Consider the following 144,179-nt stretch of genomic DNA (forward strand, 5'->3'; position numbering starts at 1 on the left):
ATTACTGTGCAGCCGTATTCATTGATCTGGCCAAGGCTTTCGACTCTGTCAATCACAACATCCTCATCGGCAGACTCGACAGCCTTGGTTTCTCAAATGATTGCCTCGCCTGGTTCACCAACTACTTCTCTGATAGATTTCAGTGTGTCAAATCGGAGGGTCTGCTGTCCGGACCTCTGGCAGTCTCTATGGGGGTGCCACAGGGTTCAATTCTTGGACCAACTCTCTGCTCTATATACATCAATGAGGTCGCTCTTGCTGCTGGTGAGTCTCTGATCCACCTCTACGCAGACGACACCATTCTGTATACTTCCGGCCCTTCTTTGGACACTGTGTTAACAACCCTCCAGGCAAGCTTCAATGCCATACAACTCTCCTTCCGTGGCCTCCAATTGCTCTTAAATACAAGTAAAACTAAATGCATGCTCTTCAACCGATCGCTACCTGCACCTACCCGCCTGTCCAACATCACTACTCTGGACGGCTCTGACTTAGAATACGTGGACAACTACATATACTTAGCTGTCTGGTTGGACTGTAAACTCTCCTTCCAGACCCACATCAAACATCTCCAATCCAAAATTAAATCTAGAATTGGCTTCCTATTTCGCAACAAAGCATCCTTCACTCATGCTGCCAAACATACCCTTGTAAAACTGACCATCCTACCAATCCTCGACTTTGGCGATGTCATTTACAAAATAGCCTCCAATACCCTACTCAACAAATTGGATGCAGTCTATCACAGTGCAATCCGTTTTGTCACCAAAGCCCCATATACTACCCACCATTGCGACCTGTACGCTCTCGTTGGCTGGCCCTCGCTTCATACTCGTCGCCAAACCCACTGGCTCCATGTCATCTACAAGACCCTGCTAGGTAAAGTCCCCCCTTATCTCAGCTCGCTGGTCACCATAGCATCTCCCACCTGTAGCACACGCTCCAGCAGGTATATCTCTCTAGTCACCCCCAAAACCAATTCTTTCTTTGGCCGCCTCTCCTTCCAGTTCTCTGCTGCCAATGACTGGAACGAACTACAAAAATCTCTGAAACTGGAAACACTTATCTCCCTCACTAGCTTTAAGCACCAACTGTCAGAGCAGATCACAGATTACTGCACCTGTACATAGCCCACCTATAATTTAGCCCAAACAACTACCTCTTTCCCAACTGTATTTAATTAATTTATTTATTTTGCTCCTTTGCACCCCATTATTTTTATTTCTACTTTGCACATTCTTCCATTGCAAAACTACCATTCCAGTGTTTTACTTGCTATATTGTATTTACTTTGCCACCATGGCCTTTTTTGCCTTTACCTCCCTTCTCTCCTCATTTGCTCACGTTGTATACAGACTTGTTTATACTGTATTATTGACTGTATGTTTGTTTTACTCCATGTGTAACTCTGTGTCGTTGTATCTGTCGAACTGCTTTGCTTTATCTTGGCCAGGTCGCAATTGTAAATGAGAACTTGTTCTCAACTTGCCTACCTGGTTAAATAAAGGTGAAATAAAAATGGGTAATGATGCTTTGAGGGTGACTGTTGACGTGTGCAGAGCGTCCCTGGTTCGCACCCAGGTCGGGGCGAGGGGACGGACGTAAAGTCTATACTGTTACATGAGCATTGAGGGAACTTTATGCAGATGATGCCAGATGATTCTGCATCTTTCTTGCATTCTTCACATGATTTGGCACAGCATTTGCAATTGTACACAGCTTTTCCTTCTACATTAGCTGCAGTGAAATGTCTCCACACATCAGATAGTACCCGTGGTATTTTCCTGTAAAGATGAGGGGAAAAAATGAGTAAAAAAAACAGAGTCTGTTCAGCAAATTTCTGCCTTGCTGGAGCTGCCCTGTTCAACTCTAAGTGCTGTTATTTTGAAGTGGAAACATCTAGGAGCAACAATGTCTCAGCCTCGAAATGGTAGGCCACACAAGCTCACATCATGAGACCGTTGAGTGCTGAAGCGTGTAAAAATTGTCTGTCCTCAGTTGTAACACTCACTACCAAGTTCCAAACTGCCTCTGGAAACAACCGTTTGTCGGGAGCTTCATTAAATGGGTTTCCATGGCCCGCAGCAATGTTCAACATCTAGTGGAAAGCCTTCCTAGAAGAGTAGAGGCTGTTATAGCAGCAAAGGGGAGACCATGCTTTTGGAATGAGATGTTCAACGAGCAGGTGTACATACTTTTGGTCATGTAGTGTACTTTCATTCCAACCTTTTTCAATCCCAAGATATTCGTTAATACCGGCACTGAACACAATGGGAGCCATCTTCAAACCCCACTAAGCCTCTAATCCAAATGTTGTCAATGCTAGCACGTACATGTAAGATCCCATAGCAAATGCTAGCTAAATGCTAATTCGTGCACTGCAAACTTTTTATGCAGTCTGAAATATTTGCAGGACAGCCATCCCAGCTCAGTTATGCAAGTAACAAAAAAAAATGCTACTCACCGTTTGCTGCAAAATAAATATTAGACAGCAAGGCTCTTGATCCAGGAGGGGTTATTTTATTGGTCACATTTTGCATGACACTAAACACTACATATGCAAACCAAATACAAAACTGCGGAGCATTTAGAACATATTATACAGTTAACTTAATAGTTGTAAGATATCTTGCTGGCAAACATTTCACTGTGAATTCCATACTGTAACTACACCCACCACCTGGTGTGTGCTGCACAACAGTGAGTGACTCAAGGCCCTGGTCTCGTGTAGTTGTGTGCTTGTAGTTGTGTGCTTGTAAAAGAACACCAATTTCCTGGGGACTACCGTAAGCTTCATAATGAAAAAAGTGACCGGTGAAATGATCTCCTAACGTATTGCACAAGTTGCCTACAGGTATTACTTAAGTATCCAATTTGTAAGTCGCTCTGGATAAGAGCGTCTGCTAAATGACTTAAATGTAAATGTAAATCTACAAATATTCACATTTATTTGAAAAAAAATCGAAATAGTTTTGAAGGTATTGGAAAAACAATCCTGTGGCTATTTGCAAATACCCCGGTATACAGTGTGTGTTTGTATGTACAGTATACCACCCATGCCTATTAGGGACATTGGTCTATTGCAGAGGGTGGAGAATTCCCACCAGATGTATCAGAAATGTGTGAATGTTATTCAATGAAGAAGAAGAAAAAAAAATGTAGAGATTGAGTTTATTAAAAGTTATGGAGCTACTTTACAACCTGCGTGGGAGTTTCTTTCCTTGAATAACAAACACCTAAAGGTAGTGATGCGCTGATATTACATTTTTGGCCGATATACGATACCGATATTTACAATTTTAGCGGCCTTTTACGCATTCTAGTACAGTTAAATAGTTAACCCATACATGGACACAGAGGCCTAAGGCACTGTATTTCAATGCAAGAGGTGTCACTACAGTCCCTGGTTTGAATCCAGACAGTATCACATCCGGCCGTGGTTGGGAGTCCTATAATGTGGCGCACAATTGGCCCAGCGTCGTCTGGGCCGTCATTGTAAGTAAGAATTTGTTCTTAACTGACTTGCTAGTTAAATAAAGGTTACACACACCACACTGACCAAAAATGTATTTTATTGGCATTTACGCATGTCCCCATTACCAGTAAAACATAACAAAACCTACTATAGAACACCATTTGGATCTTTGCGTGTAAAATAACACTATTTGATGTGTCAGACAAGCGTGTTCACCAAACAGGACCTGAATATGACTGCACGTCACAATAATTTTACGTGTTCATTAAGTTAAAATAACCCTAATTTATAAAACAGTCCTCATTTGATTAATGCTGGTCAGACCCATCTATGTGAAGCTAGCCACAATACTTTGCGGTTAGCCTTCAAAATAAAAGTATGACATTGACAGTGAGGCAAATTAATACAAATAGTAGAATTATGCCATAATTGAATAGATCATGCTAAATGAGGTTGGAATGTTGTTTATATAAATAATTTGTTATTTTGACATCTGTTGAAATCACACTAGATGTATTACACCTTAGAATTGCATTGGGGGCTTTCTTATTTCACTGTACAGCCTTACCTATGGATTGTGGATCAATGACATAGGGTATCAGTCTACTCAGTGACACCCAGAGAATATTAGCGTCATAGCTATTATTGCGGGACTCTGAAATAACTGTGAATTGAGCCACATTTATTGTCAACCTATGTGTATTGAACACCATTCCAGAGGAAAAACAATACTGCGTGGATGCTTTGGAGTCTGATAACTCTGAGGATGACATTGGTAAAAAATATCTTACCCCCTTTTATTGATCCCCAATCCTTAGGTAAAGCTGTACGGTGCAATATGAATGTCTGTACACACAATAGGCTGACTGGGGAGGTGTTTTCACACAGTCACAGTCCTGCGATAATAGCCACAATGCTAATATTTGCTTAAACTCTTCACAGTTGTGTTCTGTGGGTGTCAACAAGTACACTGATATTTCATTGCTTAACATACCAACCTTGTTTAACTTAATCTATTTCTGTTACCCTGGAGGTCCACTTCTCTGTGGTGTAGTGAGCAGTCAGTCACGTAGCTTTCTGTTACCCTGGAGGTCCACTCCTCTGTGGTGTAGTGAGCAGTCAGTCACGTAGCTTTCTGTTACCCTGGAGGTCCACTTCTCTGTGGTGTAGTGAACAGTCACAGTCACGTAGCTTTCTGTTACCCTGGAGGTCCACTCCTCTGTGGTGTAGTGAGCAGTCAGTCACGTAGCTTTCTGTTACCCTGGAGGTCCACTTCTCTGTGGTGTAGTGAACAGTCACAGTCACGTAGCTTTCTGTTACCCTGGAGGTCCACTCCTCTGTGGTGTAGTGAGCAGTCACAGTCACGTAGCTTTCCGTTGCCCTGGAGGTCCACTCCTCTGTGGTGTAGCGAACAGTCACGTAGCTTTCTGTTACCCTGGAGGTCCACTCCTCTGTGGTGTAGCGAACAGTCACGTAGCTTTCCGTTGCCCTGGAGGTCCACTCCTCTGTGGTGTAGCGAACAGTCACGTAGCTTTCCATTGCCCTGGAGGTCCACCCGTCTGTGCTGAGGGCAACAGAGGATGCCTTGGATAATTCGTTGACAATTCTAATATTTTCCTGTTCATAAAGATCATGATCTTCATACTGAAGTGGGTGCGGCAGGGGATTTCGTAGCGTGACTCAAGCACTTTCACCATATTTTGAAACCCTTTGTTTTCCACAACAGAGTATGGCCTCATGTCTGCAGTGATAAACATCCCAATAGATTTGGTGATGGCTTTAGCCCGGTCTGATTCTGCAGCAAAGGGCTGCTTAAATGTCGCGGTGAGAAGTTGTTGTCTCTTGGCTGTGTTGGCTCCTGTCACTGACACACCAGAGTGACGACGCTTTAAATGTGTGGCCATGCTCGATGTATTTCCATGATCATACGGCTTTCTTGTGGCACAACGCCTGCACACCGTAATGGTGTTGTCCACCACCCTTCTTCCATCATCATATTTGACAGGGAAGCCAAAATGCTCCCATACATGAGACTTAAATGAAGCGGGAGGCTTTTCCAGTTGTTCAGCTCCTCTGTTAGCCATGGCTGTCACAGCTGTTTTTTCTTAGCTTTTTGCAACAGTTTTCAGCTGTGCTAACATAATTGCAAAAGGCTTTTCTAATGATCAATTAGCCTTTTTAAAGTTATAAACTTGGATTAGCTATCACAACGTACCATTGGAACACAGGAGTGAGGGTTGCTGATAATGGGCCTCTGTACGCCTATGTAGGTATTCCGTTAAAAGCCGTTTCCAGCTGCAATAGTCATTTACAACATTAACAATGTCTACACTGTAGGCACTGACACTGTAGACATCTGACCAATTTTATGTTATTTTAATTGACAAAAAAATTACTTTTCCTTCAAAAACAAGGACATTTCTAAGTGACCCTGAATTTTTGAACAGTAGCATATATGGAAATGTAAAAAAATATATATATATATATTTCCATTCGGGCAGATTAACTCTATTCTTGTGAAACTTTCTTTTTTATTTCTTTTTTATTTGTCCTGGACAAGAGGACAAGCGTTAATGTCGAGGCCCGTCTGGTTTGTGTTCATGCATCTCTGTGGCTGTGCCCTAAAGATTATTTTCTTGTAGGTACATACGGCTGTACGGCAGGAAGTTCAGCAAGGAGGACCATGTGCTGTTCATCAAGCTGCTGTACGAGTTGATCACCATCGACAAGCTGGAGATCAGTATGATGCAAGGCCTAGCCCGGCTACTCATCAACCTCCTCAAGTAAGACCATGGGTTACACAGTCACGCATGTAAACACACTCACATTGACAAGCTGGAGATCAGTATGATGTAAGGCCTAGCCCGGCTACTCATCAACCTCCTCAAGTAAGACCATGGGTTACACAGTCACGCATGTAAACACAGTCACATTGACAAGCTGGAGATCAGTATGATGTAAGGCCTAGCCCGGCTACTCATCAACCTCCTCAAGTAAGACCATGGGTTACACAGTCACGCATGTAAACACACTCACATTGACAAGCTGGAGATCAGTATGATGTAAGGCCTAGCCCGGCTACTCATCAACCTCCTCAAGTAAGACCATGGGTTACACAGTCACGCATGTAAACACAGTCACATTGACAAGCTGGAGATCAGTATGATGTAAGGCCTAGCCCGGCTACTCATCAACCTCCTCAAGTAAGACCATGGGTTACACAGTCACGCATGCAAACACAGTCACATTGACAAGCTGGAGATCAGTATGATGTAAGGCCTAGCCCGGCTACTCATCAACCTCCTCAAGTAAGACCATGGGTTACACAGTCACGCATGTAAACACAGTCACATTGACAAGCTGGAGATCAGTATGATGTAAGGCCTAGCCCGGCTACTCATCAACCTCCTCAAGTAAGACCATGGGTTACACAGTCACGCATGTAAACACAGTCACATTGACAAGCTGGAGATCAGTATGATGTAAGGCCTAGCCCGGCTACTCATCAACCTCCTCAAGTAAGACCATGGGTTACACAGTCACGCATGTAAACACACTCACATTGACAAGCTGGAGATCAGTATGATGTAAGGCCTAGCCCGGCTACTCATCAACCTCCTCAAGTAAGACCATGGGTTACACAGTCACGCATGTAAACACACTCACATTGACAAGCTGGAGATCAGTATGATGTAAGGCCTAGCCCGGCTACTCATCAACCTCCTCAAGTAAGACCATGGGTTACACAGTCACGCATGTAAACACACTCACATTGACAAGCTGGAGATCAGTATGATGTAAGGCCTAGCCCGGCTACTCATCAACCTCCTCAAGTAAGACCATGGGTTACACAGTCACGCATGCAAACACACTCACATTGACAAGCTGGAGATCAGTATGATGTAAGGCCTAGCCCGGCTACTCATCAACCTCCTCAAGTAAGACCATGGGTTACACAGTCACGCATGTAAACACACTCACATTGACAAGCTGGAGATCAGTATGATGTAAGGCCTAGCCCGGCTACTCATCAACCTCCTCAAGTAAGACCATGGGTTACACAGTCACGCATGCAAACACACTCACATTGACAAGCTGGAGATCAGTATGATGTAAGGCCTAGCCCGGCTACTCATCAACCTCCTCAAGTAAGACCATGGGTTACACAGTCACGCATGCAAACACACTCACATTGACAAGCTGGAGATCAGTATGATGTAAGGCCTAGCCCGGCTACTCATCAACCTCCTCAAGTAAGACCATGGGTTACACAGTCACGCATGCAAACACACTCACATTGACAAGCTGGAGATCAGTATGATGTAAGGCCTAGCCCGGCTACTCATCAACCTCCTCAAGTAAGACCATGGGTTACACAGTCACGCATGCAAACACACTCACATTGACAAGCTGGAGATCAGTATGATGTAAGGCCTAGCCCGGCTACTCATCAACCTCCTCAAGTAAGACCATGGGTTACACAGTCACGCATGTAAACACACTCACATTGACAAGCTGGAGATCAGTATGATGTAAGGCCTAGCCCGGCTACTCATCAACCTCCTCAAGTAAGACCATGGGTTACACAGTCACGCATGTAAACACACTCACATTGACAAGCTGGAGATCAGTATGATGTAAGGCCTAGCCCGGCTACTCATCAACCTCCTCAAGTAAGACCATGGGTTACACAGTCACGCATGCAAACACACTCACATTGACAAGCTGGAGATCAGTATGATGTAAGGCCTAGCCTGGCTACTCATCAACCTCCTCAAGTAAGACCATGGGTTACACAGTCACGCATGCAAACACACTCACATTGACAAGCTGGAGATCAGTATGATGTAAGGCCTAGCCCGGCTACTCATCAACCTCCTCAAGTAAGACCATGGGTTACACAGTCACGCATGTAAACACACTCACATTGACAAGCTGGAGATCAGTATGATGCAAGGCCTAGCCCGGCTACTCATCAACCTCCTCAAGTAAGACCATGGGTTACACAGTCACGCATGTAAACACACTCACATTGACAAGCTGGAGATCAGTATGATGTAAGGCCTAGCCCGGCTACTCATCAACCTCCTCAAGTAAGACCATGGGTTACACAGTCACGCATGTAAACACACTCACATTGACAAGCTGGAGATCAGTATGATGTAAGGCCTAGCCCGGCTACTCATCAACCTCCTCAAGTAAGACCATGGGTTACACAGTCACGCATGTAAACACACTCACATTGACAAGCTGGAGATCAGTATGATGCAAGGCCTAGCCCGGCTACTCATCAACCTCCTCAAGTAAGACCATGGGTTACACAGTCACGCATGTAAACACACTCACATTGACAAGCTGGAGATCAGTATGATGTAAGGCCTAGCCCGGCTACTCATCAACCTCCTCAAGTAAGACCATGGGTTACACAGTCACGCATGTAAACACACTCACATTGACAAGCTGGAGATCAGTATGATGTAAGGCCTAGCCCGGCTACTCATCAACCTCCTCAAGTAAGACCATGGGTTACACAGTCACGCATGTAAACACACTCACATTGACAAGCTGGAGATCAGTATGATGTAAGGCCTAGCCCGGCTACTCATCAACCTCCTCAAGTAAGACCATGGGTTACACAGTCACGCATGCAAACACACTCACATTGACAAGCTGGAGATCAGTATGATGTAAGGCCTAGCCCGGCTACTCATCAACCTCCTCAAGTAAGACCATGGGTTACACAGTCACGCATGTAAACACACTCACATTGACAAGCTGGAGATCAGTATGATGTAAGGCCTAGCCCGGCTACTCATCAACCTCCTCAAGTAAGACCATGGGTTACACAGTCACGCATGTAAACACACTCACATTGACAAGCTGGAGATCAGTATGATGTAAGGCCTAGCCCGGCTACTCATCAACCTCCTCAAGTAAGACCATGGGTTACACAGTCACGCATGCAAACACACTCACATTGACAAGCTGGAGATCAGTATGATGTAAGGCCTAGCCCGGCTACTCATCAACCTCCTCAAGTAAGACCATGGGTTACACAGTCACGCATGTAAACACACTCACATTGACAAGCTGGAGATCAGTATGATGCAAGGCCTAGCCCGGCTACTCATCAACCTCCTCAAGTAAGACCATGGGTTACACAGTCACGCATGCAAACACACTCACATTGACAAGCTGGAGATCAGTATGATGCAAGGCCTAGCCCGGCTACTCATCAACCTCCTCAAGTAAGACCATGGGTTACACAGTCACGCATGCAAACACACTCACATTGACAAGCTGGAGATCAGTATGATGTAAGGCCTAGCCCGGCTACTCATCAACCTCCTCAAGTAAGACCATGGGTTACACAGTCACGCATGCAAACACACTCACATTGACAAGCTGGAGATCAGTATGATGTAAGGCCTAGCCCGGCTACTCATCAACCTCCTCAAGTAAGACCATGGGTTACACAGTCACGCATGTAAACACACTCACATTGACAAGCTGGAGATCAGTATGATGTAAGGCCTAGCCCGGCTACTCATCAACCTCCTCAAGTAAGACCATGGGTTACACAGTCACGCATGTAAACACACTCACATTGACAAGCTGGAGATCAGTATGATGTAAGGCCTAGCCCGGCTACTCATCAACCTCCTCAAGTAAGACCATGGGTTACACAGTCACGCATGTAAACACACTCACATTGACAAGCTGGAGATCAGTATGATGTAAGGCCTAGCCCGGCTACTCATCAACCTCCTCAAGTAAGACCATGGGTTACACAGTCACGCATGCAAACACACTCACATTGACAAGCTGGAGATCAGTATGATGCAAGGCCTAGCCCGGCTACTCATCAACCTCCTCAAGTAAGACCATGGGTTACACAGTCACGCATGTAAACACACTCACATTGACAAGCTGGAGATCAGTATGATGTAAGGCCTAGCCCGGCTACTCATCAACCTCCTCAAGTAAGACCATGGGTTACACAGTCACGCATGTAAACACACTCACATTGACAAGCTGGAGATCAGTATGATGTAAGGCCTAGCCCGGCTACTCATCAACCTCCTCAAGTAAGACCATGGGTTACACAGTCACGCATGTAAACACACTCACATTGACAAGCTGGAGATCAGTATGATGTAAGGCCTAGCCCGGCTACTCATCAACCTCCTCAAGTAAGACCATGGGTTACACAGTCACGCATGTAAACACACTCACATTGACAAGCTGGAGATCAGTATGATGTAAGGCCTAGCCCGGCTACTCATCAACCTCCTCAAGTAAGACCATGGGTTACACAGTCACGCATGCAAACACACTCACATTGACAAGCTGGAGATCAGTATGATGCAAGGCCTAGCCTGGCTACTCATCAACCTCCTCAAGTAAGACCATGGGTTACACAGTCACGCATGCAAACACACTCACATCGACAAGCTGGAGATCAGTATGATGTAAGGCCTAGCCCGGCTACTCATCAACCTCCTCAAGTAAGACCATGGGTTACACAGTCACGCATGCAAACACACTCACATTGACAAGCTGGAGATCAGTATGATGTAAGGCCTAGCCCGGCTACTCATCAACCTCCTCAAGTAAGACCATGGGTTACACAGTCACGCATGCAAACACACTCACATTGACAAGCTGGAGATCAGTATGATGCAAGGCCTAGCCCGGCTACTCATCAACCTCCTCAAGTAAGACCATGGGTTACACAGTCACGCATGTAAACACACTCACATTGACAAGCTGGAGATCAGTATGATGTAAGGCCTAGCCCGGCTACTCATCAACCTCCTCAAGTAAGACCATGGGTTACACAGTCACGCATGTAAACACACTCACATTGACAAGCTGGAGATCAGTATGATGTAAGGCCTAGCCCGGCTACTCATCAACCTCCTCAAGTAAGACCATGGGTTACACAGTCACGCATGTAAACACACTCACATTGACAAGCTGGAGATCAGTATGATGCAAGGCCTAGCCCGGCTACTCATCAACCTCCTCAAGTAAGACCATGGGTTACACAGTCACGCATGCAAACACACTCACATTGACAAGCTGGAGATCAGTATGATGTAAGGCCTAGCCTGGCTACTCATCAACCTCCTCAAGTAAGACCATGGGTTACACAGTCACGCATGTAAACACACTCACATTGACAAGCTGGAGATCAGTATGATGCAAGGCCTAGCCCGGCTACTCATCAACCTCCTCAAGTAAGACCATGGGTTACACAGTCACGCATGTAAACACACTCACATTGACAAGCTGGAGATCAGTATGATGTAAGGCCTAGCCCGGCTACTCATCAACCTCCTCAAGTAAGACCATGGGTTACACAGTCACGCATGTAAACACACTCACATTGACAAGCTGGAGATCAGTATGATGTAAGGCCTAGCCCGGCTACTCATCAACCTCCTCAAGTAAGACCATGGGTTACACAGTCACGCATGTAAACACACTCACATTGACAAGCTGGAGATCAGTATGATGCAAGGCCTAGCCCGGCTACTCATCAACCTCCTCAAGTAAGACCATGGGTTACACAGTCACGCATGTAAACACACTCACATTGACAAGCTGGAGATCAGTATGATGCAAGGCCTAGCCCGGCTACTCATCAACCTCCTCAAGTAAGACCATGGGTTACACAGTCACGCATGCAAACACACTCACATTGACAAGCTGGAGATCAGTATGATGTAAGGCCTAGCCCGGCTACTCATCAACCTCCTCAAGTAAGACCATGGGTTACACAGTCACGCATGTAAACACACTCACATTGACAAGCTGGAGATCAGTATGATGTAAGGCCTAGCCCGGCTACTCATCAACCTCCTCAAGTAAGACCATGGGTTACACAGTCACGCATGCAAACACACTCACATTGACAAGCTGGAGATCAGTATGATGCAAGGCCTAGCCCGGCTACTCATCAACCTCCTCAAGTAAGACCATGGGTTACACAGTCACGCATGTAAACACACTCACATTGACAAGCTGGAGATCAGTATGATGTAAGGCCTAGCCCGGCTACTCATCAACCTCCTCAAGTAAGACCATGGGTTACACAGTCACGCATGTAAACACACTCACATTGACAAGCTGGAGATCAGTATGATGTAAGGCCTAGCCCGGCTACTCATCAACCTCCTCAAGTAAGACCATGGGTTACACAGTCACGCATGTAAACACACTCACATTGACAAGCTGGAGATCAGTATGATGTAAGGCCTAGCCCGGCTACTCATCAACCTCCTCAAGTAAGACCATGGGTTACACAGTCACGCATGTAAACACACTCACATTGACAAGCTGGAGATCAGTATGATGCAAGGCCTAGCCCGGCTACTCATCAACCTCCTCAAGTAAGACCATGGGTTACACAGTCACGCATGCAAACACACTCACATTGACAAGCTGGAGATCAGTATGATGCAAGGCCTAGCCCGGCTACTCATCAACCTCCTCAAGTAAGACCATGGGTTACACAGTCACGCATGTAAACACACTCACATTGACAAGCTGGAGATCAGTATGATGTAAGGCCTAGCCCGGCTACTCATCAACCTCCTCAAGTAAGACCATGGGTTACACAGTCACGCATGCAAACACACTCACATTGACAAGCTGGAGATCAGTATGATGTAAGGCCTAGCCCGGCTACTCATCAACCTCCTCAAGTAAGACCATGGGTTACACAGTCACGCATGTAAACACACTCACATTGACAAGCTGGAGATCAGTATGATGCAAGGCCTAGCCCGGCTACTCATCAACCTCCTCAAGTAAGACCATGGGTTACACAGTCACGCATGTAAACACACTCACATTGACAAGCTGGAGATCAGTATGATGTAAGGCCTAGCCCGGCTACTCATCAACCTCCTCAAGTAAGACCATGGGTTACACAGTCACGCATGTAAACACACTCACATTGACAAGCTGGAGATCAGTATGATGTAAGGCCTAGCCCGGCTACTCATCAACCTCCTCAAGTAAGACCATGGGTTACACAGTCACGCATGTAAACACACTCACATTGACAAGCTGGAGATCAGTATGATGCAAGGCCTAGCCCGGCTACTCATCAACCTCCTCAAGTAAGACCATGGGTTACACAGTCACGCATGCAAACACACTCACATTGACAAGCTGGAGATCAGTATGATGTAAGGCCTAGCCTGGCTACTCATCAACCTCCTCAAGTAAGACCATGGGTTACACAGTCACGCATGTAAACACACTCACATTGACAAGCTGGAGATCAGTATGATGTAAGGCCTAGCCCGGCTACTCATCAACCTCCTCAAGTAAGACCATGGGTTACACAGTCACGCATGTAAACACACTCACATTGACAAGCTGGAGATCAGTATGATGTAAGGCCTAGCCCGGCTACTCATCAACCTCCTCAAGTAAGACCATGGGTTACACAGTCACGCATGCAAACACACTCACATTGACAAGCTGGAGATCAGTATGATGCAAGGCCTAGCCCGGCTACTCATCAACCTCCTCAAGTAAGACCATGGGTTACACAGTCACGCATGTAAACACACTCACATTGACAAGCTGGAGATCAGTATGATGTAAGGCCTAGCCCGGCTACTCATCAACCTCCTCAAGTAAGACCATGGGTTACACAGTCACGCATGCAAACACACTCACATTGACAAGCTGGAGATCAGTATGATGCAAGGCCTAGCCCGGCTACTCATCAACCTCCTCAAGTAAGACCATGGGTTACACAGTCACGCATGTAAACACACTCACATTGACAAGCTGGAGATCAGTATGATGTAAGGCCTAGCCCGGCTACTCATCAACCTCCTCAAGTAAGACCATGGGTTACACAGTCACGCATGTAAACACACTCACATTGACAAGCTGGAGATCAGTATGATGTAAGGCCTAGCCCGGCTACTCATCAACCTCCTCAAGTAAGACCATGGGTTACACAGTCACGCATGTAAACACACTCACATTGACAAGCTGGAGATCAGTATGATGCAAGGCCTAGCCCGGCTACTCATCAACCTCCTCAAGTAAGACCATGGGTTACACAGTCACGCATGTAAACACACTCACATTGACAAGCTGGAGATCAGTATGATGCAAGGCCTAGCCCGGCTACTCATCAACCTCCTCAAGTAAGACCATGGGTTACACAGTCACGCATGCAAACACACTCACATTGACAAGCTGGAGATCAGTATGATGTAAGGCCTAGCCCGGCTACTCATCAACCTCCTCAAGTAAGACCATGGGTTACACAGTCACGCATGTAAACACACTCACATTGACAAGCTGGAGATCAGTATGATGTAAGGCCTAGCCCGGCTACTCATCAACCTCCTCAAGTAAGACCATGGGTTACACAGTCACGCATGCAAACACACTCACATTGACAAGCTGGAGATCAGTATGATGTAAGGCCTAGCCCGGCTACTCATCAACCTCCTCAAGTAAGACCATGGGTTACACAGTCACGCATGTAAACACACTCACATTGACAAGCTGGAGATCAGTATGATGTAAGGCCTAGCCCGGCTACTCATCAACCTCCTCAAGTAAGACCATGGGTTACACAGTCACGCATGCAAACACACTCACATTGACAAGCTGGAGATCAGTATGATGCAAGGCCTAGCCCGGCTACTCATCAACCTCCTCAAGACCATGGGTTACACAGTCACACATGTAAACACACTCACATTGACAAGCTGGAGATCAGTATGATGCAAGGCCTAGCCCGGCTACTCATCAACCTCCTCAAGTAAGACCATGGGTTACACAGTCACACATGTAAACACACTCACATTGACAAGCTGGAGATCAGTATGATGCAAGGCCTAGCCCGGCTACTCATCAACCTCCTCAAGTAAGACCATGGGTTACACAGTCACGCATGCAAACACACTCACATTGACAAGCTGGAGATCAGTATGATGTAAGGCCTAGCCCGGCTACTCATCAACCTCCTCAAGTAAGACCATGGGTTACACAGTCACGCATGTAAACACACTCACATTGACAAGCTGGAGATCAGTATGATGCAAGGCCTAGCCCGGCTACTCATCAACCTCCTCAAGTAAGACCATGGGTTACACAGTCACGCATGCAAACACACTCACATTGACAAGCTGGAGATCAGTATGATGCAAGGCCTAGCCCGGCTACTCATCAACCTCCTCAAGTAAGACCATGGGTTACACAGTCACGCATGCAAACACACTCACATTGACAAGCTGGAGATCAGTATGATGCAAGGCCTAGCCCGGCTACTCATCAACCTCCTCAAGTAAGACCATGGGTTACACAGTCACGCATGTAAACACACTCACATTGACAAGCTGGAGATCAGTATGATGCAAGGCCTAGCCCGGCTACTCTGGATCAGTATGATGTAAGGCCTACTATCAACCTCCTCAAGTAAGACCATGGGTTACACAGTCACGCATGTAAACACACTCACATTGACAAGCTGGAGATCAGTATGATGTAAGGCCTAGCCCGGCTACTCATCAACCTCCTCAAGTAAGACCATGGGTTACACAGTCACGCATGTAAACACACTCACATTGACAAGCTGGAGATCAGTATGATGTAAGGCCTAGCCCGGCTACTCATCAACCTCCTCAAGTAAGACCATGGGTTACACAGTCACGCATGCAAACACACTCACATTGACAAGCTGGAGATCAGTATGATGTAAGGCCTAGCCCGGCTACTCATCAACCTCCTCAAGTAAGACCATGGGTTACACAGTCACGCATGTAAACACACTCACATTGACAAGCTGGAGATCAGTATGATGCAAGGCCTAGCCCGGCTACTCATCAACCTCCTCAAGTAAGACCATGGGTTACACAGTCACGCATGTAAACACACTCACATTGACAAGCTGGAGATCAGTATGATGTAAGGCCTAGCCCGGCTACTCATCAACCTCCTCAAGTAAGACCATGGGTTACACAGTCACGCATGCAAACACACTCACATTGACAAGCTGGAGATCAGTATGATGTAAGGCCTAGCCCGGCTACTCATCAACCTCCTCAAGTAAGACCATGGGTTACACAGTCACGCATGTAAACACACTCACATTGACAAGCTGGAGATCAGTATGATGTAAGGCCTAGCCCGGCTACTCATCAACCTCCTCAAGTAAGACCATGGGTTACACAGTCACGCATGTAAACACACTCACATTGACAAGCTGGAGATCAGTATGATGCAAGGCCTAGCCCGGCTACTCATCAACCTCCTCAAGTAAGACCATGGGTTACACAGTCACACATGCAAACACACTCACATTGACAAGCTGGAGATCAGTATGATGCAAGGCCTAGCCCGGCTACTCATCAACCTCCTCAAGTAAGACCATGGGTTACACAGTCACGCATGCAAACACACTCACATTGACAAGCTGGAGATCAGTATGATGTAAGGCCTAGCCCGGCTACTCATCAACCTCCTCAAGTAAGACCATGGGTTACACAGTCACGCATGCAAACACACTCACATTGACAAGCTGGAGATCAGTATGATGCAAGGCCTAGCCCGGCTACTCATCAACCTCCTCAAGTAAGACCATGGGTTACACAGTCACGCATGTAAACACACTCACATTGACAAGCTGGAGATCAGTATGATGTAAGGCCTAGCCCGGCTACTCATCAACCTCCTCAAGTAAGACCATGGGTTACACAGTCACGCATGTAAACACACTCACATTGACAAGCTGGAGATCAGCGTGAAAGCTGGTCCTTCTGCTCATCAACCTCCTAATGTAAGCAACACACACACACACACCCATCAACAATCTTGAGACCAGTATGATGCAATGCTTCGTCCACCTCATCAGTTAATGTCACATAATGTCACTCGAATCAGCCTTTGATCATGTCCGGCACCTGCTCGCCTGTCCAGCATCACTACTCTGTACGGTTCTGACTTAGAATACGTGGACAACTACAAATACCTAGGTGTCTGGTTAGACTGTAAACTCTCCTTCCAGACTCAAATTAAGCATCTCCAATCCAAAATTAAATCTAGAATTGGCTTCCTATATCGCAACAAAGCATCCTTCACTCATGCTGCCAAACATACCCTCGTAAAACTGACCATCCTACCGATCCTCAACTTCGGTGATGTCATCTATAAAATAGCCTCCAACACTCTACTCAACAAACTGGATGCAGTCTATCACAGTGCCATCTGTTTTGTCACCAAAGCCCCATACACTACCCACCATTGCGACCTGTACGCTCTCGTTGGTTGGCCCTCGCTTCATACGCGTCGCCAAACCCACTGGCTACAGGTTATCTACAAGTCTCTGCTAGGTAAAGCCCCGCCTTATCTCAGCTCACTAGTCACGATAGCAGCACCCACTCGTAGCACACACTCCAGCAGGTACAGTGGGGCAAAAAAGTATTTAGTCAGCCACCAATTGTGCAAGTTCTCCCACTTAAAAAGATGAGAGGCCTGTAATTTTCATCATAGGTACACTTCAACTATGACCGATAAATGAGGGAAAAAAATCCAGAAAATCACATTGTAGGATTTTTAATGAATTTACACTGCACCTGTACATAGCCCATCTATCTACCTACCTCATCCCCATACAGTATTTATTTATTTATTTATCTTGCTCCTTTGCACCCCAGTATCTCTACTTGCACATTCATCTTCTGCACATCTACCATTCCAGTGTTTAATTGCTATATTGTAATTACTTTGCCACCATTGCCTATTTATTGCCTTAACACCCTTATCTTACCTCATTTGCACTCACTGTATATAGACTTTTTGTTTTCTTTTGTTCTACTGTATTATTGACCATAGCAGCACCCACTATTTATTCCATGTGTAACTCTGTGTTGTATGTCGAATTGCAATGCTTTATCTTGGCCAGGTCACAGTTGCAAATGAGAACTTGTTCTCAACTAGCCTACCTGGTTAAATAAAGATGAAATAAATAAAAAATCTGCTTCTTTTCGGGTCTATTGTTTCTCTCCTAATTGTATGAGAATCTTGAGTGTGACTCATGTTTCACAGTTGAAATACTCTCCATAAATTGAACCCTCTGACCACATAATTGCGTGAGAAGCTTTTTGAGGCAAGGGTGACATGATTTTTTCAATTAAGTCTTTAACATATTTTACCCCACCTACTCTATTTCTAACAGAAAAACAGAGTTGCTGTCGCGTGAGGACCTGGAGTTGCCTTGGAGACCACTGTACGAGCTGCAAGACAGGATCCTCTACTCAAAGACCGAACACCTGGGCCTCAACTGGTTCCCCAAGTATGTCCCTCTTCTCTTTTACCAGAATGGTTAAAAACATGCTGTCTTTTTTTTAAAGAACTCCACATATTGAAACCAACCCATCCATTATAGGTTCTTCCCATTTTGAGCCTTCCCTCTATAAGCAGGAAGGTGGTGGGGCCCCGCTTCTACGTTTGTGTTTGTTACGGAGCTCACTTCCTAATCTCTAGTGGTGGTATAAATGAATTTATTGTGAAATGTAGCTGTCTTTGTGTCAGTTAATCCGTTGGAGGTTTGTTGGTACTGCCTACTGCCACGGTTCTGGCTAATACAGTTCCACACCGTTCATTCAGTTTCCCTTTGCCTCCTTGATGCATCCTTTCATAAGGCGTCAGCATGCTTCAGTTTGGCTGGCTGCTAGCTGAAGCTGTCTGGGCGACCCAAACGAGTAGCTTGCGGACTCCCTTAAGACATTCGCTTGAAAAAACAACTTATCGAAGTCCAAAACTAACAAAAACGTCACAATGTTATGATAATATATGCACAACCTCTTCCAGACTGTTTTGGCTGGGAAGTATGCTGATGCCTTTACATGTGAAGATTGTTATCCCTGCCCATTTTTGTAGGCTAGGCTCATTTCTGAAAGTTGTCAAATCTGTACCAACACACCCCCAGGTTGCATATAGCCAAGGACCCCCATCCCACCCCTTTTCTCCCAGCAAGCAGTGCGAGGTGCTCTTGTATAGTGCTATGGAAACATTGTGTTACAACAAAGCCTTGCTAGCACATAATGGGCTTTCACAAAGGGAAGCAAGTTACCCGGTTTATTGATACTATGATATGAATAAAGGAGCAGTGAAAAAACTAAACAAATGAGAAAATGTGTAATGACGCTGTGGTACAAAAAAAGGTGTTAGAATTTGATATTGAAATGGATTGGCTTTTCATAGTGTGAATCTGAATGTGTTTTTATGCCTTTGTTTCCTCTCACATTCAGTTCTCTACGGCCTCGTGCTTCCTCTAAACACGTAATGATAAAATTGTTTCAGAGGTGGTAAGGACAACGCTTCTCTTTTGTGATAAAAAATAAAATGTATTTCATCCTTTTATTCAGGCACTCTTTGGTTTTTATTTGTCTATGTTGCATGTTGAAAACCAAAAAGCACACTGGACACCCCCACGCAGCTGGTTTGACATAAAATCAACTACAAATCAACCTAAAACCAAAAAGCAATGTTAACATTTCACTCATATTGGAGACTGTCGCACTGCATCTAACTGGACTATATCCCCCATACCCATTCTTTGTCAAGTCCCATATGATTTGGTGGTTTGACCTGCTTTGTCAGCACTAGAGGTTTTGCAGCAGTACCCACTAGAGTAGGCCACAAGAATTGTTTTACAAGAATACATTCTGAATTCACCTGTTTAAAAACGGCCATGATGGACAACTTTTTCGTGATGCTGAAGATCACAGATTTGTGCAACAACAAAGAAAATGCTTCCTTATAATGCACATTGTTAGAGAAAAGTTTCAAATTTGGCCTAAATCACGCTACCAGATAATACATTTTACCTTGTTTCTTTGCACTGATCTGTGCTCTTTTGTGCCACAACTGTTGTCCCATATTTCTGAGTGAGAGTCATGGTAAGGGTAGTTTGAAGCTCTTGTATCTTGTTCCTCCTGGTATACTGGTATAAGATGGGGGTGATTATCACATGTTTCACCCAAGTATTCAAAAGGTCATTGGGTTTGGGGTTCCCCAGGGTTGAGTGTTGGAGCTGTTGGTGTTCTGGTCATGCTACTTTGTATTTGTAATTCAGAGCATGAGTTTGGGGATTGTCAGTGTGGTCAGTCTGTGGGAAGTAGACCTATAAGAGAACTATAGTTGGGTCCCAAAAATCTCTCCTTCCTCCTGAAGTGTGCACTCTTTCACTACTCTGTACAAATGTATAAACATTTGTGAACAAGTGCACATTTCTGGAGAAAAAAAAGAGATTGGGCTATTGGGACGCACCCCAACTCACTCAAGCCGTGAGTTGAAAAGCCAGGAGCCCTTGGCAGAAGTCGCTCATCTGTATAGTTCCTATTAGTCTATTGAATTAAAGCAATGCAGTACGGTTGATTTGAAAGAGACTTGAACGAGTTTGAGTTTAGTGCGTGGTTGAATGGGATATACGAGGCAGTTACAACGCATGACTGAGCTCGGTGTGTGAGTGGTGGAAAGGCAGGGTGTTTGAGTGATGGTAGGAGGTTTGAGGGTGTTTGAGCTCAGGTTGTGCGGGTGATGGTAGGAGGTTTGAGGGTGTTTGAGCTCAGGTTGTGTGGGTGATGGTAGGAGGTTTGAGGGTGTGTGAGTGATGGCAGGAGGTTTGAGGGTGTCTGAGCTCAGGTTGTGTGAGTGGGGGCAAGGCAGGGGGATTGAGGGTGTTTGAACTCAGGGTGTGTGAGTGGCGGGAAGGCAGTGAGATTGAGGGTGTTTGAACTCAGGGTGTGTGATTGGTGTGAAGGCAGGGGGATTGAGGGTGTGTGATGGCAGGAGGTTTGAGGGTGTTTGAGCTCAGGTTATGTGATTGGCGTGAAGGCAGGGGGATTGAGGGTGTTTGAGCTCAGGTTATGTGATTGGCATGAAGGCAGGGAGATTGAGGGTGTTTGAACTCAGGGTGTGTGAGTGGCGGGAAGGCAGTGAGATTGAGGGTGTTTGAGCTCAGGGTGTGTGATTGGCGGGAAGGCAGGGGGATTGAGGGTGTTTGAACTCAGGGTGTGTGAGTGGCGGGAAGGCAGTGAGATTGAGGGTGTTTGAGCTCAGGGTGTGTGATTGGTGTGAAGGCAGGGGGATTGAGGGTGTTTGAGCTCAGGTTGTGTGAGTGGGGGCAAGGCAGGGGGATTGAGGGTGTTTGAGCTCAGGTTATGTGATTGGCGTGAAGGCAGGGGGATTGAGGGTGTTTGAGCTCAGGTTATGTGATTGGCGTGAAGGCAGGGAGATTGAGGGTGTTTGAACTCAGGGTGTGTGAGTGGCGGGAAGGCAGTGAGATTGAGGGTGTTTGAGCTCAGGGTGTGTGATTGGCGGGAAGGCAGGGGGATTGAGGGTGTTTGAACTCAGGGTGTGTGAGTGGCGGGAAGGCAGTGAGATTGAGGGTGTTTGAGCTCAGGGTGTGTGATTGGTGTGAAGGCAGGGGGATTGAGGGTGTTTGAGCTCAGGGTGTGTGATTGGTGTGAAGGCAGGGGGATTGAGGGTGTTTGAGCTCAGGGTGTGTGAGTGGCGGGAAGGCATGGGGATTGAGGGTGTTTGAGCTCAACGGCTGCGGTTATATTGGTCTCAGATAAATCTTTTGACACTTATATGACACTGAGTTGAGTGACCAACCTTTTCAAGCTGTTCATAATGATGGTAACATTCAGAAATAGGCCCAACCGTTACCAAACCAAAGCCTGTAACAGCAGTCAGCAATACTACAGTGTAGCCTGGTGTTGGTTGTATTATTTAGGCAACAAACGGAAGAAAATTGACTGAATGGGAGGGACTACTTGAAGTTGTCCAATAAGAAACGTTAATTTCTGTTTTTTTCTTTGCATGCCCTGAGTACAGCCCAGATATGTTTACTGTTTAGTCAGGCTAGGTGATTTAAAAAGCCTAAAACAATAAGCACCCTCCATTTAACACCCTCAAGATCAGCGTTCATTACAAGTATTAACGGCTAGACCGACTATTTGCATAAAGCCTCAGTCCCAGTAATTTTCTCTCCAAGACAATACCATAATCCCAATAAAAAAGCCCCATTCTGATTATTGTGAATGAACAGAGTACATCTGTTAAATGATTTACCATTCATGTTCTACTGTTACACTGCTGGCCCAGGGCCACCCAGGACAAAAGTAGAACGGCCCTGGAATAGTCCCATTGTTGTAGTCATTGACTTTAGTTCTGTTTATGTTTCTATAGTGCTTTTGTCACGCTATTCCAGTTTGTATGTCCCTAATTTCCTTGCTGTTTCTATGTACACACATGGTCCTCACATCCCTTACTTTTGATCAGTGCTTGAGTTGAGCCAGTCCAGACACTTGTCTCTCTACTGCTTGATTACAGACCACTCTTTCAGAGTACTCACTCTAAAATATGAACACTGCTGTATCTTAAAATGAGCCCCACAGCTCAAGTGAGTACCCAAGCCAGCACCTTTCTCATTACATTTCAGGCACTGCTTTTGATGAGCATGTACTAAATGTGGAATTTCAATGTGAGTGATTTGGCTGTACCTGCATGCAGTCAGTCAACCTCATCATAATTGCATTGGTGTGTTCAGCGTGCTCGTTGTTTCATCAACAGCCACCTCTGTCTGTTCCGATGTCTCAACACCACTCTCTCTCTCGTTTCTCTCTCTCTCGTTTCTCTCTCTCTCGTTCCTCTTCTCTCTCTCTCTCTCTCTCTCTCTCTCGTTCCTCTTCTCTCTCTCTCTCTCTCTCTCGTTCCTCTTCTCTCTCTCTCTCTCGTTCCTCTTCTCTCTCTCGTTCCTCTTCTCTCTTGTCTTTTCTCTTTCTCCCCCAGCTCGGTGGAAAATGTTCTGAAGACACTTGTGAAAAGCTGCAGACCGTAAGTATATATTTTTAAACCTCTATATGAAATATACTGTATGTCTTTTTAAAGAATTCAGTTGCTAAGCTCATTGTTGCATTTACTCTTGGGACACTTTTGGTGAACACTGGTGTATCATCTGAAGAGTTATTGTATCATTACAACATGGCCTGTTATCCATCTGTTCTTACTTCAGAACTCCTGCCATTGAATGAAGTAGAGATGCACACCAAGCCAAGGGACTACTCTGAATTAAATAAGAGACATTCTGTGAAACTGAACTGTCAGTAAGAAACCTCCTTTTTGGGACTTAGCCTAGGTCTGCTGACTGACAATTTGTCAAGGTCATGCTAGCTAGAACTCCCGTGTGGTCTAAGACATTGCATCGCAGTGCTACCGGTGCCACTAGAGACTCTGGGTTCGAGTCCAGGCTCTGTCGCAGCCGGCCGCGACCGGGAGACCCATTGGGCGGCGCACAATTGGCCCAGCGTCGTCTAGATTTGTGGAGGGTTTGGCCGGCAGGGATGTCCTTGTCCCATCGCACACTAGTGACAACTGTGACGGTCCAGGCGCAGTGCACACTGACACGGTCGCCAAGTGTACGGCGTTTCCTCTGACACATTGGTGCGGCTGGCTTCCGGGTTAAGTGGGCATTGTGTCAAGAAGCAGCGCGGTTGTGTTTCGGAGGACACATGTCTCTCGACCTTCGCCTCTCCCGGGTTCGCAGCGATGAGAAGACAGTAACTACCAATTGGATTCCACGAAATTTGGGAGGAAAAAGGGGTGCTAGCTAGTTCCAGAACGACAGATTTGTACCTTGTCAGCTCGGGGATTTGAACTTGCAACCTTTCGGTTCCTAGTCCAACACTCTAACCACTAGGCTACCCTGCCGCCCATGCATAGATAATAAACAGCAAGTAGCAGGAGTGTAAAAACAAAGGGGGTGGGGGGTGTCGTCAATGTAAATAGTTTGGTGGCTATTTTATTAATTGTTCAGCGGTCTTATGGCTTGGGGGTTGAAGCTATTAAGGAGCCTTTTGGTCCTAGACTTGGTGCTCCGGTACTGCTTGCCGTGCGGTAGCAAAGAGAACAGTCTATGACTTGGGTGACTGGAATTTTTTGACAATTTTTGGGGGGGCTTTCCTCTGACACCGCCTAGTATATAGGTCCTGGATGGCAGGAAGCTTAGCCCCAGTGAATTACTGAGCCATACACACTACCCTCTAGCGCCTTACGGTTGGATGCTAGCAGTTGCCTTACCTGGCGGTGATGCAACCGGTCAGGATGGTGGAGCTGTAGAACGTTTTGAGGATCTGGGGACCCATGCCAAATCTTTTCGGTCTCCTGGGGGGGAGAAGGTGTTGTCGTGCCCTCTTCACAACTGTCTTGGTGTGTTTGGACCATGGTAGTTCGTTGGTGAGGTGGACACCAAGGAACTTGAAGCTCTCTACCCACTCCACTACAGCCCCGTCGATGTTAATGGGGGCCTGTTAGGCCTGCCTTTTCCTTTAGTCCACAATCAGCTCCTTTGTCTTGTTCACATTGAGGCAGAGGTTGTTGTCCTGGCACCACACTGCCAGGTCTCTGACCTCCTCCCTATAGGCTGTCTCATCATTGTTGGTGATCAGGCACACCACTGTTGTGTCGTCAGCAAACTTAATGATGGTGTTGGAGTCGCAGTCGTGCGTAAACAGGGAGTACAGGACGGGACTAAGCACGCACCCCTGAGGGGCACCAGTGTTGAGGATCAGCATGGCAGACGTGTTGTTGCCTACCCTCAGGAAGTCCAGGATCCAGTTGCGGAGGGAGGTGTTTAGTCCCAGAGTCCTTAGCTTAGTGATGAGCTTTGTGGACACTATGGTGTTGAACACTGAGCTGTAGTCGATGAACAGCATTCTCACATAGGTGTTCCTTTTGTCCAGGTGGGAAAGGGCAGTGTGGAGTGCAATTGAGACTGCGTCCTCTGTGGATCTGTTGGGGCGGTATGCGATTTGGAGTGGGTCTAGGGTATCTGGGATGATGCTGTTGATGTGAGCCATGACCAGCCTTTCAAAACACTTCATGGCTACAGACGTGAGTGCTACCGGGCGTTAGTCATTTAGGCAGGTAACCTTCGCTTCCCTGTGCACAGGGACTATTGTAACCACTCACAGGCAGGGTGGCACAGATTTGTGTGTGTGCCCGCGTGCAAGTGTCAAGAAGCTTAGTCACTCAGTTGAGTCCCTAGGTTACTTGCTTCTGTAGTGACTGAGACTTAATCCTATTATCCAATCTAATTTTGGCCTGGTAGAGTTTCCTGTTACTGTGAGCAGAGAAGTAGGGATTGAGAGAGGGGTGGAGGAGAGAGAGCCCTTTGGGGCTAGTCGTAATCAGCAGCAGTGAAGTAGGGACCGAGAGAGAGGTAGAGGAGAGCGAGAGATAAAGCCCTTTGGGCCAGGAGCACTCAGCAGCAGTGAAGTAGGGACCGAGAGATAAAGTAATCCTTCTCCCCCCCCCCCCCCTTAAAAGACCTAGATGCACTATTGTAAAGTGGCTGTTCCACTGGATGTCATAAGGTGAAAGCACCAATTTGTAAGTCGCTCTGGATAAGAGCGTCTGCTAAATGACTTAAATGTAATGTAAATGAGAGAGACAGCCCTTTGGGGCCAGGAGCACTCAGCAGCAGAGTGGCCTAATGCAAGGCCTGTTAAGGAGTTTAATGAAGATCAATTGTAACTGCAAAGCGATGGGAAGGACATGAGAAGGGAATTGGATAGTAGTACATATTGTTATTTGGGGTTTTCTGGCCATTCAATTGAATTGGAATGTTTAGGTAGAAAGAACTGCAGTTGTTGGCCTATAGCTCCGTTTAAGCCATGCAAAACTGCTCTTCTACAGTCCAAGTGCTGATGCTGTTGTGTTCACACAAACCTGCTCACGATCTGATTACATTAGCTATACTGATGCTTTTTATATCAGCAAACGCCAGCTTAACTGCCATTGTTTCATATACACATTTTATTTGATTCCATTGCCATAGCTGCGAAACTAGAAATGATAATATAATTCATCTATTTCTGTCTGCCAACCAATGGTTTGTGGCCATGGTCAAGGCCTACGTGCAGCATTGCTCTTTGCATGTCTAGGAGTAGGATGCTTTGTCGTCAATTATTTATAAAATAGTACATAAATGATTTATATGATGAATGCCATTGTTTGTCCTTGGCGAGGGGTTAAACAGCTTTATTATGCTCATTTTAGATGCTTGTAGTATTATGGCTGATATACACCACACCAAACTACAGGCCTTTATGATGGCACTATAAATACAGGCCTTTATGATGGCACTATAAATACAGGCCTTTATGATGGCACTATAAATACAGGCCTTTATGATGGCACTATAAATACAGACCTTTATGATGGCACTATAAATACAGGCCTTTATGATGGCACTATAAATACAGGCCTTTATGATGGCACTATAAATACAGGCCTTTATGATGGCACTATAAATACAGGCCTTTATGATGGCACTATAAATAGGCCTTTATGATGGCACTATAAATACAGGCCTTTATGATGGCACTATAAATACAGGCCTTTATGATGGCACTATAAATACAGGCCTTTATGATGGCACTATAAATACAGGCCTTTATGATGGCACTATAAATACAGGCCTTTATGATGGCACTATAAATACAGGCCTTTATGATGGCACTATAAATACAGATGGTACTTTATGATGGCACTATAAATACAGGCCTTTATGATGGCATATAAATAACTATAAATACAGGCCTTTATGATGGCACTATAAATACAGGCCTTTATGATGGCACTATAAATACAGGCCTTTATGATGGCACTATAAATACAGGCCTTTATGATGGCACTATAAATACAGGATGGCACTATAAATACAGGCCTTTATGATGGCACTATAAATACAGGCCTTTATGAACTATAAATACAGGCCTTTATGATGGCACTATAAATACAGGCCTTTATGATGGCACTATAAATACAGGCCTTTATGATGGCACTATAAATACAGGCCTTTATGATGGCACTATAAATACAGGCCTTTATGATGGCACTATAAATACAGGCCTTTATGATGGCACTATAAATACAGGCCTATGAAATAAATACAGGCCTTTATGATGGCACTATAAATACAGACCTTTATGATGGCACTATAAATACAGGCCTTTATGATGGCACTATAAATACAGGCCTTTATGATGGCACTATAAATACAGACCTTTATGATGGCACTATAAATACAGGCCTTTATGATGGCACTATGAATACAGACCTTTATGATGGCACTATAAATACAGGCCTTTATGATGGCACTATAAATACAGACCTTTATGATGGCACTATAAATACAGACCTTTATGATGGCACTATAAATACAGGCCTTTATGATGGCACTATAAATACAGGCCTTTATGATGGCACTATAAATACAGGCCTTTATGATGGCACTATAAATACAGACCTTTATGATGGCACTATAAATACAGACCTTTATGATGGCACTATGAATAGAGACCTTTATGATAGCACTATGAATACAGACATTTATGATGGCACTATGAATACAGGCCTTTATGATGGCACTATAAATACCTTTATGATGGCACTATTACAGACCTTTATGATGGCACTATAAATACAGGCCTTTATGATGGCACTATAAATACAGGCCTTTAATACTATAAATACAGGCCTTTATGATGGCACTATAAATACAGACCTTTATGATGGCACTATAAATACAGACCTTTATGATGGCACTATGAATAGAGACCTTTATGATAGCACTATGAATACAGACATTTATGATGGCACTATGAATACAGACCTTTATGATGGCACTATGAATACAGGCCTTTGATATTTTATTTTATTCTTCAGGTATTTTCCGGAGTCGGCCACCCAGGAGATGTTGGAGGAGTGGCGTCCACTGCTCTGTCCATTTGACGTGACCATGCAGAGAGCAATAGGATACTTAGAGCTCTTCCTCCCCACCACCCTACCCCCAGAGCTGCACCACAAGGGCTTCAAGTGAGAACACACACCTCTGCCACCTCCCCATAGGGTTGCATAATTACAGAAACTCCCAAAGTGCACAGGTTTTTCAGAAATCCCAGTTGAGGGATTCCCTTCCAGCTTTTTCCCTTCTGATTACAGGAACGTTTCTGGAATATTTCAACCTTACGACATCCCAAAACTTGGATTTAAATCACCATTTCAATTTTATTCTCTTAAAAAAATATATATATAAACACTGTGTAAATGCCACAGTTGAGATGTGTGTGGGTGTGTGCAGTATGCTTCAGCTATGAGATGTGTGTGGGTGTGTGCAGTATGCTTCAGCTATGAGATGTGTGTGGGTGTGTGCAGTATGCTTCAGCTATGAGATGTGTGTGTGCAGTATGCTTCAGCTATGAGGTGTGTGTGTGCAGTATGCTTCAGCTATGAGGTGTGTGTGGGTGTGTGCAGTATGCTTCAGCTATGAGGTGTGTGTGTGTGCAGTATGCTTCAGCTATGAGATGTGGGTGTGCAGTATGCTTCAGCTATGAGATGTGTGTGTGCAGTATGCTTCAGCTATGAGATGTGTGTGTGCAGTATGCTTCAGCTATGAGATGTGGGTGTGTGCAGTATGCTTCAGCTATGAGATGTGTGTGTGCAGTATGCTTCAGCTATGAGATGTGTGTGTGCAGTATGCTTCAGCTATGAGATGTGTGTGTGCAGTATGCTTCAGCTATGAGGTGTGTGTGTGCAGTATGCTTCAGCTATGAGATGTGTGTGGGTGTGTGCAGTATGCTTCAGCTATGAGATGTGTGTGGGTGTGTGCAGTATGCTTCAGCTATGAGATGTGTGTGGGTGTGTACAGTATGATTCAACTATGAGATGTGTGTGGGTGTGTGCAGTATGCTTCAGCTATGAGATGTGTGTGGGTGTGTGCAGTATGCTTCAGCTATGAGATGTGTGTGTGCAGTATGCTTCAGCTATGAGGTGTGTGTGTGTACAGTATGCTTCAACTATGAGATGTGTGTGGGTGTGTGCAGTATGCTTCAGCTATGAGATGTGTGTGGGTGTGTACAGTATGATTCAACTATGAGATGTGTGTGGGTGTGTGCAGTATGCTTCAGCTATGAGATGTGTGTGCAGTATGCTTCAGCTATGAGATGTGTGTGTGCAGTATGCTTCAGCTATGAGGTGTGTGTGTGTGCAGTATGCTTCAGCTATGAGGTGTGTGTGTGCAGTATGCTTCAGCTATGAGATGTGTGTGGGTGTGTGCAGTATGCTTCAGCTATGAGATGTGTGTGGGTGTGTGCAGTATGCTTCAGCTATGAGATGTGTGGGTGTGTGCAGTATGCTTCAGCTATGAGATGTGTGTGCAGTATGCTTCAGTATGTATGAGAGTTTGTTTTCTGATCACCAGGTTGTGGTTTGATGAGCTCATCAGCTTGTGGGTGGCAGTACAGAACCTTCCAGGTTGGGAGGTGGTAAGTTGGACAACATTCACTTGATTGACATACTGGTGTGTGGTAGTATTAGCCGAATGCCAGATCTGTTTGTGCTGTTTTGACAAGTTGGCACAAACGGATCTGTAACCAGGCTATTGTAGTACAGTTTCCAACATTCTTTTTGATAGACAGAACCTTTAACTATTCGCTAGATTTTCCTCAATTAAAGTTTTCCTTATTCATTTGTTTTTTTCCCCACAGCATCTTGTCAACCTGTTTGCCCGCTTGGCCAACGACAACATTGGCTACATTGACTGGGACCCATATATACCCAAGGTATGGACACTCCTCCATCAATAACATTTGTCTCGCTGTGCCTATAGAAACTACCCCATTACTCGACCCCAATGGTCTCTTCTAGCAGGTCCCAATTCACTCCCTGCCGTTATTCCCTTGGTCTTAACACTTTGATGTTTACTGATCTATAAGGTGTAAGCAATACAGATATGCATAACGTTGAAGGGTTTGGGCCAAGTGAGCCATTTGGGAGTGTCAAGTGTTTTTGCAACATGCTGAAATCTTACCCTCTGCATTTGACCTGTGACCTTAGTTGTGGTGTGCATGTCATAGCAGACCAGACAGTCACTGAAAGTGCTGCCTGTTAGTGGCTCTAACTACTGTATCACAGTTCCCTGTTGGTCTTCCTGGTGGGCAGCATGTCTTTCACCATGTTTTTATATGTTATTGCCCAACATGCCCTGATCTCAAATGTGATGTAATGAAATGGATGAAAATTATTTAAAAATCCCACAAAAATATGAAATCCTGTGATCAGAAAAAGTAATTGGATGACTGGACAATAGGGTATTCATCATCTTCACATGGATTGCTCCTTTTTGATTCCAGATCTTCACCAGAGTGCTGCGGAGTCTGAACCTCCCAGTGGGGACCAGTCAGATGCTGGTTCCCAGATACCTGACAAACGCCTACGATGTCGTACACGTGGTCCTCTGGGTCTCCGCTTTACTGGTCAGTCACTCTTCACAATCAGTGTTGCTCAATCAATGCTTTTTTTATGGCTCTTCAAGATTATTTCAATGTTTTCACAGTAATCATACAATAAAATGATCACAACACAATAATACTCTGGAATAAGTGTAGTGCTGTTCTGTTGGATACTGCTGTTTCCGGTAGACCTCCAGTCATTGGGCTAACGCTAGTTAGCATTGGCTCACGATGGAATGATAGTTGTGTTAATGGAATAATCCATTTTGTGTTTCATCTTGTTAAGCATCTGTTGTTTGTATGATGGCAGGGAGGCCCCAGTAAACAAGCCCAGGCACAGCTCCGTGGCCTTTTCAACAGCATCACGTCTTTCTTCCACCCATCCAACCATGGACGCTGGCTGGTGAGTCACTGCAACGCTCACTCCTTCAATGTTTACCCAGACGGGCATCTCACAAACCTTTCGTTGCACTGGCATACCTGCACACTCAAATCACAGTCTTAGTGACTAGCTCTTTGAATGTGCCCCACATTCCCCTTCTCCTTGCTCCAGAAGCTTCCATAGGCCTCCTGGCAGTTCCCTCTCCAACCCTCCAAGCCCAGGGGTTTGTGTACATACCGTTCGTTCAGAAAAATTGCCCTGATGACACATAAGAGAGTGGCAGCTGCCAGCAGTGCTATAAAAGGTCAGCCACATATCCGGGGCTCATGCCATTCTTTTCTAGAAACATCCAACCTGCGTCATCATACCAGAGCCTCAGGCTGCAAGCTGTGTCTTCACAGTCATACACAATCCTTTATTTATGGCAGAGGGACTCAGACCTTGGTTCAATTACCATTACCAATACTTAACCTGGGATTCATTGAGCTTGCTTGACGCAATGGAATAGAATGGTCACAAAAATGCACATCCTGCACTCCAGGCAGACTAAAGCAAACGCTAAAAGTTTTTGAACCCAGGTCTGGAGGTAGAGTTGTGACCCCATTATGTTTCTGGTAAACCCCATCAACTTGTGAGATGTTCTCCTGGTTTGTTTTCAGTGTAGGGGAATGGAAACAGACAATCCCACGCTCTTGTGATCTGTGTCCAATATAAAAGTACCATGCATCCTGAGTTGGCTAAAGTAAGATGGTAATGTAGTCCTCATCGCTATAGTGACAGTAATGTACCTGCAATGTAGTGACAGTAATGTACCTGTAATGCAGTCCTCGTCGCTATAGTGACTGTAATGCAGTCCTCGTCGCTATAGTGACTGTAATGCAGTCCTCATCGCTATAGTGACAGTAATGTACCTGTAATGTAGTCCTCATCGCTATAGTGACAGTAATGTACCTGTAATATAGTCCTCGTCGCTATAGTGACTGTAATGCAGTCCTTGTCACTATAGTGACAGTAATGTACCTGTAATGTAGTCCTCGTCGCTATAGTGACAGTAATGTACCTGTAATGTAGTCCTCGTCGCTATAGTGACTGTAATGCAGTCATCGTCGCTATAGTGACAGTAATGTACCTGTAATGTAGTCCTCGTGGCTATAGTGACTGTAATGCAGTCCTCGTCGCTATAGTAACAGTAATGTACCTGTAATGTAGTCCTCGTCGCTATAGTGACAGTAATGTACCTGTAATGTAGTCCTCGTCGCTATAGTGCCAGTAATGTACCTGTAATGTGGTCCTCGTCGCTATAGTGACAGTAATGTACCTGTAATGTAGTCCTCGTCGCTATGGCGACAGTAATGTACCTGTAATGTAGTCATCATCGCTATAGTGACAGTAATGTAGTCCCCGTCGCTATAGTGACAGTAATGTACCTGTAATGTGGTCCTCGTCGCTTTGGCGACAGTAATGTACCTGTAATGTAGTCCTCGTCGCTATGGCGACAGTAATGTACCTGTAATGTAGTCATCATCGCTATAGTGACAGTAATGTAGTCCCCGTCGCTATAGTGGCAATAATGTACATGTAATGTAGTCCTCGTCGCTATAGTGCCAGTAATGTACCTGTAATGTAGTCCTCGTCGCTATGGCGACAGTAATGTACCTGTAATGTAGTCCCCGTCGCTATAGTGACAATAATGTACCTGTAATGTGGTCCTCGTCGCTATAGTGACAGTAATGTACCTGTAATGTAGTCATCATCGCTATAGTGACAGTAATGTAGTCCCCGTCGCTATAGTGACAATAATGTACATGTAATGTAGTCCTCGTCGCTATAGTGACCTGTAAAGTAGTCATCATCGATTTAGTGACATAGAAAGACACGTATATATTTTTGGGAATTCATCAAATGCCTTTGGCCAGCCCCTGACATTCCCAAGATATGTTATTCTGTCACCCAATAAGGGAACTGAATCTGGGACGGAGATATTTCAGTCTTTATTGAGAATGTGTGGGTTCAACTCACCTGAGATAAACCTGTGCAAAATCAATAATTGACCTGAATCTATACTTAGGAAAGTTTCTGTGCAAGTCAGTCTCTCCATGCCCCTTAGTAGCTGTTGGTTTAGTGGCGTGGGGAGACGGACACAAGGTCCTGCTGTTCTAAAAGGGTATTGGTTCCCTGACAGGGTATTGGTTCTAAAGCCATGCTGTCCTGACAGGGTATTGGTTCTAAAGACATGCACTCCTGACAGGGTATTGGTTCTAAAGCCATGCTGTCCTGACAGGGTATTGGTTCTAAAGCCATGCTATCCTGACAGGGTATTAGTTCTAAAGCCATGCTGTCCTGACAGGGTATTGGTTCTAAAGCCATGCTGTCCTGACAGGGTATTGGTTCTAAAGCCATGCACTCCTGACAGGGTATTGGTTCTAAAGCCATGCTGTCCTGACAGGGTATTGGTTCTAAAGCCATGCTGTCCTGACAGGGTATTGGTTCTAAAGCCATGCTGTCCTGACAGGGTATTGGTTCTAAAGCCATGCTGTCCTGACAGGGTATTGGTTCTAAAGCCATGCTGTCCTGACAGGGTATTGGTTCTAAAGCCATGCTGTCCTGACAGGGTATTGGTTCTAAAGCCATGCTGTCCTGACAGGGTATTGGTTCTAAAGCCATGCTGTGCTCAATTTCAGTGTACTTACTGAGATGAAATGTAATTTTCCTCAACCCTGTTAGGCACGCTGTCTGACACCCCTGTGTAACGTACCTGTCTGTCTTTGTCCTCATATCTGCCTCCCGTCCAGCTTCTCTCTAACCCTGTATCTGTCCCTCACACCTGTCTCTCTGTCCCTCATGAGCTTAGATGGTTCTCGAATTAATCTGGTCTCTGCATATAAATACTTAGGGATTACTGGATGATAAACAGCCTTTTAAAATGCATGTTGATGAACTTTGTTAACGGCTAAAAATCAAGCTAGGCTTCCTCTATAGAAACAGGACATGTTTGTCCTCTACAAATAGAAGACAAATTGTGCAAAGCTAATTTTATGTCTGTTATAGATTATGGGGATATTATTTACATGCTACGGCATCAACACTTAAATCCCTGGATGCTACTTATCATTGTTCACTTCGGTTTATTACAGGTGCTAGCTACAGAACTCACCATGAGTTTTATATCAAAATGTGGGTTGGACTTCGATGTCCATGAGACGAGAACAACATGCTCTCGTGTTTGTCTATAAAGCACTTCTGAATAAACGTCCTTCTTATTTATCATCACTCATCAATATTAGAATTAGAATTCGTAAAACCAGGTCTCAAACATGGATTACACTTGAGGCCCATGTGGTTTCCACAGAGTTGGGTATGGCTGCCTTTTCCTGTTACGCTCCTTGCCTATGGAATAGCCTGCAGACTAAACTTCAACTTGGGACTCTTGTCGCCCATTTTAAACATTTATTGGAGGATTTTTATTATTGTATTGCTTGTAACTATTTTGGGTAATGCAAGTTGTGCTGTTAGTAGAATAACCTGTGTGTAAATGTAATAATCTGTTGCTGTATTTTCTGTGTTATCTGTGATCTTTTGTTTGTCTGGTGTAGTTTCTTAATCATTGTACCTAAACTGTATGTGTAAACATGTATACGCAGGGCCCAGCTGTAAAAGAGACCGTGGTCTCAGTCTGTGTTCCTTGTTGAAATAAGGTAAAATAATGTCATCAAAACTGTCTCTCGAGTCCTCACCTATCTCCTGTACTGATACAAGTCTCTCTAGTCCTCACACCTATCTATGTCCCCAGATGAAGTTGATGAAGCTGCTGCAGCGCCTCCCGGCCAGCGTGGTAAGACGGCTCCACCGCGAGCGCTACCGGAAGCCCACGTGGCTCACTCCTGTACCGGACAGCCACAAGTTGACGGAGGCAGACATCACGGCGTTCGTGGAGAGTATGATGCAGCCGGTGCTGCTGGCCATGTTCAGTAAGACGGGCAGTCTGGATGCTGCTCAGGCCTTGCAGAACCTGGCCCTCATGAGACCTGAACTTGTCATACCACCAGTGCTGGAAAAGTGAGTGAAATCAAGCAGTTAGTCAGAAGTGAATGGGCAGTGTTTCCTCTGTCGTTGTTTAGGTGGGGCGATGTAGCCAAAATCCCAGTAGATCTGTAGATCTGTTGTCTTAGGGTTGGGCGATGTAGCCAAAATATATCACAATATTTTTTTGACAGTATGGTGGTATTTTACATTGGTGTAAAGTACTTAAGTAAAAAATAATTTGAAGTACTACTCAAGTCATTTTTTGGGGTATCTGTACTTTACTATTTATATTTTTGACAACTTTTACTTTTACTTCACTACATGATGCACTTTTTACTCCCAAAATGTTCCCTGACAACCAAAAGTACTTGTTACATTTTGAATGCTAAGCAGGACAGGGAAATGATCCAATTCACACACCTATCAAAATATCAGAGGCAGTAGGTATGACCAATAATGTTCTAGCAGACCCACTAAACACAAATGCTTCGTTAGTAAATTATTTCTGACTGATGGAGTGTGCCCCTAAATTTTAAAGACAGGAAAATGGTGCCTTCCGGTTTGCTTGATATAGGGAATTAGAAATGATTTATACTTTTACTTTTGATACTTAAATATATTTAAACCAAATACTTTTAGACTTTCACTCAAGTAGTATTTTAGTGGGTGACTTTCACTTTTACTTGGGTCATTTTCTATTAAGGTATCTTTACTTTTACTCAAGTATGACAATTGGGTACCTTTTCCACCACTGGTATTTTATGTTTATGAAAAATCTTAAGTTAATCATTTTCTAAGTAGTGAATGACCCTAGGATGGCAAGTGAATCCTAAGTGGCTTTAGCAGGCTTTCTCCATGCTGATGGATTTCTCCTCAACCAAGCTAGGACAAACCTGACAGCAAAGTAGTCCCATAAGTTAAACTTTTTATTTATTATATTGTTATAGACTATTAAAAAGATCCATACCAGTATACCTTAAGATAGGATATAATTTATCTGGTCTTCCTCTATAGAACCTACCCTGCTATGGAGACCCTGACAGAACCCCACCAGCTGACTGCCACCCTGAGCTGTATGATCGGCGTGGCTCGCAGCCTGGTGTCTGGGGGACAGCGCTTCCCTGAGGGCCCCACACACATGCTGCCCCTCCTCATGAGGGCTCTGCCCGGTGTTGACCCCAATGACTTCAGCAAGTGCATGGTGGGTAATAGAGTTCATATATAATAAGCTCTTGTAGGCCTCCCACCCTCCTCCTACACTGGGGTTGCTTGGGTAAAGATATTGTCATCAATTTGGAAGTTGTTTCTGTGTGTGTTGCAAGGCTAAGTGTGCTCTCCCTCCTTTCTTGCAGATAACATTCCAATTCATTGCTACGTTTGTTACTCTTGTGCCTTTGGTGGACTGTTCCTCTGCTGTTCATGAAAGGAGCGACCTGACAGAGGTGGAGAGAGAGATGTGCTCAGCCTCGGCAGAGTTTGAGGACTTTGTTCTTCAGTTCATGGACAGGTATGAGTATGGAGGAAGTCAATATAGGACTATAGGGTTGCAAAGGATTGGAAACTTTACGGTAAATTTCTGGAATTTTCCATGGGAAGTTAAGCCCTGGAATTTGGGGAATTTTGCTTAAATTCATCAATAAAGTTAGCTTATAACAGTGAACCTTGTTTTGTGGGATACGCATACGGCAATTCAAGGTCTTGTGGCACATTTTGGTTAATCTATCCCCAATTCAATGGAATTGCAACCCTTTGCATGCACAGTGCATTCTTCCATCACATGTGCAGCTGATTCTCAAGATCTTGCACACTAAAGAGATGCTATTGAGCCCACACTGCTACACTGAGCCAAGGACTACATGCTTTCTGGTAAGTTTTGATTACAGTACTAGGTGGGGTGAATATATTTTATGACATATGATGTTTTTGTTAAGAAGAAAATAGTAGCCTACATCAAAGTGTGTTTAAATTATTTCTAACTTAACAATTTATGATAGTTGTGATACATTTATGATACATGTTATCTTACAAAGGAGTTGTTTAATCTAACTGGTTAAGTATTGATCTGTACATGGAATTGTATATCTATATATTTTTTTACAATATATTTTCTTATCTTTACAGAAAAATGCCACGGGCACTATCTGATGTGTGGAGATATTTCACTGCAGCTAATGTAGAAGGAAAAGCTGTGTACATTTGCAAAATACAGAATTATCTGGCCAATTTTAGAAAGTTCCCTCAGCGCTCACAACAAGCAACCTCTGACAAAAGTCCTTCTACTTCTATTCGAGGTGAAAATGATGAATCAGACACCTTATCGATAGCAACAGCTCATGGTCGTCCTGGAATCAGACGTTTTTTGACTCAATGGAGGAACGTAGTCAGAGAAATGCTGATGAATGTCTTGCTCGAGCTGTGTATGCAACTGGTTCACGTCTGATGCTCGGAGGCAATCACCCCTCCAACCAGACATGCTTTATCTACTGATTTGCTGGATGAGGAGTTCAAGTGAAGGTCAAGCAAATCATAGAGAACGCAGACTGTATTCCAATCATCTCTAATGGGTGGTTGAATGTTTGTGGGCAAGGAATAATTAACTACATCATCTCCACCCCTCAACCAGTATTCTACAAGAGTACAGACACAGGGGACAACACGCACACACCAGTCTCTACATTGCAGATGAGCTGAAGGCAGTCATCAATGACCTTGGACCACAGAAGGTATTTGCACTGGTGACAGACAATGCAGCGAACATGAAGGCTGTTTGGTCTAAAGTGGAGGATCCTACCCTCACATCACACCCATTGGCTGTGCTGCTCATGCATTGAATTGCTCCTCAAGGACATCATGGCACTGAAAACAATGGATACACTCTACAAGAGAGTCAATGAAATGGTAGGTATGTGAAGGGTCATCAAGTTATAGCAGCAATCTACCTCAACAAGCAAAGTGAGAAGAATAAGATCCCCACATTGAAGCTGCCGAGCAACACCCGTTGGGATGGTGTTATCATCATGTTTGACAGTCTCCTGGAGGGGAAGGAGTCTCTCCAAGAAATGGCCATATCACAGTCTACCGATATGGACAGACCCATCAAGAGGATCCTCCTGGATGATGTGTTTTGTGAGAGTGGTAAGCAGCCTGAAACTCCTGAAATCTATAGCAGTAGCCATTGCACGGATTGAGGGAGACAATGCCATCCTGTCTGATGTTCAAACTCTGCTTGCAGATGTAAGAGAAGAAATCTGTACTGCCCTGCCCACTTCACTGTTGCTCCAAGCAGAGGAAACTGCAGTTCTGAAGACTTCTGCTTGAAGTCTGCTTGAAGCCCACACACGCCGCAGCGTACATGTTGGACCCCAAGTATGCTGGCAAGAGCACCCTGTCTGGTGCAGAGATCAACTAAGCCTATGGTGTCATCACTACCGTGTCTCGCCACCTTGGCCTGGAGGAGGGCACGATTCCTGGCAGTCTGGCGAAGTAACTGGTCCTTGTTTGGGAACACAATCACCAAAGCACGCAACAGGCTGACCAATACAAGGGTTGAAAAATTGGTGGCCATCTGGGCAAATTGAGGCTTTTTGAGCCTGACAACGAGCCACCCTCAACAAGCTTGGAAAGTGACAGTGAAGATGAGGCCTCAGTCTAATTTTCAAGAGGTGGACATTGAGGAGGCCCAGGGACAAGACATGGATGCCTGAGAAGAAGACAACCAAAGCTTTAGTTTCTAGACTATTATTTTACAGATGTATGTTGAAAATGGTTTTGGGAGATGGATCATTGGGGATCAATGCAATGGATCTTTCAATATCCCTTTCTTTTGTTGTTCAGTGAAATCATCCCATGTGAAGAGTCAACTAATTTAATTAAAGTTCAAATCATTACTAAATGTTTGTTTTTTTCTGTTGGAAGGATTTAGTCATTTGCTACTACTTATGATCAGGTAAAATGGTATTGTTTCAGTCTCCATATGATATGGTCAATTTATCCAATGCAACAAAAATCTACATTTAAATGGTATTAATATAAATTTGCATATATTTCTGTTAATTCCCATATAAACTCAGCAAAAAAAGAAACGTCCTCTCACTGTCAACTGTGTTTATTTTCAGCAAACTTAACATGTGTAAATATTTGTATGAACATAACAAGATTCAACAACTGAGACATGAACTGAACAAGTTCTACAGACATGTGACTAACAGAAATGGAAGAATGTGTCCCTGATTAAAGGGGGATCAAAATCAAAAGTAACAGTCAGTATCTGGTGTGGCCACCAGCTGCATTAATTACTGCAGTGCATCTCCTCCTCATGGACTGCACCAGATTTGCCAGTTCTTGCTGTGAGATGTTACCCCACTCTTACACCGTTCCACAGGTGCATGTTCATTAATTGTTTATGGTTCATTGAACAAGCATGGGAAACAGTGTTTAAACCCTTTACAATGAAGATCTGTGAAGTTATTTGGATTTTTACGAATAATCTTTGAAAGACAGGGTCCTGAAAAAGGGACGTTTCTTTTTTTTGCTGAGTTTATTTCCCATATATTCCCATTTCCAGCTCTGAATATTCCACAAAATGTGCAAATCTAGTCTGCGCGTGCGGGGGTGTCTGCGGTCTGGTCTGGTCTGCGCTAAGAAGAAATGGGATTCTTGAAAATAATGTTTTAGGATTTCTTCTTGGAAATGTACTTGGCTAACAAACATTTAACTATAGCAAGAAAATGAATTAATCCCACATTATCTAGCTAGCTAGTTAACAATATATTACAATATTATAGAATTATTAAATAGCTAGTGTTAGCGCATCAATTCTCAAAGAAGAACTTGGCTGATGTTAACGTCGTTGGCTATAATGTTGTTACACAATTTACCGGTTGCCCAGTCCCTCTACCACCGCCTCTCCTATCATGGACGACACCTTCTCCAGCTGGTCCATATGAATGGTCTCTCAGCTCCCTTCTTTTTAGCAGCCCACTTGATGTCAGACCACTATTTTTACGGTGGCGTCACTGTCCCTTGCCATACCCCCGCCGGCAGACACTGTCCCTTGCCATACCCCCGCCGGCAGACACTGTCCCTTGCCATACCCCCGCCGGCAGACACTGTCCCTTGCCATACCCCCGCCGGCAGACACTGTCCCTTGCCATACCCCCGCCGGCAGACACTGTCCCTTGCCATACCCCCGCCGGCAGACACTGTCCCTTGCCTCAGCCAGTCTCACCCATCCTCTCTCTCTGCCGTGACCCTTCAGTTTTCAAGTCTCCCAACAGCAACCTTTTCCTGGCTGCTATTTCCTCCACCATCACTTCAAACTCTTGTTTGCTGAAGTTTTATTGTGCTTTCCTTGGTTATCCATTTTAGTTTTTGATATAGCTAGTCTGATGGCTATAATGTGTGAACAAATAACGTTTTTTTTTGTTTATGAAGGGTTCGCAAGCCAACTACAAAAACAAATATTGAGACATGGTGCAGATAAATGTAATAAAATGGAAACATGGCTTTATTATAGTGGGCCAAATCCTATCATCCCTGTCACATCGGCTTATTTATTGGTTACAAGCACGTCACTAATGTCAATGCAACATAAGAAGATATTTATAAAGTTCATAAGAAAACATTGAATTCCTAAGAACATTTTGGCCAATTGAACTTACGAGTTATCTTATGAACCTCTTCTTTTTTTTCTCTTAAACTTCTTACGTTTTTTTGTAAGTAATGTTTTGTGAATCTGCCCACAGGTGTTTTGCCCTGATAGACAGCAGTACTCTAGAGCAGACCAGAGAGGAGACCGAGACCGAGAAGATGACCCATCTGGAGAGCCTGGTGGAGCTGGGACTATCTTCTACCTTCAGCACCATCCTCACACAGTGCTCTATAGACATCTTCAAGGTAGGCCACAACTCACTGTGCACCTACGCCTTTCTCACTGTGTGTGTCCTTTAAAGTACCACCATGTGGAAAAGGTCAAGGGGTCTGAATACTTTCCCCACGCCACTGTACATGCATGTGATGATGTGAATATATCCTTTGGTTCATTTGTGTTGTTCAGGTGGCTCTGGAGAAGGTCTTCATCTTTGCCACCACCAACATCTTTGAGACTCGTGTGGCTGGCAGGATGGTGGCTGACATGTGCAGAGCAGCCTCCAAGGTTCACCCTGCACAGTCTTTAAAGCTTTTGGTACCACACTGCTGCAATGCCATAAACCAGCTCACTGTCAGTAAGTGCTCACTAAGCTGGACATGTGTTCTGGATGTGTTCTGTTGGAGTGGAGGGCTATAAAACCAATCTGGACTTGGTCTTAATTTGAGACTGTTGTTGATTCAGATATGGTGGGGTTAGAGTCGGGGAGAAGTGGGAATCAATGGATCGTTGTTCTGTGTTGGTCTCGGAGTATCTCACTCTGTTTCTTGGTTGTTGACTTCCAGATGAGGAGGTGTTGAGTGAGGAGGAACTGGATAAGGAGTTACTATGGAACCTTCAGCTACTGTCAGAGGTGAGGTCATCATCCTGCATCCATACTGACTGATACATTCCCTTGTTCCCTTCACCTCTCAGTAGACTAGACACCAAACAGGAAAACACTTTTGAAACGGGGGAGTTACTTACCTAAAGCTCATTTTTTATTTTCTGTTGCAAATGTTTTCAAACGTCTTCCTTTGTGTGCCTTAATGAACAGAACACAGGGTGGGCCTGTATGTTCTCTCCTAACCCTCCTTCCCTCCTGTTGTCTCCTTGTCCTCCCCAGGTGACTCGTGTGGACGGGGACAAGATCCTCCCCTACAGCACCCAGCTGGTTCAGATCCTGCAGCTGACCCTCCACCTGAAGTGTAAACAGGGCTACACCCTGGCCTGTAACCTGCTGCATCATATCCTGAGGTCTACAGCTCTCATCTACCCCACAGAGTACTGCAGTGTACCAGGAAGCTTTCAGCAGCCCACACAGGACTACCTGCCCATCAAGGTATGTACAGGGTTAGAGGTACTAAGTTTGGTGTTAGGGGTTCTATAGCTCTCACCTTCCCCACAGAGAACTGCAGTGTACCAGGTGGCTTTCAACAGCCCATACAGGACTACCTACCCACAAGGTATCAAGTTCAGAACTTTACTTTTAGTTGTACATTCTCTAAATTGCTGCCTACCAAATTTCTACAACATTCTCTTTAGTGCGAATAACTTTTTATAACCCAGACAGACTCCAAACAATGCCGATTGTAGAGTGCTTCTGTCCATTTCTATCACAAATTGTGTTACTTTTATTACTTTTTACGTGATCTCTTCCTGATTGGTCTGATCACTCACCAGCCACTCTGGACCTTGTGATAGAAAGTGTGTAGGATGTTCACTCATGGCTCTACAATGTAGAGGATAAACAGGTCAATTCAAGAGGGTGCTATAAAATTTGTCAAAACATTTGTTTTCTTGGCCCTATGTCATTATAAATCACATTGAATTAATCTTTTGGATTTTTTTTCTACAATATTATAACCTTAATATACTTGTACTTGACATTGTTGATGAAATAAAAACATTAATTTGCTGTGACCATAGCTAGTTTAGACTCTGCTGCTTTCGGTTGAATCTCTTCCATATTTTGCGTTGGGAGGTGGTACCATTTGGAGGTGTTTCTGCTGGTTGGACCAATCAAAATAAGCTTGATCCTCTCATCATTTAATCTCCATATCCTTGACTTTCTTTGGCTATATTGGCGATAAATCTACATTGAGAGGGTCTGTTTCTATTGCGATTAGAGGGAAAGACCCATACATCATGAAAACAGGATCTGATTGTCTTAGTGGAGGAATTCATTGGAATTCGGTCTGTTAATTTTGTAAATAAATATATATTTAGTGCCTGTTTTGTATTCTGCGGATGTCATTTAGAAAAATACCATGTTTTCTTTCACTCACGAACCTGCAGCCACTAGTTAGCTTGTCAGTTGGTGTTGGAAGTTAGCGCCATTCTGCCACGAAGCAACGCCACAGAGTTCTATGAAGCAGAGACCACATTCCATTCCATCTATACATGCTACATTCTCAGAGTAAATCATCTATCTTTTGAACCATATATTATTTTAATTTTTACCTTTATTTAACTAGGCAAGTCAGTTAAGAACACATTCTTATTTTCAATGACGGCCTAGGAACAGTGGGTTAACTGCCTGTTCAGGGGCAGAAATATATGGTAGAGGCATGTGGTTTGGAATATTGTTTTTCGGGCGCAATTCTCTGTTGAATGGATATTTTGTATAAACCTTGAATGAATGAATAGTTGTATAGGTGAACACCCTATAGTGTGTCAAAGGAACCATGTCAGACTAGTAAAGAGGTCCAGGGCATAACATGCCTCTACCCTGTTAATCCATCAGACAGTTACACAACTCTCCTCTCTTTCTCCCTCCTGTCTCTCCGGCTTCCCGCAGCCCTCCTCCTGTCCACATAGTCAATGAGAAGGGCCCATGGAGATAGATTGAGGGTACACCTCCCATCTTTGCCTATAGGAAGTCCCTTTACATGTTGATATACCTCCATGGTGCCACTCATGCCATGACAGTGCGCCTTCTATCCCTCTCTATGGAAGGTCCTTGAGAGGGATTTAATCTCAGGAGAGGCATGATCTCTCCTTTCTCCTGAAGTGTGCACTTGTTCACTTCCCTTCATCGATATGAAAGGAAATAACTGCTCTTAAGAGAATCTGTCCTCACCTCCTGACCTCAACCCCTCTTTCATCAAATACACAATATCGATCTGTCTCCCCTGTATCAACACTTCATTCTCTTCTCCTCCATCAAACACCTTCCAAAGCCTTCTTCTTTCTTCTGAGAACCATTAACTTCTAACATAACCCAGTCTCTTTCATTTCCTATCTCAATGTTCAAAGTTTAGCACATCCCAACAGGGGCCTAGTTACAGTTTTGACTTAAATCACCTTGAAAATCTTAAAATGGCTGGCTAGCAATGATCAACAACGAACTTATCAAAGCTTGAATAATTTTTAAAAGAATGTGCAAATATTGTACAGCCCAGGTGTGCAAAGCTCGTAGACTTACCCAAAAAGACTCACAGCTGTAATCGCTGGCAAAGGTGATTCTCTAGCATGTATCGATCCAGTTTCCAAGTGCCTTTTGATGGTGTAGGAAACTACTCACTGACACCTTGGCTTTCTTTGCAATTTCTCTAAAGGAAAGACCTACACTTTTAAGGGTTTTAAACGGTCGGTCTGTCTGCCTTTGTTAATTGCCTTTTTCTCACCATTTTAATAGCAATATACTACTTCCTGCAGTACAATACTGTCCAAATAATGCTTGAGGTTGTAGTAACAGTCTGTTCCAACACTGCTTTTATACAGTGTTGTGGTAATTTCCTGTATTACTAAGTGAAAGGAGAGTTTACAAACCACACACAAGTCAGAGTTCTACTTTAAACTTCATATTTTAATAATATGAGCTTCACCATAGCCCCTTGACTCTCAGATCAATTCAGTGTCTATAAATGAATTCTGAGAGTGCTTACAAAATAATACTCCCATCTTTTATAGCCAAGATACACCCCTCTCAACTTACAATGACGAACCACAGATCTTAGAAACTTCACAAATGGCCTTGTGCCTGAAAGAGGAGTATCCCATAGCCAGATAGCGTTAGCTATAAATTATCGTTCAGTTTGCTCTCTAAGACGAGGTTCTACTTCTCATTCTTGGTACTTCCTATTACCAAAACATTACCTCATCCAATGGCATATATCAATTGTCAATTCTAGATACACCCATCTCAAATACACTCCCTCCTGGACAAGCTCACAGAGGGGAGTGACTGGCACACAGGCATTGTGGAGCCCTTCACATGGTTTAACTGATACATTGGAAGACACGGTTCAATTCTGACTTCTCCCTTTCTGATATTCTGCATATTACCAGACAGATAAAAGACAAGCCTGACCTCTCCCCTCTCTGGGCCCCAAGTGACTTTTTCCACATAAGCATATTTATGAAAGTAGATAAAACATCTTATTTATCAATGTTACCTAACTAATTCTGATTCTGCTACGACAACAGACAAGAGGGTTTGTAAGTAATCAACCAAAGTTTTGAGGCTTAATTTACTTCCATTGCTGCGGAACAGCTATAAGTTGTTAACCCATTACTTGTTCCCTGAAAAGGCCTTTTTTTGTAACTCTGAAAAATACATTATTTTTCAGTTTTTGGTAACCTAGATTCTTAAAAAAAAATATATATATATATATATATATATATACATATATATATATATATATATAATTTTTTACCTCTGGCAGTTTACTGCTTACCTTTACCATTTTCAGGTTATTCACTAGACTTGAACTGCTTAAATTTCAATAAAAACTGGGAAAATGGGGGTGTTCAAAAACTTTTGACCAGTAGTGTATATATTATTATATATTGATCTCAACCTTCTCCCCCTCTGTCCAGGACTGGGGTCGTCCGGGGGACCTGTGGAACCTTCACATCCAGTGGCACGTCCCCAGTGTGGAGGAGACCAGATTTGTGTTCTATGTTCTGGACCTGATCTTACAGCCAGAGCTGCTGCGACTGCAGAGATACGCCCAGGGGGAACGGGACATGACCAGGTGAGGGGGGGGCAGACTGTGTGAAGGCAGTAAGAGGGTCCTATTCATCAGTTATCAAACAGAAGAAAATGGACTGTAAGACTACCTAAACTTGTCCAATAAGAAACACACATTTTTGTTTTAATTTGCGAAACGTTTTGCTACGATATGCCCTAATGAATAGTTAGGACCCAGAGGATTGCCAGGTGAAGGCACATTAAACAGAGCACGACAAGTCTGGAGCAGACGGGTGCAGGTGTAGGATACTGTACATCAGTGGTCATCGTGATCTCCAAGGCATTCCTAGTCAATCACCAAACATTTCTGTAGAAAATCCAATGATAAAGGCTTGAGCTCCTTTTATGTTGGTTATGTTTGTGTGTTGCTCTGTTGACGGAGGTGCTCCTGATTCAGAAGCCCTGCTGCAGCTGGTAGGCAAAGTGTTCCCATTTTCAACCATTTCATTCCTCTGAAATGACAAACTCCGCCTACCCAGCAGACCTGGAGATCTGTGGCTAAATCAAGTGTGCTTACTGCTCTGGCCAATCGAATAGCTCAAATGCCTGCCTACAGCTTCCATGACCCCGGCTACAGCATTGTTTGATACAGGCCTACATGAGATTTAATCACTTTTAAAACTATGACCAGAGGGAGACTGTCAAAGAGCTGCTGTTTTTATGAGTGACTTTATTCATCACTGTCAACACTGTATTTAGTCAACACTATTACAAAACATAAAATGCGCTTCTCTCTACTTCCACTCGTGCTGCATCTGCAATGAATTAGTAGTCAAGTGTATCTATAGCCCTGCGTTTGAATTATTATCAGCAGCTCGTTGTCTATTTTAAGATAGAGGAATATTTAACTTTCTCTGGTCATAGGTGAGAGGCTGCTGCTCTCTCACTCCCTTCACTGAGACGAATGCCGTGTTCAAAACAATGGGGAATCTTTTGAACGGCCATCCAAGTCAGAAACTCTGGCATCTTTCTAAGGCTCTGACTTTCTGACCTGAAGATCACTGACGCCATTATTTGATCTGTTGTCTTGAAAGCACCATGACCATCAGATGCCGGTACCATCAGTCCTGTAAAATAAAAAAGCAAATTATTTCAATTTATGCTCAGCTGTGCCTCGCTAAAGGTACACCAACTGATCTAGTTTGTTATCAAAGCTTGAGTTTTGAAATATAACGTGGTCTGAGAAGAACAATATCACCAGGTCAGGCACATAGCCATTATTTTTTTGATAATGTATTAGGCCTCCTGCACAAACCTCATTCATACACAACTGGTTTTATTAGGTTAATAAATAAAAAAGTAATGTTTAAAAAGAATTCTGAGCGCTATATCTTGGCTTGCTTTGTGACTGCAAAAGTGCTCTACACTAATCTAAGAACAAACTAGTGTCCTGTTGTCCCACGTGTGCCATTTTCTTCCTGACAAGTTTAGGTGGTTTCACTCTGTTTCAAACGTTTTCTCTGCACTTGACACAACTCCGTTCTGCTTTATAATGTGTAGTCAGTGTTGTGGACCCTGCATGTAACTAATCCCATTTTCCAGGGATGACGTCCTACAGAGTTTGTCTATCGTACAGCACTGCCTTCTGGGAGCAGGAAGTCTGTTTCCACCGCTGCGAGGAGAGCCCATCCCAGAACTGTGAGTAGTACACAGTCAAGCTTAATAAATGAAATGTATTTATGAAGCCCTTTTTACATCAATAGTTGTCAGTGTTTTACTACAGTGTGTTTTAACTATGAAATCTCTCTTTCTCTGTCAGGGTTACTAGCATGGTGAATCTGGGTGAGACCAACCTCTTCACAGGAGTGTCCTATGGTGAGTTGCATGCTTTAGCTCATAGACATTATTCTGAGGCCTTGGTAACAGACAAAATGGTCCTTAAGCCTTCATAGTTTGCGGTATCACTCACTTGTTGAGGTTGACAGCAGTAACTATCCGTTGATTTTTATTGTTCCAGAGACATGTTTGCATGCATGTTGTTATGTAAAACCTCAACTCCCTCTCCTCCTCCAGATGTGTCCAGAGAGAACTACAGAGATGCTATCTGTAGAGTGATGAGGCAGTTGCTACGTGAGTAGTGTCTCCTCCCTCTCTCCTGTCTGTAACCACAACTCAACCCTAATAGTGTCCCCTTCCTCCCTCCTGTCTGTAACCACAACTCAACCCTAATAGTGTCTCCTCCCTCCCTCCTGTCTGTAACCACAACTCAACCCTAATAGTGTCTCCTCCCTCCCTCCTGTCTGTAACCACAACTCAACCCTAATAGTGTCTCCTCCCTCCCTCCTGTCTGTAACCACAACTCAACCCTAATAGTGTCCCCCCCCTCCCTCCTGTCTGTAACCACAACTCAACCCTAATAGTGTCTCCTCCCTCTCTCCTGTCTGTAACCACAACTCAACCCTAATAGTGTCTCCTCCCTCCCTCCTGTCTGTAACCACAACTCAACCCTAATAGTGTCCCCCCCCTCCCTCCTGTCTGTAACCACAACTCAACCCTAATAGTGTCTCCTCCCTCCCTCCTGTCTGTAACCACAACTCAACCCTAATAGTGTCTCCTCCCTCCCTCTCTCCTGTCTGTAACCACAACTCAACCCTAATAGTGTCCCCTCCCTCTTTCTCTCCTGTAACCACAACTCAACCCTAATAGTGTCTCCTCCCTCCCTCTCTCCTGTCTGTAACCACAACTCAACCCTAATAGTGTCTCCCCCCTCCCTCCTGTCTGTAACCACAACTCAACCCTAATAGTGTCTCCTCCCTTCCTCTCTCCTGTCTGTAACCACAACTCAACCCTAATAGTGTCTCCTCCCTCCCTCCCTCCTGTCTGTAACCACAACTCAACCCTAATAGTGTCCCCCCCCCTCCCTCCTGTCTGTAACCTCAACTCAACCCTAATAGTGTCTCCTCCCTCCCTCTCTCCTGTCTGTAACCACAACTCAACCCTAATAGTGTCTCCTCCCTCCCTCTCTCCTGTCTGTAACCACAACTCAACCCTAATAGTGTCTCCTCCCTCCCTCCTGTCTGTAACCACAACTCAACCCTAATAGTGTCTCCTCCCTCCCTCCTGTCTGTAACCACAACTCAACCCTAATAGTGTCTCCTCCCTCCCTCCTGTCTGTAACCACAACTCAACCCTAATAGTGTCCCCCCTCCCTCCTGTCTGTAACCACAACTCAACCCTAATAGTGTCTCCTCCTCTCTCCTGTCTGTAACCACAACTCAACCCTAATAGTGTCTCCTCCCTCCCTCCTGTCTGTAACCACAACTCAACCCTAATAGTGTCCCCCCTCCCTCCTGTCTGTAACCACAACTCAACCCTAATAGTGTCTCCTCCCTCCCTCCTGTCTGTAACCACAACTCAACCCTAATAGTGTCTCCTCCTCCCTCTCTCCTGTCTGTAACCACAACTCAACCCTAATAGTGTCCCCTCCCTCTTTCTCTCCTGTAACCACAACTCAACCCTAATAGTGTCTCCTCCCTCCCTCTCTCCTGTCTGTAACCACAACTCAACCCTAATAGTGTCTCCCCCCCTCCTGTCTGTAACCACAACTCAACCCTAATAGTGTCTCCTCCCTTCCTCTCTCCTGTCTGTAACCACAACTCAACCCTAATAGTGTCTCCTCCCTCCCTCCCTCCTGTCTGTAACCACAACTCAACCCTAATAGTGTCCCCCCTCCCTCCTGTCTGTAACCTCAACTCAACCCTAATAGTGTCTCCTCCCTCCCTCTCTCCTGTCTGTAACCACAACTCAACCCTAATAGTGTCTCCTCCCTCCCTCTCTCCTGTCTGTAACCACAACTCAACCCTAATAGTGTCTCCTCCCTCCCTCTCTCCTGTCTGTAACCACAACTCAACCCTAATAGTGCCCCCCTCCCTCCTGTCTGTAACCACAACTCAACCCTAATAGTGTCCCCTCCCTCCCTCCTGTCTGTAACCACAACTCAACCCTAATAGTGTCCCCCCCCCCTCCTGTCTGTAACCACAACTAAAGCTGTCCAGATGTAACTAACAGTGTAAAGTTGTCCAGGTGTAACTAACAGTGTAAAGTTGTCCAGGTGTAACTAACAGTGTAAAGTTGTCCAGGTGTAACTAACAGTGTAAAGCTGTCCAGGTGTAACTAACAGTGTAAAGTTGTCCAGGTGTAACTAACAGTGTAAAAACTAACAGTGTAAAGTTGTCCAGGTGTAACTAACAGTGTAAAGTTGTCCAGGTGTAACTAACAGTGTAAAGCTGTCCAGGTGTAACTAACAGTGTAAAGTTGTCCAGGTGTAACTAACAGTGTAAAGTTGTCCAGGTGTAACTAACAGTGTAAAGTTGTCCAGGTGTAACTAACAGTGTAAAGCTGTCCAGGTGTAACTAACAGTGTAAAGTTGTCCAGGTGTAACTAACAGTGTAAAGTTGTCCAGGTGTAACTAACAGTGTAAAGTTGTCCAGGTGTAACTAACAGTGTAAAGTTGTCCAGGTGTAACTAACAGTGTAATGCTGTCCAGGTGTAACTAACAGTGTAATGCTGTCCAGGTGTAACTAACAGTGTAATGCTGTCCAGGTGTAACTAACAGTGTAATGCTGTCCAGGTGTAACTAACAGTGTAAAGTTGTCCAGGTGTAACTAACAGTGTAATGCTGTCCAGGTGTAACTAACAGTGTAATGCTGTCCAGGTGTAACTAACAGTGTAATGCTGTCCAGGTGTAACTAACAGTGTAAAGTTGTCCAGGTGTAACTAACAGTGTAAAGTTGTCCAGGTGTAACTAACAGTGTAAAGCTGTCCAGATGTAACTAACAGTGTAAAGTTGTCCAGGTGTAACTAACAGTGTAAAGTTGTCCAGGTGTAACTAACAGTGTAAAGTTGTCCAGGTGTAACTAACAGTGTAAAGTTGTCCAGGTGTAACTAACAGTGTAAAGTTGTCCAGGTGTAACTAACAGTGTAAAGCTGTCCAGGTGTAACTAACAGTGTAAAGTTGTCCAGGTGTAACTAACAGTGTAAAGTTGTCCAGGTGTAACTAACAGTGTAAAGCTGTCCAGGTGTAACTAACAGTGTAAAGTTGTCCAGGTGTAACTAACAGTGTAATGCTGTCCAGGTGTAACTAACAGTGTAATGCTGTCCAGGTGTAACTAACAGTGTAATGCTGTCCAGGTGTAACTAACAGTGTAATGCTGTCCAGGTGTAACTAACAGTGTAAAGCTGTCCAGGTGTAACTAACAGTGTAATGCTGTCCAGGTGTAACTAACAGTGTAATGCTGTCCAGGTGTAACTAACAGTGTAATGCTGTCCAGGTGTAACTAACAGTGTAATGCTGTCCAGGTGTAACTAACAGTGTAATGCTGTCCAGGTGTAACTAACAGTGTAATGCTGTCCAGGTGTAACTAACAGTGTAATGCTGTCCAGGTGTAACTAACAGTGTAATGCTGTCCAGGTGTAACTAACAGTGTAATGCTGTCCAGGTGTAACTAACAGTGTAATGCTGTCCAGGTGTAACTAACAGTGTAATGCTGTCCAGGTGTAACTAACAGTGTAATGCTGTCCAGATGTAATGTTTTTTATTTATTTTTTATGTCTTTGTGTCTTATCACTGTCTTCACATGAAGAGCTAATATGTGAAATGGGATGCAACCAGTAAAGTTACATCTATATGACGATGATACAGTCATATATTCATGTGTTCCTTCTCTGGTTCAGGCTGTTGAAGAGCTCCTGACTGCTTTTTAGTCACTGCAGGACTCCCTTTTATGGTCTCAAACTGATTTAGAATGTACAAAAAACTACATTCATCACCTTTACCAGAGCTTGAACTCAGCCAGAGAAGGTTAGCATTGTTACATCTGGTGGCTTATCTGTTGAAAAAGTGTCATCTTACAAATGCCTAGGTGATGACAAGTTGTCATTTAAAGTTCATGTGGATAATCTTGTGACAAAGCTTAAATTGAAATTGGGTTTTTATTTTCGTAATAAGGCTTGCTTCCCACTTATGACTAGAAAGAAGCTTGTTCAGGCCACTTTTCTCTAATTGAGTAAAGGTGACTTGTTGTATATGTGTTCATCTACAAAGCCCTTTTGGGTAAACTCCCTCTTTGCTTCTGTAGTCTGGTCTCCTTCACCCCCAGCAGTCACCATACCCAGTATGCTAGGTGGTTGCTACTTAGTCCCCAGGACATTGACAGTATTAGGCAAGACTGCCTTCTGTTCTTGTGCACCAGAGGCATGGAATAGTCTACAATCCATGCTTCATCTAGATATGTTAGTGCCACTGAATGCTGGATCATGTTGTATGTGTTAATTATGCAATGTATTGATTGTTTCTGCCTTCTTGGCCAGGTTTCCCTTGAAAAAGAGACTCTGGGTCTCAATGGGCTTTTCCTGGTTAAATATATATATATATTTTTTTAAGTTAAACAAAGACATCTAAAACCCACCCCTAAAAACCCACCCCTAAAACCGATATAGATAATTTCACTTCATGTCAACGTAACGGTTGGTTCTGTTTTATGTCCCCAGATCACATTCTGGAACACTCCGAGGACGACACAAAGTCTCTATTCTCCATCATCAAGATCATCAGTGACCTGCTACACTTCAAAGGCTCCCAAAAACACGAGTTTGACTCTCGCTGGAAGAGCTTCAACCTGGTCAAGAAGTCCATGGAGAACAGGGTGAGAGATATAACTAGAACGCCATACTGGAGCCGTGGTGGAACTTGTGTGATTGAATGACGTATTTCTCTTTAATAAATGAATGCTGGTCATGTAAGGCACCCACAGACCTATCTAACATATATTTGTAAGAGTTTAGTGTTGATTTCTGATCAGTACAAGGCCCTTGCCAAAAGTAGTGCATTACATAGGGAATAGGGCCCAGCCTTGGTCTAGAAAGTAGTTCATTACATAGGGAATAGGGCCCAGCCTTGGTCTAGACAGTAGTTCATTACATAGGGAATCAGGCCCAGCCTTGGTCTACACAGTAGTTCATTACATAGGGAATAGGTCCCAGCCTTGGTCTAGAAAGTAGTTAATTACATAGGGAATAGGGCCCAGCCTTGGTCTACACAGTAGTTCATTACATAGGGAATAGGTCCCAGCCTTGGTCTAGACAGTAGTTAATTACATAGGGAATAGGGCCCAGCCTTGGTCTAGAAAGTAGTTAATTACATAGGGAATAGGGCCCAGCCTTGGTCTAGACAGTAGTTCATTACATAGTAAATAGGGCCCAGCCTTGGTCTAGACAGTAGTTCATTACATAGGGAATCGGGCCCAGCCTTGGTCTACACAGTAGTTCATTACATAGGGAATAGGGCCCAGCCTTGGTCTAGACAGTAGTTAATTACATAGGGAATAGGTCCCAGCCTTGGTCTAGACAGTAGTTCATTACATAGGGAATAGGTCCCAGCCTTGGTCTAGACAGTAGTTCATTACATAGGGAATAGGTCCCAGCCTTGGTCTAGAAAGTAGTTAATTACATAGGGAATAGGGCCCAGCCTTGGTCTAGACAGTAGTTCATTACATAGTAAATAGGTCCCAGCCTTGGTCTACACAGTAGTTCATTACATAGGGAATAGAGCCCAGCCTTGGTCTAGACAGTAGTTCATTACATAGGGAATAGGTCCCAGCCTTGGTCTAGACAGTAGTTCATTACATAGGGAATAGGTCCCAGCCTTGGTCTAGACAGTAGTTCATTACATAGGGAATAGGTCCCAGCCTTGGTCTAGACAGTAGTTCATTACATAGGGAATAGGGCCCAGCCTTGGTCTAGACAGTAGTTACTAATTTCTTTCCTCCTGTTCCACCTAAAGCTTCATGGCAGGAAGCAGCACATCAGAGCCCTACTGATCGACAGAGTTATGCTACAGCATGAGGTAGGACCTCTGTCGGTCTCTCTGGCGCTCTCTATCTCGCTCTCTGTGTCTCTCTATCTCGCTCTCTGTCTCTCTCTATCTCGCTCTCTGTCTCTCTCTATCTCACTCTCTGTCTCGCTCTCTGGTGCTCTGTCTCGCTCTCTGTCTCGCTCTCTGTCTCGCTCTCTGTCTCGCTCTCTGTCTCGCTCTCTGTCTCGCTCTCTCTCTCGCTCTCTGTCTCGCTCTCTCTCTCGCTCTCTGTCTCGCTCTCTCTCTCGCTCTCTGTCTCGCTCTCTGGTGCTCTGTCTCGCTCTCTGGTGCTCTGTCTCGCTCTCTGGTGCTCTGTCTCGCTCTCTGTTTCGCTCTCTGGTGCTCTGTCTCGCTCTCTGTCTCGCTCTCTCTCTCGCTCTCGCTGTCTCGCTCTCTGGTGCTCTGTCTCGCTCTCTGTCTCGCTCTCTGGTGCTCTGTCTCGCTCTCTGTCTCGCTCTCTCTCTCGCTCTCTGTCTCGCTCTCTGGTGCTCTGTCTCGCTCTCTGTCTCACTCTCTGGTGCTCTGTCTCGCTCTCTCTCTCGCTCTCTGTCTCGCTCTCTGGTGCTCTGTCTCGCTCTCTGTCTCGCTCTCTCTCTCGCTCTCTGTCTCGCTCTCTGGTGCTCTGTCTCGCTCTCTGGTGCTCTGTCTCGCTCTCTATCTCGCTCTCTGTCTCTCTCGCTCTCTGTCTCTCTATCTCACTCTCTGTCTCGCTCTCTGGTGCTCTCGCTCGCTCTCTGTCTCGCTCTCTGTCTCGCTCTCTCTCTCGCTCTCTCTCTCGCTCTCTGTCTCGCTCTCTCTCTCGCTCTCTGGCGCTCTCGCTCTGTCTCTCTCGCTCTGTGTCTCTCTCGCTCTGTGTGTGTGTGTGCTATCCATTCTCAAGTGTCTGCTGCTGTCATGGAATAATCTGTCCGCGTTTCTATTACCCCTGGTAGTAACCCAGCTGCTGTTTAACTGTCATGTGTTTTGTGTTGTCCAGCTTCGTAAGCTAACAGTGGAGGGGTGTGAGTACAGGAGTATCCACCAGGAACTGATGAGGGATCTGCTGAGGCTATCCACCAGCACCTACAGTCAGGTTAGCCCAGTTCACTGTTTTAGAGTTCACTCCCCCACACGTTTGTTTTAGAGTTCACTCCCCCACACGTTTGTTTTAGAGTTCACTCCCCCACACGTTTGTTTTAGAGTTCACTCCCCACACGTTTGTTTTAGAGTTCACTCCCACACACGTTTGTTTTAGAGTTCACTCCCACACACGTTTGTTTTAGAGTTCACTCCCACACACGTTTGTTTTAGAGGTCAGGAAAGTAACCTCACACTCAATGTCAACAAAACAAAGGAGATGATCGTGGACTTCAGGAAACAGCAGAAGGAGCAGCCCCCTATCTACATTGACGGGACAGTAGTGGAGAGGGTGGAACGTTTTAAGTTCCTCGGCGTACACATCACGGACAAACTGAATTGGTCCACCCACACAGACAGCGTGGTGAAGAAGGCACAGCAGTGCCTCTTCAAGCTCAGAAGGCTGAAGAAAATTGGCTTGTCACCAAAAACACTCACAAACTTTTACAGATGCACAATCGAGAGCATCCTGTCGGGCTGTATCACCACCTGGTACAGCAGCTGCTCCGCCCACAACCGTAGGGCTCTCCAGAGGGTAGTGAGGTCTGCACAACGCATCACCGGGGGGGGGGGGCAAACTACCTGCCCTCCAGGACACCTACACCACCCGATGTCACAGGAAGGCCATAAAGATCATCAAGGACAACAACCACCCGAGCCACTGCCTGTTCACCCCGCTATCATCCAGAAGGCGAGGTCAGTACAGGTGCATCAAAGCTGGGACCGAGAGACTGAAAAACAGCTTCTATCTCAAGGCCGTCAGGCTGTTAAACAGCCACCACTAACATTGAGTGGCTGCTGCCAACATACTGACACAACTCCAGCACTTTAATAATGGAAAAATTGATGTAATCAATTTATCACGAGCCACTTTATATTATATAATATTTACTTACCCTACATTACTCATCTCATATGTATATACTGTACTCTATACCATCTACTGCATCTTGCCTTCTTTATATCATTAAATGCATCACTAGCCACTTTAAACAATGCCACTTTATATAATGTTCTCATACCCCACATTACTCATCTCATATGTATATACTGTACTCAATACCATCCACTGCATCTTGCCTATGCCGTTCAGCCATCACTCATTCATATATTTTTATGTAAATATTCGTATTAATTCCTTTACACTTGTGTGTATAAGGTAGTTGTGAAATTGTTAGGTTATACTACTTGTTAGATATTACTGCATTGTCGGAACTAGAAGCACAAGCATTTCGCTACATTTGCATTAACACCTGTGTATGTGACAAATACATTTGATTTGATTTTAATAGTTATTGCTTAAGCTATGTGAATTGAGGGAGTCTACCTGAAGAGCTATATTTGACATAATTGACACTTAAATGAAGAAGAGGAGTTTTGCAGCAGATAATGCTGCTGTCATGTAAGGTCTGGGTTTTAGGGGTGGCAGCACTTCTGAAGACCCGAAATGAAAATGTGTACTTGGTTGCCATTTGATACACATAGCTGCAGAGAGGGTGTCGAGGCAGCTCAGTCTTAATACTGAAGACTTTCTCTTAACCATTGTTTACTATCTCGACAAGTGTAGCAAGAGGAAGGCTTCTCTGGGTGACCTACAGATCCTGTGTGACACTGATGTCAGGAAGATTTTGAAGCTGGTATCTGCAAGATGGTTGTCCCTTGGCCAGTGTATCAACCGCCTTCTGGAGCAATGGGATCCCCTCGCAGTGTTCTTTGCCGATGAGGTATCGGGAAAGAAGACCACTGTTCTCCCAAGCTCCACCACAACAGCCACATCCTCCTCCTCGTCATCACTTGAGCCCTCTGCTAGGCAGCCCAAGAGCCCAGCTCAAGCCCCAACCTGGCTCTGCAAAGCCCCAGCCTGGCTCTGCAAAGCCCCAGCCTGGCTCTACAAATCCCCCGCCTGGCTCTACAAATCCCCCGCCTGGTCTTCTGAACCTCCACCTGGCTCCTCCGAGCCCCCACCTGGCTCCTCCGAGCCCCCACCTGGCTCCTCCGAACCTCCACCTGGCTCCTCCGAGCCCCCACCTGAATCGTCCGAGCCCTCACCTTGCTCCTTTGGAAGCAAAGTCACGCCATCCTCCATCAAATGTGGACCTGCTGACGAAATCTTCGACCTGACTCTGTTCAAGCTAAGGGATATCGGGGACAAAGTGGCAGAAAAGAAAGTAAAAGAAGGACCAAAAGATCTTACCAAACCTGAGAAAGTCTTGAAATTTCTCACAGATCCTGTATCAAAAAACTAAGCATACTTTTTACAGAGAGCCATGCCAATTTTTTGATGTCGGAAATCTGATTCTACAACGAGAGGGCATATACCCAAAATACCTCTGTTTGTTGGTCACGTTATGTTGAGAAATCCACCAGACATAGCGGCCACGACAACACCAAAAAAAAATCCAAATGATATCCATAATATTGACAGAAACATGGCAAACGTTTTTTATAATCAATCCTCAAGGTGTTTTTCAAATATCTATTTGATTATATATCAACCGGGACAATTGACTTTTCAGTAGGAGCGAGAGGAAAAATGACTACCTTTATCTTTTACGCAAGAATCACTCTGAGAGCCCTCAGCTGGCCACTTACGCAATGTAGTCATTTACGCTCATTCTTCAACATAAAGGCGTGAAACTACGTTGCTGTAGACACCTTAGGGAATACATAGAAAAAGGAATCTGGTTGATATCCCTTTCAATGGCCAATAGGGGTGCATAGAAACACAACGGTTTCAAAATAAGGGGCACTTCCTGATTGGATTTTCCTCAGGGTTTCGCCTGCAATATCAGTTCTGTTATACTCGCAGACAATATTTTGACAGTTTTGGAAACTTTAGAGTGTTTTCTATCCTAAGCTGTCAATTATATGCATATTCTAGCATTCTGTCCTGAGAAATAGGCGGTTTACTTTGGGAATGTTATTTTTCCAAAAATAAAAATAGCGCCCCCTAGTTTCAAGAGGTTAATAATACACTCAGTTTCCCTCCATCATAATGCATACAAAATGAATCCCATACGTTACTAATAAACTTTTCCAAACAAGTCAAACTACGTTTATAACCAAACTTTAGGTATCCTAATTTGCAAATAAACAATAACATTTAAGATGGAGAATAGTATGTTCATTACCGGAGATAAATAAGAAAGAATGCGCTTTCCTCCACAAACTTGGAAACACTACAGCCAAAATGGGAGCCACCTAGAAAAACTACAATTTCTGGGTAATTTTTCCCAAAACCAGCCTGAAACTCTTTCTAAAGACTGTTGACATCTAGTGGAAGCCATAGGAACTGCAATCTGGGAGGACTTGGCCATATTATTAAAATACTAGCCATTGAAAATAGTGGTAAGCTGAATTGTTTTTTGGGGGGATGGTTTGTCCTCTGGGTTTCGCCTGCCATATCAGTTCTGTTATATTCACAGACATTATATTTTAACAGTTTTACAAACTTTAGAGTGTTTTCTATCCAAATCTACCAATTCTATGCATATCCTAGCTTCTGGGCCTGAGTAACAGGCAGTTTACTTTGGAAACGCTTTGCATCCGGATGTCAAAATACTGCCCTCTACCCCAGAGAGGTTAACAAGACATTTGTGGAGTGGTTGAAAAACAAGTTTTATTGACTCCAACCAAAGTGTTTGTTATCTTCCAACTTCAACTATACCAGGCAAATCTGTCTAGGGAAATTATTTCCTGAACATTTGAAGGTCTCCAGGTGATTTGTTCTCACCCACTGTTTCCTATAATAGCTTTTTGTTTTTTATTATGGGTAATGTTTATTTGATACTGATGCTGTTCAAACATTTGTTCTTATCATATCAGAGTTGAATAAATAATAATAGCGTATAAGACTTTTGTACATTTTGTACCTAAACCTAAACAAATCATTTATTTGTTTAATAAAATAAAAAAAGCTCCAGAATAACGGCCTTTTGTGTTCTTTCTAATTGCATCTTGTTAGTGACTTTTACCATATGTTTAAATGGAATGCTGTCAAGAAAGAAAGTATTCCATCGATTTTATAAGCCTGATTTGGTACAATTCTATAATTGCGATCAGACTCACAAACAGCGCATGCCACACGCTTCTGGTACTCTGAAAAGTGGGACAGGGTTGACAGGTCTGTAAATGGCATATATAATATCATATATTGTACCTCAAAACATATTGGAGGATTTTAAGTTTGAACAATGGCTTTTCTCTTGTTTTTTGAGGAAGTGGCGAGGATAGAGGATGCAAGGAATCAAGGAAAATGTATTAAGAAAGAAACCCCATTTGAGTGTCTCTCCCCCCATGTGTGCTCCTCCAGGTGCGTAGCCGGGCTCAGAGTGTGCTGTTCACGGCTCTGGGAACCTATAACTTCTGCTGCAGGGACGTGATCCCCCGTGTGCTGGAGTTCCTGGAACCAGACCGCTCTGACGTCACACAGCAGCAGTTCAAAGTAGGACTGTCTCTGTCCTGTCTCGCTCTCTGTCCTGTCTCGCTCTCTGTCCTGTCTCTCTCTCTGTCCTGTCTCTCTCTCTGTCCTGTCTCGCTCTCTGTCCTGTCTCGCTCTCTGTCCTGTTTCTCCAATACTCTTATTCTGTACACACACACACACACACACACACACACACACACACGGTCTAGGCTGGTTATTGCAAATTGATTGATCAATTAATTGATTAATTGTTGACCAATCGATTGATTGAGTCATTTATTGATCAATCAGCTCACTAAATTATTGTTTGACTGACTTATTGAATGAATGTGAATGAAAATACTTATTTTCCACCATAATTTGGAAATAAATTCATTAAAAATCCTACAATGTCATTTTCTGGATTTTTTTTCTCATTTTGTCTGTCATAGTTGAAGTGTACCTATGATGAAAATTACAGGCCTCTCATCTTGGGAGAACTTGCACAATTGGTGGCTGACTAAATACTTTTTTGCCCCACTGTAAATGGAGAAAATGTAAAATAACTGATCCCTCTTCCTTCTATTTCCCCATCCTTCATTGTCTTTATCCTTCCTCATCTCTCTCTCTGCTCTCCCTCCTCTCGCTCTCTCTCTCGCTCTCTCTCTCCTCTCGCTCTCTCTCTCCTCTCCGGGCGCTCTCTCTCTCATCTTCGGGCGCTCTCTGTCTCCTCTCCGGGCGCTCTCTCTCTCATCTTCGGGCGCTCTCTCTCCTCTTCGGGCGCTCTCTCTCTCCTCTTCGGGCGCTCTCTCTCTCCTCTTCGGGCGCTCTCTCTCTCCTCTTCGGGCGCTCTCTCTCTCCTCTTCGGGCGCTCTCTCTCTCCTCTCCGGGCGCTCTCTCTCCTCTCCGGGCGCTCTCTCTCCTCTCCGGGCGCTCTCTCTCTCCTCTCCGGGCGCTCTCTCTCTCCTCTCCGGGCGCTCTCTCTCTCCTCTTCGGGCGCTCTCTCTCTCCTCTCCGGGCGCTCTCTCTCTCCTCTCCGGGCGCTCTCTCTCTCCTCTCCGGGCGCGCTCTCTCTCCTCTCGCGCTCTCTCGCGTTCTCTCTCCTCTCGCGCTCTCTCTCCTCTCGCTCGCGATCTCTCTCTCTAGGGTGCCTTATACTGTCTCTTGGGGAACCACAGTGGGGTGTGCCTGGCCAACCTGCACGACTGGGACTGCATCACCCTGACCTGGCCTGCCATCGTCCGCTCAGGACTCAGCTCAGCTATGTCCCTGGAGAAGCCCTCCATCGTCCGCCTGTTCGACGACCTCGCTGACAAGATCCACCGCCAGTACGAGACCATCGGCATAGACTTTGCTGTAAGAGTCTCTTCCTGCCTTTCCATTGGTCAAAATTATCATTACAACCATCTGGGTTTTAATGACACCATGTCAACTTGATCTGATTGTAAAGTGAAAGTAATAACGTCATGACATCAGTACTGCAGCTCCAGACCTCGTCCTATATAACATGTATAATAATATATGATTAAACCTCTTAACTGTAATGTAGATCCCATCAGAATGCCGTGCGGTGGCGGTGCAGCTCCAGACCTCTGGTGTTCCTCTGCCCCCGGAACCTGTCCCCTCAGACCAAGAAGAAGCAGAGGGCCTCAGGAAGCAGGAGGAGAAGAACTTAGACTCTGAACAGTGAGTACATATCTATTTTATCAGACAGCAAGAAGAGTGCTGGACACTGCTAATGAATAAACACTACAATACTGTTGTTGGACTGTGCACAAAATCATCAACTTGCATTTGTATTGGTGTATTATTACACTAGCAAAGGTCTACCAGTTCCCATTGTTAAACTAATCCCTCAGTTATGTCTACAGTATAATGTCCACACACTTTCCAAACTACTACTGTGCTGTCTCCCTCAGGAAATATGACAAGCTGGTTGGTGAACTTCTGGACCGCCTCAATGACAGAAACATGTAGGTTCACACCATCCCAATGACAGAAACATGTAGGTTAACATCATCCCAATGACAGAAACATGTAGGTTAACATCATCCCAATGACAGAAACATGTAGGTTCACATCATCCCAATGACAGAAACATGTAGGTTAACATCATCCCAATGACAGAAACATGTAGGTTAACACCATCCCAATGACAGAAACATGTAGGTTAACACCATCCCAATGACAGAAACATGTAGGTTAACATCATCCCAATGACAGAAACATGTAGGTTAACATCATCCCAATGACAGAAACATGTAGGTTAACATCATCCCAATGACAGAAACATGTAGGTTAACATCATCCCAATGACAGAAACATGTAGGTTAACATCATCCCAATGACAGAAACATGTAGGTTAACACCATCCCAATGACAGAAACATGTAGGTTAACACCATCCCAATGACAGAAACATGTAGGTTAACACCATCCCAATGACAGAAACATGTAGGTTAACACCATCCCAATGACAGAAACATGTAGGTTAACACCATCCCAATGACAGAAACATGTAGGTTAACACCATCCCAATGACAGAAACATGTAGGTTAACACCATCCCAATGACAGAAACATGTAGGTTAACATCATCCCAATGACAGAAACATGTAGGTTAACATCATCCCAATGACAAAAACATGTAGGTTCACACCATCCCAATGACAGAAACATGTAGGTTAACATCATCCCAATGACAGAAACATGTAGGTTAACATCATCCCAATGACCGAAACATGTAGGTTAACATCATCCCAATGACAGAAACATGTAGGTTCACACCATCCCAATGACAGAAACATGTAGGTTCACACCATCCCAATGACAGAAACATGTAGGTTAACATCATCCCAATGACATGTAGGTTAACATCATCCCAATGACAGAAACATGTAGGTTAACATCATCCCAATGACAGAAACATGTAGGTTAACATCATCCCAATGACAGAAACATGTAGGTTAACACCATCCCAATGACAGAAACATGTAGGTTAACATCATCCCAATGACAGAAACATGTAGGTTAACATCATCCCAATGACAGAAACATGTAGGTTCACATCATCCCAATGACAGAAACATGTAGGTTAACACCATCCCAATGACAGAAACATGTAGGTTAACATCATCCCAATGACAGAAACATGCAGGTTAACATCATCCCAATGACAGAAACATGCAGGTTCACCTCATCCCAATGACAGAAAAATGCAGGTTCACCTCATCCCTATGACAGAAACATGTAGGTTCACCTCATCCCTATGACAGAAACGTGCAGGTTCACCTCGTCCCGATGACTGAGGCGTGCAGGTTCACCTCGTCCCGATGACTGAGGCGTGCAGGTTCACCTCGTCCCGATGACTGAGGCGTGCAGGTTCACCTCGTCCCGATGACTGAGGCGTGCAGGTTCACCTGGTCCCGATGACTGAGGCGTGCAGGTTCACCTGGTCCCGATGACTGAGGCGTGCAGGTTCACCTGGTCCCGATGACTGAGGCGTGCAGGTTCACCTGGTCCCGATGACTGAGGCGTGCAGGTTCACCTCGTCCCGATGACTGAGGCGTGCAGGTTCACCTGGTCCCGATGACTGAGGCGTGCAGGTTCACCTGGTCCCGATGACTGAGGCGTGCAGGTTCACTTGGTCCCGATGACTGAGGCGTGCAGGTTCACCTGGTCCCGATGACTGAGGCGTGCAGGGTCACCTCGTGCAGGTTCACCTCCCGATGACTGAGGCGAGCAGGTTCACCTCGTCCCGATGACTGAGGCGTGCAGGTTCACCTCGTCCCGATGACTGAGGCGTGCAGGTTCACCTCGTCCCGATGACTGAGGCGTGCAGGTTCACCTCGTCCCGATGACTGAGGCGTGCAGGTTCACCTCGTCCCGATGACTGAGGCGTGCAGGTTCACCTCGTCCCGATGACTGAGGCGTGCAGGTTCACCTCGTCCCGATGACTGAGGCGTGCAGGTTCACCTCGTCCCGATGACTGAGGCGTGCAGGTTCACCTCGTCCCGATGACTGAGGCGTGCAGGTTCACCTCGTCCCGATGACTGAGGCGTGCAGGTTCACCTCGTCCCGATGACTGAGGCGTGCAGGTTCACCTCGTCCCGATGACTGAGGCGTGCAGGTTCACCTCGTCCCGATGACAGAAACGTGCAGGTTCACCTCGTCCCGATGACTGAGGCGTGCAGGTTCACCTCGTCCCGATGACTGAGGCGTGCAGGTTCACCTCGTCCCGATGACTGAGGCGTGCAGGTTCACCTCGTCCCGATGACTGAGGCGTGCGTGCAGGTTCACCTCGTCCCGATGACTGAGGCGTGCGTGCAGGTTCACCTCGTCCCGATGACTGAGGCGTGCGTGCAGGTTCACCTCGTCCCGATGACTGAGGCGTGCGTGCAGGTTCACCTCGTCCCGATGACTGAGGCGTGCGTGCAGGTTCACCTCGTCCCGATGACTGAGGCGTGCGTGCAGGTTCACCTCGTCCCGATGACAGAAACGTGCAGGTTCACCTCGTCCCGATGACTGAGGCGTGCAGGTTCACCTCGTCCCGATGACTGAGGCGTGCAGGTTCACCTCGTCCCGATGACTGAGGCGTGCGTGCAGGTTCACTTCGTCCCGATGACTGAGGCGTGCGTGCAGGTTCACCTCGTCCCGATGACAGACGTTACAATAATATCCTGTTGGCTCTATTTCTTACATTTCTATCTTCAACATTTAAAATTCCACGAAATACCAAAATGTCTGTTTCTATTGGACGACTTCAGGCAGTACCTCTGTTTCAAAACTTTTCCACCTCCTGAACACACCTGCTTTATGTTGCAGGCCCTGGAAGTTTGAGCACATTGCCATTGGCTTCATGTCTCTGTTACTGAGGGATGACCACCCCCTCCCCTCCCCCGCTGTCCTTTTCTTCGTCAAGAGCCTCAACCATGACTCCCTCCTGGTCCGCAAGGTGGGCACTGCCACAGCAACCACTCTGTCCGTACACTCTGTCCGTACACTCTGTCCGTGCACACTCTGTCCGTGCACACTCTGTCCGTGCACACTCTGTCCGTGCACACTCTGTCCGTGCACACTCTGTCCGTGCACACTCTGTCCGTACACACTCTGTCCGTACACACTCTGTCCGTACACACTCTGTCCGTACACACTCTGTCCGTACACTCTGTCCGTACACTCTGTCCGTACACTCTGTCCGTGCACACTCTGTCCGTGCACACTCTGTCCGTGCACACTCTGTCCGTGCACACTCTGTCCGTGCACACTCTGTCCGTACACTCTGTCCGTACACACTCTGTCCGTACACACTCTGTCCGTACACACTCTGTCCGTACACACTCTGTCCGTACACTCTGTCCGTACACACTCTGTCCGTGCACACTCTGTCCGTGCACACTCTGTCCGTGCACACTCTGTCCGTACACTCTGTCCGTGCACACTCTGTCCGTGCACACTCTGTCCGTGCACACTCTGTCCGTGCACACTCTGTCCGTGCACACTCTGTCCGTACACTCTGTCCGTACACTCTGTCCGTGCACACTCTGTCCGTGCACACTCTGTCCGTACACTCTGTCCGTGCACACTCTGTCCATACAAACTCTGTCCATACACACGTAGAATCACTCAGACACCCAGTCATGCGTTCAGTTTCATTCACTACATTGAGATAAAGTAAAAGAGATCTCTTCAAGATGGCAGCAGTCAACAACGTTTCACACACAAATACACTTATCTTCATACATGTATATTCTCACCTCTGCTGAGGACTTTAATCATTATGGTATTTCATTGTAAGATAGAAACATCTTTATACATGTATTTATTTCCCCACTAGGTGGCGATATCAGCTGTTGCAGGGATCATGAAGCAACTCAAGAGGCCACACAGAAAAGTACCAGTCAGCCCCAACACGCTCTGTAAGTAACCTGCACTTTGTCTCCTCACCAGTCCTTTTACCTGGGTTTAAATAATATTTGTTTTGAGCTGCGGTTGATTGTGTTTGCTCTGGCGCTGTGGAACCAAAGGAATAGTCCCAAAATTGCAAACCCTGTCCACCTGGAACTCCAGGCAGGCTGAATCAAAGCATTTGAAAGAAAACAAATAATATTTGACCCCAGGTCATATTTATAACAGGAGAGTTCGCACAAGGTGCTTAAAGTACTTGAATTTGGCACTCTGAAATTCAAGTACCGGAATACCTTGATAATCAGACCTTTTGTTGGTACTTGAAAAGTACTTGAGTTAAAATGAGGTGAGAACAGATCATTTTCAAATATATTTATGAAAAATATTAGAAAAATGTATTGGTCTTGCAAATGAATTTCCAGGCAGACTAGCGAGTTGTATTTCCCCACGTGTTTAGCTCTGTGTTTGCCAGGCGGGCTCGCTCATTACACCCACAATGCCACTCAGCCAGGCCAAACCAAACATCCACAGCTGAAATGGACAATGTAGATTCAATTCTGCCTTGAACAATTCTGGAATCTTTTATTTCAGCTCATAAAACATTGGACCAACACTTTACATGTTGTGTTGATAATTCTGTTCAGTGTAGTTTACTCACCACTACATCACTGGACGCCTCCAACCCACTCCTTGTAAAGTGCAAAAAATGAGTCAAAGTTTGTCATTGGGTGAATAAGCCCTGAAGAGCCACATGAAGGGGGAATGACAACGCTGCATTCTGCGCTAGTGCTTGTTCTACATTGTGACTTTTTCTGCAACAACCTCCAGAGCTTCACAGGGAACCCGCGATTTTTTGCTTTATCAAGTGGCAGCCGTGCTCCTGCCATTCTGGTTGTCATTCATGTGCCGTTTTCTTCACACAGCCCACCTGCTCTTCTCCTGACCGGCAACACTAAAGCTGCCAGTCTAAAGCACAGTCATTAAGCTGGAATTGTGTAGTAATGTGAATAGGAAATGTGTGTTCACCAGTAGGCATATCCCAAAACTCTGCTCATCAATACTTAAATTACATCGTCATTAGTGCTGACTTACCACTCATGTATGTAGTAATTAACTGAAACAACGTATTATTGCATAGAACTTGTTCGGTAGTTACGAGGTTGTAGCGATATACTGCCATCTGGTGGCGACTAGAAACAATCACATAATATTCATGACTACGAATTGATGATCCTAAAGATAAATGTTAGTGCTTGAAAAAGTACTTAAGTCCTTGAATTTAACTTGCCACTGCCTGTGAGAACCCTGTAACATATACATGCAGCTTATCTCACCACCTCTCTCTCTCTACCAAGTGGTCTGATTGCAGGGAACAGGCCTGATAACCAGTGGCTCCAGTATAACAGTAACCTTATGGTCATCTCTCTTCCCTCTCTCCTTCTTCCTCCTCTTCCCTCTACCAGGTGGTATGAAAGAGCTGGCTGGTTTGATAGCAGGGGACAGGCCTGATAACCAGTGGCTCCAGTATAACAGTAGCAGTCTGCCTCGTACCCAGCAGGACTGGGAGGGCTGTACGTTTGTAGAGAAGACCCACTGGGGATACTACAGCTGGCCACAGAAACTCATGATGTACGCTCCTGAGGAGCAGCCCAAACAAGGACTGACCAGGGAGGAGATGACAGAGGTGAGGAGATGACACACACACACACAATGGCCACAGTCCGGTGCTCTACCCTTGTTCCCGAAGTGTGCACTCCTACACTCCCCCCTCATGGATGTAAAATGAATTTATTAGTGTAAGGAATATGGTGGAAACTCCCTCCAGCCATGCACGCTTCCAATGCTTTTGAAATGCATGAGTGGGAGTGACAACGGCACACTTCTGGCTGAAGGGTAGAGAATCAGAATGCTTTCTCTCACTCTTGGAAAATGTATGTAACATCCTCTGCTGTAAAAGGTGATATCTCATGTCCACTGTTATAACTGTTTTGTTTCTTCCCTCCAGCGAGAGCAGATCATCTATGACCACTTCTCAGATCCAGGATTCATCAACCAACTGATTGAGTTCCTCTCTCTGGAGGACCGCAAGGGCAAGGACAAGTTCAGTCCCCGCAGGTTCTGCCTTTTCAAGGTGAGGGAGGCACAGATCAGGATTTAACACTCACCCAATCTCAAAGGTCTTTCCTGAACCCTTATTAATACCTTGATTCCTCTCTTCAAATGGTCTCCTTGCTTCCCTCTGACTTTTTCAAATGTAGACTGGGTGAGCATGACAGATAGAAGCTACGTAAACGAGGGAAGACTTCTGAGGATGAACCTAGACAGTTTTTGTAGGCTAAGAATATGGTTGGAATGGTGCTGCAATGGACAGCTGTCGCTTTACAGGCTCCTGACCAAGTCTGCTATTTTGGGTGTTTCTCTTTCTTTCACTGATCTTAACTTTTATTTATGCATAATGTTTCTTCCATCATTTCCTATGACCAAAAATAACTTCTGGACATCAGAACAGCGATCAATAACCTCAATTTTGATCATACTTCTACTTCAACGAGTCGGTGTGGCGCTGACCACTGACTCTCAGAAGAGAAAGAGACGGCGTGAGACCCTGACGAAACTACTTCGGCGACTATATAAACCGCCTATACACTCCGTTCTATTGGCGAATGTACAATCACAGGAGAACAGACTGGACAAGCGCCATTCGAGACTACCCTATCAACGGGACCTGAAGAACTGTAATGTCCTATGTTTCTCTGCGTCTTGGCTGAACAAGGACAGGGATAATAATATACATCTAGCTGTATTTTATGTATCTGACATAACGGGGGGAGGTGTGTGTCTCATGGTTAACAACAGCTGGTGCGCGATCTCTAATATTAAGGAAGTCTCGAGGCTCTGCTCGCTTGAATACCTTAATACCTTAGATGTAGACCATAGTTTTACCAAAATAGTTTTTATAAATGTTTTGTAGCTGTCTATTTACCACAACAAACCAAGACTACACTCAATGAGCTGCATAAGGCCATAAGCAAACAAGAAAATGCTCATCTAGAGGCGGCGCTCTGATTGGCCTGTGATTTTAATGTAGGCAAACTGAACTCCGTCTTATCCTCATTTCTACCAGCATGTCACTTGTGCAACTCGACGAAAATAAACTCTAGATCACCTTTACTCCACACACAGAAATTCATACAAAGTTCTCCCTCGCCCTCCAGTTGGTTAATCCGACCACAACTCTATCCTCCTGATTCCTGCTTACAAGCAAAAACTCAAACAGGAAGTACCAGTGACGCGCCCAATACGGAAGTGGTCTTATGAAGCGGATGCTTAGCTACAGGACTGTTTTGCTACCACAGACTGGAATATGTTCCGTTATTCATCCGATGACATTGAGGAGTTTACCACATCAGTCACCAGCTTTATTAATAAGTGCATCTATGACATCGTCCCCACAGTGAACATACATCCATGGATTACAGGCAATATCCGCACTGAGCTAAAGGCTAGAGCCGGGCGCTTTCAAGAAGTGGGACACTTATCCGGAAGCTTATGAGAACTCCCTCAATGACTTCTGACGAGCCATCAAACAGGCAAAGCATCCCCACTGCCCTCTCCCACCTGGACAACAGGAACATGCTGTGAGTATGCTGTTCATTGACTACAGCTCAGCGTTCAACAACATAGTGCCCTCAAGCTCATCACTAAGCTAAGGACCCTGGGACTGAACACCTTCTACAACTGGATCTGATGAGACAGCCTATAAGTAGGACGGCAGAGAACTGGAAGTGTGGTGCCAGGACAACAACCTCTCCTCAACGTCAGCAAGACAAACAGGCTCCACACCAACCAACACTGAAAAGGTTTGGCTTGGGTCCTCCCGGACCTCTATACCAGGCGGTGTTAGAGGAAGGCCCAAAGAATTGTCAGACACCCAAGTCATAGACTGTTTTTTCTGCTACCGCATGGCAAACTGTACAGATGCACCAAGCCTGGAACCAACAGGACCCTGAACAGCTTCTACCCCCAAGCACCAGTTAGCCTTGAGCTAGGCCCATATACCAGCTAATTCTATGGCTACAATACCTCTTGCCAATTGGTCTGGACCCTTTGTTGTCGACGCGGAGACCCGCCGATCTATCACGACTGGTCTGCCGAAGTGGTTGCACCGGGCTTTTCCATTGCGATGTTGCCGAAGACCCATCTTCTTCCCCCGGCCCGCTAGCATTCTAAGCACTGTCTCCCCCACTCGCCTAACGTAGTACTGACTACTGAATGGCTCTGTGACTCGCCTACTGCTGTTCTTTAGACCCTATGATTACTCGGCTACACAGCTGATGCCCCCGGAACTGTTTCAATAACACGGCTGGGGCCGTTTATCTGTCGGCCCCAGCCTCAAACTCCGGTCCTGTATGTACCTAACTGACCCGCTCCGCCCATTCATCGCCATTTACCCCATTTCACGACTGCATTATGTCTCTCTCTGTCAATATGCCTTGTCTTGGCTAATCCTTATTGTTTTATTTCACTGTAGAGCCTTCAGTCCCACTTACCTTGCCTTAGCTTTTTGTCCCACCCTCCACACACGTAGAGACGAAACCTCTCTCATCGTCACTCAACGCTTAGGTTTACCTCCACTGTACCCACATCCTACCGTACCCTTGTCTGTACATTATGCCTTGAATCTATTCTACCACGCCCCGAAATCTGCTCCTTTTATTCTCTGTTCCCAACGTACTCGACAACCAGTTCTTATAGCCATACCCTTATCCTACTCCTCCTCTGTTCCTCTGGTGATGTAGAGGTTAACCCAGGCACTGTAGATCCCAGTACCACACCTATTCCCCAGGCGCTATCATTTGTTGACTTCTGTAACCGTAAAAGCTTTGGTTTCATGCAACATCAGAAGCCTCCTCCCTAAGTTTGTTTGCACACTCCGCCAACTCTGATGTCCTAGCCGTGTCTGAATCCTGGCTTAAGAAGGCCTCAAAAAATTATGAAATGTTCATCCCAAACTACAATATTTTCCGCCAAGATAGAACTGCCGCGGGGGCGGGGGCGCAATCTACTACAGAGACAGCCTGCAGAGTTCTGTCATGCTATCCAGGTCTGTGCCCAAACAGTTTGAGCTTCTACTTCTAAAAATCCACCTTTCCAGAAATAAGTCTCTCACTGTTACCGCTTGCTGTAGACCCCCCTCAGCCTCCAGTTGTGCCCTGGACTCCATATGCAAATTGATTGCCCCTCATTTATCTTCAGAGTTCGTACTGTTAGGTGACCTAAACTGGGATATTCTTAACACCCAGGCCGCCCTACAATCTAAGCTAGATACCCTCAATCTCACACAAATTAGCAAGGAACCTACCAGGTACAACCCCAAATCCGTAAACACGAGGCACCCTCATATATATCATCCTGATCAACATGCCCTCTAAATACACCTCTGCTGTCTTCAACCAGGATCTCAGCGATCACTGCCTCATTGCCTGCGTCCGTAATGGGTCCGCTGTCAAACGACCACCCCTCATCACTGTCAAATGCTCCCTAAAACACTTCGGGTAGTAGGCCTTTTTAATCGACCTGGCCCTGGTATCCTGGAAGGATACTGACCTCATCCCGTCAGTAGAGGATGCCTGGTTATTCTTTAAATGTGATTTCCTCACCATCTTAACCTGTCTAGGACAGAAACGGAACCCCTCGCCAACAGCCAATGAAATTGCAGGGCGCCAAATACAAATCAACAGAAATCTCATAAATCAAATTTCACCATTTTAATGATCAAATTCTCGTTAATCCAGCCACAGTGTCTTGATTTAAAAAAATGTTTTACAGCGAAAGCTCCACAAACTATTATGTTAGGTCACCACCAAGCCGCAGAAACACCCAGCCATTTTTCCAGCCAAAGAGAGGAGTCACGAAAAGCACAAATGGAGATAAAATGAATCACTAACCTTTGATGATCTTCATCAGATGGCACTTATAGGACTTCATGTTACACAATACATGTATGTTTTGTTCGATAAAGTGCATATTTATATCCAAAAATCGTATTTTACATTGGTATGTTATGTTCAGTAGTTCAGAAACATGCTATGATTTTGCAGAGAGCCACATGAATTCACAGAAATACTCATTATAAATTTCGATGCAAATTCAAGTTTTATGCATGGAACTTTAGATACACTTCTCCTTAACTTTGGGATAGGGGGCAGCATTTTCACTTTTGGATGAATAGCGTGCCCAGAGTGAATGGCCTCTTACTCAGTCCCAGATGCTAATAAATTAATATTATTATTAGTATTAAATAGAAAACACTGAAGTTTCTAAAACTGTTTGAATGATGTCTGTGAGTATAACAGAACTCATATGGCAGGCAAAAACCTGAGAAAAAATCCAACCAGGAAGTGGGAAATCTGAGGTTTGTCGTTTTTTAACTCAGCCCCTATCGAATTCACAGTGGGACATGGGTTATTTTGCACTTCCTAAGGCTTCCACTAGATGTCAACTGTCTTTAGAACGTTTCAGGCTTCTACTGTGAAGTGGGAGCGAATGAGAGCTGTTTGACTAAGGGGTCTGGCAGCAGCCTCGTTCTCAGTCACGCGCATTTCACATGAGAGGTATCTCTTGTTCCATTGCTTTTCTACAGACAATGGAATTCTCCGGTTGGAACATTATTGAACATTTATGATAAAAACATCCTAAAGATTTATTCTATACTTAGTTTGACAAGTTTCTTCGACCTGTTATATAACTTTTTGAACTTTTCGTCCGACTGGACCTGAACACGCTTTTGGCTTTGTTTACCAAACACCCTAACAAAAGAACCTATATAGACATAAATTATGGACATTATCGAACAAAACAAACATTTATTGTGGAACTGCGAGTGCATTCTGATGAAGATCATCAAAGGTAAGTGAATATTTATAATGCTATTTATGACTAATGTTTACTGAGCAACATGGCGGATATTTCTATTGGCTAGTTTGGGCTCTACCGTACCCTTGTTTTTTTATTTTTTTTTATCTGACACAGCGGTTGCATTAAATAAGCATGCCCCTTCAAAAAATGTAGAACTAAGAGCAGATATAGCCCTTGGTTCACTCCAGACTTGACTGCCCTTGACCAGCACAAAAACATCCTGTGGTGTACTGCATTAGCATCGAATAGCCCCCGTGATATGCAACTTTTCAGGGAAGTTAGGAACCAATATACACATGCAGTTGGAAAGCAAAGGCTAGCTTTTTCAAAGATAAATTTGCATCCTGTAGCATGAATTCCCAAACGTTCTGGGACACTGTAAAATCCATGTAGAATAAGAGCACCTCCTCCCAGCTGCCCACTGCACCGAGGCTAGGAAATACTGTCACCACTGATAAATCCACGATAATCAAGAATTTCAATAATTATTTTTCTACGGCTGGCCTTGCTTTCCACCTGGCTACCCCGACCACGGCCAACAGCTCTGCACCCCCCGCAGCAAATTGCCCAAGCCCCCCCGCTTCTGCTTCACCCAAATCCAGATAGCTGATCGTCTGAAAGAGCTGCAAATTCTGGACCCCTACAAATCAGCCGGGCTAGACAATCTGTACCCTCTCTTTCTAAAAGTATCTGTCGCAATTGTTGCAAACCCTATTGCTAGCCTGTTCAACCTCTTTCATATCGTCTGCGTTCCCTAAAGATTGGAAAGTTGCCGCGGTCATCCCCTCTTCAAATGGGGAGACACTCCAGACACAAATTATTACAGACCTATATCCATCCTGCCCTGCCTTTCTAAAGTCTTCGAAAGCCAAGTTAATAAACAGATCACCGACCATTTCGAATCCCACCGTACCTTTTCCGCTATGCAATCTGGTTTCCGAGTTGGCCATGGGTGCACCTCAGCCATGCCCAAGGTCCTAAACAATATCATAACTACCATGGATAAAAGACAGTACTGTGCAGCTGTCTTCATCGACCTGGCCAAGGCTTTCGACTCTGTCAATCACCGCATTCTTATTCTCAAGTGACTGCCTCACCAACTACTTGTCAGAGTTAAGTGTGTCAAATCAGAGGGCCTGTTGTCTGGACCTCTGGCAGCCTCTATGGGGATGCCACAGGGTTTAATTCTCTGGGCGACTTTTTCTCTGTATATATCAATGATGTCGCTGTTGCTGCTGGTGATTCTCTGATCCACCTTTACGCAGACAACACCATCATGTATACTTCTGGCCCTTCTTTGGACACTGTGTTAACAAACCTCCAGATGAGATTCAACGCCATACAACTGCTCTTAAATGCTAGTAAAACTAAATATTTGCTTTTCAACCGATCACTGCCCGCACCTGCCCGACTAGCATCACTACTTTGGACGGTTCTGACTTAGAATATGTGGACAACTACAAATACCTTGGTGTCTGGTTAGACTATAAACTCTCCTTCCAGACTCACATTAAGCATCTCCAATCCAAAACTCAATCTAGAATCAGCTTCCTATTTTGCTACAAAGCCTCCTTCACTCATGCTGCCAAACATACCCCCGTAAAACTGACTATCCTGCCGATCCTTGACTTCGGTGATGTCATTTACACAATAGACTCCAACACTCTACTCAGCAAATTGGATGCAGTCTATCACAGTGCCATCCGTTTTGTCACCAAAGCCCCATTTACTACCTCCCACTGTGACCTGTATGCTCTCGTTGGCTGGCCCTCGCTTCATATTCGTCGCCAAACCCACTGGCTCCAGGTCATATATAAATAAGTCTTTCCTAGGTAAAGCCCCACCTTATCTCAACTCACTGGTCACCAGAGCAAGACCCACCGTGGCGCACGCTCCAGCAGGTATATTTCGCTGGTCATCCCCAAAGCCAACTCCTCTTTTGGCCGCCTTTCCTTCCAATTCTCTGACTGGAACGAATTGCAAAAATCACTGAAGCTGGAGTCTTATATCTCCCTCACTAACTTTAAGCATCAGCTGTCAGAGCAGCTTACCGATCACTGTACCAGTACACAGCCCATCTGTAAATAGCCCACCCAACTACCTAATTCCCCAAATTATTTATTTTTTCTCTTTTTGCACCCCAGTATCTCTACTTGCACATCATCATCTGTACATCTATCACTACAGTGTTAATGCAAATTGTAATTATTTCGCTACTATGGCCTATTTATTGCCTTACCTCCCTAATCTTACTACATTTGCACACACTGTATATAGATTTTTCTATTGTGGTTTGTTTCAATTGTGTTATTGACTGTACATTTGTTTATCCCATGTGTTAATATTAATAATCAATTGTTTTTAGCTCGTACATGTTTACATCGACTTAGTACTGGTACTCCCTGTATATAGACAAGTTATTACCTCGTAACACCTGCACATTGACTTAGTACGGGTACTCCCTGTATATAGACAAGTTATTACCTCGTAACACCTGCACATTGACTTAGTACTGGTACTCCCTGTATATAGACAAGTTATTACCTCGTAACACCTGCACATTGACTTAGTACGGGTACTCCCTGTATATAGACAAGTTATTACCTCGTAACACCTGCACATTGACTTAGTACTGGTTCTCCCTGTATATAGACAAGTTATTACCTCGTAACACCTGCACATTGACTTAGTACTGGTACTCCCTGTATATAGACAAGTTATTACCTCGTAACACCTGCACATTGACTTAGTACTGGTTCTCCCTGTATATAGACAAGTTATTACCTCGTAACACCTGCACATTGACTTAGTACTGGTTCTCCCTGTATATAGACAAGTTATTACCTCGTAACACCTGCACATTGACTTAGTACTGGTACTCCCTGTATATAGACAAGTTATTACCTCGTAACACCTGCACATTGACTTAGTACTGGTACTCCCTGTATATAGACAAGTTATTACCTCGTAACACCTGCACATTGACTTAGTACTGGTACTCCCTGTATATAGACAAGTTATTACCTCGTAACACCTGCACATTGACTCTGTACTGGTAACTGGTAATCCAAAATCCCCAGTTTTCTAGAAAACACGTCTGGAAGTTTCCTGGAATAAGCAGGAAATCCAGAATCCTCCAACCAGGATTTCTGATATGGCAACCCTAGTTAAGGGCTTCCCTAACTCTGTTTTATTCCTCTCCACTATCCCTCAGGGCCTGTTCCGGAACTTCAACGATGCCTTCCTGCCCCTGTTGAAACCACACATGGAGCGTCTGGTGGCCGACACACATGAGAGCAAACAGCGCTGTGTAGCAGAGATCACCTCTGGACTGATCAGAGGCAGCAAGCACTGGAGCTATGGCAAGGTAGGGGAGAGGAAAGAACACACTGGAGCTATGGCAAGGTAGGGGAGAGGAAGGAACACACTGGAGCTATGGCAAGGTAGGGGAGAGGAAGGAATACACTGGAGCTATGGCAAGGTAGGGGAGAGGAAGGAACACACTGGACCTATGGCAAGGTAGGGGAGAGGAAGGAACACACTGGAGCTATGGCAAGGTAGGGGAGAGGAAGGAATACACTGGAGCTATGGCAAGGTAGGGGAGAGGAAGGAACACACTGGACCTATGGCAAGGTAGGGGAGAGGAAGGAACACACTGGAGCTATGGCAAGGTAGGGGAGAGGAAGGAATACACTGGAGCTATGGCAAGGTAGGGGAGAGGAAGGAACACACTGGACCTATGGCAAGGTAGGGGAGAGGAAGGAACACACTGGAGCTATGGCAAGGTAGGGGAGAGGAAGGAACACACTGGAGCTATGGCAAGGTAGGGGAGAGGAAAGAACACACTGGAGCTATGGCAAGGTAGGGGAGAGGAAGGAATACACTGGAGCTATGGCAAGGTAGGGGAGAGGAAGGAACACACTGGACCTATGGCAAGGTAGGGGAGAGGAAGGAACACACTGGACCAAGGTATGGCTATGGCAGGTAGGGGAGAGGAAGGAACACACTGGAGCTATGGCAAGGTAGGGGAGAGGAAGGAACACACTGGAGCTATGGCAAGGTAGGGGAGAGGAAGGAACACACTGGAGCTATGGCAAGGTAGGGGAGAGGAAGGAATACACTGGAGCTATGGCAAGGTAGGGAGAGGAAGGAACACACTGGAGCTATGGCAAGGTAGGGGAGAGGAAGGAACACACTGGAGCTATGGCAAGGTAGGGAGAGGAAAGAACACACTGGAGCTATGGCAAGGTAGGGGAGAGGAAGGAACACACTGGAGCTATGGCAAGGTAGGGGAGAGGAAGGAACACACTGGAGCTATGGCAAGGTAGGGGAGAGGAAAGAACACACTGGAGCTATGGCAAGGTAGGGGAGAGGAACACACTGGAGCTATGGCAAGGTAGGGGAGGGAAGGAATACACTGGAGCTATGGCAAGGTAGGGGAGAGGAAGGAACACACTGGACCTATGGCAAGGTAGGGGAGAGGAAGGAACACACTGGAGCTATGGCAAGGTAGGGGAGAGGAAAGAACACACTGGAGCTATGGCAAGGTAGGGGAGAGGAAGGAACACACTGGAGCTATGGCAAGGTAGGGGAGAGGAAGGAACACACTGGAGCTATGGCAAGGTAGGGGAGAGGAAAGAACACACTGGAGCTATGGCAAGGTAGGGGAGAGGAAAGAACACACTGGAGCTATGGCAAGGTAGGGGAGAGGAAGGAATACACTGGACCTATGGCAAGGTAGGGGAGAGGAAAGAACACACTGGAGCTATGGCAAGGTAGGGGAGAGGAAGGAACACACTGGAGCTATGGCAAGGTAGGGGAGAGGAAGGAACACACTGGAGCTATGGCAAGGTAGGGGAGAGAGACATACGCTGTGGTCACACCATGCTTATAATCAGTACTGCCGGTCCTCGTTGCAAATAAGCATTTGTTCTTAACTGACTTACCTAGATAAATAAAAGTTGAATATTTGTTAAGTCCTTGACCTTTGACCTATGTTCCCCTCCCAGGTGGAGAGTCTGTGGGAGCTGCTGTGTCCTCTGATCCGTACAGCTCTGAACAACATCACTGTAGAAACATACGCTGACTGGGGCACCTGCATCGCCACAGCCTGTGTAAGCTGCTAGCCCTCCCATCCCTCTCATTCAGCAGTCCATTTCTTTCAGGTTCTTTCTCAATTGGTAGTTCCTCTAGTCCCAAATGCATCATCTCTCCTTGTTTCCTTCCCTGCTTCCATGCTGTTGACATTTGACCTTGTTATTGTACAGGAGAACAGATGTTGACTTTAGGTTGGTTGTGTTGTACAGGAGAGCAGAGACCCCAGGAAACTCCACTGGTTGTTTGAAATGCTGATGGAATCTCCAGTCAACGGGGAGGGGGGATCCTTCGTAGATGCCTGGTAAGGAAACACTTTGCCTCCTTTAATTCTCATCCTATTAGTGTCTTGGTGTTTCTGTGGACGGGTGTATTTATTCTGCTCCATATGTGCCCAGATGACTAGTCCTGCATGGAAGAGATGAGCTGTGTTCGAATACTCGTACTACCTTTACTTTTTGTGATGTAAATTGAGTGTGTAGTATGCTTATTGGCCATAGTATGGATATAGTTGGTGTGCCAAAAGTTCCCGGATGTCGTACTAAATTCGCCAAAATATGAAGTATACAAGCAGTGGACACTATTTCCGTGATTTGAGAGCACAATACAATGAATACAATCATAATAATAATAATACAATTCTTCAGAGAATGGGCGTGGCTTCACAACGGTTTCAGATTTCAAGAAAATGGCGGCGAATATGCAGCCGATTTGAGCCGAAGTCCGACTAGAGCAGATACAATTTCATTGCTTTAACTAATTATGACAAATGTTAAGATATTTTGAGCAATGTAATAAAATAATGACTTTTCAAATAAGTTACGCTGACTGACAATTTGTTAGCTGCGCTTTCCTTACGAACCACAAGAAGTCGTAAAAAGTCTAGCTAGTCATTTGTTATGCTAACAAGCTAGCAAGAGGTTGCATAGCAACAGCATCAACTTCCGGTAGACAGGCGAAGTACGCTCAACTGAAAGGATACCGTTCGTTTACAGTATGCTAAAATGAACTAATAGTATGTAGTGTATATACCCATTAAGTATGTAGTAAACAGTATGTTAGTATGGGTATTCAAACACAGCTATGGAGTCTGGGTCGATGATGGTTTGTTTGTCTGTAAAATGTTTGTCTGTGAGTCAAGAATAATAATGAGTGCCTTGGTCCTCCTTTCTTTTTGATTATATTTTATTGTTCTCTCCTGTCCAGTCTTCTGTGTACTCTGCAGGGAGGCCTGACTTAGCGTTAGGTGTGTGTATAACTCTCCTCTCTCCTGTCCAGTCTTCTGTGTACTCTGCAGGGAGGCCTGACTTAGCGTTAGGGTTAGGTGTGTGTATAACTCTCCTCCCTCCTGTCCAGTCTTCTGTGTATTCTGCAGGGAGGCCTGACTTAGCGTTAGGGTTAGGTGTGTGTATAACTCCTCTCTCCTGTCCAGTCTTCTGTGTACTCTGCAGGGAGGCCTGACTTAGGGTTAGGTGTGTGTATAACTCCTCTCTCCTGTCCAGTCTTCTGTGTACTCTGCAGGGAGGCCTGACTTAGCGTTAGGGTTAGGTGTGTGTATAACTCTCCTCTCTCCTGTCCAGTCTTCTGTGTACTCTGCAGGGAGGCCTGACTTAGCGTTAGGGTTAGGTGTGTGTATAACTCTCCTCTCTCCTGTCCAGTCTTCTGTGTACTCTGCAGGGAGGCCTGACTTAGCGTTAGGGTTAGGTGTGTGTATAACTCTCCTCTCTCCTGTCCAATCATCTGTATATTCTGCAGGGAAGCCTGACTCAGCAGGAGGGTTAGGTGTGTGTGTGTATAACTCTCCTCTCCTGTCCAGTCTTCTTGTATATTCTGACAGGGGTTAAGCCTGAGTCTTCTGGCAGGAGGGTTAGGTGTTGGGTGTGTGTATAACTCCTCTCTCCTGTCCAGTCTTCTGTGTACTCTGCAGGGAGGCCTGACTTAGCGTTAGGGTTAGGTGTGTGTATAACTCCTCTCCTGTCCAGTCTTCTTGTACTCTAGGGAGGCCTGACTTAGCGTTAGGGTTAGGTGTGTGTATAACTCTCCTCTCTCCTGTCCAGTCTTCTGTGTATTCTGCAGGGAGGCCTGAGTCTTCAGCAGGAGGGTTAGGTTAGTGTGTGTATAACTCTCTCTCTCCTGTCCAGTCTTCTGTGTAACTCTCCCTGACTTACAGTTAGTTTGTATATTCTGTCAGTCTTCTGTGTAAGGGAGGCCTGACTTAGCGGGGTTAGGAGGGTTAGGTGTGTGTTAGGTGTGTGTATAACTCTCCTGTCTCAGTCCAGTCTTTGTATATTCTGCAGGGGTGCCTGACTCTGTGTATTCTGCAGGAGGGTTAGGTGTGTGTGTGTATAACTCTCCTGTACAGTCGTTTGTATATTCTGCAGGGAAGCCTGACTCGGCAGGAGGGTTAGGTGTGTGTGTGTATAACTCTCCTGTACAGTCGTTTGTATATTCTGCAGGGAAGCCTGACTCGGCAGGAGGGTTAGGTGTGTGTGTGTATAACTCTCCTGTACAGTCGTTTGTATATTCTGCAGGGAAGCCTGACTCGGCAGGAGGGTTAGGTGTGTGTGTGTATAACTCTCCTGTACAGTCGTTTGTATATTCTGCAGGGAAGCCTGACTCGGCAGGAGGGTTAGGTGTGTGTGTATAACTCTCCTGTACAGTCGTTTGTATATTCTGCAGGGAAGCCTGACTTGGCAGGAGGGTTAGGTGTGTGTGTGTATAACTCTCCTGTACAGTCGTTTGTATATTCTGCAGGGAAGCCTGACTCGGCAGGAGGGTTAGGTGTGTGTGTGTATAACTCTCCTGTACAGTCGTTTGTATATTCTGCAGGGAAGCCTGACTAAGCAGGAGGGTTAGGTGTGTGTATAACTCTCCTCCAGTCGTTTGTATATTCTGCCCTGACCCAGTTAGGTGTGTGTGTGTATAACTCTCCTGTACAGTGTGCTGCAGGGGGCCTGACTCAACAGGAGGGTTAGGAGGGTCTCTCCTGTACAGTGAGCGGCAGGAGGGTTAGGTGTGTGTGTGTATAACTCTCACAGACTGACTGCAGGAGGGTTAGGTGCCCAAACTCACACAGGTCTGTATAAGGGAAGCCTGACCGGAGCGTTAGGTGTGTGTGTGAAGGTAGGAGTCGTTTGTATATTCTGCGGGAAGCCTGACACAGGAGGGTTACACAAACATTTTCATTGCTGACCCTCTTGTCCATAGCTTACTGCCACTTACCACATCAGTCATAGTTCATTCAGCTAGGTATCTAACCACACGTCAGTCATAGTTCATTCAGCTAGGTATCTAACCACACATCAGTCATAGTTCATTCAGCTAGGTATCTAACCACACGTCAGTCATAGTTCATTCAGCTAGGTATCTAACCACACGTCAGTCATAGTTCATTCAGCTAGGTATCTAACCACACGTCAGTCATAGTTCATTCAGCTAGGTATCTAACCACACGTCAGTCATAGTTCATTCAGCTAGGTATCTAACCACACGTCAGTCATAGTTCATTCAGCTAGGTATCTAACCACACGTCAGTCATAGTTCATTCAGCTAGGTATCTAACCACACGTCAGTCATAGTTCATTCAGCTAGGTATCTAACCACACGTCAGTCATAGTTCATTCAGCTAGGTATCTAACCACACGTCAGTCATAGTTCATTCAGCTAGGTATCTAACCACACGTCAGTCATAGTTCATTCAGCTAGGTATCTAACCACACGTCAGTCATAGTTCATTCAGCTAGGTATCTAACCACACGTCAGTCATAGTTCATTCAGCTAGGTATCTAACCACACATCAGTCATAGTTCATTCAGCTAGGTATCTAACCACACGCCAGTCATAGTTCATTCAGCTAGGTATCTAACCACACGTCAGTCATAGTTCATTCAGCTAGGTATCTAACCACACGTCAGTCATAGTTCATTCAGCTAGGTCAGCTAGGTAACCACACGTCAGTCATAGTTCATTCAGCTAGGTATCTAACCACACGTCAGTCATAGTTCATTCAGCTAGGTATCTAACCACACGTCAGTCATAGTTCATTCAGCTAGGTATCTAACCACACGTCAGTCATAGTTCATTCAGCTAGGTATCTAACCACACGTCAGTCATAGTTCATTCAGCTAGGTATCTAACCACACATCAGTCATAGTTCATTCAGCTAGGTATCTAACCACACGTCAGTCATAGTTCATTCAGCTAGGTATCTAACCACACGTCAGTCATAGTTCATTCAGCTAGGTATCTAACCACACGTCAGTCATAGTTCATTCAGCTAGGTATCTAACCACACGTCAGTCATAGTTCATTCAGCTAGGTATCTAACCACACGTCAGTCATAGTTCATTCAGCTAGGTATCTAACCACACGTCAGTCATAGTTCATTCAGCTAGGTATCTAACCACACATCAGTCATAGTAGGTAAATATTTGTCCATAACTTTTCAAACAGGTTGGCAAAGAGATCACCTTATGTTTTTTATTTATTTATGTTAAACCAGGTAGAATTGTTGATTTTATCATTCATGAGAGTACTGAAAGAGGTAGAGACCAGCAAACTGTCGAAAAAGAGGAATACATCAAAAATGTTGGCCTAAATGCAAAAATCTAGATTCATGAATTAACTAAACTAAAGGTGTTAATCTCCCTCTGCCTCCTCTTTCGCTCTCTTTCCTCTCTCTTCTCCAGCGTCCTCACCTACATCTTCATGATAGACGTCAACCTGCCGTACACCCAGCCCACGGCCTCGCCCCACATCAAGGAGTTCACAGAGCGCATACTGCTGCGCCTCAAACCCCTGACGGAGGGGGACGAGGAGATCCAGAACCACGTGGTAGAGGAGAACGATGTGGGGGAGCAGGATGAGAGGACACAGGCCATCAAACTACTGAAGACAGGTACGACCCCTAACCCATCAAACTACTGAAAACGGGTACGATCCGTAACCCATCAAACTACTGAAGACAGGTATGACCCCTAACCCATCAAACACTGAAAACAGGTATGACCCCTAACCCATCAAACTACTGAAAACAGGTACGACCCCTAACCCATCAAACTACTGAAAACAGGTACGACCCCTAACCCATCAAACTACTGAAAAAAGGTACGACCCCTAACCCATCAAACTACTGAAAACGGGTACGACCCCTAACCCATCAAACTACTGAAAACGGGTACGACCCCTAACCCATCAAACTACAAAAGGCCGGTACGACCCCTAACCCATCAAACTACAAAAAGCCGGTACGACCCATTTACATTTTACATTTAAGTCATTTAGCAGACGCTCTTATCCAGAGCGACTTACAAATTGGTGCGTTCACCTTATGACATCCAGTGGAACAGCCACTTTACAATAGTGCATCTAAATCTTTTAAGGGGGGGGTGAGAAGGATTACTTTATCCTATCCTAGGTATTCCTTAAAGAGGTGGGGTTTCAGGTGTCTCCGGAAGGTGGTGATTGACTCCGCTGTCCTGGCGTCATGAGGGAGTTTGTTCCACCATTGGGGGGCCAGAGCAGCGAACAGTTTTGACTGGGCTGAGCGGGAACTGTACTTCCTCAGTGGTAGGGAGGCGAGCAGGCCAGAGGTGGATGAACGCAGTGCCCTTGTTTGGGTGTAGGGCCTGATCAGAGCCTGGCGGTACTGAGGTGCCGTTCCCCTCACAGCTCCGTAGGCAAGCACCATGGTCTTGTAGCGGATGCGAGCTTCAACTGGAAGCCAGTGGAGGGAGCGGAGGAGCGGGGTGACGTGAGAGAACTTGGGAAGGTTGAACACCAGACGGGCTGCAGCGTTCTGGATGAGTTGTAGGGGTTTAATTGCACAGGCAGGGAGCCCAGCCAACAGCGAGTTGCAGTAATCCAGACGGGAGATGACAAGTGCCTGGATTAGGACCTGCGCCGCTTCCTGTGTGAGGCAGGGTCATACTCTGCAGATGTTGTAGAGCATGAACCTACAGGAACGGGCCACCGCCTTGATGTTAGTTGAGAACGACAGGGTGTTGTCCAGGATCACGCCAAGGTTCTTAGCGCTCTGGGAGGAGGACACAATGGAGTTGTCAACCGTGATGGCGAGATCATGGAACGGGCAGTCCTTCCCGGGAGGAAGAGCAGCTCCGTCTTGCCGAGGTTCAGCTTGAGGTGGTGATCCGTCATCCACACTGATATGTCTGCCAGACATGCAGAGATGCGATTCGCCACCTGGTCATCAGAAGGGGGAAAGGAGAAGATTAATTGTGTGTCGTCTGCATAGCAATGATAGGAGAGACCATGTGAGGTTATGACAGAGCCAAGTGACTTGGTGTATAACGAGAATAGGAGAGGGCCTAGAACAGAGCCCTGGGGGACGCCAGTGGTGAGAGCGCGTGGTGAGGAGACAGATTCTCGCCACGCCACCTGGTAGGAGCGACCTGTCAGGTAGGACGCAATCCAAGCGTGGGCCGCGCCGGAGATGCCCAACTCGGAGAGGGTGGAGAGGAGGATCTGATGGTTCACAGTATCGAAGGCAGCCGATAGGTCTAGAAGGATGAGAGCAGAGGAGAGAGAGTTAGCTTTAGCAGTGCGGAGCGCCTCCGTGATACAGAGAAGAGCAGTCTCGGTTGAATGACTAGTCTTGAAACCTGACTGATTTGGATCAAGAAGGTCATTCTGAGAGAGATAGCGGGAGAGCTGGCCAAGGACGGCACGTTCAAGAGTTTTGGAGAGAAAAGAAAGAAGGGATACTGGTCTGTAGTTGTTGACATCGGAGGGATCGAGTGTAGGTTTTTTCAGAAGGGGTGCAACTCTCGCTCTCTTGAAGACGGAAGGGACGTAGCCAGCGGTCAGGGATGAGTTGATGAGCGAGGTGAGGTAAGGGAGAAGGTCTCCGGAAATGGTCTGGAGAAGAGAGGAGGGGATAGGGTCAAGCGGGCAGGTTGTTGGGCGGCCGGCCGTCACAAGACGCGAGATTTCATCTGGAGAGAGAGGGGAGAAAGAGGTCAGAGCACAGGGTAGGGCAGTGTAAGCAGAACCAGCGGTGTCGTTTTACTTAGCAAACGAGGATCGGATGTCGTCGACCTTCTTTTCAAAATGGTTGACGAAGTCATCTGCAGAGAGGAGGAGGGGGGGGGTGGAGGATTCAGGAGGGAGGAGAAGGTGGCAAAGAGCTTCCTAGGGTTAGAGGCAGATGCTTGGAATTTAGAGTGGTAGAAAGTGGCTTTAGCAGCAGAGACAGAAGAGGAAAATGTAGAGAGGAGGGAGTGAAAGGATGCCAGGTCCGCAGGGAGGCGAGTTTTCCTCCATTTCCGCTCGGCTGCCCGGAGCCCTGTTCTGTGAGCTCGCAATGAGTCGTCGAGCCACGGAGCGGGAGGGGAGGACCGAGCCGGCCTGGAGGATAGGGGACATAGAGAGTCAAGGGATGCAGAAAGGGAGGAGAGGAGGGTTGAGGAGGCAGAATCAGGAGATAGGTTGGAGAAGGTTTGAGCAGAGGGAAGAGATGATAGGATGGAAGAGGAGAGAGTAGCGGGGAGAGAGAGCGAAGGTTGGGACGGCGCGATACCATCCGAGTAGGGGCAGTGTGGGAAGTGTTGGATGAGAGCGAGAGGGAAAAGGATACAAGGTAGTGGTCGGAGACTTGGAGGGGAGTTGCAATGAGGTTAGTGGAAGAACAGCATCTAGTAAAGATGAGGTCGAGCGTATTGCCTGCCTTGTGAGTAGGGGGAAGGTGAGAGGGTGAGGTCAAAAGAGGAGAGGAGTGGAAAGAAGGAGGCAGAGAGGAATGAGTCAAAGGTAGACGTGGGGAGGTTAAAGTCGCCCAGAACTGAGAGAGGTGAGCCGTCCTCAGGAAAGGAGCTTATCAAGGCATCAAGCTCATTGATGAACTCTCCCAGGGAACCTGGAGGGCGATAAATGATAAGGATGTTAAGCTTGAAAGGGCTGGTAACTGTGACAGCATGGAATTCAAAGGAGGCGATAGACAGATGGGTAAGGGGAGAAAGAGAGAATGACCACTTGGGAGAGATGAGGATCCCGGTGCCACCACCCCGCTGACCAGAAGCTCTCGGGGTGTGCGAGAACACGTGGGCGGACGAAGAGAGAACAGTAGGAGTAGCAGTGTTATCTGTGGTGACCCCTAACCCATCAAACTACAAAAGGCCGGTACGACCCCTAATCCAGGCCATCAAACTACTAAAGACCAGTATGACCCCTAACCCAGGTATGACCCCTAACCCAGTCCGTCAAACTACTGAAGACAGGTCAGGGATAGAGTTGATGGAGTTAATAAACCCAGGTGTAAAGCCAAGAGAGAAGAGTCCTGGCTCACTGGATCACTGCACGATGCAGATTTCAGTAATTCAATGTGCCAAACGTTTAGTTATGAAGACCTTCGTCAGAGCATACGATGTAAAAAGGTTATGTATGTGTTTCCAGTACTCAAGTGGCTGATGGCCAGTGCTGGACGCTCCTTCTCCACGGCCGTTCCAGAGCAGCTCCAGTTGCTACCCCTGCTGTTCAAGGTAGGTGGGTCAAGGAAGGAAGAAACCTTGAGAGGAACCAGACTGATGGGAGGTCTATCATCCTCTGGCTGAATGCTAACAACCCTCATCTGTCTCCTCTTGTAGATCGCTCCGGTGGAGAATGATGACAGTTATGATGAGCTGAAGAGGGATGCAAAGACCTGTCTGTCTCTGATGTCCCAGGGACTACTCTACACAGAGCAGATACCACTGGTCCTGCTGGCCCTGCAAGAGGTGTGTACACACACACACAAAAACAGGCCAGACTCATCTACAACCACTTTCTCCATTCACTGCAATCTCCAAAGAGAAAAGGGTTAAAAAACATGTCAAGACTCTGGTTCTAACAACTCTCTGAGCCTCTGCAAAATGTTTGTTAGAAGTTACTGTAAGGTTTGTGGTACACGCTGGATGGTGTTCTCTTGGGACTATGTTACAGTAGTTTGTGGTACACGCTGGATGGTGTTCTCTTGGGATTATGTTACAGTAGTTTGTGGTACACGCTGGATGGTGTTCTCTTGGGATTATGTTACTGTAGTTTGTGGTACACGCTGGATGGTGTTCTCTTGGGATTATGTTATAGTAGTTTGTGGTACATGCTGGATGGTGTTCTCTTGGGATTATGTTACTGTAGTTTGTGGTACACGCTGGATGGTGTTCTCTTGGGATTATGTTACTGTAGTTTGTGGTACACGCTGGATGGTGTTCTCTTGGGATTATGTTACAGTAGTTTGTGGTACATGCTGGATGGTGTTCTCTTGTGATTATGTTACTGTAGTTGGTGGTACACGCTGGATGGTGTTCTCTTGGGATTATGTTACAGTAGTTTGTGGTACATGCTGGATGGTGTTCTCTTGGGATTATGTTACAGTAGTTTGTGGTACACGCTGGATGGTGTTCTCTTGGGATTATGTTACAGTAGTTTGTGGTACACGCTGGATGGTGTTACTGTAGTTTGTGGCACACGCTGGATGGTGTTACAGTAGTTTGTGGCACACGCTGGATGGTGTTCTCTTGGGATTATGTTACAGTAGTTTGTGGTACACGCTGGATGGTGTTCTCTTGGGACTATGTTACAGTAGTTTGTGGTACACGCTGGATGGTGCTCTCTTGGGACTATGTTACAGTAGTTTGTGGTACACGCTGGATGGTGTTCTCTTGGGATTATGTTACTGTAGTTTGTGGTACACGCTGGATGGTGTTCTCTTGGGACTATGTTACAGTAGTTTGTGGTACACGCTGGATGGTGTTCTCTTTGGATTATGTTACTGTAGTTTGTGGTACACGCTGGATGGTGTTCTCTTGGGATTATGTTACTGTAGTTTGTGGTACACGCTGGATGGTGTTCTCTTGGGATTATGTTACTGTAGTTTGTGGTACACGCTGGATGGTGTTACTGTAGTTTGTGGTACACGCTGGATGGTGTTCTCTTGGGATTATGTTACAGTAGTTTGTGGTACACGCTGGATGGTGTTCTCTTGGGATTATGTTACTGTAGTTTGTGGTACACGCTGGATGGTGTTCTCTTGGGACTATGTTACAGTAGTTTGTGGTACACGCTGGATGGTGTTCTCTTTGGATTATGTTACTGTAGTTTGTGGTACACGCTGGATGGTGTTCTCTTGGGATTATGTTACTGTAGTTTGTGGTACACGCTGGATGGTGTTACTTTAGTTTGTGGTACACGCTGGATGGTGTTCTCTTGGGATTATGTTACTGTAGTTTGTGGTACACGCTGGATGGTGTTCTCTTGGGACTATGTTACAGTAGTTTGTGGTACATGCTGGATGGTGTTACTGTAGTTTGTGGTACACGCTGGATGGTGTTCTCTTGGGACTATGTTACAGTAGTTTGTGGTACACGCTGGATGGTGTTTTCTTGGGATTATGTTACTGTAGTTTGTGGTACACGCTGGATGGTGTTCTCTTGGGACTATGTTACAGTAGTTTGTGGTACACGCTGGATGGTGTTCTCTTGGGATTATGTTACTGTAGTTTGTGGTACACGCTGGATGGTGTTCTCTTGGGATTATGTTACTGTAGTTTGTGGTACACGCTGGATGGTGTTCTCTTGGGATTATGTTACAGTAGTTTGTGGTACACGCTGGATGGTGCTCTCTTGGGATTATGTTACAGTAGTTTGTGGTACACGCTGGATGGTGTTCTCTTGGGATTATGTTACAGTAGTTTGTGGTACACGCTGGATGGTGTTTTCTTGGGATTATGTTAGTGTAGTTTGTGGTACATGCTGGATGGTGTTACAGTAGTCTGGTACATGATGGATGGTGTTACAGTAGTTTGTGGTACATGCTGGATTATGTTACAGTAGTTTGTGGTACATGCCGGAGTATGTTACAGTAGTTTGTGGTACACGATGGATGGTGTTACAGTAGTTTGTGGTACATTCTGGATGGTGGTACAGTAGTTTGTGGTACATGCCAGATTATGTTACCATAGTTTGTGGTACATGCTGGATTATGCTACCGTGGTTTGTGGTACATGCTGGATGGTGGTACAGTAGTTTGTGGTACATGCTGGATTATGTTACAGCAGTTCGTGGCATGCTCGCTACACGGTGCTGACGTCCCTACAGATCATTACTGTCGTGATATTAACATAGTTCCGTTATATTCCAGATAGCGGGTAGCAGTTCCTGGCATGCTCGCTACACGGTGCTGACGTACCTACAGATCATTACTGTCATGATATTAACATAGTTCCGTTATATTCCAGATAGCGGGTAGCAGTTCGTGGCATGCTCGCTACACGGTGCTGACGTACCTACAGATCATTACCGTCATGATATTAACATAGTTCCGTTATATTCCAGATAGCGGGTAGCAGTTCGTGGCATGCTCGCTACACGGTGCTGACGTACCTACAGATCATTACCGTCATGATATTAACATAGTTCCGTTATATTCCAGATAGCGGGTAGCAGTTCGTGGCATGCTCGCTACACGGTGCTGACGTACCTACAGATCATGGTCTTCTACAACCTGTTCACCTTTATGAGCGACCAGGGAGCTGTCAACGACGTCAGAGCACTGGTCATACGCCTGCTGGAGGACGAGCAGCTGGAGGTAACGCACACACATACACACACACACACATATACACACACACACACACACACATATATATCCTGTATCTATATATATATAGGTGTCTATCCTGGACATGCTGTTTTCGACCCTTTCTCTCTCGCTCCCCGCTGTCTCGACCTCTGAATGCTCAGCTATGAAAAGCCAACTGATATTTACTCCTGAGCTGATGAACTGTTCCACCCTCTACAACCACTGTGATTATTATTTCACCCTGCTGGTCATCTATGAATATTTGAACATCTTGAAGAACAATCTGGCCTTCATCGCCATGTACTCTTATCTCCACCGGCACAACCAGAAGAGGACTGGCCACCCCTCAGAGCCTGGTTCCTCTCTAGGTTTCTTCCTAGGTTCTTGCCTTTCTAGGTAGTTGTTCCTTCTGTTTTTTGCACTTAGTCACATCTGCTGATGTAAAAAGCATTTTATAAATACATTTGAGAGGATGATCATAGTACACAACAGACTGAAGGACAGGTGGTGTCATGACTGAAGAAGACAGAATGGTAGATAGTTAGGTCTGGAGGTTACAGATCACATTGAAGAAGACAGAATGGTAGATAGTTAGGTCTGGAGGTTACAGATCACATTGAAGAAGACAGAATGGTAGATAGTTAGGTCTGGAGGTTACAGATCACATTGAATAAGACATAATGGTAGATAGGTAGGTCTGGAGGTTACAGATCACATTGAATAAGTCATAATGGTAGATAGGTAGGTCTGGAGGTTACAGATCACATTGAAGAAGTCATAATGGGGTGTGTGTGTGTGTGATCACAGGCCCTGTCTTCCAGCACTCTTCCTCCTTATTCTCCCCCTTGTTGCTATGGAAACCACAGATGGCAGGAGTATTCTGTTGCTATGGGGATGGTGATGTTGCCTCTTCTGTATTTCTTTTCAGACAAAATACCCCAGTACACTTGTCCTCTAGTCTAATGACCTGTCCTCTAGTCTAATGACCTGCCCTCTGGAGGTTACTAATGACCTTGAAGAAGACAGAATAATGACCTGTCCTCTAGTATAATGAAGAAGACTAGTGGTAATGACCTGTCCTCTAGTCTAATGACCAGAATGCCCTAGTTAGTCTGGATGACCTGTCCTTGAAGTCTAATGACCTAGTCCTCTGGAGTTAATGACCATTGAAGAAGACTCTAGTCTAATGACCTGTCCTCTAGTCTAATCACCTGCCCTCTAGTCTAATGACCTGCCCTCTAGTCTAATCACCTGCCTTCTAGTCTAATGACCAGCCCTCTAGTCTAATGACCTCTCCTCTAGTCTAATGAAACCACAGATGGCAGGATTATTCTGTTGCTAATGACCTGCCCTCTTCTGTGACCTCCCTTAGACAAAATAATGACCTGTCCTCTAGTCTAATGACCTGCCCTCTAGTCTAATGACCTGCCCTCTAGTCTAATGACCTGTCCTCTAGTCTAATGACCTGTCCTCTAGTCTAATGACCTGCCCTCTAGTCTAATGACCTGTCCTCTAGTCTAATGACCTGCCCTCTAGTCTAATGACCTGCCCTCTAGTCTAATGACCTGCCCTCTAGTCTAATGACCTGCCCTCTAGTCTAATGACCTGTCCTCTAGTCTAATGACCTGCCCTCTAGTCTAATGACCTGCCCTCTAGTCTAATGACCTGTCCTCTAGTCTAATGACCTGCCCTCTAGTCTAATGACCTGTCCTCTAGTCTAATGACCTGTCCTCTAGTATAATGACCTGTCCTCTAGTCTAATGACCTGTCCTCTAGTCTAATCACCTGCCCTCTAGTCTAATGACCTGCCCTCTAGTCTAATCACCTGCCTTCTAGTCTAATGACCTGCCCTCTAGTCTAATGACCTGTCCTCTAGTCTAATGACCTGCCCTCTAGTCTAATGACCTGCCCTCTAGTCTAATGACCTGCCCTCTAGTCTAATCACCTGCCTTCTAGTCTAATGACCCGTCCTCTAGTCTAATGACCCGCCCTCTAGTCTAATGACCCGTCCTCTAGTCTAATGACCCGCCCTCTAGTCTAATGACCTGTCTTCTAGTCTAATGACCCGTCCTCTAGTCTAATGACCTGTCCTCTAGTCTAATGACTTGTCCTCTAGTCTAATGACCTGTCCTCTAGTCTAATGACCTGTCCTCTAGTCTAATGACCTGTCCTCTAGTCTAATGACCTGCCCTCTAGTCTAATGACCTGCCCTCTAGTCTAATGACCTGCCCTCTAGTCTAATGACCTGCCCTCTAGTCTAATGACCTAGTCTACTCACCTGCCCTCTAGTCTAATGACCTGCCCTCTAGTCTAATGACCTGTCCTCTAGTCTAATGACCTGCCCTCTAGTCTAATGACCTGCCCTCTAGTCTAATGACCTGCCCTCTAGTCTAATCACCTGCCTTCTAGTCTAATCACCTGCCTTCTAGTCTAATGACCTGCCCTCTAGTCTAATGACCTGCCCTCTAGTCTAATGACCTGCCCTCTAGTCTAATGACCTAGTCTAATGACCTGCCCTCTAGTCTAATGACCTGCCCTCTAGTCTAATGACCTAGTCTAATGACCTGCCCTCTAGTCTAATGACCTGCCCTCTAGTCTAATGACCTGCCCTCTAGTCTAATGACCTGCCCTCTAGTCTAATGACCTGCCCTCTAGTCTAATGACCTGCCCTCCAGTCTAATGACCTAGTCTAATGACCTGCCCTCTATGTATAGTCTCACCTGCCCTCTATATATATATATATATAGATGACCTAGATCATATAGATAGTTGTGGAATGTGTTGGGGGACGGGAGCAGAGCACGGTGTTGATACAGGAAAGATATATATATGTGTGTGTATATATGTGTATATGTACGTATATATATACGGGAGCAGAGCACCGTGTTGATACAGGAAAGACGGATAGCTGTGGACCCTACTAGAGAAATGTGAAGTTTGAAGTACATGTTTGGTGATTCTTAATGGGAAAACTGATAGCATTCAAATGAGTAGCTTTAAGGGTAAAAAAAAAAATAACTGTGGGCCACATTAGTGTTGTAAACTTTTTGTCCATATCGCCCAACTTGTGTGTGTAGGAGCTGTTATTTCTTCATAATTATTGACTGCAGATGTAGGTGTTTCTTCCTCCCCAGTCCACTGTACAGTACGTAGCCTAGCTACAGAACCTGAGCCTTTGCTTTGTGCTCTCAAGGGTGAGACTGAGTCAATCGGTGAAATCTACACTCCCTGTTCTTTCTTTCTGCTCTCTCTCACTGTTCTCTCTTTCTCTCTCACTGTTCTCTCTCTCTCACTCTTTCTCTCTCACTGTTCTCTCTCTTTCTCTCTCTCACTGTTCTCTCTCTCACACTCTTTCTCTCTCACTGTTCTCTCTCTTTCTCTCTCACTGTTCTCTTTCTCTCTCTCACTGTTCTCTCACTGTTCTCTCTATTTCTCTCTCTCACTGTTCTCTCTATTTCTCTCTCTCACTGTTCTCTCTATTTCTCTCTCACTGTTCTCTCTCTCTCTCACTGTTCTCTCTCACTGTTCTCTCTCACTGTTCTCTCTCTCAATTCAATTCAAGGGGCTTTATTGGCATGGGAAACGTGTTAACATTACCAAAGCAAGTGAGGTAGATCATATATAAAGTGAAATAAACAATAAAAATTAACAGTAAACATTACACATACAGAAGTTTCAAAACAATAAAGACATTACAAATGTCATATATATATATATATACAGTGTTTTAACAATGTACAATAAATAAGCATAAATATGGGTTGTATTTACAATGGTGTTTGTTCTTCACTGGTTGCCCTTTTCTCGTGGCAACAGGTCACAAATCTTGCTGCTGTGATGGCACACTGTGGAATTTCACCCAGTAGATATGGGAGTTTATCAAAATTGGATTTGTTTTCGAATTCTTTGTGGATCTCTCTCTCTCCCTGTTCGCCCGCTCGCTCCCTCTCCCTGTTCGCCCGCTCGCTCCCTCTCCCTGTTCGCCCGCTCGCTCCCTCTCCCTGTTCGCCCGCTCGCTCCCTCTCCCTGTTCGCCCGCTCCCTCCCTCTCCCTGTTCGCTCGCTCCCTCCCTCTCTCTATTCGCTCCCTCCCTCTCCCTGTTCGCTCGCTCGCTCCCTCTCCCTGTTCGCTCGCTCCCTCTCCCTGTTCGCTCGCTATCTCCCTCCTCTCTCCCTGTTCGCTCCCTTTCCCCGCTCGCTCGCACCCTCTCCCCGCTCGCTCGCACCCTCTCTCCCTCTCCGCCCGCTCTCTCTCTCCCTGCTCGCTCGCTCGCTCCGTCTCCCCCTCTCCCTGCTCGCTCCCTCTCCCCCTCCCCTGCTCGCTCGCTCTCCCCGCTCACTCTCTCTCCCTGCTCTCTCCTGCTTGCTCCCTCCTCTCTCCCCTCTCCCTGCTCGCTCCCTCTCCCCCTCTCCCTACTCTCTCCCCTGCTCGCTCTCTCTCCCCCTCTCCCTGCCTGCTCGCTCTCCCTGCTCGCTCGCTCTCCCTGCTCGCTCTCTCTCTCCCTGCTCAGTCCATCCCTCTCCCTGCTCGCTCTCTCTCTCCCTGCTCACTCCCTCCCTCTCCCTCCTCTCTCTCTCTCTCCTCGCTCTCTCTCTCTCTCCTCGCTCTCTCTCTCCCTCCTCGCTCTCTCTCTCCCTGCTTGCTCGCTCTCCCTGCTCGCTCTCTCTCTTCCCGCCTGCTCTCACTCGCTCGCTCTCTCTTTCTGCTCTCCCTGTTCTCTCTGGCTCCATCTTAATTAAGCTTTCAGTGATTCATCTCTTCCTACTTCTCAAGAGTATTGGAGGACAATGTCCAACAATGGTCTCGCTCCTCAGCCATTCACTGCATTTTGAGGAGGAGGAGAGTTTAGATGGAGCTTCTGTCTGTTGAGCAGATCTAGTCAGTACATAATGGATCAGCCAGATCCACATATCACATCTCTTTCCTTCTCTCCCCCAGGTGAGGGAGATGGCTGCCACCACTCTGAGCGGTTTCCTTCAGTGTAACTTCCTGTCCATAGAGGGCCCCATGCAGAGCCACTTCGAGGCCCTCTGTAAGACCCGCCTACCCAAGAAGAGGAAGAGGGAGCTGGGCTCCGTGGTGGACACCATCCCCTCTGGAGGTAGCCATGAGCAAATTAGACCTATAAGTCGCTCTGGATAACAGTGTCTGCTAAGTGACAAACATGTTAATTAGAGGTCGACCGATTTATCGGAATGGATGATTTAATTAGGGCCAATTTCAAGTTTTCATAGCGATCGGTAATCTGCGTTTTTGGACACCGATCAGGGCCGATTACATTCCACTCCACGAGGAGACTGCGTGGCAGGCTGACCACCTGTTACGGGAGTGCAGCAAGGAGCCAAGGTAAGTTGCTAGATAGCATTAACCTTATCTTATAAAAAACAATAAATCTTAACATAATCACTAGTTATAACTACACATGATTGATGATATTACTAGTTTATCTAGTGTGTCCTGCGTTGCATATAATCGATGCGGTGCCTGTTAATTTCTCATCGAATCACAGCCTACTTCGCCAAACGGGTGATGATGTAACAAGCGCATTTGTGAAAAAAGCACTGTCGTTGCACCAATGTACCTAACCATAAACATCAATGCCTTTCTTAAAATCATACTCAACTATATATTTTTAAACCTGCATATTTAGTTAATATGCCTGCTAACATGAATTTATTTTAACTAGGTAAATGATGTCACTTCTCTTGCAACAGAGTCAGGGTATATGCAGCAGTTTGGGCCGCCTGGCTCGTTGTGAACTGTGTGAAGACCATTTCTTCCTAACACAGGCTGTAATTAATTTCCCAGAATTGAACATAATTATGACATAACATTGAAGGTTGTGCAATGTAACAAGAATATTTAGACTTAGGGTTGCCATCCGTTAGATAAAATATGGACCGGTTATGTATTTCACTGAAAGAATAAACGTTTTGTTTTCGAAATGATAGTTTCCGGATTTGACCATTTTAATGTCCAAAGGTTCGTATTTCTGTGTGGTATTATATTATAATTAAGTCTATGATTTGATATTTGATAGAGCAGTCTGACTGAGCAGTGGTAGGCAGCAGCAGGCTTGTAAACATTCATTCAAACAGCACTTTCCTGCGTTTGCCAGCAGCTCTTCGCTGTGCTTCAAGCATTGCGCTGTTTATAACTTCAAGCCTATCAACTCCTGAGATTAGACTGGCAAAACTATAGTGCCTTTAAGAACATCCAATAGTCAAAGGTATATGAAATACAAATGGTATAGAAATAGTCCTATAATTCCTATAATAACTAAAAACCTAAAACTTCTTAACTGGGAATATTGAAGACTCATGTTAAAATGAACCACCAGCTTTCATATGTTCTCATGTTCTGAGCAAGGAACTGAAATGTTAGCTTTTTTTACATGGCACATATTGCACTTTTACTTCTCCAACACTTTGTTTTTACATTATTTAAACTAAATGGAACATGTTTCATTATCTACTTGAGACTAAATTAATTTTATTGATGTATTATATTAAGTTCAAATAAGTGTTCATTCAGTATTGTTGTAATTGTCATTAATACAAATATATATATAATAATTTGCTGATTTCTATCGGTATCTTCTTTTTTGGTCCTCCAAAAATCGGTATCGGCGTTGAAAAATCATCATCGGTCGACCTCTAATGTTAATACTCTAGTCCACACTACATACAGGCTCTGTTACACTGTCCACACTACATACAGGCTCTGTTACTCTGTCCACACTACATACAGGCTCTGTTACTCTGTCCACACTACATACTGGCTCTGTTACTCTGTCCGCACTACATACTGGCTCTGTTACTCTGTCCGCACTACATACTGGCTCTGTTACTCTGTCCGCTCTACATACTGGCTCTGTTACTCTGTCCGCACTACATACGGGCTCTGTTACTCTGTCCGCACTACATACTGGCTCTGTTACTCTGTCCACACTACATACTGGCTCTGTTACTCTGTCCACACTACATACTGGCTCTGTTACTCTGTCCACACTACATACAGGCTCTGTTACTCTGTCCACACTACATACAGGCTCTGTTACTCTGTCCACACTACATACAGGCTCTGTTACTCTGTCCACACTACATACAGGCTCTGTTACTCTGTCCACACTACATACTGGCTCTGTTACTCTGTCCACACTACATACTGGCTCTGTTACTCTGTCCACACTACATACTGGCTCTGTTACTCTGTCCACACTACATACTGGCTCTGTTACTCTGTCCACACTACATACTGGCTCTGTTACTCTGTCCACACTACATACAGGCTCTGTTACTCTGTCCACACTACATACAGGCTCTGTTACTCTGTCCACACTACATACTGGCTCTGTTACTCTGTCCACACTACATACTGGCTCTGTTACTCTGTCCACACTACATACTGGCTCTGTTACTCTGTCCACACTACATACTGGCTCTGTTACTCTGTCCACACTACATACTGGCTCTGTTACTCTGTCCACACTACATACAGGCTCTGTTACTCTGTCCACACTACATACTGGCTCTGTTACTCTGTCCACACTACATACAGGCTCTGTTACCTGTCCACACTACATACAGGCTCTGTTACTCTGTCCACACTACATACTGGCTCTGTCCTGTCCACACTACATACTGGCTCTGTTACTCTGTCCACACTACATACTGGCTCTGTTACTCTGTCCGCACTACATACTGGCTCTGTTACTCTGTCCGCACTACATACGGGCTCTGTTACTCTGTCCGCACTACATACTGGCTCTGTTACTCTGTCCGCACTACATACTGGCTCTGTTACTCTGTCCGCACTACATACGGGCTCTGTTACTCTGTCCGCACTACATACTGGCTCTGTTACTCTGTCCGCACTACATACTGGCTCTGTTACTCTGTCCGCACTACGTACTGGCTCTGTTACTCTGTCCGCACTACGTACTGGCTCTGTTACTCTGTCCGCACTACGTACTGGCTCTGTTACTCTGTCCGCACTACGTACTGGCTCTGTTACTCTGTCCGCACTACGTACTGGCTCTGTTACTCTGTCCGCACTACATACGGGCTCTGTTACTCGGTCCACACTAAATACCACTTAAAACGGCCACTACATAACCAAAAGTATGTGGACACGTGCTCTTCGAACATCTCATTCCAAAACCATGGGCATTAATATAGAGTTGGTCCCCCCTTTGCTACTATAACAGCCTCCACTCTTCTGGGAAGGTTTTCCACTAGATGTTGGAACATTGCTGCTGGGACTTGCTTCCGTTCAGCTACGAGCATTAGTGAGGTCGGGCACTGTTGCGTGATTAGGCTTAGCAGCGCAGAAATTTGACGAACTGACTTGTTGGAAAGGTGGCATCCTATGACGGTGGTGCCACTTTGAAAGTCACTGAGCTCTTCAGTAAGGCCATTCTACTGCAATGTTTGTCTATGGAGATTGCATTGCTGTGTGCTCGATTTTATACACCTTTCAGCAATGGGTGAGGCTGAAATAGTCAAATCCACTAATTTGAAGGGGTGTCCACATACTTTTGTATATTTAGTGCATCTTCATTTTAAGTGGCACACTAGTGTGGGTATTAGAACATAGCTGTCTACATCCAACGGTCAATTGTTTACTTGGAACACAGTTGCCATGGTTGTGTTAGATAGGCTTCTAAAATGCATTTGTCTTGACCTTGCTGAACATGTTATAGCTCAGTTTTCAATGCCCCCCGTGTGTGTGTGTGTGTGTGTGTGTAGATCTAGTGAGGCGACATGCTGGAGTGTTAGGTCTGAGTGCCTGTATCCTGTCCAGCCCCTACGATGTTCCCAGCTGGATGCCCCAGCTACTGATGAACCTGAGTGTCCACCTCAATGACACACAGCCCATTGAGGTGAGGAGGACTAACACACACAGCTCAATGGCATGCTCTCTGTCACTCTCTCTCTCGCTCCTGAATCTCGCTCTCTCTCGCTCCTGAATCTCGCTCTCTCTCGCTCCTGAATCTCGCTCTCTCTCGCTCCTGAATCTCGCTCTCTCTCGATCCTGAATCTCGCTCTCTCTCGCTCCTGAATCTCGCTCGCTCTCGATCCTGAATCTCGCTCTCTCTCGATCCTGAATCTCGCTCTCTCTCGCTCCTGAATCTCGCTCTCTCTCGCTCCTGAATCTCGCTCTCTCTCGCTCCTGAATCTCGCTCTCTCTCGCTCCTGAATCTCGCTCTCTCTCTCTCCTGAATCTCGCTCTCTCTCGCTCCTGAATCTTTCTCGCTCCTGAATCTCTCTTGCTCCTGAATCTCTCTCTCTCTCTCTCTCTCTCCTGAAGATGTCTGTGAAGAAGACCCTGTCTAACTTCCGGCGGACTCATCATGACAACTGGCAGGAACACAAACAGCAGTTCACTGACGACCAGCTGCTGGTTCTGACCGACCTGCTTGTCTCTCCCTGCTACTATGCCTAGATACCTGGTAGGACACACACTCCCATCCTAAAATGCTGACTCATTGTAGATCAATTCAAACGTATGCTTGGGTGGAAACCTCACCAACACAAGTTACAGTACATTGTAAACTTCAAGGCACTTCCTCAAGGCACCAACCATTAATCAAACCGTCTATTTGGTCTCTCTTTAGGGCCCTGGTACAACTTTCAGATGGAGATAATGTTTTCTTAAACGGAGGAATGACACCCTGAATGCCCTCTTTGAGCCACTCAACAGTTCCTTGCTCTGTTATTAGTCTGGGAAAGCCTCAAACTGAACAGAACAGGGCCGTATTCACAAAGCGTCTGAGTACAATTGCTGATTTAGGATCAGTTTTGCCTTTCAGATCGTATTGAATACCATTATATGGACATGGCGACCTGATCCTGGATCAGCAGCGCTACTCTGAGACGCTGTGTGACTTCCAGAACAGACGAGCCTGCATGAGGGGAGACGGGCCTCACTTTCAGGTCCCTGCCCTCTGACCAGACCAACGGACGACACCTGGGTCATTTTCACTAGGCACCAAACATAATGAAACGAGGAGGAACTACCTGGATGTTTCCTTAGGAAAAGGTTTTTGCTACGTTGTGCCGTAACGAATACAACCCTGTACCCTGAGGACCTTGGGGAGGGGGGGAATATGCATACGTAATGGGTGGATGGAATGGATGGAGTTGTGTATTTGTTTTTAGCGCTCATTTACATTTCTACTATACTTAATATTTAAGGATAAACCATAGCATGGGTGATTGATCTGCACTTTGTAATATTACTGTAATATTACTGTACAGTTGATTTATCTTGTTCTTCTCGTGTGTGTGTGTGTGTGTGTGTGTGTGTGTGTGTGTGTGTGTGTGTGTGTGTGGAATGCTTGATGAAGATACCTGCAGGTTTCCCTCGATTGCTGGTCCAAGTTGTAGTGCGTGTTCCCCCATTAGTGCACCACTACGCCTTAGGACCAGAGCTAGTTTTCCCCCGTAATATTGCTCTCAATACAACAGCCCCTCAATGTTATCAACTCTGCACCAACTAACTATATTATCCCACTAGAGCAAGGCTCTCTAGTCCTGTTCCTGGGGAGCTGCTGTCCTGTAGGTTTCACTATGACCCTAATCTAGCACACCTGATTCTAAAAACGATGTGGTTGATCAGCTGAGTTAAGATAGTTACAACTGGGGTTGGAGTGAAAACCTACAGGAGGCTAGCTCCCCAGGAACAGGGTTGAAGTGAAAACCTACAGGAGGCTAGCTCCCCAGGAACAGGGTTGAAGTGAAAACCTACAGGAGGCTAGCTCCCCAGGAACAGGGCTGGATTGAAAACCTACAGGAGGCTAGCTCCCCAGGAACAGGGCTGGATTGAAAACCTACAGGAGGGTAGCTCTCCAGGAACAGGATTGGATTGAAAACCTACAGGAGGGTAGCTATCCAGGAACAGGGTTGGAGTTAAAACCTACAGGAGGGTAGCTCTCCAGGAAACAGGGTTGGAGAGCCCTGCTCTAGAGGATAGGAACCATATTGTCCCAGGTCTCCAATGAAGTGTTCTTAGCCACAGTCTGTATGTGTTCAGATGATCGTTCATTATCATTAGATTAGGAGTGTTTCCCAAATGGACCCTTTTCCTTTTAGTGCACTACTTTTGACAAGGGCCCAAAAGGCTCTGATCAAAAGTAGTGCACTATATAGGGAATAGAGTGTCATTTGGGACATAACTTAGATTTTAACCTGGCACACACATTTACATACTTGATGTTTGTGTACTTTGTTTATCTCTGCTATATGCATATTTTATTATGTGTGTATACCATGTGTATGTAACATAAATGCACAAACAGGTTTATTTATTTGTTTGAAGTGCTGATTTTATTATTCTTAAGAGTTGCTGGTAATGAAAGCTTTTGGTTTGTGAGTAGATAGATTGTTCAGCTTGTTAGTGACGAAGCATTTGATGTAATCTGCTCTCGCTTGGGCAATGATGACTATGTAGCAGAGTGAATGTGTGAGTGTGTGTTCATTCCTCAAGGCTATGTGCAAGGTTTTCAGCGGATGGGTACATTTTAATCATCATGGCATGTCTAAACCCCTCTCAAAACCCCAAGGGACTCATTTCCCAGACACAGATCAAGCCTGGTCCTGGACTAAAAAGCATGATATAATTGGAGTCTCCATTGAAACAAAGCTTTTTAGTCCAGGACCAGGCTTGATCTGTGTCTGGGAAACGGGGCCCAAGGAATAGCCAAACATCCTGTCCACCACCTTAGCATCGCACCCCTTCCCCTCTACTCATCAATATAACATTGTTCTCCATTCTTTTTAAAAATCCTAGTGAGAGATTTATTTTTGGTTCAATATTTACTTTTCCATGAAGACTTGAAAATCTAGTCTCATTGGTTCAGTTTAGTACCTCACACCTGTTTAGTGTAGTGCCAAAACTGCAGTGATTATTTTTAGATGTACTGTTTTCTGAAGAAAATAAAGAAATTCATGGGTTGTTTGTAACAAACTTTTTGTATGTGTGTCTTTGTGCTGGTTGGTTCTGGGATGGCTCCTATTCAGTGGTGTAAAGTATTTAAGTACAAATACTACTTAAGTAGTTTTTGGGGGTATCTGAATTTATTTTACTATTTCTATTTTTGACAACTTTTACTTCACTACCTTCCTAGTGAAAATAATGTACATTTTACTCTGTACATTTTCCCTGACACCCAATAGTACTGGTTACATTATGAATTCTTAACAGGACAGGAAAATGGACCAATTCACACATTTATCAAGAGAACATCCCTACTGCTTCTGATCTGGTGGACTCACTAAACACAAATGCTTGGAGTGTGTCCCTGTCTAACACCAAATAAATCACATGTATGGTTTGCTTAATTTAAGCTATTTGAAATTATTTTTACTTTTTATACAGAAGTATATGTTAAACCAAATACTGTTAGACTTTTACTCAAGTAGTTTACTGGGCGACTTTTGAGTAATTTTCAATTAAGGAATCTACTTTTACTTAAATATGCCATTCGTGCTCCCGAGTGGCGCAGTGGTCTAAGGCACTGCGTCTCAGTGCTAGAGGCGTCACTACAGGTTCGAATCCAGGCAGGATCACAACCTGCCGTGATTGGGAGTTCCATAGGGCGGCGCTCAATTAGCCCAGCGTCGTCCGGGTTTGGCTGGTGTAGGCTGTCCATTATAAATAAGAATTTGTTCTTAACCGATTTGCTTAGTTAAAGGTTCAAATTAAAAATAGACAAATGGGCACTTCCACCACTGCTCATATTGAAGTTAGTCACAGCGACATGTATCCTCTATAGGGCAGCCGTGGTACAGTTCCTATACCTTCATATCAAGTACATGCATCTTTGATGTGCAGTGCTAATTGTGCAATATTAGATGGCACTTTGACTGGTTTAACCGTAGCCTACCAGGTTGAGAGGGTACCTTAATCCATCGAGGGTCTCAATGTACAAAGATACTGTACCCTACAAAGAGAGGGAATTCTAGAACGAGTTGGAACCCAATATTACCTAAATGTACTTCTACATTTAGATAATGTTGCGGTTTATCGCCCATGAGAATGGATTCGTATCCTTTTGATTCCGTTAGAATGAGATGTTCAAGCTCGAGGTTGACAGCCCGAGGTGGTAACTGGTACCCGCAAGCGCTGATGTTAAAGATGTACAAACATCAAATAGAAATAGTGACACGAATATATACACAGTTAATAACATACATGGAGTACCAGTACCGAAACGAATATGTGGTTAAATGACATGTAAAATACATATCCAGGCCTGGTAAGATCTGGCATGCGTCAGCAACACCTAGGCAGGGGAACGCGCCCAGTACTGTATATGTCATATCCCACGTCTTACCGATGTCCTGCGCCCGGTCTTCGTCTTCTCCCGGATAAAACAAAAATGGATACATCACATCGACAATAAAATACACGCTCTTTTTGAATGATATATTGTGAATAAAAGTGCTTGTGGTTATAATGCATGCGGACGGTAAGTTGCCAATTCCGAATATGAAAATGTAACCTATGGGTTGTATAACAATGAGGCCTATGTCTATTTTCGCGTCTTTTTTTCTCTATTAGCGTTCACATCAATATGACAATGTCTTTATGATTTTCAAGTATGCCGCAATATTAGGTTGCATACAGAATATAAGTGTCGTATTTTATTCCTTCTGATTATCTGTGAAGGAATACTTTGTTTTTTTTCTAATGCCTGTAGCTGTGGTGGTGGCTGGATGGAGAGCAACACCTTGAGTATTGTATTGGTTTTCATAACCATAATCAAATGACCATGATGACTCGACTATCATATTGAAATCGTTTTGCATCAGAGCATTCACACGCACATACAGATACATGCAGATGCGGTAAACCTGTATGTTTCACTAAGTAAATGTGATCATTTTAGAATTCCATGTACATTTTCATTATCGATAGTCCTACACAAAAGCTGCAGCTCCTATTGTCGTCGTAAGCTCAACCACATTCTATCATTCTATCCAAATCTATTGTGTAAACATATGAAACATATATGTAAAACCCTTGAAAATAATGATCGAAGGATTAGATTACTGTGTAGGCTCCACATTTGATTTGTTTGCTCTTGCTTCAGCAGGAAGGGGAGGGCTTTTTCCATTGAAAGAGCAGAATTATTATCATTCACAATGGTCCTCATACATGTCTTTCATTGTAATAATATGGTGTTGTACTAAACTCAGATTCCTCTGTTTCTATGTAGAAATCTGGGGTCTTTCCCATGACCAAGGGGACCATGTCAATGGAGGAGACAGCAGATACCTTCGCCATCCTGTTCAGTGAAATGATGTGAACACCTGTGAGGCTGTTCTCCAGTCTTTACTAACCCAATGGAGAAAGTCCATTAAAACAGCGTTTTAGTCCAGGACTAGGCTTAATCTGTGTCTGGGAAAGCAGCCCTATGTGTATGATGAATGTGACCAGTCTGCCGTCAGTCTGCCACCACCACACCTACAACAGCAGCTTGGGCCCGAGGTGCGTGGGTTGAAAAGAAAAAGACACATTTCTGTGGAATGTAAGGAATATGTATCAACCATCTTCTCCTCCTCCCTCTAGGTCCTCCTCCTCTTCCTCCCCTGGCTGGGCCCTGATCCACACGGCTACCCTCACTTCCTGCTCCCTCCTCCTCATCCTCATATTCTTTCTGGGTTCTTACGGCAACTTGGTGGTGTTCCTCTCCTTCTTCCACCCGGCCTTCCGCAAGTTCCGCACCAACTTCGACTTCATGATCCTGAACTTATCATTCTGTGATATGATTATATGTTGCGTGACTGCGCCGATGTTTGCATTGGTGCTTTTCCTGGACTCAGGTCAGTAAACTGTATATACCATAGAATACCATTCTGGAACTTTGAGGATTTATAACATAGCCTCTATAGTCATTTCATAGGATCTCTATGATATTTACTTCCTTCTGTTCTTGTCTCTTGCTTCAGCTAAGACACTGGGCCCTGTCTGTCCCCGATTAATAGATTTTTGTTTTGGGTGGCAGGTAGCCTAGTGGTTAGAGCTTTAGAGCATGTTCGAATCCTAGAGCCAACAAGGTGAAATCTGTTGATGTACCCTTGAGCAAGGCACTTAGCCCTTATTGCTTCAGGATTACAGTTGATAATGGCTGACCCTGGTCGTGACCTCACTCTCCGAGGCTATTCACAAATAGGATGAATATAATCACCCACCTAATTATTATTATTGTTCTGTTGTGTGCCTATTTGAGTTCGCTTAGCTTAATAAACCAATAGCAAAGTCCCAAAACTGCAAACTGTTCCCATCTAGCACTCTAGGCAGACTCAACCAAATGATCCAAGTATTTGAAAGTATTTTTACAAATATTTGAACCCCGGTCTGATTCTTGAAGGTTTGCAAAAGTCTAAAGAGTTCACTTTTTTTTGTTCCAGGAGGAGGGGGTGGCGTGTCAAAGACCTTTTGCTTCACCTTCCACCTGACCAGCTCTGCCTTCATCATCATGTCTCTGGAGACGGTAGCTGTGATCGCCCTCCATCGGCTCCGTATGGTCCTGGGCCAGCAGCCCAACCGCATGGCCTCGCTCCCCTGTACTCTGGCTCTCACCGCCCTCCTCTGGACCTCTAGCTTTACTATGGCTGCCCTGCTCACCCTGCGAGCCTACCCCATGAAGGAGGGACCCTGCCTGCCTCACTTCGGCCTAACGGGTGGGCCTGCAAGGGTGGTTCTATATGTCTACCTGGCAGACTTTGCATTCTGCGTGGCGGTGGTGTCTGTCTGCTACCTGATGATCGCTCAGACGCTGAGGAAGAATGCACAGGTGAGAGAGAGAGGGAGGGATGGATGAATTGGATCGATAGATGGATGAATAACATGTGATTTTCGTGTCAGGTAAATCACATTTAGCGACCCACCCCTTGCGGGATTATTTGATAAGTTTTTAAGAAACTTTAGTCACACTTAATTACTTATAACTTGCTATAAGCATGTATAAAGCAAAATAATGTTATGACTTATATCATGTTATGTCTCTCTATGCTAAGTGGTTGTTCCCATCCTGTCCACAGGTGAGGAATTGCCGCGTCATCACTGTAGACGCCACACGCCCGCCGCTACCACAACCCCCTCCCCCGCTCATGGCGGCCGGCTTAGAGAGCATGCAGTGTGCCGTCCAGGTTCCTTCACTCTACCGCAACCAGACCTACAACAAGCTCCAACACATTCAGACTCACTCCTACACTAACAGACCCACCAGCCAGGGTCTAGTACCCGGGGCTGCCCAGGGAGCTACCTGCTGCCAGCTCGTCTCTACCGTCAACCTGGCCACAGTTAAAGACTCCAAGGCTGTAGTAACCTGTGTGGTGATTGTATTCTCCGTCCTTCTCTGTTGTCTCCCCATGGGTGTCTCCTTAGCCCAGGACGTCCTCTCTCCAGAGAGCAGCTTCGCTCACTACCAGTTCGAACTGTGCGGTTTCGCGCTCATCTTCCTCAAGTCGTGCATCAACCCATTCGTGTACTCTCGCAACAGCGCCGGGCTTCGCCGGCGCGTCCTCTGCTGCCTCCAATGGGTGGCGCTGGTGTTCCTCTGCTGCAAGCACAAGACACGGCTCCATGCCATGGGTAAAGGTAGTCTCGAGGTCAACCGTAACAAGTCCTCGCACCACGAGACCAACTCTGCCTATGTCCTCTCACCCAAGCCACAAAGGAGACTGGTGGATCAAGCCTGTGGACCCAGTCACTCCCGGGACTGTGCCCCCAGTCCGAGAGCTACGGGCGGGCATGGTGGGCGTAAGCCCAGGCCCCCTAGCACCTCCACCCCCATCAACACCCGTATCGAGCCCTACTACAGTATCTACAACAGCAGCCCCTCTGCAGGACCCGGCTCCCCTACCAACAGTCTGCAGCCTGCTGCCAACTCCTCCTCCTCCCAGGCCTTTGGGTTCAACAAGTCCTACGTTGCCATGCACTATCACATCCACCAGGAGGTGCTGCAGGACGTTGAGAGCACCTCAGCCCATAAGATACCCATACCTTCAGTCTGACTAACCACCATGATTGATTGGATCCCTTCAGTCTAAACTGACGAATAACCTTGGCTTAGACCTGAAGACTTGTGTTGGCTCGCCAATCTAATGCCAATAGGCTTTAGTTCAGTGGGCTAACATAGTCTTGTGGTTCTGCCGGACTTTGAGAGCACCTCGGTGCATCAGATCTCCATACCTTCAGTTTAACTTACCACAATGATTTATACATGAATTGATTTGTTTATTGATCAGATACTGTACTTCGAGTGTAACCCTGCCACCATGCTGAAATTTGAGAGGGATTGGGCACATAGATCAGGGATGCTAAAAGTTACTATAATATTATATGACTATCACAAGACACCAGAGAGTAAACGGTACTAATTGTCTGAATATCATGTGGTATTGAACTGTTAGAGGTAAAGAATAACCCCCATTGACTTTAGAATATTAAATGGATGATCTCTTAGTCCAGAGGGAGAGAAACAGCACTGATCCCATATTGTTATTGATGTTACTGAAATAAGTGGAATCACTTCTTACACTGACATGACATTTTTCATATTGTACAATTTAGATGGTCTTTCTCGTCAAAATAATACTGTATTTGTGAGTCTCATACATGTTCTATGATATCAGTAAATGTTTTGCAAGTGCAATGTGTCCAGTGCGCTCCTGGCAAAGAAAATATCTTAATTGAAGATCTATTGTAGATCCACAAAGGTAAACACCTCTTGTGGAGTAAGAGACCTCTGGTGGTCAACTAATCAACCTGCAACTCACTGTCCAAGCTTTTGTCATGTCACACAGTGATGTCCAGTACAGATGCTCTCAACCCCCAGACGTTTCACCATGTTGTTGAGCGAACTCATCTGATTCACCTAGTCAACACGTTCAATCAGGTGAGCTAGCTGTGGAATAGTTCAAATACATGGAATGGACGGGGTTACTGAGAAGTCCTGATCTAACACATTATCTACCAGTGATCAGACAGAAGTCACTTTTTGTTCAGAGAAAAGCATCAGTTGGCCTTTTACTAAATGTGTCACGTTTGAGAGCTGAGGACCAATCAGGTTATCACATTGTGGCTCGCTATCCAAGACCATGGGGTATGACTAGAATTCATTTCAACATAACTTTGTTCAGATAGTTTTATTTATTTTTTCAGTGTATTCCTCATTTAAACCACAGAACACACCAGATTTAGAAATCCACAGAAATTACATCTGAGTTAGTGCATAACCAATGTTAATCATCAGCGCTCGTCAATAACATCTGGGGATTGAAGTCACAGCACATCAGTTTATAAGATACGTTACAGGGTGATTGAGAGTAACAACCAGGGTTGGGGTTAATTTCAGAAGTAAACTGAAATTCAAATCCTAATTGTCCTTACTGCTTTCGAATGAAGAAATTGGAATTTCAGTTTCCTGAATTGACAAATGGATTTGACGCCAAACCTGACACCAAAGCCCCAATCTTACTATGCCCAGATATTGTTTGTCCAAATATTTTAAAATTCAAACGGACTTTGTCTGAAGATACTGTATCTACAAACAAAGAAATGCGTATAATTGTCAAGGACAAGCATGTAATCAAACTGAAATTAAACCCAAATAAATACAGTTAAAATGCTGAGGATAAAACCACCTACGTATAAAAACATGAGCAGAGAAAATTATTTGATGTAGAGGTGCTGACTACCGGCGAATAAACTATCAGCTCTATAAATAAAGAGTCGCACACTATATAAACTCCCTGTCATTTATTGGGTAAATCACCATGTTTCGGCATCACTGTGCCTTCAGGGTAATGTCATGAATGCTTAAACCAGATTATGTAGACAAACAGTGGAATTAGTGCAACCAATGACAATAGTGGAGGGTGTGTCATAATTAAGTTAATTAGAATGAATTGAGTGAAACAATTAAAAAAATAAAAATGATAGCATATTGAATATTGTTATCATATGGAAACATAACTATTGTATATATTAGCACCAACATACATTGTTCAATTTCACATATATATTTGTTTCCTATTTCATAAAAAAATGTGTTAATGTCATCTTTTGGTTCAACCATAATGCATAATCAACAGGGGAACATATTGGGTGTACGCTGATAAGCTGTAGAAAGAATATATCCATTCATAAGACTTGAGATCAAAGTCAATATTCAGACCATTAGGGGTCAATGTTTCTAGAGAGGATATCCAGTAGGCCTCCCTTTGTAGTAGTAGGATCTCAATGTTACCTCCTGTCCTTGGTAGAGCAACATGCTCAATGCCTGTCTATTTGAGAGGAGAGAGGTTGATTAGCTGCTACTGGATAGTCAATGTTATTTAACAGTTTCACTCAATTATTAAGTTAATTAGAATGAATTGACACACTCCTCACTAATGTCATTGGTTGCGCTAATTGCACTGTTGTCTATATAACCTGGTTTTAGCAATCATGACATTACCCTGAAGAGAACACAGTGATGCCGAAATGTTGGTGATTTACCCAATAACTTACTGGGAGTTTATATATAGAGAGTTCAACTACAACATGGAAGCTGGTTATCCTGATGATGCTGTTTGAATGATTGGTTGTTCTGTCCAGGCATCTTGGCCAGAGAACACTAGAACTAAGAGGAAGATCTGAAGTCCAGTCCATAGAGCCTTGTGACGTGAACAGGGTCCCATTTCCAACTCAAATCAAATGTAAGGTTTATCATAAGGTTTTTGATGCAACGTGGAGTTGATTCAGTACATAGGAGGTTTAAGCCAGGGTGGAAGAGGGGGGCTGTGGCCCTGGGTTCCAAGGGCCGTTCCAGGATCAACACGCTCCTCTCCAAGTCCATGTCAGTCTGGACCTCCTGAGTAGTGCCATGGGCCTTGGTTCATCCAGTCTTCCATTTCAGGATATCTTTTCCTAAATCCCTGTCCTTTATTTTCTAGAACAAAGAACACGTTTTACTAGATGTGCACATCATTTTCTCAATTTAAATGTAGTAAAACGTCTTCATTTTTACTTCTGCTCATCCCTCCTTTTCGCCGTCTCTTCAGCCTCCTCTGTCTGTGCTGTTAGCTGGAGATGGATAGAAGGCCTTTCTCATCAGCTGTGTCCAGGATCTGGCATATAACTGGAGACTCAACCTGATGGGAGAAAAAATAACCTGATCATGTTTATTTGCCATGTGTAGTAAATACACTGGAAACCTGACTCGCCCAACCACTTGCGGTAAAAACAGCAAGAATGGGTTTAACCATAACATGGTGCGACAGTGATGCGTGTGTGCATTCTTACCCCAAGGACGTACTGGCAGGTCTGAGGCTCCAGCATGTACACAGTGACGGCATGGGGAGACTCAGACTCCTTACACCTGAGACACAGGACGGGCTTCCATCAGAGACCGGCTGTGTATTCAGTGACATGAAACGTTCTGAACGAGAATGCCAAGTGTGCAAAGCTGTCATCTAGACAGAGGGAATCTTAAAGTCATTTGGATTTGTTTCAACACTTTTTTGGTAACTACATGATTCCATGTGTGTTATTTAATAGTTGTCTTCACTATTATTCTACAATGTACAAAATAAAGAAAAACTCTTGAATGAGTAGGCGTGCCCAAACTGGTACTGTATATTATATTAAGAGACCCTACTAGACCACACCAATGATGACTCACAATATACAGTACCAGTCAAAAGTTTGGACACCTACTAATTCAAGTGTTTGAATTTTTTATACATTTTAGAATAATAGTGTAGACAAACTATGGAAACACATATGGAATCATGTAAACTCAGCAAAAAAAGAAACATCCCTTTCAAAAATAATTTGTAAAAATCCAAATAACTTCACAGATCTTCATTGTAAAGGGTTTAAACACTGTTTGCCATGCTATGAACCATGAACAAGTAATGAACATGCACCTGTGGATGTTAAGACACTAACAGCTTACAGACGGTAGGCAATTAAGGTCACAGTTACGAAAACAGGACACTAAAGAGGCCTTTCTATGGACTCTAATAAATTGCAATGTCCGTACTGTGAGACGCCTAAGACAGTGCTACAGGGAGACAGGACGGACAATTGATTGCCCTCGCAGTGGCAGACCACGTGTAACAACACCTGCACAGGATTGGTACATCCGAACATCACACCAGCGGGACAGGTACAGGATGGCAACAACAACTGCCCGAGTTGAAGCAGGAACGCACAATCAGTGCTCAGACTGTCGGCAATGGGCTTATAGGCCTGTTGTCTGATGAGGACCTGTCTTACATCACCGTTTAGCCTTCCCACAATAGGTTGGGTGAATTTTGGCCCATTCCTCCTGACAGAGCTGGTGTAAATGAGTCAGGTTTGTAGGCCTCCTTGCTCGCACACTTTTATAGTTCTGCCCACAAATCTTCTATAGGATTGAGGTCAGGGCTTTGTGATGGCCACTCCAAAACCTTGACTTTGTTGTCCTTAAGACATTTTTCCACAACTTTGGAAGTCATTGTCCATTTGCGACGAAGCTTTAACTTCCTGACTGATGTCTTGAGATGTTACTTCAATATATCCACATAATTTCCCTCCCTCATGATGCCATCTATTTTGTGAAGTGCACCAGTCCCTCCTGCAGCAAAGCACCCCCACAAAATGATGCTGCCACCCCCGTGCTTCACGGTTGGGATGGTGTTCTTCGGCTTGCAAGCATCCCCCCTTTTCCTCCAGACATAACAATGGTCATTATGGCCAAACAGTTATATTTTTGTTTCATCAGACCAGAGGACATTTCTCCAAAAAGTACGATCTTTGTCCCCATGTGCAGTTGCAAACTGTAGTCTGGCTTTTTTATGACGGTTTTGGAGCAGTGGCTTCTTCCTTGCTGAGCGGCCTTTCAGGTTATGCTGATATAGGCCTCGTTTTACTGTGGATATTGATACTTTGTACCTGTTTCCTCCAGCATCTCCACAGGGTCCTTTGCTGTTGTTCTGGGATTGATTTGCATTTTTCGCACCAAAGTACGTTCATCTTTAGGAGACAGAACACGTCTCCTTCCTGAGCGGTATGACGGCTGTGTGGTCCCATGGTGTGTATACTTGCGTACTATTGTTTGTACAGATGAATGTGGTACCTTCAGGCGTTTGGAAATTGCTCCCAAGGATGAACGAGACTTGTGGAGGTCTACTATTTTTTTTCTGAGGTCTTTGTTGATTTTTAAAATTTTTTGCCATGATGTCGAGGAAAGAGGCACTGAGTTTGAAGGTAGGCCTTGAAATACATCCACAGGTACCCAATTGACTCAAATGATGTCAATCAGCCTATCAGAAGCTTCTAAAGCCATGACATTTTCTGTAATTTTCCAAGCTGTTTAAAGGCACAGTCATCTTAGTGTATGTAAACTTCTGACCCACTGGAATTGTGAAACAGTGAATTATAAGTGAAATAATCTGTCTATAAACAATTGTTGGAAACATGACTTGTGTCATGCACAAAGTAGATGTCCTAACCGACTTGCCAAAACTATAGTTTGTTAACAAGAAATGTGTGGAGTGGTTGAAAAACGAGTTTTAATGACTCCAACCTAAGTGTATGTAAACTTCCGACTTCAACTGTGTATAAGAATAATAAGAGACCCTACTTGAGCTTGACGATGACCTGTCTGGGTTTCCCCGTCAGGTCACACACGTCCCCATGGCCGTAGAAGAGAGACACCAGTCTGGAGAGGAAGTACAACAACCATGAAGTCCTTATCCTGACTATCAATCAATGTGTTGTCATTAGAAAATCAGGTTTCCTGGACCCTGAAGAATCCTATTCCTGGACTAAAACGCCCTTTCAATTGATATTCTCCATTGAGTTTATCTTTGTCCATGACACCAGCCCCTAATGCCCCAATATTCCTTAACATTGTGCTGATCAATGAAATCTTTAAAAAAAATAAACGTATTGTATAGCTGACGGACGTACTTTACTTTCTGGACCCCGTCGTCTTTGAACTGGTAGGATCGGGCCACGTTCTTCTGAGCCCACTGCAGATGTTCCTCAGCGTTCCAACTGCCCACTACCACAATGTTCTTCCCCTGCTCCTTATCCTGGGAGATAATCAATTCATCATCCTATATTAGATACTTTAACAGAGCAAAAAATACACGAGGCACCCAGCCAGCCAAAACGGTAACATCTTTCAGTCTACAGGAAATATTGTGCTTCAGCATTTCAACGTTACTGAGCTACTAAGTAAATAACACTTACCTCATGGTACTGATGTACATGCTTCCCATAGCAGAACTCATACTTCCACCATCCCACTCCCTGCAACACACGTTCTAGACATCAGACAGAGGCTACAGTATGAAGAGTTGTGGGAGTTGAATTTACCACAATCAAGATGTAGAAACATCTCAAGGATGATCAATGGAAACAGGATGCAGCTGAGCTCAATTGAGTCTTATAGCAAAGGGCTGAATACTTATGTAAATAAGGTACGCGTTTGTTTTATAAATGTTGTAACATTTCTTAGAAACAGTTTGCGCTTTGTCATTATGGGGTATTGTGTGTAGATTGCTGAGGGTTTTTATTATATTTAATCAATTTTTGAATAAGGCTGTAACGTAACAAAATGTGGAAAAAGTCAAGGGGTCTAAATACTTTGAAGGCACTGCATATTACATTGAATTAACAACAGCAGCCAATGAGCAGTAGCCAAATATGTGGCTGTAGACAATGAGCAGGTGTCCCTTTCAACAGCCAGCCTATCAGCAGGCCTCATACTAACCCCATGGAGACAGTAGGAGCCACTCAGGAACTCTTTGATCAGCTGCTCGTCTGTCAGACGGGAAATGTGGGTGGTTCCCACAGTAACCTGGGTCTGCCCGCCCACCACCAGGGGCTTATGGGTAGAGGAGAAGGCCTCCTCTCTCATGGGGGATGTACTCTCCTCCTGGAGGACAAGAGGGGAGGAGGTGTTTAGTTAGAAGACATTAAACAGACAGCTTCTAAACCTGGGTTGTGTTCAGTACAGACAAAACAGTTATCAAATAGTGGGAATAGCTTCCTACCCGAACAGGAATACACATTTTCGTTCTTCTGATCATGACCCTGTATTGCCCTATCAGTGGTGTAAAGTATTTAAGTAAACATATTTTAATGTACTACTTAAGTAGTTTTTTGGGGTATCTGTGTATTTTTGACTACTTTTACTTCACTACATTCCTAAAGAAAATTATGTACTTTACTCCATACATTTTCCCCTGACACCCAAAAGTTCTCATTACATTTTGAATGCTTAACAGGACAGAAAAGGTCCAATTCACGCACTTATCAAGAAAACATCCCTGGTCATCTGTACTGCCTATGATCTGACAACTCACTAAACACAAATGTTTTGTTTCTGAATGATGTCTGAGTGTTGGAGTGTGCCCCTGGCTATCTGTACGGGTTTTTTTTTACATGAAAAATTGTGCCATCTGATATGCTTAATATAAGGAATTTGAAACGATTTATACTTTTTAGTTTTGAAACCAAATACTTTTAGACTTTCACTCAAGTAGTATTTTACTGGGTGACTTTTACTTTTATTTGAGTAATTTCTATTAAGGTAACTTTACTTTTACTCACGTATGACAATTGGGTAATTTTTTCACCACTGTTCCCCACTACCATCACCTCTTATCTTCAACATTCCCTTCTCTCCTGTCTTCTTTCTCACTCTCCCCTCTCTCTTTCTCCTCCCCTAGTCTCTCTCCTTCCCCCCTCCCTCCTCCTCCTTTCTCACTCTCCCCTCTCTCTTTCTCCTCCCCTAGTCTCTCTCCTTCCCCCCTCCCTCCTCCTCCTTGCTCACTTCTCTTTCCGGGGCAGCAACAGCGGCAGTGAAGGGAGGTTTCAGCAGCTCCTCCTGCTCCCGGTCCATCTGAGAGAGACTATGAGGCCGCAGGGGAGAACCAGACATGGCCTGGCAGAAGATGGCATTCACTGGGGACGACTTGAACCTAACAGACCACGGGATAAAGATATAAGCCTCCATATCATTTCAAACAAGGTAGTCCCCTTTACTTATAGTTGAGAAATACATCATGAGGGGAACTGGTTGGGTTTGGGATGCAGTTTACATTAGACCTGCTGGTACCTGTAATTTTATTGAACCCTTACTTTACCAGGTAAGTTGACTGAGAACACATTCTAATTGACAGCAACAACCTGGGGAATAGTTACGTGGGATGAATGAGCCAATTGTAAACTCGGGATGATTAGGTGGCCATGATGGTATGAGGGCCAGACTGGGAATTTAGCCAGGACACCAGGGTTAACACCTCTACTCTTACGATAAGTGCCACTGGATCTTTAGTGACCACAGAGAGTCAGGACACCCGTTTAATGTCCCATCCAAAAGATGGCACCCTACACAAGGCAATGTCCCCAATCACTGCCCTGGGGCATTGGGATATTTCTTTAGACAAGAGAAAAGAGTGCCTCCTACTGGCCCTCCAACACCACTTCCAGCAGCATCTGGTCTCCCATCCAGGGACTGACCCTGCTTAGCTTCAGTGGCAAGCCAGCAGTGGGGTGAAGGGTGGTATGCTGTTGTATTTTGGTTGTGTACCTCATTTTCTCTCTACCCACCTGTATTTGGGGTGTGCACAGATCAGAGGGGTCAGCACCACTACTTCGTACTCGCAGGTAGTGACCTCAGCGATAGAGAGGATCTCGTGCTTGGCTTCAGGGTGGCAGACATACAGCACGTTGGTGGAGCGAGGCGTGTTCTGTTTCAGGACACACGCCGTCCCGTGGGCCATCAACACCGGGTAGTATGGAGTCAGCTGGCCCTCCACGTTCTTAGTGGGAACCTAGAAACATTTATATTTTCATCGCTTAGCAGAGTCAATCGGCACATTCAACTTAGGTAGATAAACTAATCACAGCAAGTAAAACCTTCAAAATAGCGACCCATGATTAGAGAGAGAAATAAAACGAGAAAAGACAAAGTTCAAAGAAGTCTTACGAAGTGTTTTTTTAAATGTATTTATGTGTATAGAGCGATTTTCTAGGTTACCTAGCCAGCTATTGTCGTTCTTTTAACGCAACGTAACGTAATCAACACTGCTAGCTAGCCAGCTAGCCCCCGAATCAACAACGCAGCCACTGCCAGCTAGCCTACAAAGTCAACAACGCAGCCACTGCCAGCTAGCCTACTTCAGCAGTACTGTATCATTTTTAATCATTTTAGTCAATAAGATTCTTGCTACGTAAGCTCAACTTTCTGAACATTCGAGACGTGTAGTCCACTTGTCATTCCAATCTCCTTTGCATTAGCGTAGCCTCTTCTGTAGCCTGTCAACTATGTGTCTGTCTATCCCTGTTCTCTCCTCTCTGCACAGACCATACAAACGCTCCACACCGCGTGGCCGCGGCCACCCTAATCTGGTGGTCCCAGCGCGCACGACCCACGTGGAGTTCCAGGTCTCCGGTAGCCTCTGGAACTGCCGATCTGCGGCCAACAAGGCAGAGTTCATCTCAGCCTATGCCTCCCTCCAGTCCCTCGACTTCTTGGCACTGACGGAAACATGGATCACCACAGATAACACTGCTACTCCTACTGCTCTCTCTTCGTCCGCCCACGTGTTCTCGCACACCCCGAGAGCTTCTGGTCAGCGGGGTCGTGGCACCGGGATCCTCATCTCTCCCAAGTGGTCATTCTCTCTTTCTCCCCTTACCCATCTGTCTATCGCCTCCTTTGAATTCCATGCTGTCACAGTTACCAGCCCTTTCAAGCTTAACATCCTTATCATTTATCGCCCTCCAGGTTCCCTCGGAGAGTTCATCAATGAGCTTGATGCCTTGATAAGCTCCTTTCCTGAGGACGGCTCACCTCTCACAGTTCTGGGCGACTTTAACCTCCCCACGTCTACCTTTGACTCATTCCTCTCTGCCTCCTTCTTTCCACTCCTCTCCTCTTTTGACCTCTCCCTCTCACCTTCCCCCCCTACTCACAAGGCAGGCAATACGCTCGACCTCATCTTTACTAGATGCTTTTCTTCCACTAACCTCATTGCAACTCCCCTCCAAGTCTCCGACCACTACCTTGTATCCTTTCCCTCTCGCTCTCATCCAACACTTCCCACACTGCCCCTACTCGGATGGTATCGCGCCGTCCCAACCTTCGCTCTCTCTCCCCGCTACTCTCTCCTCTTCCATCCTATCATCTCTTCCCTCTGCTCAAACCTTCTCCAACCTATCTCCTGATTCTGCCTCCTCAACCCTCCTCTCCTCCCTTTCTACATCCTTTGACTCTCTATGTCCCCTATCCTCCAGGCCGGCTCGGTCCTCCCCTCCCGCTCCGTGGCTCGACGACTCATTGCGAGCTCACAGAACAGGGCTCCGGGCAGCCGAGCGGAAATGGAGGAAAACTCGCCTCCCTGCGGACCTGGCATCCTTTCACTCCCTCCTCTCTACATTTTCCTCTTCTGTCTCTGCTGCTAAAGCCACTTTCTACCACTCTAAATTCCAAGCATCTGCCTCTAACCCTAGGAAGCTCTTTGCCACCTTCTCCTCCCTCCTGAATCCTCCACCCCCCTCCTCCCTCTCTGCAGATGACTTCGTCAACCATTTTGAAAAGAAGGTCGACGACATCCGATCCTCGTTTGCTAAGTAAAACGACACCGCTGGTTCTGCTTACACTGCCCTACCCTGTGCTCTGACCTCTTTCTCCCCTCTCTCTCCAGATTAAATCTCGCGTCTTGTGACGGCCGGCCGCCCAACAACCTGCCCGCTTGACCCTATCCCCTCCTCTCTTCTCCAGACCATTTCCGGTGACCTTCTCCCTTACCTCACCTCGCTCATCAACTCATCCCTGACCGCTGGCTACGTCCCTCCCGTCTTCAAGAGAGCGAGAGTTGCACCCCTTCTGAAAAAACCTACACTCGATCCCTCCGATGTCAACAACTACAGACCAGTATCCCTTCTTTCTTTTCTCTCCAAAACTCTTGAACGTGCCGTCCTTGGCCAGCTCTCCCGCTATCTCTCTCAGAATGACCTTCTTGATCCAAATCAGTCAGGTTTCAAGACTAGTCATTCAACTGAGACTGCTCTTCTCTGTATCACGGAGGCGCTCCGCACTGCTAAAGCTAACTCTCTCTCCTCTGCTCTCATCCTTCTAGACCTATCGGCTGCCTTCGATACTGTGAACCATCAGATCCTCCTCTCCACCCTCTCCGAGTTGGGCATCTCCGGCGCGGCCCACGCTTGGATTGCGTCCTACCTGACAGGTCGCTCCTACCAGGTGGCGTGGCGAGAATCCGTCTCCTCACCACGTGCTCTCACCACTGGTGTCCCCCAGGGCTCTGTTCTAGGCCCTCTCCTATTCTCGCTATACACCAAGTCACTTGGCTCTGTCATAACCTCACATGGTCTCTCCTATCATTGCTATGCAGACGACACACAATTAATCTTCTCCTTTCCCCCTTCTGATGACTCGCATCCGCTACAAGACCATGGTGCTTGCCTACGGAGCTGTGAGGGGAACGGCACCTCAGTACCTCCAGGTTCTGATCAGGCCCTACACCCAAACAAGGGCACTGCGTTCATCCACCTCTGGCCTGCTCGCCTCCCTACCACTGAGGAAGTACAGTTCCCGCTCAGCCCAGTCAAAACTGTTCGCTGCTCTGGCCCCCCAATGGTGGAACAAACTCCCTCACGACGCCAGGACAGCGGAGTCAATCACCACCTTCCGGAGACACCTGAAACCCCACCTCTTTAAGGAATACCTAGGATAGGATAAAGTAATCCTTCTCACCCCCCCCCCTTAAAAGATTTAGATGCACTATTGTAAAGTGGCTGCTCCACTGGATGTCATAAGGTGAATGCACCAATTTGTAAGTCGCTCTGGATAAGAGCATCTGCTAAATGACTTAAATGTAAATGTAACGTGTATGAGTCAAAATGTTGAACAACAAACCTCTTTCTCAGCTTCTGGCGTGGGATCCAACTCCTCAACTTTCTCTACCTCTGCAATCTCTGTTCCTGAAGTGGCTGAAGACTCTGTCATCTTGGTCATGCTTCCCAAGACGTACTCCTGAACTTTGATCTGCCAGATCAACACGAAAATCATTTTTTCTTATTTATTGCAACATACTTGATGGTAGACATTATAATGATGCCAATTTTGGAGTAACATAATTTCCCACTGACCTGTCCCGTCTCCTTCTCCTCATGGTATTGTCTCACATGTTTCCCATGACACACCTCATACGTCCAGTATGACTCAATCTATTAATTAACACCACAACAAATGCCAGAAGAGACAGTGGTTAGCCTATCCATAGAAAGTGACAGCACAGTACATGACATACACTACCGTTCAAAGTTTGGGGTCACTTAGAAATGTCCTTGTTTTTTACTGAAAAGCCATTTTTTCCATTAAAATAACATCAAATTGATCAGAAATACTGTGTAGACATTGTTAACCTCTTACCTCTACCTGGGACGCTTGCGTCCCAACTAGAGCTCTGGAAATGCAAATGCGCTACGCTAAATGCTAATAGTATTAGTTAAAACTCAAAAGTTCATTAAAATACACATGCAGGGTATCAAATTAAAGCTACACTCGTTGTGAATCCAGGCAACAAGTCAGATTTTTAAAATGCTTTTCGGCGACAGCATGAGAAGCTATTATCTGATAGCATGCACCAATACACTACAACACAAAAGCACAGCAGGGGACGTAAACAAAATAATTAGCATTTCGGCGTTACACAAACCGCACAATAAAATAGAAAACAGTCATTACCTTTCACCATCTTCTTTGTTGGCACTCCTAGATGTCCCATAAACACTATTGGGTCTTTATTTCGATTAAATCGGGCCATATAAAGCCAAGATATCGTTATATGTAGACTGTGTGATAAACGAAAAAAACAGCGATTTCACAACGTAACGTCATTTTTTAAAATTCAAAAAGTAGACGATAAACTTTCACAAAACACTTCGAAATACGTTTGTAATGCTACTTTAGGTATTAGTAAACGCTAATAAGCGATAAAAATCATCCGTAGGCGATGTACATATCATTAGCTGTCGTCTTGGAAAAATTTCAGGAGAGAGCTCTTCCGGAATGATCTGGGCGGAGACCGGAGGTACGTCGTGCCCCTCTTTCGGTTCAACCAAGAATCAAAGAGGATTAAATTCACAAGATACTCGACTACATGGGGATGCTGTGGGAGTTGAATGCTCGGTCTTATCTAATTCGGCTCACTGTTAACAATTGCTGGAAGTGGCGCAAGGATATTTATTTCCATTTTCTGTGATCAGGTTTTCCTGCGCTTTCCGATGTAACGCACGTTATGTAATAGCCACAGTCGTGATTTAACCAGTTTTAAAAACGTCCGAGGGTTTCCTATACACACATTCTAACCATATGAACGTACTATATTCCTGGCATGAGTAGCAGGGCGCTGAAATGTTGCGCGATTTTTAACAAAATGTTCAAAAAAGTAGAGGGTAGGAGCAACTAGTTAATGTTGTAAATGACTATTGTAGCTGGAAACGGAAGATTGTTTATGGATTATCTACAGGAGTGATGGTTGCTGATAATGGGCCTCTGTACGCCTATGTAGATATTCCATAAAATAAATCTGCCGTTTCCAGCTACAATAGTCATTAACAATGTCTACACTGTATTTCTTATCAATTTGATGTTATTTTCATGGACCATAAATAAATAAATATTGCTTTTCTTTCAAAAACAAGGACATTTCTAAGTGACCCCAAACTTTGAAAGGTAGTATTTATTTGTATGTTTTATAGATCCCCATTAGCTGCTGCCAAAGCAGGAGCTACTCTTCCTGGGGTCCAACAAAATTAAGGTGATTTATACAACTTTAAAACATTACAATATATTCACAGATTTCACAACACACTGTGTCCCCTCAGACCCCTACTCCACCACATTACTAAATCCACGTGTATGTTATTGTATGTGTGTGTGTGTCAATACTTGTGTTGCTTCACAGTCCCCACTGTTCCATAAGGTGTTTATCTGGGTTTTTTTTTAAATCTAATTTTACTGCTTGCATCAGTTACTTGATGTGGAATAGAGTTCCATGTAGTCAGGGCTCTATGTATTACTATTTGCCTTCCATAGTCTGTTATGGGCTTGGGGACTGTGAAGAGACCTCTGGTGGCATGACTTGTGGGGTTTGCATGGGTGTCCGAGCTGTGTGCCAGTAGTTTAGACAGTGTACATCTATAGCATGTGATCCCTAGGGAGGGGGGCACGACATTAGTGTTGCAGTGGTACTCAATATAGCCTATATTTAGACAGAAGTAGAAGTGAAACGGTTCAGTTCTCACTCTGTAGGAGCAGCTGCTTTCTTTGAACAGTGGGTCCAGCAGATCACCTGGAGTGGGACCAGCGTACACCTTGTCATCATCCTGAGAGAGAGAGGTGAGGAGAGAGAGAAAAAGAGAGGGAGGGGAGACAGGCAGAAAGACAAACATACACAGAGGGGGACAGGAGGATAAGTGAGAAGCAATATTGTTGTAAAGAGTGAAACTGAAAATGATTACTCAAACTCACACCATCTCCATTTGACAAGGAAGGCAGGAGACATTTGTATTTCTCCTTCTCTGTTGTTGTCATGATGACAAAGTCATCTTCTTTGTAGAAGGCACCTGAGGTTGGCTATGGAATGACAGATTTAGGGTCAGATGTTGTGTAAGTGCTCTACTTTGCAGCAGTCATAACAGGCAAACTATGCATAGTCAGTTTCTGCGTTGGCAGTCATATGACAACAGCCATAACAAGGAATACCAGCTAGCTGGGCTTAAGCTTAACATACTTTATCACCATTTAAAACTAGCTAGCTAAGGTTCACTTTTCAATGAAATCATAAATAACCAGCCATGATTTAACGTTAACTATGACAAAAACTATATTTATTCTCTATCACACGACCGCACAACACTCACCAGGGTGAATTCGGACCCGGGCCAGTTAATTTTGAATGGGATTTCATCAGTAAACGAAGGAGATCCACCTCTGTTAGCCGACACACCACAATAGACCTCCAACAAACGCCCAAACAACACGAACAACAGCCGAGTCCCGTCCATTACCTCTGCAAGGCTCGATCGCTAACTACCTTCTACGGTGCCTGCCAAGGCATGAGATAGCTAACCTGAGTTAAAACCGGGTTAGCGTTGGAGTTAATCGTAAAATTATGAATCCATCTGGCTGTCTCTCTTTCATTTGTCAACACAGCGAACAGGAAGTATCCAGTCGTTTGCCACGTCTATTTCCGGTACAGCCGGTTTAGCCAGTTTTGGGACACACAACATCGGCAGTCTGTATTGGTTGTGGGTGGCGACGAAACAACTCTACCACAATATACCCGGCTTCACCAAAAAATACTTTTCCTGTCAACAAAAGCATATGTATAATCTTTAGGAACTCTACTTACCAGAAACCAACCTTACTAAAGCACAAACTGTTCGGGTCATTCTGTGCTGGCCTACTCTACTACTACTAAATCCTCACCCTTTGACCAATGCCCATCCTCACCCTTTGACCAATGCCCACCCTCCCCTACTTTCCTCATGGTCTCAGGTGGCAGTTGTAATACTGTTGCACCCTGTATATAGCCTCGGTATTGTTATTTAACTTTTTATTTAAAAAATACTTTAGTTTATTTCGTAAATATTTTCTTAACTCTATTTTGTGAACTGCATTGTTGACCCTTTTTTGATACCATTTGAAAGGAAACACTTTGAAGTTTGAGGAAATGCTCATTTAATGTAGGAGAATATAACACATTAGACCTGGTAAAAGATAATACAAAGAACAAACCAAGCGCTTTCTTATATATTTTTTTGTACCATCATCTTTGAAATGCAAGAGAAAGGCCAATATTTAATTTAGGAATCTAAGCGCAATTTAGATTTTGGACACTAGATGGCATCAGTGTATGTGCAAATTTTTTGGACTGATTCAATGAACCATTTTATTTCTGTTCAAAATGTTGTAGCAAGACTGACCAAATGTGCCTAATTGGTTCATAACTGTGCACTCTCATCAAACAATAGCATGGTATTCTTAAACTATACTATACTACTGTAAATTGGACAGTGCAGTTAGATTAACAAGAATGTATGCTTTCAGCCAATAACAGATATGTCTATGTCCTGGGAAATGTTCTTGTTACTTACAACCTCATGCTAATCACATTAGCCTACTTTTGCTCAACTGTCCTGCGGGGGACCCACCGATCCAGTACAGGTTTTAAAGGCCTGAGGTTTGTAGTTTTTCAAAGCTTTGCCTACCGAGTACACATTGAGATATGGATGAAGTTGCACTTCCTAGGGCTTCCACTAGCTTGGATCGAGGGCTGAGGTTTTTGCCTGCCATATGAGTTCTGTTATACTCACAGACATCATTCAAACAGTTTTAGAAACTTCAGAGTGCTTTCTATCCAAATCTCACTTTTGGGCCTAAGTAGCAGGCAGTTTACTCAGGGAACCTTTTTATCCAAGCTACTCAATACTTCCCCCCAGTCCCAAATAAGTTTGTATAGGTCCTCAATGATGTCACCATTGCCCTAGATTCTAAGCAATGTTGTGCTACTATTTTTATTGACTTGGCCTAAGCTTTTGATATGGTAGACCATTAAATTCTTGTGGGCCGGCTAAGGAATATTGGTGTCTCTGAGGGGTCTTTGGCCTGGTTTGCTAACTACCTCTCTCATAGAGTACAGTGTTTAAAGTCTGAAAATCTGCTGTCTCAGCCACTGCCTGTCACCAAGGGAATACCGCAATGCTCAATCCTAGGCCCCAGAATCTTCTCAATTTCCATCAACAACATAGCTCAGGCAGTAGGAAGCTCTCTCATTCATTTATATGTAGATGATTGTCAATGCAGGGTGTAGCTGGTGCATGGAAGTCAGGCGCAGGAGAGCAGAGATGAGTGAACACGAAGCACTTTACTGAGGCATTTGTAAGAACAGAACGCAACAGCATCACAAAAAAAACAAATGCCCAAAACAAGTAAGGCAGCACAAAGTACAACAAACCAAGTACAATGTACCGGCTGCCATAAATCACGGGTACACATAAAACCCGGCGCTAACTAGCCGGAAGCATGCCAACCTCGACAATAAACAATACCCCACACAGACATGGAGCGAACAGAGGGCTAAATACACATAGCAATTATGAGGAAACAAGGTGTGCAGGAAAACAAGACAAAACAAATGGAAAATGAAAGGTGGAGCGGCGATGGCTAGAAGACCGGTGACGTCGACCGCCGAACACCGCCCAAACAAGGAGAGGGACCGACTTCAGCGGAAGTCGTGACAATGATACTGTCTTATATTCAGCTGGCCCCTCCCCATATTTTGTGTTAAATGCTCTACAACAAAGCTTTCTTAGTGTCCAGCAAGCTTTCTCTATCCTTAACCTTGTTCTGAACACCTCCAAAACAAAGTTCATGTAGTTTGGTAAGAAGAATGCCCCTCTCCCCATAGGTGTGATTACTATCTCTGAGGGTTAAGAGCTTCAGGTAGTCACCTCATACAAGTACTTGGGAGTATGGCTTGACAGTACACTGTCCTTCTCTCAGCACATATGAAAGCTGCAGGCTAAAGTTAAATCTAGACTTGGTTTCCTCTATCGTAATCGCTCCTTTTTCACCCTAGCTGCCAAAATAACTCTGATTCAGATGACCATCCTACCCATGCTAGATTACGGAGACATCATTTATAGATCAGCATGTAAGGGTGCTCTCGAGCGGCTAGAATGTTCTTTACCATTCGGCCATCAGGTTTGCCACCAATGCTTCTTATAGGATACATCACTGCACTCTCCTCTGTAAACTGGTCATCTCTGTATACCTGTCACAAGACCCACTGGTTGATGCTTATTTATAAAACCCTCTTAGGCCTCACTCCCCCCTATCTGAGATATCTACTGCAGCCCTCATCCTCCACATACAACACCCGTTCTGCCAGTCACATTCTGTTTAAGGTCCCCAAAACGCACACATCTCTGGGTCGCTCGTCTTTTCAGTTCGCTGCAGCTAGCGACTGGAACGAGCTGCAACAAACACTCAAACTGGACAGTTTTATCTCCGTCTCTTCATTCAAAGACTCAATCATGGACACTCTTACTGACAGTTGTGGCTGCTTTGTGTGATGTATTGTTGTCTCTACCTTCTTGACTTTGTGCTGTTGACTGTGCCCAATAATGTTTGTACCATGTTTTGCGCTGCTACCATGTTGTGTTGCATCTATGTTGTTGTCATGTTGTGTTGCTACCATGCTGCCTTGCTATTCTGTTATTATTAGGTCTGTCTTTATGTAGTGTTGTCTCTCTTGTTGTGATTTGTGTTTTGTCCTATATTTATTTTTTTTTATTTTTTTTTTTACATTAAAAAAAAAATCCCATCCCCCGTCCTCGCGGGTCTTTTGCCTTCGGTCGGCCGTCATTGTAAATAAGAATTTGTTCTTAACTGACTTGCCTAGTTAAATAAAGGTTAAATAAAAAAGAATACGTTTTACAACTTTACAACCACGTCGTAAATTCCTTTTAGAGACTCGTCTCCCTGACCATGCCATTTGGGAGAGAGAGGGTCACAATTGAACAAAAGAACTCTCCCGCCAAATTCTACTACATCGCAGAATTTGAAAATTAAACAATATTCCTATTTTTGAGAATTTGTAAACGGTCGGTGGAGAAGCCAGCTACAACCCAGTCTGGTTGGTTTCATGTTTATGACCTCATTAAAGACAATATAGCCACATTACCCTAACTCTGTTTTATACAGGTACCTCAATTATGACGCTTGCATCTAATTATTGTATAAACTGAGTGAGTAAAGATGATTTGCGAAATGATGTAATGTGATGTTAACCTTTAAAATGAGAGAATTGGTCTTCATTGTAAAGTTTAACTAAGTCAGTAGCCACGCCCAAGTGAGTGGACATTGGTTGGAAATGATGAACCAACCCCTTTTCTAAATTTCTACAAAAGCCCCCGTGACCCAAAGTCAACTAATTTCCAAATAACGGGGGTACTTGTCTTCCACGTTGAAAAGGTCTAATTTCAACTCTACAGGCCAGGAAATGAGAGAGCTTGTGCCAAACGTGAAATGGTATTAACTCTGAACTATTGATCACCTAAAGAAGAAGTGCATATGAAACTAACATAAACTCAGCATAAAAATAAACGTCCTGTTTTTCAGAGATCATTTGTAAAAATCCAAATAACTTCACAGATCTTCATTGTAAAGGGATTAAACACTGTTTCCCATGCTTGTTCAATTAACCATAAACCTTTAATGAACATGCACCTGTGGAACGGACGTTAAGACACTAACAGCTTACAGACGGTAGGCAATTAAGGTCACAGTTATGAAAACTTAGGACACTAAAGAGGCCTTCCTACTGACTCTGAAAAACACCAAAAGAAAGATGCCCAGGGTCCCTGCTCATCTGCGTGAACGTGCCTTAGGCATGCTGCAAGGAGGCATGAGGACTGCAGATGTGGCCAGGGCAATAAATTGCAATGTCCATACTGTGAGACCCCTAAGACAGCGCTACAGGGAGACAGGGCGGACAGCTGATCGTCCTCGCAGTGGCAGACCACGTGTAACAACACCTGCACAGGATCGGTACATCCAAACACCACACCTGCGGGACAGGTACAGGATGGCAACAACAACTGCCCGAGTTACACCAGGAATGCACAATCCCTCCATCAGTGCTCAGACTGTCCACAATAGGCCGAGAGAGGCTGGACCGAGGGCTTGTAGGCCTGTTGTAAGGCAGGTCCTCACCAGACATCACCAGCAACAACATCACCTATGGGCACAAACCCACCGCCGCTGGACCAGACAGGACGTCTTCACTGACGAGTCGCACTTTTCTGTCACCAGGGGTGATGGTCGGATTCGCATTTATCGTCGTAGGAATGAGCGTTACACCGAGACATGTACTCTGGAGCGGGATCGATTTGGAGGTGAAGGGTCCGTCATGGTCTGGGGCGGTGTGTCACAGCGCCATCGAACTGAGCTTGTTGTCATTGCAGGAAATCTAAACGCTGTGTGTTACAGGGAAGACATCCTCCTCCCTCATCTGGTACCCTTCCTGCAGGCTCATCCTGACATGACCCTCCAGCATGACAATGCCACCAGCCATACTGCTCGTTCTGTGCGTGATTTCCTGCAAGACAGGAATGTCAGTGCTCTGCCATGGGCAGCGAAGAGCCCTGATCTCAATCCCATTGAGCAAGTCTGGGACCTGTTGGATCGGAGGGTGAGGGCTAGGGCCATTCCCCTCAGAAATGTCCGGGAACTTGCAGGTGTCTTCGTGGAAGAGTGGGGTAACAACTCACAGCAAGAACTGACAAATCTGGTGCACTAAATGAGGAGGACATGCACTGCAGTACTTAATGCAGCTGGTGGCCACACCAGATACCGACTGTTACTTTTGATTTTGACCCCCCCTTTGTTCAGGGACACATTATTCCATTTCTGTTAGTCACATGTCTGTGGAACTTGTTCAGTTTATGTCTCAGTTGTTGAATCTTGTTATGTTCATACAAATATTGACACATGTTAAGTTTGCTGAAAATAAACGCAGTTGACAGTGAGAGGACGTTTATTTTTTTTCTGAGTTTATATCAGACATATGAGCAAATCTAGTATGAGAACACTGACCGACGTGGAAGCATCTCCAGAGAGAGATGAATCTCTCAGACCATGTGAACCTCTCCACGACGACCCGGAATAATCTACAAAGGACAATGGCGATCTCGACTGGGCAAACCAGAGCCTCACACCACCAGCTCAACTATCGAAGCCAGCTTCACGTAAATACAATGCATTTTTTCTGAATGAGCGATTGTTAGTGGCATATGTATTTATGCGAAAATAGCTTCCCAGGTTCGATAGAGACAGATGTTCCTTAGCCTTCCTTCCAAACCCCCTTCTCTTCTCTCTGAATCTATCGTGTTATAACTAAATTGTTTTTCTTGTTTAGTCCACTAGGGACTGTATTTTACTGTATAATGTTATTATGTATTGTATATTCTATAATTGTTTACTTAGTTAGTAAATGAATAATTGAGCCAATTGGTGTATGGATGATTTATAGTAAAGGCTGCATTCGTGCATGTCACGATCGTCATAATAACATTTAGACCAAAGCGCAGCGTGATATGGGTTCCACATGTTTATTGAATGAAACACAAAAAAACAATAATTAACGAACGAAACGTGAAGTAAATGAAGTGCTCACAGGCAACTACACATTAACAAGATCCCACAAAACACAGTGGGGAAATGGCTGCCTAAATATGATTCCCAATCAGAGACAACGAAAAACAGCTGCCTCTGATTGGGAACCATACCGGGCCAACATAGAAATAAACAACCTAGATTACCCACCCTAGTGGGTAAAAAAGGCTCTCTATGGTCAGGGCGTGACAGTGCAGATAGCCAAGAATTTTACCACGTTTGGAATGAGAACTGATGAGGTAGTAATTCATTAATAGAAGACTGCACTCGATAAGATATGAACAAATCTTTAGAGTCGATTCGTGAAATAGATTCTATAAACATTTTCCCGTGGTCCCCCGACTTCCTAGTTAATTAAAGTTTACATGATTTGTTTAATCATGTGATAATAATTACATATAGAGAATTGATTTGATAAAATAACAGTCTTCACATTTTATGACAAGCCAGAGACTAGACAATCGCATCTGTGCCGAGACCAGTCTTACTTGTCTTCGTGGCACAGCTGTTACATCAGCATATGTCCCTTTCTGCGCTGCTCTCACCCTGGAAACTTCAGTCTGTCTCACTCGCACAGGACATTTCTGATCCTCAGCAACATGGCCACCACCACAATTGAAACACTCCACTTTTTACACCTAAACTACACATTTTTTGTCCCATGGCCCCCTGCACACTTCTCACGCTTCAAAATGTACCTCCTACATACTGCTGCAACATGACCATACACTTGGCACCTGAAACATCGTAATGGGTTCTGAACAAAAGTTCTCACAGGAAAACTTACACTCACCGGAAAATTTATTAGGTACACCCATCTAGTTCCGGGGTCGGACACCTTTGCCTCCAGAACAAACTGAATTCTTTGGGGTATTCTAGATGCGATGCGATGGCATCACACAGTTGCCGCAGATTGGGCGGTGGTACATTCTTGCTGTGAACAGCCTGTTCCATCTCATCCCAATGATACTCTATTGGGTTGAGGTTTGGGGGCTGTGCTGGCCACTCAAGTAAACTGAACTCACTGTCATGTTCCAGGATAGGTTTTTTCACTCCTCAATTGTTGGTGATCGCGTGCCCACTGCTTCTTCTAGTTTTTAGCTGATAGGAGTGGAACCCGGTGTGGTCGTCTACTGCAATAGCCTCTCCTGTACATGACTCAAAGTAGAAAGTACTCTACTTGTATTTCTCAGTCGGTTTGGGTTCGCACCATGCACCGCCTCACTTCTTCTCTGTTCTTCCATCTCTGTGTGGGACTTCAGTCAACTCAGTATCGAGCCGCCCGGTGCTGCTTTCTTTTTTCTATCGACCTTGCTTATAAACTAAATTGAAAATGTCAATCAAAATAGTGATATATGGCACCTGCACACTGTAAAGGAAAGTCATGAAATGTACATACATTTTTCTGAAATAACTTGGTGTGCAGAACACTGTACAAAACAATTGTGCCATCTATAAAAAAAAGTAAACTGAAGGTGGTGGAACCGTCTGTTCAATGTCAGTTTCATTCTTTAACACAGAGAGATAGAGAGAGAGATGGAGACAGAGCGAGAGAGCGAGTCAGGCTCCAGCCAGGCAGGTGTGTTTATTAGGATTCCTCTTCCTTCTCCAGACAGGCAGGCAGACAGAGAGACAAACAGACTGCCAGACAGGCTACAGCTTAGCTCTGGTCTGCTCTGGTCTGCTCTCTGTCTCTCTGTCTCCCCCTCTCTCTCTCTGTCTCTCTGTCTTTTTGTCTCTCTCACCTTCTCCCTGTTTCCCCCCACTCCCTCCCCTCTCTCTCTCTCTCTCTCTCTCTCTCTCTCTCTCTCTCTCTCTCTCTCTGCTTATTTTATTTCATAATATACATAATTTAAAACGGCCAAGTTCTATTCACAATGGTATTCAGTTGGTAAGAGACAGACATTCCGTAAATACTAGGAATAGATTGTCCACCATCTATGCGTTATCCAGACAGAAAAGAGAAATAGGCAAAATAACATTTACTTTCTCTCTCTCTCCTCCTCTCTCTGTGTCCCCCCCCCCTCCCCTCTCTCTCCCCTCTCTCTGTCCCCCCCCTGTCTCTCTCTGTCTCTCTAAATTCAATTGAATTCAATATGCACTACTGGCATGACATAACATGTACGTATTGCCAAAGCTTACTTTGGATATTTACAATATTAAGATAATAAGAATCAAAATTGTCAACGGGAGAATTTTGTCTCTCTCTCTCTCTCTCTCTCTCTCTCTCTCTCTCTCTCTCTGTCTCTGTCTCTGTCTCTCTCTCAATTCAATTCAATTCAAGGGGTTTTATTGGCATGGGAAACATGTGTTAACATTGCCAAAGCAAGTGAGGTAGATAATATACAAAAGTGAAATAAACAATGGAAATTTACAGTAAAAATTACACATACAGAAGTTTCAAAACAATAAAGACATTACAAATGTCATATTACGTATATATACAGTGTTGTAACGATGTACAATTGGTTAAGGGTACACAAGATAAATTAAATAAGCATAAATATGGGTTGTATTTACAATGGTGTTTGTTCTTCACTGGTTGCCCTTTTCTTGTGGCAACAGGTCACAAATCTTGCTGCTGTGATGGCACACTGTGGAATTTCACCCAGTAGATATGGGAGTTTAACAAAGTTGGGTTTGTTTTCAAATTCTTTGTGGGTCTGTGTAATCTGAGGGAAATATGTGTCTCTAATATGGTCATATATTGGACAGGAAATTAGGAAGTGGAGCTCAGTTTCCACCTCATTTCCACCTCTCTTGAGAGCCATGTCTGCCTACGGTGGCTTTTCTCAATAGCAATGCTATGCTCACTGAGTCTGTACATAGTCAAAGCTTTCCTTAAGTTTGGGTCAGTCACAGTGGTCAGGTATTCTGCCACTGTGTACTCTCTGTTTAGGGCCAAATAGCATTCTAGTTTGCTCTGTTTTTTTTGTTAATTCTTTCCAATGTGTCAAGTAATTATCTTTTTGTTTTCTCATGATTTGATTGGGTCTAATTGTGCTGCTGTCCTGGGGCTTTGTGTGGTGTGTTTGTGTTTGTGAACAGAGCCCCAGGACCAGCTTGCTTAGGGGACTCTTCTCCAGGTTCATCTCTCTGTAGGTGATGGCTTTGTTATGGAAGGTTTGGGAATCACTTCCTTTTAGGTGGTTGTAGAATTTAATGGCTTTTTTCTGGATTTTGATAATTAGCGGGTATCGGCCTAATTCTGCTCTGCATACATTATTTGGTGTTCTACGTTGTACACAGAGGATATTTTTTGCAGAATTCTGCATGCAGAGTCTCAATTTGGTGTTTGTCCCATTTTGTGAAATCTTGGTTGGTGAGCGGAACCCAGACCTCAGAACCATAAAGGGCAATGGGCTCTATGACTGATTCAAGTATTTTTAGCCAGATCCTAATTGGTATGTTGAATTTTATGTACCTTTTGATGGCATAGAATGCCCTTCTTGCCCTTCAGATCGTTCACAGCTTTGTGGAAGTTACCTGTGGCGCTGATGTTTAGGCCAAGGTATGTATAGTTTATTGTGTGCTCTAGGGCAATTGTGTCTAGATGGAATTTGTATTTGTGGTCCTGGCGACTGGATCTTTTTTGGAACACCATTATTTTGGTCTTACTGAGATTTACTGTCAGGGCCCAGGTCTGGCAGAATTTGTGCAGAATATCTAGGTGCTGCTGTAGGCCCTCCTTGGTTGGTGACAGAAGCACCAGATCATCAGCAAACAGTAGACATTTGACTTCAGATTCTAGTAGGGTGAGGCTGGGTGCTGCAGACTTTTCTAGTGCCCGCGCCAATTCGTTGATATATATGTTGAAGAGGGTGGGGCTTAAGCTGCATCCCTGTCTCACCCCACGGCCCTGTGGGAAGAAATGTGTGTTTTTTGCCAATTTTAACCGCACACTTGTTCTTTGTGTGGATTTTATAATGTCGTATGTTTTACCCCCAACACCACTTTCCATCAATTTGTATAGCAGACCCTCATGCCAAATTGAGTCGAAGGCTTTTTTGAAATCAACCAAACATGACAAGACTTTACCTTTCTTTTGGTTTGTTTGGTTGTCAATTAGGGTGTGCAGGGTGAATACATGGTCTGTTTTACATTAATTTGGTAAAAAGACAATTTAACATTTGCTCAGTACATTGTTTTCATTGAGGAAATGTACGAGTCTGCTGTTAATTTTTCAAAGGTTGCTGTTGACGCATATCCCACGGTAGTTATTGGGGTCAAATTTGTCTCCACTTTTGTGGATTGGGGTGATCAGTCCTTGGTTCCAAATATTGGGGAAGATACCAGAGCTAAGGATGATGTTAAAGAGTTTTAGTATAGCCAATTGGAATTTGTTGTCTGTATATTTGATCATTTCATTAAGGATACCATCAACACCACATGCCTTTTGGGTTTTTATTTTGTCCTGTAGCTCATTCAAGGTAATTGGAGAATCCAGTTGGTTCTGGTAGTCTTTAATAGTTGATTATAAGATTTGTATTTGATCCTGTATATGTTTTTTGCTCTTTATTCTTTAGTATAGAGCCAAAAAGATTGGAGAAGTGGTTTACCCATACATCTCCATTTTGGATAGATAATTCTTTGTGTTGTTGTTTGTTTAGTGTTTTACAATTTTCCCAGAAGTGGTTAGAGTCTATGGATTCTTCAATTACATTGAGCTGATTTCTGACGTGCTGTTCCTTCTTTTTCCGTAGTGTATTTCTGTATTGTTTTAGTGATTCACCATAGTGAAGGCGTAGACTCAGGTTTTCCGGGTCTATATGTTTTTGGTTGGACAGGTTTCTCAATTTCTTTCTTAGATTTTTTGCATTCTTCATCAAACCATTTGTCATTGTTGTTAATGTACCTACCATAGGAGTCCCCTCAAAGCCTACCATTGACTATGTACATACCCAGCGTGTGACAGAGCTGCAGGAGTTGTGACCCATTTTTGTTGGTTATGTTGTCATAGTTGTGCCTAGGGGGGCATATGTGGGAGGGAATGCTGTCACCTGTAGGCAGGTGTTTGTCCCCCTGTGTGCTGAGGGTGTCAGGTTCTTGTCCGGTTCTGTCATTTAGGTCACCACAGACTGACTAGTACATGACCCTGGGCCTGGAAATGATTGATTTCCCCCTCCAGGATGGAAAGCTGTCTTCATCAAAGTTTGGGGATTCTAGTGGGGGGGATATAGGTAGCACACAGGAGGACATTTTTTTCTGTTAATTAAGATAATTTCCTTTTGAATTTCTGGCCAAATGTAAAATGTTCCTGTTTGTATTAATTTAATGGGGTGAGTTAGGTCTGCTCTATACCAAATTAGCATACCCCCTGAGTCCCTTCCCTGTTTCACACCTGGTAGTTTGGTGGATGGGACTACCAGCTCTCCTGTAACCTAGAGGGCAACCAGTGGGTCCGTCTCCTCTATACCAGGTTTCTTGCAGGATGACAATGTCTGTATTTCAGATTTCTTTGGTGAAGTCTGGGTTCCTGCTCTTTAGGCCAAATGCAGATGACCTCAGGCCTTGGATATTCGAGGATGAGATAGTGAAGGCTTTGTGTTCCATAAAGTGTCCAATGTTGTTAGTCGTGTGGTTTGGCCTCAGGCCAGTAAGTGTGGTGTGGAGCCTGCTGAGCATCTGGTACATGCCATTGGCTTGGGCTAGTGTAAGAGTGGGGGTTGGGCCTGTTTTCCCGCTCACTACCTGGGCGTATGTGTGGCTTCCATGTTGAGGCCCCCTTTGCGTGGGTGGGGTGCATGGGGTGGGCAGGAGTGGCTTAGGTCTGATCTGAAGGGGCCTAAATGGGGTGTGGGCATGATTGACATGTGGGGGTGTTGATTGGTTGGGGTGTGGATGTGGGGGGGGGGGGGGACTACGTTTGAGAGCGATGTCCTTTAGACTCCGGGCAAAGGTGGGCACTACTGCCTTGTAGAGGTGGACCTGGTCAAAGAGGCTGTTCAAGTCCAGGGTGGAGTGGTGGGCCAGGAAAACATTTGGTTTTAAGGCACAGTCACGGGAAATACTTGCGTTTACCTGCTGTATTGTGGCAGGGTGGAAGTCTTTTCCTGGTAGCAGGGTGGAGATAACCACTTGTGCGTTGGGGACAGTAGAATAAGCTTTTTCAATCACTCCCTTCATTGCTGTGGTCACCCTTTCCTGCTGGGCTCTCAGGTTGTTTGTGCCTGTGTGTATTATTATGTGGCTGGGTGAGCCTAGTTTGGCCTCAGACAGAAGGTCTAGGGCGCGCTGGGTGTTTGGACACCAGAGTTTAGACACACTGTTTTTGGGAAAAATGATTTTTTCTTGTACATATTTCCCATTTGAGTCCATAAGGAGAAAAATCCGTGTCTTGTGTTTGTCCTCAGTGGGTGTGGGGGGGTTGTCAGAAGGGCTATCAGGGTGGCTAACAGGGGGGACGCTCAGAGGGGGTGAGAGCCGCTGGGCTTGGGGTTCTTTATTTGTCTGTTCTGCTGTGATGTCGATGCTATGGTCAGGATCTGGTGTGGACTGTTCTGCTGTGGTTTCGAGACTTTTGTCAGGGGCTGTGGTGGGCTGTTCTGCTGGCTTCTCTGCAGGGGTGGCCACCCCCCTCAACCTCTCCTCCAGCAGTCTGATCATCTCCTCTCTCTCTCTCTCTCTCTCTCTCTCTCTCTCTCTCTCTCTATCTCTCTCTCTCTCTCTCTCTCTCTCTGTGTGAGTGAGTGTGCCTCTCTAGGGGACAGGAGACACATCAATGTTACGACAGCCTTTCCTTTCAGAGGAATGAGTTGGTCTGTTCCACAAGCTCTTACTGACGGATGGAATAAAGACAGAGCAGATTGGAGAGGAGGAGATGGCTGAACTGGCTAAACTCCCTCAGCCCTCTAGTTGTTCAACTCATTTGTCTGGTCTGGTCTGCTATGACTTTGGATGTATTTAATCATGTTAAAAATACATATTCTATATGTAGGACATACTGTAGGTCTATTTGAGTGATTCACAATCCAGGCCTGCTAGGCTAGGCTATTGCTTTATCAAACATATTGAAGTCCTAGTCAAGTTAAGTTATAGTATAACCTTTTATTGACCTTAACCTATTAAAACTAGATCATACAGCAAACTAGTGTTTTTAAAATAACATTCTGTCTAGAATGTTAATAACTCATGACTCATCACATACGCTGCTGCTACTGTTCATTATTTATCCTGTTGCCTAGTCACTTTACCCCTACCTATATGTGTAATATACCTCAACTATCTCATACTCCTGCACATTGACTCAGTACTGGTACCCCATGTATATAGCCAAGTTATCATTACTCAGTACTGGTACCCCGTGTATATAGCCAAGTTATCATTACTCAGTACTGGTGCTGCTTGTATGTAGCCAAGTTATCATTACTCAGTACTGGTGCTCCTTGTATATAGACAAGTTATCATTACTCAGTACTGGTGCTGCTTGTATGTAGCCAAGTTATCATTACTCAGTACTGGTGCTGCTTGTATGTAGCCAAGTTATCATGACTCAGTACTGGTACCCCGTGTATATAGCCACGTTATCATTACTCAGTACTGGTACCCCGTGTATATAACCATGTTATCATTACTCAGTACTGGTACTCCTTGCAGACAGTATAGACATGTTATCATGACTCAGTACTGGTACCCCTTGTAGACAGTATAGACACATTATCATTACTCAGTACTGGTACCCCTTGCAGACAGTATAGACATGTTATCATTACTCAGTACTGGTACCCCTTGTAGACAGTATAGACACATTATCATTACTCAGTACTGGTACCCCTTGCAGACAGTATAGACATGTTATCATGACTCAGTACTGGTACCCCTTACAGACAGTATAGACATGTTATCATGACTCAGTACTGGTACCCCTTGTAGACAGTATAGACATGTTATCATGACTCAGTACTGGTACCCCTTGCAGACAGTATAGACATGTTATCATGACTCAGTACTGGTACCCCTTGTAGACAGTATAGACACATTATCATTACTCAGTACTGGTACCCCTTGTAGACAGTATAGACACGTTATCATTACTCAGTACTGGTACCCCTTGTAGACAGTATAGACACGTTATCATTACTCAGTACTGGTACCCCTTGTAGACAGTATAGACACGTTATCATTACTCAGTACTGGTACCCCTTGTAGACAGTATAGACTTAAATGTAAATGTAATTATCATTACTCAGTACTGGTACCCCTTGTAGACAGTATAGACACATTATCATTACTCAGTACTGGTACCCCTTGTAGACAGTATAGACACGTTATCATGACTCAGTACTGGTACCCCTTGTAGACAGTATAGACACATTATCATTACTCAGTACTGGTACCCCTTGTAGACAGTATAGACATGTTATCATGACTCAGTACTAGTACCCCTTGTAGACAGTATAGACATGGTATCATGACTCAGTACTGGTACCCCTTGCAGACAGTATAGACACGTTATCATTACTCAGTACTAGTACCCCTTGTATATAACCAAGTTATCATTACTCAGTACTGGTACCCAGGCGGCAGGGTAGCCTAGTGGTTAGAGCGTTGGACTAGTAACCGGAAGTTGCGAGTTCAAACCCCCGAGCTGACAAGGTACAACTCTGTCGTTCTGCCCCTGAACAGGCAGTTAACCCACTGTTCCCTGGCCGTCATTGAAAATAAGAATGTGTTCTTAACTGACTTGCCTGGTTAAATAAAGGTAAAATAAAAATATAGCCAAGATTGTGTATTTATTCCTCTTGTTTTTATTTTTCTATGATTTCATTTCTTTCTCTCTGTATTGTTAGGAAGGGCCTGTTAGCATTTCACTGTTAGTCTACACATGTTGTTTACAAAGCATGTGACAAATAACATTTTATTTGATTTCGATTTGATCTTTCTTACTAAAACCTTGAAATAATGTGTATCAGGCAAATATATACTTAGTCTTCTTACTTTTAAAAATATTTTTTAATCTGTGCAGTCCACTTTCTGCTTGAGACAGTTTTTGACTGTCCTGCATCATTTAAGTCTAGTGGAGAATGGACTCACCTTCAGGCACGATTCCAGGCCACACTACGCCTCAACTCTCCCCCCCAGTGGACTCTCACCGTCAGGCACGATCCCAGGCCACACTACGTCTCAACTCTGCCCCACAGTGGACTCTCACCTTCAGGCACGATCCCAGGCCACACTACGCCTCAACTCTGCCCCCCAGTGGACTCTCACCTTCAGGCACGATCCCAGGCCACACTACGCCTCAACTCTGCCCCCCAGTGGACTCTCACCGTCAGGCACGATTCCAGGCCACACTACGCCTCAACGCTGCCCCCCAGTGGACTCTCACCGTCAGGCACGATCCCAGGCCACACTACGCCTCAACTCTGCCCCCCAGTGGACTCTCACCGTCAGGCACGATCCCAGGCCACACTACGCCTCAACTCTGCCCCCCAGTGGACTCTCACCATAATATCAATGTTGCAGACAGAGCAGCGACATGATGTCAGTCCCAAATGGTACCCTACTCCCTATGTAGTGCACTACTTTTGACCAGAGAGGTAAGGACTCTGTTAAAAAGTAGTCCACTATATGGGGAATGGGGTGCCATTTGGGACATAACCACTAGACAAGTCAGTTAAGAACAAATTCTTATTTTCAATAACGGCCTACTAGAAGGCAAAAGGCCTCCTGCGGGGACGGGGGCTTAAAAATAAAAAATAAACAGAAGATCTCATTTTAGCCACACATAAAGCTGCACCAACAGAGAGGCTATCTGCAAAAATCACTGACGCTGGAGACTCATATCTCCCTCACTAGCTTTAAGCACCAGCTGTCAGAGCAGCTCACAGATCACTGCACCTGTACATAGCCCATCTGTAAACAGCCCATCCAACTACCTCATCCCCATACTGTATTCATTTATTTATCTTGCTCAGTTGCACCCCAGTATCTCTACTTGCACATTCATCTTCTGCACATCTACCATTCCAGTGTTTAATTGTTATATTGTAATTACTTGGCCTATTTATTGCCTTATCTCTCTTATCTTACCTCATTTGCACACACTGTATATAGACTTTTTCTATTGTATTATTGACTGTATGTTTGTTTATTCCATGTGTAAGTCTGTGTTGCTGTATGTGTCGAACTGCTGTGCTTTATCTTGGCCAGGCGCAGTTGTAAATGAGAACTTGTTCTCAGCTAGCCTACCTGGTTAAATAAAGGTGAAATAAAAAATATAAAATAATCTGCATGGCTGCTGTGAAACCATATAATTCACGTCTATAGGCATTTATTACCGTCCTTGTTTTCGTAATTGTGCAACTATTCATGTCATTCATATTCTGCTTGGTCAGCATCTTCTGGCTCGTCCCTTCCAGAGCAGGAGATGCATGTCAGAGAGGAGCCAAGGAGGACCTGTGTCCCAAATGGCACACTATTCCCACATAGTACACTTCTTTTGAGCAGGACCATAGTGCTCTGGTCAAAAGTAGTGCACTATATAGGAAATAGGGTGCCATTTGGGATGAACACACAGAAAAGGGAGTTTTTACTGTTGTGTTTTAGAGCGGGTTTTGTAGGGCTGTTGTGTTTTATAGCGGGTTTTGTAGGGCTGTTGTGTTTTGTAGGGCTGTTGTGTTTTATAGTGGGTTTTGTAGGGCTGTTGTGTTTTATAATGGGTTTTGTAGGGCTGTTGTGTTTTATAATGGGTTTTGTAGGGCTGTTGTGTTTTGTAGGGCTGTTGTGTTTTATAGTGGGTTTTGTAGGGCTGTTGTGTTTTATAATGGGTTTTGTAGGGCTGTTGTGTTTTGTAGGGCTGTTGTGGTTTATAGTGGGTTTTGTAGGGCTGTTGTGTTTAATAATGGGTTTTGTAGGGCTGTTGTGTTTTAGAGCGGGTTTTGTAGGGCTGTTGTGTTTTATAATGGGTTTTGTAGGGCTGTTGTGTTTTAGAGCGGGTTTTGTAAGGCTGTTGTGGTTTATAGTGGGTTTTGTAGGGCTGTTGTGTTTTATAATGGGTTTTGTAGGGCTGTTGTGTTTTGTAGGGCTGTTGTGTTTTAGAGCGGGTTTTGTAGGGCTGTTGTGTTTTATAATGGGTTTTGTAGGGCTGTTGTGTTTTGTAGGGCTGTTGTGTTTTGTAGGGCTGTTGTGTTTTATAATGGGTTTTGTAGGGCTGTTGTGTTTTGTAGGGCTGTTGTGTTTTAGAGTGGGTTTTGTAGGGCTGTTGTGTTTTATAATGGGTTTTGTAGGGCTGTTGTGTTTTGTAGGGCTGTTGTGTTTTAGAGCGGGTTTTGTAGGGCTGTTGTGGTTTATAGTGGGTTTTGTAGGGCTGTTGTGTTTTATAATGGGTTTTGTAGGGCTGTTGTGTTTTGTAGGGCTGTTGTGTTTTATAGTGGGTTTTGTAGGGCTGTTGTGTTTTATAATGGGTTTTGTAGGGCTGTTGTGTTTTGTAGGGCTGTTGTGTTTTAGAGTGGGTTTTGTAGGGCTGTTGTGTTTTATAGCGGGTTTTGTAGGGCTGTTGTGTTTTATAATGGGTTTGTAGGGCTGTTGTGTTTTATAGTGGGTTTTGTAGGGCTGTTGTGGTTTATAGTGGGTTTTGTAGGGCTGTTGTGTTTTATAATGGGTTTTGTAGGGCTGTTGTGTTTTGTAGGGCTGTTGTATTTTATAATGGATTTTGTAGGGCTGTTGTGTTTTGTAGGGCTGTTGTGTTTTATAGCGGGTTTTGTAGGGCTGTTGTGTTTTAGAGCGGGTTTTGTAGGGCTGTTGTGTTTTATAGTGGGTTTTGTAGGGCTGTTGTGTTTTATAGTGGGTTTTGTAGGGCTGTTGTGTTTTATAGTGGGTTTTGTAGGCCTGTTGTGTTTAATAGTGGGGTTTGTAGGGCTGTTGTGTTTTGTAGGGCTGTTGTGTTTTATAGTGGGTTTTGTAGGACTATTGTGTTTTATAGTGGGTTTTGTAGGCCTGTTGTGTTTTATAGTCGGGTTTGTAGGGCTGTTGTGTTTTGTAGGGCTGTTGTGTTTTATAGTGGGTTTTGTAGGGCTGTTGTGGTTTATAGTGGGTTTTGTAGGGCTGTTGTGTTTTATAATGGGTTTTGTAGGGCTGTTGTGTTTTTGTAGGGCTGGGTTTTTGTAGGGCTGTTGTGTTTTATAATGGTTTGTAGGGCTGTTGTGGTTTATAGTGGGTTTTGTAGGGCTGTTGTGTTTTATAATGGGTTTTGTAGGGCTGTTGTGTTTTAGGGCTGTTGTGTTTATTGGGTTTTGTAGGGCTGTTGTGTTTTATAATGGGTTTTGTAGGGCTGTTGTGTTTTGTAGTTGTGTTTTAGGTGGGTTTTGTAGGGCTGTGTGTTTTATAGTGGTTTTGTAGGGCTGTTGTGTTTTATAATGGGTTTGTAGGGCTGTTGTGTTTTGTAGGGCTGTTGTGTTTTATAATGGATTTTGGTTTTTGTAGGGCTGTTGTGTTTTATAGGGGGCTGTTGTGTTTTAGAGCGGGTTTTGTAGGGCTGTTGTGTTTTATAGTGGGTTTGTAGGGCTGTTGTGTTTTATAGTGGGTTTTGTAGGGCTGTTGTGTTTTATAGTGGGTTTTGTAGGCCTGTTGTGTTTAATAGTGGGGTTTGTAGGGCTGTTGTGTTTTGTAGGGCTGTTGTGTTTTATAGTGGGTTTGTAGGGCTGTTGTGTTTTATAGTGGGTTTTGTAGGGCTGTTGTGTTTTAGTAATGGGTTTGTAGGGGGCTGTTGTGTTTTGTGGGTTTTGTAGGGCTGTTGTGGTTTATAGTGGGTTTTGTAGGGCTGTTGTGTTTTATAATGGGTTTTGTAGGGCTGTTGTGTTTTGTAGGGCTGTTGTGTTTTAGAGCGGGTTTTGTAGGGCTGTTGTGTTTTATAATGGGTTTTGTAGGGCTGTTGTGTTTATAGTGGGTTTTGTAGGGCTGTTGTGTTTTATAATGGGTTTTGTAGGGCTGTTGTGTTTTGTTGTTGTGTTTTATAGTGGGTTTTGTAGGGCTGTTGTGTTTTATAGCGGGTTTTGTAGGGCTGTTGTGTTTTATAATGGGTTTGTAGGGCTGTTGTGTTTTCTAGGGCTGTTGTGTTTTAGAACGGGTTTTGTAGGGCTGTTTTGTTTTATAGTGGGTTTTGTAGGGCTGTTGTGGTTTATAGTGGGTTTTGTAGGGCTGTTGTGTTTTATAATGGGTTTTGTAGGGCTGTTGTGTTTTGTAGGGCTGTTGTGTTTTTTTGTAGGGCTGTTGTGTTTTATAGTGGGTTTTGTTGTGTTTTATAGTGGGTTTTGTAGGGCTGTTGTATTTTATAGTGGGTTTTGTAGGCCTGTTGTGTTTAATAGTGGGGTTTGTAGGGCTGTTGTGTTTTGTAGGGCTGTTGTGTTTTATAGTGGGTTTTGTAGGACTGTTGTGTTTTATAGTGGGTTTTGTAGGCCTGTTGTGTTTTATAGTGGGGTTTGTAGGGCTGTTGTGTTTTGTAGGGCTGTTGTGTTTTATAGTGGGTTTTGTAGGGCTGTTGTGGTTTATAGTGGGTTTTGTAGGGCTGTTGTGTTTTATAATGGGTTTTGTAGGGCTGTTGTGTTTTGTAGGGCTGTTGTGTTTTAGAGCGGGTTTTGTAGGGCTGTTGTGTTTTATAATGGGTTTTGTAGGGCTGTTGTGGTTTATAGTGGGTTTTGTAGGGCTGTTGTGTTTTATAATGGGTTTTGTAGGGCTGTTGTGTTTTGTAGGGCTGTTGTGTTTTAGAGCGGGTTTTGTAGGGCTGTTGTGTTTTATAGCGGGTTTTGTAGGGCTGTTGTGTTTTATAATGGGTTTGTAGGGCTGTTGTGTTTTCTAGGGCTGTTGTGTTTTATTTTGTAGGGCTGGGTTTTGTAGGGCTGTTGTGTTTTAGTGGGTTTTGTAGGGCTGTTGTGTTTTATAATGGGTTTGTAGGGCTGTTGTGTTTTGTAGGGCTGTTGTGTTTTATAGTGGGTTTTGTAGGGCTGGGTTTTGTTTTGTAGGGCTGTTGTGTTTTATAGGGCTGGGTTTTGTAGGGCTGTTGTGTTTTATAATTTTTGTAGGGCTGTTGTGTTTTATAGCGTTTGTAGGGCTGTTGTGTTTTATAATTTTTGTAGGGCTGTTGTGTTTTATAGTGGGTTTTGTAGGGCTGTTGTGTTTTTATAGTGGGTTTTGTAGGGCTGTTGTGTTTTATAGTGGGTTTTGTAGGGCTGTTGTGTTTTATAGTGGGTTTTGTAGGGCTGTTGTGTTTTATAGTGGGTTTTGTAGGGCTGTTGTGTTTTATAGTAGGGCTGTTTGTGTTTTATAGTGGGTTTTGTAGGGCTGTTGTGTTTTATAGTGGGTTTTTGTAGGGCTGTTGTGTTTTATAGTGGGTTTTGTAGGGCTGTTGTGTTTTGTAGGGCTGTTGTGTTTTAGAGCGGGTTTTGTAGGGCTGTTTTGTTTTATAGTGGGTTTTGTAGGGCTGTTGTGGTTTATAGTGGGTTTTGTAGGGCTGTTGTGTTTTATAATGGGTTTTGTAGGGCTGTTGTGTTTTGTAGGGCTGTTGTGTTTTAGAGCGGGTTTTGTAGGGCTGTTGTGTTTTATAATGGGTTTTGTGGGTTTTGTAGGGCTGTTGTGTTTTATAGTGGGTTTTGTAGGGCTGTTGTGTTTTATAATGGGTTTTGTAGGGCTGTTGTGTTTTTGTAGGGCTGTTGTGTTTTAGAGCGGGTTTTGTAGGGCTGTTGTGTTTTATAGTGGGTTTTGTAGGGCTGTTGTGTTTTGTAGGGCTGTTGTGTTTTATAGTAGGGCTGTTGTGTTTTATAATGGGTTTGTAGGGCTGTTTGTTTTGTAGGGCTGTTGTGTTTTGTAGGGCTGTTGTGTTTTATAGTGGGTTTTGTAGGGCTGTTGTGTTTTATAATGGGTTTTGTAGGGCTGTTGTGTTTTGTAGGGCTGTTGTGTTTTATAGTAGGGCTTTGTGTTTTATAGGGCTGTTGTGTTTTATAGTGTTTTGTAGGGCTGTTGTGTTTTATAGTGGGTTTTGTAGGGCTGTTGTGTTTTATAGTGGGTTTGTAGGGCTGTTGTGTTTTATTGTGTTTTTATAGGGCTGTTGTGTTTTGTAGGGCTGTTGTGTTTTATAGTGGGTTTTGTAGGGCTGTTGTGTTTTATAGTGGGTTTTGTAGGGCTGTTGTGTTTTATAGTTTGGGGTTTTGTAGGGCTGTTGTGTTTTGTAGGGCTGTTGTGTTTTATAATGGGTTTTGTAGGGCTGTTGTGGTTTATAGTGGGTTTGTAGGGCTGTTGTGTTTTATAGTGGGTTTTGTAGGGCTGTTTGTGTTTATAGTGGGTTTGTAGGGCTGTTGTGTTTTATAGGGGTTTGTAGGCCTTTGTGTTTAATAGTGGGGTTTGTTTTAGGGCTGTTGTGTTTTGTAGGGCTGTTGTGTTTTATAGTGGGTTTTGTAGGGCTGTTGTGTTTTATAGTGGGTTTGTAGGGCTGTTGTGTTTTATAATGGGTTTTGTAGGGCTGTTGTGTTTTGTAGGGCTGTTGTGTTTTATAGTTTGTAGGGCTGTTGTGTTTATAGTGGGTTTTGTAGGGCTGTTGTGTTTTATAATGGGTTTGTAGGGCTGTTGTGTTTTGTAGGGCTGTTGTGTTTTAGAGTGGGTTTGTAGTTTTGTATATAATGGGTTTTGTAGGGCTGTTGTGTTTTATAGTGGGTTTTGTAGGGCTGTTGTGTTTTATAATGGGTTTTGTAGGGCTGTTGTGTTTTGTAGGGCTGTTGTGTTTTAGGGCTGTTGTGGTTTATAGTGGGTTTTGTAGGGCTGTTGTGTTTTATAATGGGTTTTGTAGGGCTGTTGTGTTTTATAGGGCTGTTGTGTTTTTATAGTGGGTTTTGTAGGGCTGTTGTGTTTTATAGTGGGTTTTGTAGGGCTGTTGTGTTTTGTATAGTGGGTTTTGTAGGGCTGTTGTGTTTTATAGTGGGTTTTGTAGGGCTGTTGTGTTTTATATGGGGTTTGTAGGGCTGTTGTGTTTGTAGGGCTGTTGTTTTTATAGTGGGTTTTGTAGGGCTGTTGTGGTTTATAGTGGGTTTTGTAGGGCTGTTGTGTTTTATAATGGGTTTTGTAGGGCTGTTGTGTTTTGTAGGGCTGTTGTGTTTTAGAGCGGGTTTTGTAGGGCTGTTGTGTTTTATAGGGTTTTGTAGGGCTGTTGTGTTTTATAGTGGGTTTTGTAGGGCTGTTGTGTTTTATAGTGGGTTTTGTAGGGCTGTTGTGTTTTATAGTGGGTTTTGTAGGGCTGTTGTGTTTTATAATGGGTTTTGTAGGGCTGTTGTGTTTTAGAGCGGGTTTTGTAGGGCTGTTGTGTTTTATAATGGGTTTGTAGGGCTGTTGTGTTTTCTAGGGCTGTTGTGTTTTAGGCTGTTTTGTAGGGCTTTGTGTTTTATAGTGGGTTTTGTAGGGCTGTTGTGTTTTATAGTGGGTTTTGTAGGGCTGTTGTGTTTTATAGTGGGTTTTGTAGGGCTGTTGTGTTTTATAGGGCTGTTGTGTTTTGGGCTGTTGTGTTTTATAGTGGGTTTTGTAGGGCTGTTGTGTTTTATAGTTTTTGTAGGGCTGTTGTGTTTTATAGTGGGGTTTGTAGGGCTGTTGTGTTTTGTAGGGCTGTTGTGTTTTATAGTGGGTTTTGTAGGGCTGTTGTGTTTATAGTGGGTTTTGTAGGGCTGTTGTGTTTTATAATGGGTTTTGTAGGGCTGTTGTGTTTTGTATTGTGTTTTAGATGGGTTTTGTAGGGCTGTTGTGTTTTATAATGGGTGTTGTGGGTTTTGTAGGCCTGTTGTGTTTTGATAGTGGGGTTTGTGGGGCTGTTGTGTTTTATAGTGGGTTTTGTAGGGCTGTTGTGTTTTATATGGGTTTGTAGGGCTGGTGTTTTAATGGGTTTTGTAGGGCTGTTGTGTTTTATTTTTTGTAGGGCTGTTGTGTTTTATAATGGGTTTGTAGGGCTGTTGTGTTTTATAGGGCGGGTTTTGTAGGGCTGTTGTGTTTTATAGTGGGTTTTGTAGGGCTGTTGTGTTTTATAGTGGGTTTTGTAGGGCTGTTGTGTTTTATAGTGGGTTTTAGGGCTGTTGTGTTTTATAGGGGTTTTGTAGGGCTGTTGTGTTTTATAATGGGTTTTGTAGGGCTGTTGTGTTTTGTAGGGCTGTTGTGTTTTATAGTGGGTTTTGTAGGGCTGTTGTGTTTTATAGTGGGTTTTGTAGGGCTGTTGTGGTTTATAATGGGTTTTGTAGGGCTGTTGTGTTTT

General features: G+C 44.7%; 3 protein-coding genes across 3 annotated transcripts; 2 read left to right on the forward strand and 1 right to left on the reverse strand.

Moving 5' to 3' along the window:
* The first annotated feature begins 5,721 nt into the window (after positions 1-5,721).
* Positions 5,722-100,662, forward strand: LOC115124774 (proteasome activator complex subunit 4B-like). Its single transcript, XM_065013212.1, is given in 44 exon segments — positions 5,722-5,741; positions 6,118-6,258; positions 18,699-18,815; positions 19,774-19,830; positions 23,324-23,368; positions 28,262-28,411; positions 29,796-29,859; positions 30,082-30,156; positions 30,727-30,849; positions 31,136-31,228; positions 34,998-35,263; positions 36,245-36,431; positions 36,583-36,737; positions 40,975-41,125; positions 41,286-41,454; positions 41,663-41,730; positions 41,983-42,198; positions 45,681-45,838; positions 47,377-47,472; positions 47,594-47,649; positions 47,848-47,904; positions 52,324-52,478; positions 53,615-53,677; positions 54,663-54,758; positions 59,115-59,246; positions 60,351-60,560; positions 60,754-60,890; positions 61,124-61,177; positions 64,027-64,156; positions 65,039-65,120; positions 66,573-66,793; positions 67,115-67,240; positions 75,242-75,394; positions 77,037-77,141; positions 77,334-77,425; positions 79,484-79,529; positions 81,733-82,018; positions 85,531-85,616; positions 85,722-85,850; positions 88,543-88,698; positions 93,631-93,793; positions 97,443-97,576; positions 98,005-98,146; positions 98,312-100,662. Coding segments are annotated over 43 exon segments (5,355 nt in total). The 3' UTR covers positions 98,140-98,146; positions 98,312-100,662.
* A 1,360-nt stretch (positions 100,663-102,022) lies between these two features.
* On the forward strand, positions 102,023-106,360 carry LOC115119865 (probable G-protein coupled receptor 75). The gene is made up of 5 exons (XM_029648749.2): positions 102,023-102,166; positions 102,917-103,188; positions 103,270-103,523; positions 104,112-104,497; positions 104,745-106,360. Exons 2-5 carry the CDS (start codon positions 103,115-103,117, stop codon positions 105,717-105,719), a joined length of 1,689 nt encoding a protein of 562 aa, XP_029504609.1. The 5' UTR covers positions 102,023-102,166; positions 102,917-103,114; the 3' UTR covers positions 105,720-106,360.
* Positions 106,361-108,718: 2,358 nt separating this feature from the next.
* Positions 108,719-120,975, reverse strand: LOC115119866 (endoplasmic reticulum lectin 1). The gene is made up of 13 exons (XM_029648750.2): positions 120,643-120,975; positions 120,251-120,355; positions 120,025-120,105; positions 117,865-117,942; positions 117,632-117,760; positions 114,301-114,524; positions 113,522-113,669; positions 112,457-112,621; positions 111,934-111,993; positions 111,649-111,773; positions 111,320-111,397; positions 108,994-109,069; positions 108,719-108,842 (listed from the first exon to the last, which is right to left on the reverse strand). Exons 1-13 carry the CDS (start codon positions 120,784-120,786, stop codon positions 108,771-108,773), a joined length of 1,485 nt encoding a protein of 494 aa, XP_029504610.1. The 5' UTR covers positions 120,787-120,975; the 3' UTR covers positions 108,719-108,770.
* Positions 120,976-144,179: the final 23,204 nt, after the last annotated feature.

This window comes from Oncorhynchus nerka, linkage group LG28 (genome assembly GCF_034236695.1).
Source record: "Oncorhynchus nerka isolate Pitt River linkage group LG28, Oner_Uvic_2.0, whole genome shotgun sequence".
NCBI classification, from domain to species: domain Eukaryota; kingdom Metazoa; phylum Chordata; class Actinopteri; order Salmoniformes; family Salmonidae; genus Oncorhynchus; species Oncorhynchus nerka.

Excerpts from the sequence above, each read along its gene's own strand:
- LOC115119865 (XM_029648749.2), top strand. The coding sequence starts at position 103,115 with ATGTGTATGATGAATGTGACCAGTCTGCCGTCAGTCTGCCACCACCAC. Across the intron at positions 103,524-104,111 it reads GGTGCTTTTCCTGGACTCAG|GAGGAGGGGGTGGCGTGTCA; the intron begins GTCAGTAAACTG and ends TTTTTGTTCCAG. Across the intron at positions 104,498-104,744 it reads CGCTGAGGAAGAATGCACAG|GTGAGGAATTGCCGCGTCAT; the intron begins GTGAGAGAGAGA and ends TCCTGTCCACAG.
- LOC115119866 (XM_029648750.2), bottom strand. The coding sequence starts at position 120,786 with ATGGACGGGACTCGGCTGTTGTTCGTGTTGTTTGGGCGTTTGTTGGAG. Across the intron at positions 120,106-120,250 it reads CCTTGTCAAATGGAGATGGT|GATGATGACAAGGTGTACGC; the intron begins GTGAGTTTGAGT and ends TCTCTCTCTCAG. Across the intron at positions 111,398-111,648 it reads GACGGGGTCCAGAAAGTAAA|ACTGGTGTCTCTCTTCTACG; the intron begins GTACGTCCGTCA and ends CTTCCTCTCCAG.